The following is a 144,179-nucleotide window of genomic DNA, read 5'->3' on the forward strand; positions in this document are numbered from 1 at the left end:
GTAAAAAAAAAGGAAGGAGCTTTAAGACCCTGCGTAGACTATCGACAACTGGACGACTTAACCATAAAGGACCGCTATCCCTTACCTTTGATTCGTAGTATCTTGGAAACTCTCCACACAGCTCGGATCTTCAACAAGCTCGACTTACGCGGAGCCTACCATTTGGTCCGCATTAAGGATGGGGACGAATGGAAAACCGCGTTTAAGACCCCCTTTGGACACTTTGAGTATAGGGTGATGCCTTTTGGCCTGTGTAATGCCCCAGCTGTCTTCCAGAGATTCATGGATAACATCTTCAGCGATTTAATAGGCATTTCGGTTTGGATCTACTTGGACAATATTTTGATTTTTTCCAGATCTCTTGAGGAACATGTGGAACACGTTCGTGAAGTCCTTCATCGTTTATCCTCTAACCAGTTGTTTGCCAAGGCGGAGAAATGTTCTTTTCATCAACACAGCATCGAATTCCTGGGATATGTGATCAATCATACTGGTATTGAGATGGATCCCAAGAAGGTTCAAGCCGTCCTAGATTGGAAGCAGCCACATGATGTAAAGTCTCTTCAGCGCTTTTTGGGTTTTGCCAACTTTTATAGGCGCTTTATTCCTCACTTTTCCCGAACTACAGCGCCACTTACCAGGTTGACCAGCAGCAAGACTGTTTTCAAGTGGGATTCTCTTGCTTCACAGGCCTTCACCACCTTGAAGACGGCTTTTACCACCGCCCCAATTCTGCGTCACCCTCAGGACGAATTACCCTACATTGTGGAGGCAGACGCCTCCGATTTTGCCATTGGAGCGGTCCTTCTGCAGTGTGATCCTAAGACCTCCGTTGAACATCCAGTAGCCTATTTTTCACGCAAATTGAATTCCAGTGAAAGGAACTATGCGGTTATTGAGAGGGAATTGCTGGCCATAAAGATGGCCTTTGAAGAATGGAGACATCTCCTGCTTGGGGCACGCTTTTCTGTAGAGGTCCGTACAGATCACCGGAATTTGCAGTATCTTTTTTTCTCCGTTTCAGTTCCATGTTACCTACATCCCCGGTACCGCCAATCTGAAGGCAGATGCTTTATCTCGGTCTCTGGAGAAGGTGGAGAGAGAGGTTGGTGTGAGTTCACCATTGATTTCCCCACACCATTTCTTGTTGGCATTGTCTCCTCACCTGCAATCCATTTTTTATGCCACCCAAATGGATCCTGAACGAACGAACCTTCTGCGGCAATCATCGGTGTCTGAACGAGACGGTTTGCTGTTTTTCCAGAAGAGGTTGTACATTCCGGTGGGGCCTATTTGTGATGGCATACTACATGGTTTTCATGACTCTTTGATTGGGGGACATCGAGGAATCAAAGCTACACAAGAACTAGTGTCTCGACAGTTTTGGTGGCCTGGGTGGGCCAGTTCTGTCAAGAAGTATGTGGAGAGTTGCCCCGTCTGCGCACAGACTAAGGTACCGAGAAGAAAACCTCTAGGATTGCTTCTTCCTACGGAACTGCCGCCGTACCCGTGGCACACCATTGCCACAGACTTTATTGTAGACTTACCTCCCTCCGACGGATGTACCTGCATAATGGTTGTAATTGATTGCTTTACGAAGTATGCTCATTTCATTCCCTTTAGCAAGATACCCACGGCTTCTCAAATGGCATCGGCCTTGCTGCATGAAGTATATTGGTTACATGGCCTTCCAGAAGAGATTATTTCTGACCGGGGATCGCAGTTTTTGTCTTCTTTCTGGAGTAGGGTATGTGGCCATCTTGGCATTCACAGGGCTATGAGCTCTGGTTATCATCCACAGACCAACGGCCTCACCGAAAGGACTAATCAGACTTTGGAGGGGTATCTTTGCTGCTTTGTCAACGCTACTCAGTCCAACTGGAAGGCGTGTCTGGACTTTGCTGAAGTTTCATACAATAATTCCGTCCATTCCTCTACGGGAATCAGTCTGTTCTACTGTTCTTCTGGCCAGCACCCGAAACTGATGCCTTTCCATCCTGTACCCGCTAGTACGGTTGGTTCCATCTGCTGATGACCTGGTGTCTTCCATTCAGAGGTAACATGAAGTGGCACGTGAGACTTTGGAGTTGACAAGGAATCGTATGAAGGTTCAGGCAGACAGAGGGCGATGTGTGGAACCAGATCTCCAGGTGGGGGATAAGGTTTGGTTATCTTCAAAGAATTTGCCACTTCACAATTTGCCCGTTAAGCTGGCTCCACAATATTTCGGCCCATTTAAGATAACTAAGCGCCTGTCCTCCGTGGCTTTTCGCCTTGAGCTCCCACGTTCTTGGCATATTCACCCAGCCTTTCATATCTCCCTTTTGAAACCTCATGTCAACGACACCTTTGGTCGTTCCCCTCTTCGCCCGGCCCCGGTTATGGTTCAGGGTGTCCCCGAGTTTGAGGTTCAGGAGATCTGTGATGCCCGCTATCGTAGAGGGGTGCTCCACTTTTTAGTGGATTGGAAGGGATACCCAGCTTGTGATCGCACTTGGGAACCACAACAGCATGTGCACGCACCTCGTCTTGTGCGTGATTTTTACGAGAAGTTCCCTTGGAAGCCTGGGGCCCCGGGTCTTCCTGGGAGGGGTCATAGTGTCACGCCACTTACCTGGAGACCGGGGTTCTCCGCACCTGCTCGCTCTCCTCCCTCTTGGTGGATCTACCCGCACTTTCGCTTGCGGGGATCCGCCATGGGGAGAGCTTCTAGGGTTCCCATCGGGAGTCCACAGTAGATTGGGCCCTCTCCACGGCGAGAGCTTGCGTCTCGAGCCTCGCTTTGGATGCGCTGGCACCCAGCAACGAGACGGCTTGCGTTTCAAGCCTCTCGGGTGCCGGCCATCCCATAAAACGAGCTTCGATCAGGGGCAAGGCGCGTCTCAATGCGGTTGTGCCCTGATCATGTTCTTCGCTCTTTTTGTTGCTCGCCTGTTCCTGCCCTGCATTTTTCACCCGCTCCTGCCTGAATCCTTCCCTGGTTTCTTGTCCCTCCTGTGGCTTCTGGTCCTTCCCTCCTTGGTGTGGTTTGGAGGTCCTTTTGGGTCCCGGGGTCCCCTACCTTGGGGTTCAGTTTCTTCTCTCCTGGGTTCCTGTGTTCTATCCTTGCCCAGTCCTGCTCCTGGGTTGGTTTCCCAGTCTAGTTCCTGGGGTTGGTTTCACTGTCCAGTTCCTGGGTCTGGTTCCCACACTCCTGCCTGAGCTGTTACCTGTTTCCTTTGGGACTTTTGAGTCTACCAGCTGCTCCCCAGCCAGACCATCCACCTGCCTGTCGTCTTTGTTTCTCCAGTGGTTTGCGGGTGCCTGGCTCAACCACCTACTTCGGTCTCCCAGTACACGCTCAGCAGCTATACCAGAATCTCCTCTACGCTCCTCTTTACAAGGTCCTTGGGACCTCTTCTTGGAAAAGAACTTCAGACTCTACAGTCAAAGGACATTCGACATCTGCCTCTCCTGTCAGTGCTTGCACTGTCCTGACGCCACGCTAATCAGGAGAGTGCGTCCCGTGGCGTTGGGAGTCGGTCCATCTTCCACCCTGTTTCAACCTTGGGTGGCGGAGAGGCCGGTTCCCCGCGTCATTTACTCATCAGAAGACAGTCGTCAGTCTGGCTGCCACGTCAAGATCTTCTTCCAAGTCTACAGGTATGCTTCACTCACGTGATACCCACCTTAACACCTGTCCCCAGAAAGGGTATAAAAGATTTGGCTGTGTCACCGTAAAATTGCAAAGTAGCATCATTTTGTCGATATTTGGATATTTTTGTTATTTCTGAGGTTGTAGTGAGAAATATACCAGGCAAAAGTATCCCTAAATAACAGGTACCTTCCCAGTTTCTAGGTAGCCATGGATAGGCTTGACCCCACATACAAAGTAAACAGGACCTCCTGTATATAGTGGCTTTTCTTCATGTTCAAGCACAGCAATATTCATACACCTGGTAAATGTGCCCATTGGATGAGAACCCTTTTTTCGCAGACAAAATGGGACAGAATGTGGAGTATGGTTAATATATTACCCACAGGAGCCATTTTAAAAGTAATCAGCGACTGGTACCGTCTAGAGAGTCTACTGTTGGGATTGTTAGAGGATTGGTCGAGGCAGTGTTCATTTTATTCTTGTTTGTAAATACAGAACACCCTAATGGTGTCAATACCAATCTCTCAAATTCATTTATATTAGTTCCATCAAAGTTTCCAGTGACACTATCATTCCACCTCCAAAAGAATAGAGCCCTTAGTGCAGCATAACAAGCAGTACTCAGGGGTAAAGGATGTACATACCAACCCATTACTCTTTCTTCATGCTGGGGTAAATGTGAACACACCCAAAAATTAGATTGGTTAAAAATTGCATGCGTCATGTTCATAATCAATAAAAGAGTGTTGTTATCACAACCTTTTCTGTGTTTCACATCTCGTGAAGGGAGAGTGTAAGAAAGCACATGTGCAGGGGTCATAGTAGGAGCAGCAACGGTAGGCAGTAGAGTATTCATTGGATACATATTTTCCAAATACCAGGTCATTGGAATCAGAGTAAATAAGATGCAGATGAATACGATGATTAGTAAGATTTTCATAGACCAAGTCTTTCTCAGAGCAGGCTCAATGTCAATAGGTCCAATGATGCTTTCATCAGCGGAAGGGGTAGCAGGAGCAAATACTACCGGCATAGTCAAAAGGGATTTCTAAATGTTTCTCAGCATCCGTAGAGAAAAGCTGTGCTGTTAAGCTTTTGTTCAGTAATTCAGCGAAGCAGCGACACATGTATCAGTCAGTAGAGGTTCAGGATTCAAGCAAGTTCAATTCAGCCTGCTAAAGACGGCAGCAAGCTGGTGTTTACCTCAGAGGCTCCAAAATGCAGGAGCAAGTATCAACATCAAGTTTCCATAGTGTTGGTACCTTTTCTCCCGCTTGCTAGGTTGCAAAGCCCTTCACTTTTCAAGGATAGCACCGGGAAACAGGGTCGGACTGGGACAAGAAATAGGCCCAGACAACCCAAAAAAAGTGGCCTACCCTTTGTCTCAAAAAAGTGTCCCTCAAACCATCAATCGCATCAATTCACTACTTTACAGAAAATGCTACTTATGGAGGGTTAATGTGTCTGTTTCATGTTATGTTTTGTGTAAACACTTAAGAAAGTGATAACATTCCTTTTCTTTTCTTTTTTAAAAACAGACCAGCTGTCTGTTAGTTATGCGGATAGCTTATGATAAAGTGGGTCTGGTCATGTATAAAGTTCCCAAAAGGGGGGTGCAATCCCTTTCCTTCAGTGCTAGTATGTGTCTCCACTTTGTCAAACAGGTGAGAGAGAAAATATGCCCTCTGCCCCACCAGCGGCAAAGGCTTCACTGTATCAAAATGCCATGGACCCCGTCTCAGAAACTTCCCAAGAGTACAAGCTGAGTGTGCTATAGGTCTGGGCAGGTATGAGCCAGTGCCTTCCCTTCTAGAGGATGTTCAGGAGTATAATTATGTCAAACTCATTTCCCAATGTTCATCATTACGTACATCTTTAGTGCCAACAGTGAATGGACTGTTAGCGCTGTGACATCCAGCTTAACTCCTATGCTAATGCTTGGTTATTGTAGTTCTGATGGTCATATTTACAAATACACTGGGCCTCTGTGGGTGCTGCTATTAACATCTGAAAACGTGACCATCACCTCCCAAGGGCAAGCCATTTGCATTGGAATTAAGCCAGATGTTAAAGCATTGAAAGTCATTTGCCAATATCTTAAATAACAATTCAGAGTGGCCCAACTGTGAATTATGTTGTGAAGTCATTGCCATGTGTGAAAGTGTTTCGCAAAATGGTGTCAGAAAGATGGCCACCCTCGTATCGGAAGGTATGAAAAAGAAAGAAAAGTAGGAGTAATGAATGAGAAAAAAAAGATATGTGAGAGCAACATAGTAACAGTGGTACTTGTCTTACAATTGCTGCCAAGTAAATGCATTAAGAAGTTGACGCTTTAGCTGCAGCAAAGCAGAAGGGCTGTGTAACAGAAAATATGAGAACGTGTATTGCCGGACAAAGAGTTGGGGACGACGCAGAACAGCGAGGCTGCGCAGCATCGGGTACCGCTTCGAGGCTATGGTGGGCAAAGGCTGAATGGACATTTTGAAATGTCAGAAGGGCAGCAAGGAAGTGTGGTGCACGGCAGGGCAGGCAGCCAGTAATAAACATGCAACAGTGGTCGAGAAAGGGCAGATTTCTGAACAGAGTGGGAGTGAGCAACCACAAAGATACACACAACAAACAGATCTGAATTAGATGATTCTGAACAAGATAACCAAAGCCTCATCAGCACTCTCACAACACAAGACTTTAAGGGGGTAATTCATAGATTTCAGCGCAAAGGCAGCGCACGCGAGCATCGCAGAGAGGGAGCGTGCACCAGCGTGCGCCAGCTGTGTATGTCAAACAGCATTCTGGCGCACCGCGTATTCATGGAATTACCAATCCATTTTCAGCGCTGGCGCAGAGAACATCCCGCAGCGCTAGTTACGCCCCCAAGAATGCCCCTTGCGCAAGGAAAAGGCATTGAAATCCCCAATGCAGAGCAAAGGGCCGCGCTGACCCTGCACCAGCTTACAGGGCCGGTACACTGTAATCGTGTGAAAATACTACGCTCACCCCACTCATGGCACCCGAAAGCGTGAAAATGTTCTGGCGCACCCCTCGGAATACGCGTACCCCGCTCGTGCCAGGTAAATTGCGTAGAAAAAGCACCCCCCTGTGGCGTGGGATGCCTGTGGGGGATGCCCAGGGTGGATGGGCTGCCTGCGGGGCATGGGGAGGGTGAGTGGGCTGCCTGTGGGGCATGCCCAGGGTGGATGGGGTGCCTGCATGTATTTTGGGGGTACGTGGGGAGTTTCACACGCGATAGGCCTTGTGCGAGCGGGGTACGTGTATTTCAGGGGTGCGCTGGCAGTTTCACCTGCGATAGGCCATGTGCGAGCGTGGTACGTGTATTTCGAGGGTGCGCGAGAAGTTTCACACACGATAGGCCTTGTGCAAGCGGGGTACGTGTATTTCGGGGGTGCGCGGGAAGTTTCACACGCAATAGGCCTTGTGCGAGCGGGGTACATGTATTTCGGGGGTGTGCGGGAAATTTCACACGCGATAGGCCTTGTGCGAGCGGGGTATGTTTATTTTGGGGGTACCAGGGGAGTTTCACATGCGATAGGCCTTGTGTGAGCGGGGTACGTGTATTTCGGGGGTACGCAGGGAGTTTGACACGCGATAGGTCTTGTGCGAGCGGGGCACATGTATTTCGGGGGTACGTGGGGATTTTCACACACGATATGCCTTGTACGAGTGGGGTACGTGTATTCTGGGGGTACGCAGGGAGTTTCACACGCTATTTGGCATTGTGGGCCCTCCCAGGTGTGCGGTGTCCCCCCTCACCATGCCCTGCAGGCAGCCCACACCACAGGGGACTAAACTACAACCCTCACCATGCCCTGCAGGCAGCCCACATGGCACCATGCACTTGTGAGCACACTTGTGAGCCCCGACTTATGTCCCCCCACCCACTCACCCGCCCACTATTGACGGGCACCTGCCAGCAGGCCCCGACTCATGTCCCCCTGCACCACCACCCGCCGACCATTGGCGGGCACCTGCCAGCAGGCCCCAACTCATGTCCCCCTGCACTCCCATCCACCCATGATTGACGGGCACCTGCCAGCAGGCCCCGACTCATGCCCCCCCAACAGGTCATCGCGATCCACACTCATGGCCCTTATGGCCACCCAAATCCCACCTCACGCCACCCCAGTCCAAACACCCAACCAAGTATTCCATCCACTCCACATTGAAATCCCCATGTCATGATAGATCCCAAATGACAAGTATGCACATCAATACATGTCCGTCAGACACACACAATGGGGGCAAGTGAATGAGAAAACCCACATCATGACATGCACGAAACCAATGAGAGAATACACACAAATGAAGTATGAAATCAAAATGTATTAAATACAAAATAAACGGAATGAAAGAAAATCACACAAGAAAATAAATAAAAAAGCTAAAGGCTGGAAGTCCAAAATGAATGAAAAATATATGAATGGTGAATCCAAATAAATCCAAATGAAAATGGCTCCAAAGCGTTTGTCAATCAAACCAAATCCAAAGGTAAAACAAAATAGAAAACCATTGCTACATGGGAAAAAAAAATGAATGAAGTCAAATCCAGTCCAGAACTATATACAATGTAAAAATCCAGGGTCCATGAGCCCAACAATCCAAAGGAAACCTACAAAAAACTCTACCTAATAAATAACTATATACAAAAAGGTGTGGCATAGCCCATGCACCCCAAATGAAACAAAAATAGAAAGGAAACCTAACACTAATGAACTATATACAATGGCTGCGGGCAAGTCCTACTGTCAAGATCTCTGAACTTAAGGGAGAGTGGGTTTCAATCCTCTCTCCCGAACCACAGAAGCCGAATGGATCGACCCCTCCCACCGTGGTTGGCACGGGCGCCTGACTTTAGAATTACAGGTAGCCACGTGGCAGCCAATGGGGGGAAGACGGAGTTAGGGAAAGGGGATGGATAAATAAAGGAAAGGAAGGGAGAACAAGACATATACAAAATAAGAACACCTAGTTTAATTGAAGGAATTCTTCAATTATTACTCCTGCAACCTGACCTGACTCCTGAATTCACGTAACCTTACAAAACCTTGTGCGTATACAAAGAAAACCATTTGCATTAGAGAACATGCCTTGTCAATATTGTGTGCATAACCTTGTCCCACCCAGATACTTCATAATTCATGAAACAATGCACTGGGAAGGCACCTAGTATCCATGTAACAGGCTTACTAACAAAATATCTCTCTTGCATTCAGCAAAATTAGCTTCACAAAGATGGGGGCATCATTTGTATTTTACAAATCACTGTCACAGACCAGCGTAAACATAACTGCATTGAAAGTCAGAGATTCCCAAAATCCCCGCCGTATCTCTGCAAGTCACTAAACTTAACACAACTTAACTGTATGGCCCGGGGAGTCATCCGTGACTGACCCGGACCTGAAGAGAATGAGGCAATAAACAAGTTTTCACCGCCGCAGCCCAGCAAGTAAAATAAACATAGGCACCACTTAGCTTTATGGCCCGGGGAGTCATCCGTGACAGACCCGGACCTGCAGAGAATAAGGCAGTAATCAAGTCTTCATCGCCGTAGCCCAGGAATCAAGATTTCACACGGCATAGCAAGCGTGATTCCTTCACGCCTTCTCAGCCTTCTGCTTTGCTCCTGCCTGCTGCCGTCGCCGCCGCCGCCCGTGCTCTCCATTCATTAATCAACAGCACTGAAGCATGGGCGAGCGGCCGTTATGAAGACCCGCACTAATTGCAGATCACTAGCAGCTGTGACCTAACGGCCCCCTGAAACTACAATGCCTACTGGGAAGTGTAGTTTCTCCGTACCTGCTTTCGTTTACTCCACAATCCTTTATTTCTGACATTACCTCCCCTTCCAGGGCTCTTCCCAGGACCTGCCTTTTCTGGATACTTTGCATGAAACATTCTTACCAGACGAGGTGCATGTACTGCACTAGCAGGTTCCCAGGAACAATCTTCCAATCCATATCCAGTCCACTGGATGAGGTACCATAACACTTGTCTTCTTCTTTTTGAATCCAAAATCTTCTTTACTTCATATTCAACATGATCCTTTTTGTGAATGGCAGGTGGCCTCCTCATGCGTGTTCCAGGTGCTGCAGGTTTAAGGAGACACACATGGAATACCGGGTGAATTTTCAGAGACTTAGGTAAGTCTAATTTCACTGCAACCTCAGACACAATCTTTACTATTTCATAAGGTCCAATGTATTTAGGAGCAAATTTTCGAGATCCTACCAGCGACAAGTTGCGTGTGGATAGCCACACCTTATTTCCCACCTTGTACTGAGGAGCCCCCCTTCTCTTTTTGTCTGCATACATTTTATATTGATGTTTTGCATATTCAAGATTATCCTGCGCCTTTTGTCTGATGTTTAGAATTAATTGCCTTCTGTCTTGCAGTACTGGAAGGTTTTCAATCTCTGGTAACTGTTCTGGCAACATTTCCTGTATCTGCCCATATAAGCACTCATTGGGGGACATTCCCAAGGATGCATGTTCAGCATTGTTATATGTGAATTCAGCTAACCATAATGCCCGAACCCACGACTCCATACCATCATGTAAATAACAACGCAGGTATTGTTCAAGCGTCTGATTAACTCTTTCAGTTTGTCCATCCGTCTGAGGATGATAACTAGTGGACAAAGCACAATCAATTCCCAACATCTGACAGAAAGCGCGCCAAAACTTGGATGTGAATTGTGGTCCTCTATCAGAAACAATAGTACGTGGTAGCCCATGCAGGCAGACCACATGCTGTAAGAACAATTCCGCCAATTTCCCTGCTCCTGGAATTCCTTTACAGGGCACAAAGTGAGCTTGTTTAGACAAATAATCCACTATCACCCATATTGTGTCGTACTGATCATCTGGTGGTAAGTCTGTAATAAAGTCCATTGATATGTGTGTCCAGATTTTAGTGGGAGTGGGCAATGGTTTAAGTAACCCTGCCTTTTTTGTATGATCAGATTTACTTCGTACACATGTTTCACATTCCTGCACATATTTGATCACCTGTTGTCTCAAATTCGGCCACCAAAAGTATTTTTCCACTAGAGTCTGTGTCTTTTTACTCCCTGAATGACCAGCCAAAGGGGAGTTGTGGCACCAATGCAAAGCCTTCTTTTGGAGTTCCAAAGTGGGCAAATACAATCTTCCATCATAGTAAGGAAGATTCCCTTTAAATGTTTCCAAAGGGTTACTCATTCCCCAACTTAGATTCTTTTGATTCTGCATTGCTTGTTTCACTTGTGTCATCAATTTAGAAATTACTGCCCCTACCACTTTCTCTGCAGGGATTATGGACTTTGTTTCCGATACCGGGTTGTCCAGGTTTTGTTGACGGGATAAGGCATCTGCCTTACCATTTCTTTTTCCTGGCCGAAAAGTCACCACGAAATCAAACTCATTGAAAAATTGAGACCACCGTAATTGTCTTGGGCTCAATGTGTGGGCAGTTTTAAAGTACTGTAGATTCTTATGATCTGTCACAACCAACACCTGATGTTTAGCTCCCAGTAGATAATGTCTCCATTCCAGGAAAGCAGCTCTGATAGCTAATAGTTCTTTATCTGTAATGGAATAATTTTGTTCGCATGGAGTAAGTTTTCGTGAATAATACGCTACTGGGTGCCAACTTCCTTCTGAATCTTTCTGCGATAACACCGCCCCTATAGCCACATTGGACGCATCGGTTTCCACTTGAAACATCTTATCCGTGTCTGGGTGTCGCAACACTGGAGCTGATGTAAATGCCGTCTTTAATTCCTGAAAAGCCTTTTCTGCATCCTCATTCCAACAAAAACTGGTTGCCTTTCTTAATAGTCGTGTTATAGGGGCTACGACCTGAGAGAAATTAGAAATGAATCGTCTGTAAAAATTGGCGAAACCCAAAAAAGACTGAATATCTTTGACACACTGGGGTTTGGGCCAATCCAAAACTGCCTGTACTTTGTTTTTGTCCATAATTATACCCTCTGGGGTCAATATGAAGCCCAAAAACTCCACTCTTTTCACATGAAAGGCACATTTTTCCAATTTCACATATAACTGATGTTCTTGTAATTTCTTTAACACTGCCCGTACATGACTCACATGTTGCTCTTGTGAATTTGAGTAAATTAGAATGTCATCAATATATACAATAACAAAAATGTCCAAAAACTCACTCAAAACTTCCTGCATAAAAAATTGAAATGCTGCAGGAGCGTTACACAAACCAAAAGGCATCACCAAATACTCAAACAATCCAAACTTAGTTCGAAATGCAGTTTTCCACTCATCCCCTGCTTTGACCCGAATCAAATGATATCCTCCACATGGCCAGACTGACACCTCATTTCTAGGGTTTGAGTTTGCTGACAAATGGGTCCCGAAATTAAAGGTGACCCATCCACCGACTGTACCCCTTCCACTTGAGTCTTTTCTCTCAAAGGCAACCCTAGTCTTTTGGCCAAATCAATGTCAATAAAATTTCCAGTAGCCCCTGAATCTATCATGGCTGACACCATCTGTTTATTACAGGCAAAAATCAAAGTTACTAGTATATACAAGTGAGAATTACCTTTTCTTGAAGTATTTGCTACCCACGTGGGGAACTTTTCTACCACTGAGCCTGACACCTTTGTTCCCCCTAAGGCCGGCCCACTCCTTTTCCCGACTCGACCTTGCTCTTATCTCCATTCCCTACCTTCTTAGGAGTATTTGGACAAGTACGGATATAGTGTCCTGGCTGGCCACAATACAAGCATAAATTATTAGCCTTTCTCTGTTCCTTTTCTGTGGTCGATAATGGTCCCCTAACTCCTCCAATCTGCATAGGTTCCCCTTCACTGTTTCTGTTCACCCTACCTCTATCCAATCGTACAAAAGGTACCACCTCGGATTTTTTCCTATCTCCCTTTCGCTCATTCATTCTATGATCCAACCTTAATGCTAAATCAATCATAGCTGTACATGTGTTGGGTTGAGGCTCCACCTGTGCCATGGCGTCCTTTAGTTCTTCCTTCAATCCTTGATAGAATAGAACAGTTCGTTTATTCTCTGGCCAATCTGTTTCGATTATCAGTCTATTAAAGTGGGTCACATACGAAACTAGATCTCTGGTACCCTGTTTTAAAGCCAATAACTCCTTGTCTTGCGCCAATGACACTTCCCTTCGATCAAATAATCTACCGAATTCAGCCTGGAAATTATCCCAATTATACAATAATTGATCATCTTTTTGTACCAAAGGCATCGCCCAAGCAGCTGCATCTCCTGTTAGGTATGAAATCACAAAGGCAGTTCTTGCTTGAGTAGTCTCAAAGGCTGATGGTTTACACAAAAAATGTAATCTACACTGGGTCAAGAACGTCATGTATTTTTTTGGATCCCCAGAAAATCTTTCCGGTGGTGCTAACGGCACACTACTGGGTGCTTGAACCACCACAGTGGGCGTTCTACTTGTAGACGACCCTGCTTCCTCCAATGGTGTCCCTTGTGCTACTAATCCTTGCACTTGATTCTTCAACGTACTAGATTCCTGCCTTACATGTATCAATTCCACCTGAATATCTTGTAGTACCTTTAACACTTCTGCTAAAGAAGGAGGGTTATCCATTTGGCCTGGGTGGTTCAGTACTCCCGAATTCGGGGGCTGTTGATTCTGTCAAGATCTCTGAACTTAAGGGAGAGTGGGTTTCAATCCTCTCTCCCGAACCACAGAAGCCGAATGGATCGACCCCTCCCACCGTGGTTGGCACGGGCGCCTGACTTTAGAATTACAGGTAGCCACGTGGCAGCCAATGGGGGGAAGACGGAGTTAGGGAAAGGGGATGGATAAATAAAGGAAAGGAAGGGAGAACAAGACATATACAAAATAAGAACACCTAGTTTAATTGAAGGAATTCTTCAATTATTACTCCTGCAACCTGACCTGACTCCTGAATTCACGTAACCTTACAAAACCTTGTGCGTATACAAAGAAAACCATTTGCATTAGAGAACATGCCTTGTCAATATTGTGTGCATAACCTTGTCCCACCCAGATACTTCATAATTCATGAAACAATGCACTGGGAAGGCACCTAGTATCCATGTAACAGGCTTACTAACAAAATATCTCTCTTGCATTCAGCAAAATTAGCTTCACAAAGATGGGGGCATCATTTGTATTTTACAAATCACTGTCACAGACCAGCGTAAACATAACTGCATTGAAAGTCAGAGATTCCCAAAATCCCCGCCGTATCTCTGCAAGTCACTAAACTTAACACAACTTAACTGTATGGCCCGGGGAGTCATCCGTGACTGACCCGGACCTGAAGAGAATGAGGCAATAAACAAGTTTTCACCGCCGCAGCCCAGCAAGTAAAATAAACATAGGCACCACTTAGCTTTATGGCCCGGGGAGTCATCCGTGACAGACCCGGACCTGCAGAGAACAAGGCAGTAATCAAGTCTTCATCGCCGTAGCCCAGGAATCAAGATTTCACACGGCATAGCAAGCGTGATTCCTTCACGCCTTCTCAGCCTTCTGCTTTGCTCCTGCCTGCTGCCGTCGCCGCCGCCGCCCGTGCTCTCCATTCATTAATCAACAGCACTGAAGCATGGGCGAGCGGCCGTTATGAAGACCCGCACTAATTGCAGATCACTAGCAGCTGTGACCTAACGGCCCCCTGAAACTACAATGCCTACTGGGAAGTGTAGTTTCTCCGTACCTGCTTTCGTTGCTCTCTTGTTGATTTCCCAGGCCAGGGCATCATCGAACTCCTGTTCAACGTCCTGGAGGCGGGCCTGTTCCCTGGCCCCGAGGTCTCGCAGGGATAATGCCACGTCCACCTCCAACTCCCTGCAAATTTCCTCGAGGCACTCAGCCCGCCTCAGCGCCCTGCGCATGGAGTTCTCCGCCCTGACCATAGTGAGCCGTGCCTTTTCCGCCCCCCGCCGCTCCACATCTATTTGCTGGCCCAACCGCTGCCACACGGAAGACACTCCCAATCCAGGGTCCTCCTGCCCTCTGGCCGTTGCCCGCCCCTCTGATGTCGATGGCCCTGAGCCATCATGGCTCCCACCTTGAGCCTGCTGCTGCCGTGCATGTGCCCTGCCTGTTGATGCCTGCACGTCCTCCTCCTGCCGGTGTCCAGATGTTGCGGTAGCCACCCCCGCTGGACCTCCGACTTGCGACTGTGGCAGGGATGTGTCCTCCACCAGCCTGGCCGCTGGGTCAGAGGCAGCTCCACAGGGTGCCCAGGTGATACTTGGGCCGGAAGATGGAACGGAGGACGACTGTCGCATAGGGGGGTTCAGTTGAGGAGAAGGTCGGTACAAGGTCCAGCAGACGGAGGAACCCAGCACTGGTGACCCGTCCTAGTAGGTTGACACGGTCAAGGAGGCATCCGAAATAACGTGCAGAGTCATCAAGAAAACCCTGCACGTCATCCCGGATGCCACGTTGACGCAACGCCACCCCAGCCAGGACAGTCTCAACACGGTCCCAGATTGCCACATCCGCAGGGAGAGGAAGGCCAGTTGTTGTTTGCGCATCCCCTCCCTGAGCACTGGTCTGGACGAAGGCATCCCTGCTGGTGCGGGATGATGCAGTCACAGGATCGGGGACAGGATTACACACAGTCACCTACGCGGCCGCCTGTGCTGCCTCCTGTCCCTGCCCCTGGACTACACCACTAGCACCAGTGGAATCCCCCCTCCAGACCTTGTGTGTGGCCCTTCCACGGCCTCCTCCTCAACCAAACCCCCACCAACCTGGATGACTCCGTGCCATCTTCCTCCATAGGTCCCTGTGGGGTCTCAGCTGCCCGTTCTGCTGGCGAGGAGTCCATCTCCGACCTCCGCCCCTTGGACCTACCCTCGGCAGCTGAGGCCAGGGACGCAGCACCAGACTCCTCACTCTCCGACGAGATGACAACCTGGGAGGGGAGCTGGGCCTTGCTTCTCCGGCTGGCGGTTGGATCCTTGCCGCTGTGCTCCACAGCACCGTCTGCGCCCTCTTCATCAGTTGAAGCTGCAGAGAGGAAGAGACAGAACACAGGCAACAGGGCACTGTACAATGGTCTGATACACACATGACAGTTGCACATGAGTGGCAGTGTCAAACTTCACACATGGCCGCAACACACATATCATTTCAACCCACACACATGCGCAAATTAACAGGAATGTTGCAGCAGGCAGCACCATCCATACACATACAACAGCATGAGCATCCGAAGGTTAGCCTGACGTCACATGCAACACGGGAGTACAGAACACATGCACACACTCCACCAGACATACATGCATCTGTACATCTCCACCACCTGTCACAGTGATATCATCGCCATCCATGTCACATCTGACAATCAGCCTCCTACATGTCAGTGTCACATGCATCCATGTTGTATCACAGTGGCACACATGTCAAATACACACACATGCACATGTACATTGTGCACATACATGAAGGTGGAACCAGCATCCATGTGTCACACCACAACCATGCCACAGTACATACACTGAAATTTAAACATGTGTGCACCCACACATGCATTTAGCCACCATGCATTTGAACACATACACATTGATGTGCCTCACACATGACTGGACTCACATGTGGCAGGCTCATGTCCCTGTACATACACATCCATACATCGGCCTACCAAGACATATGTCCAACCTGCACACTCCTGCCACACCTCAACATGCACAGCGTCCAATCAGTACGCATGTACACTTACCGCTTGACTCCGGACGGGTCTGCCTCTGAAGGATCTGGAGGTCGAGCGCTGCGTCTATGCGTTCCAGGACCCTCATCTGGATGTTGGTAAGGCGGACCCGGCACCCCTCTGCATGCTTTGCCTTCAAGAGGCGCCGGGCCTTGCTAAGGGTCCTGGACCTGAAGTCCTCCTAGCGCTTCCGGACGTGTTGCATGTCGCGGGCTGCCACCCCCTCCACGTTGATGGCCGCCACGATGTCCTTCCAGATCCTCTTCTGTCCTTCATTGTCGGCGCGTGAACTTCCAAAGAGGGCATCATAATGCCCAAGGACTTGCTCCACCAAGATGCCAACTTCATTAGCACTGAAGCTGGCAGCCCTCTGCCTCTCTGCTGGGGGGTTGCAACTGGTGCCAGATGGTGTTGTGTTGGACATGGCAACCCCCGAGGCAGGTGTGGGTGGGCAACTGGGTCCTGGGGCTGGGCTGTGGAGCGATGGAATGCCAGTCGGGAGTCTTCTGTTCCAGCAGGGGTGGTCACAGCAACTGGACCCCTGCAGATGGCTGACGTGCAGGCACCAAACAGCAGGGCACGTGGCCAACAGGCAGACAGGCAGCAGCAGATGGCAGGTGGGAGTGTACTCGGGGTTCTGGGGGGCAGGAAAATGGCCTTCTGAGCAGGAGCGTGATCTTCTGTGTGTTGTTGCGTGGCCAGCTTGATACGGAGTGATTTGGCACGTGACAAAAGTGCACGTCAGCGTGTAATTAGAGGAAAGGCCCTTCGCGTGTAAGCGCGTCTGTGACATAACGCACGCGGGCGTTTCCATCCACATGTGTGCATGTTGATTGTACACGTGTAAAAACTGCACGTCCGGGTGTCACTACATGTAATTGGAGCAAAGGCCCTTAGCGCGTATGCGCGTAAGTGACGTTGCACGTGTGGGCTGGGTTAAAAGGTACACGTAGGATGCCATTTTCTTGTACGTGTTTTTTGTGGAGAGCGAGCGGGTGATTCTTGTACCTCTTGTCAGTTCACACGCGATTACTTCACAACGGTTCCAGTTCGTACTCCTTGTATAGTCAGACAGCGTTCAATTCTTCTTTTGGCAGGGCTGTTGCCAACGCGCACACGCGCGTCTTTTTCATGTTCTTTTTCCAGGCAGACAGTGAGTCGCGCACGTCTTTTTCAACTGTGGTTGCCCCTGTGTGTCGCGTACCCATTCAGAGGTCATTGTAGCCTGTGTGTACCACGCATACACTTATTTTTGTGTTTCTGGGTGCCACAGCGTAGTGCGGGTTCTTTATTCCATGCACGTGGGCTACCAGTGGTCACGTGCACATTAAATTTTGTTTTAGGGGTGCCTGAGTATTGCGTGACCCGTCATCTTCCCCTAGGGGTCACAGACAGCCTTGCTAGAGCATTAGGGTACTTATTCCATCTAGTACCCTGTCCCTTTCACCCCAATTGCCCAGGATAGTTGTTTACTGCACCTTCCATTCGCACAAGAACACCAGTGCCATGGTTGAGAGGCAACCAAGCGGTAAGGGAGGCAAAGGTGGCCGACTTCCAAGAGGTGGGCGTGGTGGGAGACGTGGCCAGGATGTGCAGGGTGGCCCAAGAGGCCAATGTGTGGAGGACCAATCCAGGACACCTATGCCCCCCCACCCAATGGGTCGGGGAGATGCAGTTGACACCATCCCAGCTCAGGCCTTGTTAACCCGCCCCATATAGTCAACCGAACCGGCACAGGATGACTCCCAGGCTGACTTCCATGTCACCAAGTTAAAGCCACGTGTGGCGGTGAAAGTTGCTGTCACCAGGCCACGTGGATCTGGGGCAGCAATGTCATCTGCTGCCCCAAGTAGCCAGGGTAAGGAGGCTGCAGGGGCAGCTGCAGCTCAATCCACCCTAGCTCAGAGTCTCCCAGCCGGGACAGTGTTGGTCGAAGTCCATCACACCGAGGTTGGTCCTGCCAACATCACCCAGCAGCCAATGCCTGCAGTGAGACCTTTGGTCACCGTGCCTTTGGCTACTTCCAGTGCCCAGTCCACCTGTGCTTCAGCCCCTGTCAACCAGAGTGGCGTAAGCCACTCAGGGTCCGCACCAACTCGCAAGAGGAAGAAGGGTGCTCTTGCAGTACAGGCTGGGACCCCAGGCATGGCTCCCACCTCCAGCACGTCAAGGAAGCGTAGTTTCAATGATGTGGAAATAGACGCTCTTGTGGGCTACGTGTTGACCCATGGCCGCGAAATGCTGGTGATTGCAGGGTGCAAGACTACGACTGCTCAACGTAGGGCCCACTGGCAGTGCATCGCGGACCAGATTAGTGCCCTTGGATTTGGCAGGCGCACAGCTGATGATTGCTCTAAGCGGTGGAATGACCCCAAATGCAGAGCAAAAAACAAGCTGGCTTCCAATCATGCCTCTACTCTGGTGACTGGCAGTGGGTCTCCATCAGAGGAGGAAGTACTCACAGAACATGAGTCTATCGCTGGAGGCTTCATCACAGAGGATCAGATCCAAGGTGTGAGAGACCTACCAGATTTTGAGGCAATGTCCGGTGAGTGGCCATGCATGTGTGTGCAAACCATGTGTATGTTGCTTGGGTAATGTGTTCTGATTGAGTGCCAGGTGAGGCTGTGTAGTTATGACTGATATGGGTCACCCCTGTGGTGCCTCCAAACCATAGCCCGGCCTTGGGCTTGGGTTTTCAAGTATCCCTTCTGACTGCAGTTGACAATTTGCACCTGATTACAACACTTGCCCTTCAACTGCCATCTTGCCACAACATTGTTCATACTGTTTCCCTGTTCATTCAGCATTCAGCCAGATTGATGAAATCCTTTGCATGTTTACCACACATTTTTGTGCCCTTCTGCCCCAAATGTGACATACTTCAGACATAGATTACATCCCACAATAACCCACATGTTAATTTGACTGTTATTTCAATTACCGCTTCCCGCAATAATTAAGAAAGTGTGAATAATCTCACCTTGACAGATCGAGTAGCCCGCCAGCGAACAACCAAATGCAGCAGTGAGAGCTCCCCTAGGACGGCCCTGTCCTCTCCGACCCGGAGTGGGAGTAACCAGGGGAAAGAACAGGGTCGCCAGGGAAACCCTCGATAGGGAAGAAAACCCTGGTAGAGTCTGGAAGTGTCGTGGATCCGGACGGCTGATGAATGTCTTCTATTAGTGGCAGTGGAAGGCAGGCAGGAAGGCTTTGTCTGGATGCACAAAGGAAAATGGTCAGAGTAAGTTCGTAAAGGAGGGAATGGGAGTGGTAATTAAACGACACAGTAAAGATGTCTCACCAGCAGAGGCAGGAGTGAAGAATAGGATGATTGATCTAGGGCCTCGAGGGAGAAGTAAATGGAAGACAAGAGCTCTAAAAGAAATAATAATAAGGTCAGAATCAGAATCGGGAGAGAAGGAAAGGAATCCTGGTAGAAGGGCACTTACGGCTATCGGGTATCTCTGAAGAGACGAAATCAGGGTTGGCGTATTTGTGACGCCGATGGGTTTCAGGGCTCGGCGAGAAATCCCGAGAGAAGGGAAGACCGGAATGGAAGGGGGAGTCCGGAGACGAGAGACAAAAGGTTACAGAGTTAGTCGGAGAAGTCAGATAGGAGAGGCAGAAATATTGGAATTCCTAGAAGCGAACTCACGGAGCGTCTGTTGAAACAGAAGCGACGCAAGGAGTTGTCGGCTTCTGTGTTTGATAAAGGATCACGTGAGCAGGCAAGAGCGTCTCGGAGAGACGTGAAAAGACTAGACCGCTACCTTCAGCACGGAAGTCATCTTGAGAAGGATTCTCGGGAGTCGCGTAGTGAAGAGTACCACACAACCGGTGGCAAGCCCACAGAGACCACCTCCCACAATGTGTAACACCACATATGTTTCCTTATTATGGGAATGATTTCATCAATCAGGCTGATTGAGTAATGTGCACCTACACATGGCCTGCACACAATCACTTCGGGGCCCTGTCTGAATGTTGAACATGACAATTGTCTTCTGTCATGTCGAAGTGACCAACCATTGATGTATCCATGTGCGTGCCATCACTGCATTAGTGAACACTGGCTTTGTTGCAGCGTGTGGCACATGCGTGTTTTGTCACACTATTTTGCATGTTCTATTTCATGATGTCCATCTCACATGGATAGGTTACAGTACTGATTTGCTACTACCTGGATGTCCTTGTCAAATCTGCCATAGCTATGCTACGTGCCATCTGTGTGCTGGCATGTGTCATGTATGTGGATTGTCCATGCCACTCACAGGCTGATGTGTGATGCCAGTGCTATCCAGCAGGCAGCACATGTGTTGCTTTTCCATCTTGGAGTCCTCAGTGTCTGCTTTTTGCCTCCCCTTCCAACACATTGCCAGTGCATGCATGCCAGAGTTATTGTCATGTGTGGCATGTGTCATTTATGTACTGGATGTCTGCCTCGTCATGCCTATGTGTGTGGGCTATGGTGCTAATGCCTGTTTTCATTACTTTTCTTTTATGTTTTTGCAGGTGATGAGGCACTAGATGCTGTTGAGGAGGAGGAGATGGCGCAGAGGCAGGAGTACTCACAGCCACAACCAAGCACCAGTGGAGGATGTGGGGTGTTGGTGGGTGAAAACCCATTACTCCTACAGACCATACAGTCCACAGGTGTCTCTGGGTACACCTCCAGAGACCTCTGTGAATCAGGTGCTGAATCTGACATTGAGACATATGTCCCGTCGCAGGTGAGTGTTTCTGGCAGGGATGCTGTTCTGTCCAACCCACCTGCACTGGGGGTAGACTCCTCTATGAGGCATTCAGTGTTGGAAAGTCCGCCTGTGGCGGTTACGGATGCAGGGTCACACTCCACAATATTTGCTCCTGTTCCTGGGCCAGCAGATCAAAGGAGGAATGCAGTCCTGCAGCCTCAGGCAGTGCCAGCACAGCAAGGTGCACATCACCTTGCCCTAAACAGGTGTGGTGCCCGCCAACGCGGTGGCCGTGTGTCACCAGGCAATACTGTGTGGGAGAACTCCATGTACACTATAGCAGCACAACAGGGGGCATCGTGTGAGATGATGGCTCAGGCTGTGGATAGGGTGGCCACTTCCATACTCCCCCCTGAAATGCAGCTGGAGCTCCAGCAGCAGGCAACAGAGCCCATTTGCCACTTACACAGGGAGGACATGTTGGCGTCCAACAGGGACCGATGGGCTGGACGGGAGACTCTGCGCACAGCCATATCTGCAGAGTCACAGGCCCACAGGGATGCCCTGAGGTTAGAACACAGGTGCCTCAGAGATACTCTGGGTGAACTTGAGGTGTCCCGTAGTACAAGGTCAGAACAGCAGCTGGAGCAGCTGACACACACACTCTCAGCTGAGCTCCAGGCAACTCGTGAGGAGATCCGGGCATCACGCGAGGCCTTGCAGGCAAAAATGCATGCTACCCGTGAGGTGCTGCATGGGGATCTCCATACCTTCATCCTGCAGAACCAAACCTTTCAGACCTGCATGCTTACTGCAATGGAGGAGCATGCCAGGGCTTTGCGTGGTCTGCCTCCCATATCACACCCACCTTCTCATTTACCACCAGAGGGTGATGACACCGACGGCAGTTCTCCCACTGTATGGTAGCCGTGCAGGCCATGAGCACATGGAGGGGTTTTTTTTTTCTCACATCCACGCATGTGGGTGTTGGGGTGCACCCTGTACCTCGTCTCTCCTGGGTGGCCTCCCCACTCCCGGTCCACACATAGCCATTTTTGATTTTTTTTTTGTTTGCTTTTTTCCCATTTCATTCCAATTTGCTAAATGAAATTAGTATTTAATTAATTTGTTATCTTTATTTCTTCCTCTTTTTTATTTTTTATATTTAATACTTTCATTTTATTTTGATTCTTGATGTGTTATTTTGATTTTCATACATATATTTTTATTTGGTTATGCTTCTGATTTTTACTTTATTATTTAATTTGTTTCTTTTACTTTCCATTTACTTTAGCTTTTTCTATATTTGATTTGCATTTGCATTTTTGTTCATAACCATTTTCTTTCAGATTGTGAAATAATGTTACAGTGTGTTGCTTTGTGTGGCTCCCGTAGGCATCCACTGTGTATTCCAGCTGGGCACATGCAGGCGTGCCCTATCTTTGGGTTAGAAACTTGGGTTCCTGACACACACACCCCTCATGCTTCCCCTTTCCATGGGCTCGCAAAGGGTGTGACCAAGTGACAGTAACTTACACAGAGGCATTGGGCCCCCATAAATTGTTTGGGCAGTCTGTAGTCCAAACTGTGTATACATCCCTAGTGGGGATTGTTGTTCATTTCTCCACTGCAGGTTGGATTTGTATATGGTTTTACATACAGGACTTTTTGCATGTATACATGTAGCGTCTTCATGTCTTAACGAGCCTGTCTCCTTTGCAGATGCAGTTTATGTTGTATACTGTACACTGCCACATTTGCCTACCAGCAACACTCTGCAGTTGGAAGGGGTCGATGTGCTGCCTTAGTCAGGTTGTGACACTTGCACTACTTTAATTTTTTACTCTCATATGTTGCCACTGTTGGATCCTGTACCGATGTTTGTCTTGCTGGTATTTGTTAATGTGTGCTGTTTTTGTTTCATTGGTGAGAGGCAATTGTCTGTGGGCTGTTTCCATTTGCGACGGTGCACTTTGTGACACTTATGTCATGTGATGTGCATTCATTTGGTTGCTTTCTCATCACATGCCATGCCATGGTGTGTTGGGTAGCTGAGATGGGGTTAGGGAGGGGTTGGGTGACATGCCAATATTTGTTTGTAGTGTTTTGCAAGGGGGTAGACCTTCATGCTGCATGAATGTGTGCCTTTTACTGACACAGCATTGGGTGTATTTAAGTACCTAGGGATGCACACAATGTAGCACTTCCAGGTGAACAATCTCAGGGTGGTATGGTTGTGACACTTGACTGTCACTTTTGTCATCATCATAAATTGTCAGCTGGTATGTGCCAGGCCTGTGTGCACTCTGCAGGGGGGGATTTTAGGTGAGGAAATTTGCCAGAAGCTGGGTACGGGCAGCCTCACCACGTGCCCTTTCACCTCCCATGCACAGCAGCCGTGCATGTTGTTGGGGATGTGGTGGCACCACCATGTCCACCAGCACACCCCGCCGGGTTGCAACGTTGTGCAGGACACATGCTGCCACTATGATCCTGCACACTAATGGGGGCGCATATAGCAGCTGTCCACCAGAACGGTCAAGGAAGCAAAAGCGTGACTTCAGCACTCTGAATGTGCACTCCATTATGCCCCAGGTTGCAATATGGGCTGTGTTATATCTTACCTCAGGTGGTATGGTGGGGTTCTGTATTGGCGTCATCATGTAGATGCTCAGAGGGTAGGCACTGTCCCCTGGGGAGGTGATAATGGTTGTCATTAGTGGGGTTTTCCCATTTCTCAGTGTCTGACATGCATGCATGTGTAGAGGCATTTATACTCACCAATTAGCCATGTGTCGCCATGCCCCCCAGCTTCCAGGTCCCGATTTAGGGGTGACATTCGGAATATGAAACTATCATGGCTGGACCCCGGATAGTTGGCATATACTGAGGTGATGATTCCCTTGGCATCACATACAACCTGCACGTTGATGGAATGCCAGTGCTTGCGGTTTCGATAGATGTGCTCAGTTGCCCTGGGAGGACGTAGAGCCACATGGGTGCAATCAATGGCACCTGGCACTTTGGGGAAGTGTGTCACCCTGTAGAAGTCCTGGACGACAGCCTGACTTTCTGCAGGTGTTCTGGGCGTGTATATGTGCCTGCGGACTGAGGGGCGTGCAGTCATGATGCTCAACACCTGGTGTAGGCAGCGTGACTGCGTGGCCTGTGAGACACCCCCAACTATGGCACTTGTCTGCTGAAATTACCCAGTAGCCAAGAAGTGCAGTACATTGAGCACCGTTCCAAGGGGCTCAGTACTTGGGAGCACAGGGTGGGTGATGTGAGGTCACCCTCCCACTCCCTGACCAGTTCTAGGATTATTAGTGGTGGAAACCTGTACCTCCCAGACACCTGGTCATCAGGCATCCCAAAAAGGCTGGTCCTGGATAATAAAAATGCGGGGCCTGGCTATCCTCCTCCTCCTGCGGTGTCCCACGACCACTGCTGCGAGGAACGGTATATTCATCATAGCGTATGAGCTTTTTGTTCTTTGCGTGCACTTTTATGCTGTGCTGGGCCGCTTACGCCGCTTCCTGCTGGCGTACGTGTTTCCGGATCAGTGCGTCTTTTTTGGCGCACAGGAATCCCCTGTGCGATTACATGAAAACGTATTGTTAGCGCGCGTGTGGGCATTGCCAGCATTTACCTCCCGTACTTCCCCTCCCCGTAACGCCCACATTTTCACGCGTTGTTCCCCATTCCGCGTGTTACGCCCCATGTTCCACCCACTTTTCTTGTGTGCGCAACACGATGTGCGCTTTCCCTGTGCGTGTCACGCATGCCGTTTAGTGACGTGTGTGCCCGCATGCGCCACCCACGGATTTGGCGCACATCCCAGGTTTTACACGCGCAGCGCATTCCATGAATCGATGAACGGCTGCGTGTGCTGCTTTAGCACGCGTGCGCTGCGATTTTCACGCTTGTGCTCCCCTTTTCGGCGCACATTTATTCCATGAATTACCCTATAAATGTGTAATGCACCATTTGCAACATGGAAAAGACTGATTGCTCCACCTCCTTCCCAATCCAGTTTGAAAAACATCTCCTCAAGAAACATATTCGTCACAGAAAAACAGAAAGTACACAACATGACTCGGATTGAATAGGCCTGTATGCGTCTTCAGACCGTGAATACTATAAAAACACACTCACTACATGAAATTGCCACATCATTTCAAAGAGCGAATCGCTTATTTTGCACCTTCATCGTCTAAACCATTACTTTCAGTTCCCATTACTGCAGCCTATTCTTCTTTATATGTCCACATAACATAAGTTTAAAACAACAAGAACAAAATGTGGTTCCACTCAGTAGATAAGAGAGCTTATTTTTCATAGGTTGATTGTGATGTAAACTTGGGCATGACTTTATAATATTGTTGGCTGTGCTCTGCTTCTCGGCGAACCTAAGCCCTAGTGTACAGTTTGCATGCTCACCTGAGTACTAGTTGCTCACTTGAGCACTAGTAGACAGTTTGAATGCTCACCTGAGCACTACTGTAGTTTACATGCCAATTTCTAAAATTGATCTTTTCAGCTTTCTTCGAACATTGTAGGAGGTTGACTGTCAACTGCTCCTTTGAAGTTAAGTAATCATCGTGCGAGGAAGGCCTTTCAGAGCGATGCCAGAGTAGCATTAGCTTTGTGGAAGTGCAGGTTCCACATGCCAGCTCTCTCATGTTTTCTCACACACACTACATACACTGCATTATTCAGGTCACTGTGCAGGTAAAAATAGGTGTAATTGCTGTTATTATCACGATTGCAGAGGTTTAGCTACCAAGGCTTCTAACGGGTCTATCGCCATGGCATTTCTCCACCATGACGCGTGTCCTCGGCACACGCCATATCCTATTGGCCTAGATGCTACTACAGATTTGAGGGCAATTAAACTCGCAGAACACACCTCAGGTTATTGTACAGAAGCAGAGCCATGATTCGACTGCATAGAAACGCTCTGGGTTCCGGGTTTCTGTTATGTTTGGGGGACAAGTCTTCAGTCGGCTTGCACCTTCATTGCACATTCCAGTTGCCCAGTTGTATACTCTGCCAAGTGGAAGAAGTGGCTGCAAATTCGATATTGAAAACAAAGCTGAGTACTAACAGTAAGCAATGCACACGTGGTGTCGCTTGGAAATGTTATCTGCAATGCAATGCTAGCATTGCGCTGCCTGATGGACAACATTGTGAAAACTCAAAACTGTGCCTGTACAACTTGAACAAAAAAAACAAGAACATCTTGAAACTAAGATTGAAAATCCTGGTAAAAATGCGCATGTGATGCAAGCTGAGCAAATTGGTACACATGCGATTAAAATTCATGCCGCAATGAAGGGCAACTTATGCAAAATCAACCTCGAGAGCAGTGGTGATCCACACAAAGGTTGGGCTCCCTGTATTTGGCAGTGAGAAATATGCATCTTCTGTGTGTTTACGAGGATAGCATCCTGAGGCGTTGCAAAAGGATATACATTCAAAGGTCATGTTGTTTGAAATGAGCCAGGACTTCACCAACAAAATGTTCTAGCACATCACAACCCTGCTAGGCATTCAGCATAAATTTGCCTGTGCGTACCACCCTCAAGCGAATTAAGTGTGTGAATGTCTGAATGGCCTCCTAAAGGAGTGCATAGCCAAGACAAAGCAAAACACCAAGAAAAATTGGTTACACTGTTTGCACTGCTTGCACTGCGCAATGACCAGGATCCGACCAGTATTTAACGCTCCATGAGGCTGTGACAGGATGGCACATGCATCTTCCCCAGGCTCCTCCCACAAGAGCACTGAAGTGATGTGAGAGTAGTGCAGATGTGTTAGGACAGCAAATGTATGAGTACCTCAATTCTCTGGTAGATAGCGCTTCTATTATCTCTCGCCAGATTCAGCGAATCCAGGGTGCCCAGAAGACAGCAAAGAGATCGACTGCGATGACGCACCACAATACTGTTAACTAGAACACCGTGTGAAAGTGGGGGACATCATTCTCTTAAGGAATTTTATACGGCGCTGGAACGTGCATAGATTTACCGGACCTCATGTAGTCAAGCAGGTGGCTGACCGTGCTGGCAAGTTAGTAGGTAAGGCAGTTTGGAACCACCTGCAGGACATCAAGCCCTACAAATCAGTGGCCTCACCTGGCAACAAAGTCTCAGTGACAAACAGGGCCAACGTTCAGCATCTAGATGAGCTAAAAGTACATTCTGAACTTACACGACTAGGGAGACATGGACACCCGATTTTTACGCACTCCCAAGCAGCAGAAGCAGCAACTGGAACATTTATGGAAATTGATTAAGAATACGCTGTCTGTTTGTTATTTTCCTGTTCTGCACACACAGAGCCTACGTGAACGCTGTGGGGATTGTAATGTTTGTTTTCATCCATGTTACCTTCCACCCGTCACCCAGACACTTCCTCCAACCAGTTTGTCCATGCTGTAAAGAGACCCAAATGATTAAGAGTACAATCCCCTGGAGTATATAATCTTGTCTTCATAGAGTACTTGGCCCAAACATACCCACAACTTGAGCACGGTGAGCCCACAGTGCTGGCCACATTAAGAGACCCATCAATAAGGAAGGTCTGGGAGGAGGCGTTTGCCTTTGCAATTAGTGATTACCTGGTCGGCAGGGCTTAAGGGCACTGACAATACTAACACAGTAATGCACTTCTTCGTGCATTTCAGGCAGGCAACTGTATCACTGAGCTGCAAGGATCAAGCAGCGTAAGTGGGAATGAAGGGAACAATAAAAAACATTATTGTTATGTCATGTCTATTAATTCCCAGTGGGTGGATGGGATTCATATTCTGACAATTATATGTTGTTATTACTGCTACCACTGTACCCTCTACTAACATTCCCCCGACCCATGCAAGTGGAACGACCATGTCAGGTGGACGAGAGAACACGGCTGATAAGGTAAGGAGAGGTAAGCACAGTGTTGACACAGACATAAAGGGAGTAGACATGTATTTCATTGACACTGCTCGAGTGTCTAACAACATGTGGTACAAACACAGTAGATTAGGAAACCACTGGGGAGAGCTGGTATGTCTGCTCGATAATACCCTCCGCAATGGGTGCCTCCAGAATGTTCACAGCAACTGAAATACCCACAGCAAGAGCACAATGCCTGATGTATCTCACAATGGTGCAAACACGAGGAAGACTATAAGGCAAGTGAGCAACATTGAGATGGATGTCTAAAGTAATATTCCCATATGAAGAGGAACAACGACTAGCAGCCAGGCGAAGCTATACAGTACATAACTGACGGGAGAAACAAAGACTATCACATTGAAGGAACTGCTATGTCCCTGGACAAGAGTGGCAAGACGGAGTGGTGGGAAGCAGAACACTGACATTAGCACAGTCATCAGTGAACAAAGTACAGGAAGACAATGACAAGTGCCTGAAGGATGGGACGCGAGTGCAAAGTAACTGACATGGGAAGAAAATGAAGCGGGCCTGATGCCGATAATATCTCTGAAGATATCAGCACTGTGCTATCAGAACAATGATGAAGTAGAAGTTGGTGAGAAGATTGGGTGCAAAACAATTGAACAACTCGCTGCTATGAGAGCGGGAAAAGCACTGGCTTGCAGATCGAAAGCATACGAGAAGCTGCCACCTGAGTGGGGAGGAGTTTGCTCGTTGGTACACATCAATATGCCTTCACTGGTCGTGCCAAGGAAGTACTTAAAACTTGATGAGGTCCTGAAAATGAACAATAACAAAAGAAAGAAGAGATCGATCGAGGTGGCACCAACAGCCAATACAGAGAAGGCGGAGAAGTGAGCAGGATTGAGCAGAGTGAAGAGGGGGGTGAATATTTCTCAGAAGTATCTGAAACGGCACTAGATGAGATCTGAGCGGAACACAGACTGTTCAGCAGGACACAAATGTTCTTTGCACCAATAATAGCTTCGGTGCAGATGTACACGAACGCCAAGTGGTTACAGATCACTCAATGGGAGCTGATGGTAACGACTAACTCTACTGTGAATGTGTTCAAGGAAGAGCTCGGAGCAATAAGGTTGGTGGCACTCCAGAATAGATATGTTCTGGATCTCCTCACGGCTATGGAAGACGTTTGAGCGAAGATAGGGAGTTCCTGTTTCACATTCACACCCACCAACAAAGAAGATAACAGAACTCTATCAGATGCAGTGGTGCAACTGGCACAGATGCATTCGAAATGGAAGATGAAGCATGAGGAACAGGGAAGGACAAGAGCTGGCTAGCATACATATGGTCATAGATGCCATCATGGCTGTCAGAAGGACTAAAGGTGATAGTGGGAGCTCTCGTGTTGGGAGCAGCATCCATGTATGGGATCAAAATCTGCATGGCAAGTTGCAAGAAAACAACTGAAGAGGCTATCGGAATGCAGGTCCTGATGGATGTAAACATAGGAAGGACAAAGGACGAGATTGTTCAGAAAGGGACAAACTCAGAGAGAAAATCGCAGTGTTAACTATTCCCAACTGAATCCATGAAGCTGGACAATCTGCATGATCCAACAGACTATGAAGGGAAGTGTGTTTGGTGCAACCCGAAAGGAGTGTGCTGTAATATTCACTGGTCGTTCGACGACCACACCAACTACTATGGACTCCTTGGAGGAATAACAAAGATATGGCAGCCCAGAGTCATAGGACTGTCACATAAGGATGTGGTTGACAGGTTGACCAGAGGGGGGACTGAAGAGGGATGGGGAAGCCTACCCCCTCTTCCCCTCCTATGAAATTCATGATGCAGAAGAAAGCCAGGAAACACTGCAATCACCCATTCTTTTTTGGACGAATTCCAACGGACCAATGGTTGACAAGTATGTCAAGAGATACCCCCTTAGCCAACCATACTCCCTCACCCAGCCCTACAGATCAGGTGCCATAAGAATTTATCCCAGTGTGGACGAGGAGCCCCAGGCTATGACCAAAGACACCTTCATTGACGGTCTGGATTAAGCGCACCGAGAAGCCATTTTGCTGACGTCGTTAGAGACACCACGACTTAGACATGAAGCACACATGCCATCCGCACTCTGGGACATAAACACACACTTGAATACATGAATAACATGAGTGTACAGTTCTATAGTTAGAGGACAGACATATACATACTGTCATTGATTTTATTATTTTTGCCATTAGCCAAATGGAGCAAATGCAGAACCCACAAGAAGCAAGAGATCCTGAGCAAAGCTTGTAGATGCTTACATGCAAATAAACCTATGGAACTGCGGGAGCAATTACAGGACCTGATAGAACAAAGTGTGACTATTTTATGGAGAATATAGTTTAACCTAGATATTGTAGGAACCACACTAAATTGGTTTAGGAAAATAACAGCAGGCCGCAGGTCTCTCAGCATGAGCCGAGTTGAGCTGAATTCAAGATGGACAGAGAGCAAGACGTGTGAGACAGGACCCGCAGCCAAGGCCACAAGATACAGATGGCATTCCATTCCCCAGATGACAAAGGCACCGTCTGCAGTAAATACGAATAAATCCTCATACTTCAGAGCTGCACAACTCAAATTCTTCATCTCGGAACACGTGATCCGGCCGAAGCAGACAATGGACAGTGAACAGCACTGGGAAAGAGAGACAATCTCAGGCTACCAGACAGAAAATGTGCTACAATATGAGACAAGTATGCACTGAGCAAAAGACTAAGGTGGTACACACAAGCAACAATGCAGACACATAGTCATTCTTTATTACCTTGAAGAGATACACTGAGAGCTGAGAATCTTTGCAAATCCCAGGCCCGGGAACGTCAGCTCTAGCCAACCACAGTTTAGTATCCTAGGGGCGGGTAGCAACGGGTCAGAACCAATGGTAAGCCCACCACACTGCAACATTGTTATAGATAGTGACATGGGGATGGACCAGGCAAACCATCTGACATGCGAGGGCCAGTAGAATAACATGTATAGTGTCCACTATAGGTAGTAAAGGGCTCAGTATCCAATTAGGAGAGCAGATAGGATTCCTGGAGAAGGGACCAGGTTGTGACGTCATTCTGATGCAATTGTAGTGTAAAACCGGCCTGTGAGCCGAGGACGGACGAGTTGCGCATGGATTCTTCCTGTGCCTGTGCTGATCCCTGTTAGTTTTGTCTGTAATAAACCACAGTTTGAACTTGCCATTGACTGAGTCCTCCGTTTGTCGTGAGGAAGGTGTTGGGCCTTCTGAGAGTCAGTGAACTTCACGTGGCTCTCTAGCATACCTGGGAGTTTGTCCCAACACCAGTCTCTAAGGTTCTTGCCAACTCACTGGCTGTGTGCGTTTTCTTGGCTTTACGTTTTTTCAATTCACAAGTCAAGGTTAGTACCACATGCTTGGCCTCGCCTCCCAACTCTGCCGTTCACTCAGGAGGGGCGCTGGCATCCTTGAAACACAATGCAGCCTTCTGATTTGGGATTTGGCCTTCTCCACATGTCTTTCACACCCTTTTAGAGGCAAATACCTCCTTTAGGGAACTCCTGGGGTCTCGACCCGCTGTTCTCGTCCCTTGGTCCCTTGCTCTTCACCAGTAGGTTCGCCTTTGGCCCAGAGGTTTTATTCTTACTCGAGTTCCACCTTGCTCAGAGTGTGTCTCTATGATCCACCTTTTATCCATGTGAGGAGAGCTAATTGGTATCAGATGTATGCACTTAAAGTCAAGTGCCTTACTCTGCCTGACCCGATTAATGGGACATGTCCAGTGCAACGTATGAGAGTTAGTCTGGTTACTCTTAGTCACCTCTTCCTTGGCCCAGTGTTTGTGTAGAAAGGGGGGTTGTGACATCGGAGAATCCTAAAAAATGGGATGGGTTAGGTGTACAAAAAAGGGGGGAATACTGCGTCTCACCATCGGCTGCCTCACCCCCACTCCCCATAGACCCCCTCACCCAGGTGATCCTCCTGCACTTGTCCAGACCCTCAGGGTCTGGATTCAAATGCGATGGCCGTGTCCTGGCCACCTGAGATAGAGATCCCTGGTAACTGGTAGGTGAGACACCCTTTGGTTTCTCACATACCCTTCCCCTATGCGATGCAACCACATCTGTTTCACAGGGAAACTGGGAAAGGAAATCAGCGTTCCCATGTTCTTTACCATTTTGGTGTTCGAAAGTAAAACAGTAGGGTTGCAGGTCTAAGAACTATTGCATGACTCAAGGGTTAGAATCTTTCATTGACTTATCCATACCAAAGGTGAGACGTCGGTGACAAGTGTGAACTTTCTCCCTAGAAGGTAATACCTCAGATGGATAATTGCCCATTTGATGGCATGGGCCTCTACTTCATGCACAGAGTAGTTCTTCTAACGTGGGAAGAGTTTGCGACTAGCGAATAGGATGGGTTGTTCTAATCCATCGTATATTTGCGATAATACTGCTCGTAACCCTTTGAGGGAGGCCTCGGTCTGTAATATGAATTCCCTTGAGAAGTCTACTACTTTTAGTATTGAATTCGGACATAGAGTTTGTTTTAGGTTGTTGTAACATGCCTCGTCCACATCAGTCCAACGAATCCTCTGGAGTTCTGCATTTCTTAGCTTGTCTGTCAATCTGGCTGTTCTATCTGAAAAACTTGTGATAAACCTACGGTAATAACCAATCAATCCTAAGAATGCCCTAAGGTCTCTTCTGGTTTTGGGTGTGGGGGCATCTAGCACAGCTTTCACGTTTTCTTTCTGGGGCTGGACACTGCCATTCCCTACAAAGAAGACTAGGTTTTTCATGACCAACTGAGCCAATTTACATTTTGATGGATTGGCAGTTAAGCCAGCTTCTCGGAGGGTTCTCATAATAGTAAAAAGATTAAAAAGAGGATCTTCCCAAGTTTTACTATAAATGATTATGTCATCAACATAGGCCCCACAGAAATCGGAATAAGGCTGTAATATCCTGACCATGAGTCGTTGGAAAGTGGCTGGGCCCCCTGCAGTCCAAAAGGGAGGACTTTGAGTTGGAATAGTGCTATTGGCGTCGAGAACGCTTTCTTTTCCTTATCAGGTCCATGTACAGGCACCTGCCAATATCCCGTGGTTAAATCTAGGGTTGACAGGAATGTGGCATTTCCCAGTTTAACTATTAGTTCACTGATGCATAGGATAGGCATCGAAGGCAGAAATGGCATTGAATTGCCTGAAGTCTATGCAAAAACTCCAAGATTGATCGGGTTTAGTTGCCAACACAATAGGGGAGGACCATGGACTCGAAGAGGGCTTGATGATGTTCGCCTTCAGCATTTTTCTAACTTCATTGATTACTATCTGCTTTTGTGCTTCTGGGAGTCTATGGGGCTTCAAATAGACCGGTTTTCCCTTTGGAGTTCGAATATAATGATAAGAACCATGTACTCTCCCTGGTTTCTCACAGAATACATCAGGAAATGTACTAATAAGATCACTCAAATATTCCTGTTTCGATAGTTCTTGGGGAATAAGTTTAGAGTTGTCTATCTCCTCGGGTACCAAACAAGACAATATAGAGGGGGTAATAGCGGAAGGATTTTCCTTCCACCCTTTTAGGAGATGTACGTGTTAGAGGTGGGCCTTTTGTTTTCTATCACGTTGGGCTATTTTTTAGGTACAGGTTCCTGTTTCTTCTAGCATCTCATAGGGCTCATGCCACTTTGAGACAAGTTTATTTTCAGAGGTGGGTAAGAGGACTAATACTTTCTAAAATGTACCTTCTCGTCAAAGGTAGATTTTTGCAGGGCTTGGGCTTTCTCCATGTGAGTGTGGGCTAGACGCGGGACGAGTTTCATGTGCTCTCGCAATCGGGTAGCCGTCTGTGAGAGGGAAATTGGTGCCTCTTCTCTTTCTTCCCAGATCTCCCGGAGTATGTCTAAGACATCTCTTGGTTCTCTACCATAGAGTAACTCAAAAGGGGAGAAACAGGTGGATGCCTGAGGGGTCTTTCTTACTGCAAATAAGGCACACAGGATCATACGATCCCAGTCCTTCCCATCCTCGTCTACCAATTTTCTCAGAATAATTTTTAGGGTTTTGTTAAATCTCTCTACTAATTGGTCCATTTGGTGGTAGTAAACTGATGTTCGTAAGGTGAAAATGTGTAGTAATTCCTTGACTTCACCCTTAAGCTTACTCATAAAATTGGATCTCTGATCCGTTAGAATTTCCTCGGGGAAACCAACCCTATAAAAGAATGGCAACAGATGTTTTAATGTTTTCTGGGTTGTGTTGTTCCGCATGGGGAAGGCTTCTGGTTACAGGGTAGTATAATTAACGATTACCAGAGCATACTTATTACCCAGTCTAGAGGTTTCCAACAGTCCGATGATGTCCATCCCGATTCGAGAGAGAGGGACTTCTATTATCGGTAATGGGTTTAGAGGGGCGGGCAAGGAAATGTGTGAGCTGGTGTTTTTTGGCATATCTCACATATCTGAACCAAGTTCTTTATGTCAGCATGGATCCCAGGCCAGTAGATTTTCCCACTGATGTGAGTTTGGGTTTTAGATGGTCCCAAGTGTCCCTCTGCCAAATGAGAGTGTTCAATCTCTAACACAATCTTACGATGGGTCTTGGGTATCACTAATTGAGTTTTAGTTAGGCCTTCCTTCGAGGTCTCCCTTCTATATAGTAATCTCTGTTTCAGGAAGGAAAAGGGGCTCCCCTTTTCTTGTCCTTCTCACTCAGGACTCACTTGTAAGAAAGCTTCTGCGAGTACTGGATCATTTCACTGGATGAAGGCTAGATCGGGAAGGGTCGTAGGTTCTTCTTTCTTTTTACTTCGATGTTAGGTGTCTCATCAGCTTCTCCAAAGCCTAAGTTACCTCCCTCAGATTCCTCTGGTTCATTTCCTTATTCAAAACAGGGAAATAGAGACTTCTCGAGAATTCCCTGTGCAATTTTCTCCCCAGGGCGTATTTCAAACGTAGTCGCTCCATGATTCTGTAGGAGTATCTGTATGTCTTCCCGAAAGTCAGGATCTTTAACGCCTGCTAGGACATCTAGACCAAACTTCCAGGCCAGATTTTGGGGTCAGTCTTATATAACAACCTGCAGGGGGTATTAGAACTAAGTGCCTGGGAATCATCCCTCATTTCCCAGGAGGGATAGTTGCTTCCCTGCTGCTACAAACATCAAAGCCTATTGATTCTTTTGTGGCAGTAGAAGGGTCTGAGGCTCTGTGACTACGTTTCTGGAATTTTAGGGTCCCCCAATTCGTCTCAATTGAGTAGTATCCCACTCCTGACAATATTTATAGGGGAGGCGTGGTATCACAAGTATGAAACTGACACAAAGGGTACAATTTGTAAAACCTTTATTAAAAATTCTGGATTTGGAAAAACTCCTACTTCGCCCTATAACGAGTATGGGAGTAGTCTCGGCCATCAAATAATAAATAAAACAGTCCTTTTTGAGTCCGTCAAATCAAAATGACCAATGCTAACAATTCCTAATGCCTGCTCTATCTCTTGTACAAAATGTGTATAAAGGAGATATATGTGTGAAGGAAAATCAGTGTTCAGATATAAAAAAAATAAATGTGGATGAATCAGCTCTCCTCTCCGCCATTCTATCACTGCATACCCTCTGGAAGGGCTTCCCTGCCACTCTCAAAATTGTGCCGGACCACCTGAAGCTCCGGAAGCAGCTCAAAACGTTCCTCTTATCCTCTGATTTCTCCTTTACCCTCCCCTGATGACCTACCTGTCTGCCGCACTGACTGGCTGGTTGGCTACCCTCAGAGTCTTTCTGGTTACCAGGTACTCCCTTGATAAGCCACCCCTGCACTGCCTCCGGGCCTTCCATGCACTTACGGGCTGTTACTGTAACCTCTACAGTCCTGTGCCTCCTTTTACTTACTAAGAGCTGCGCTGCCCTGTGCTGCACTTACCTGGAGCCGCGTTGCCCTGTGATGCACCTACTCTGAGCATTGCTGCCCTGTTTCCCCTTCCCTCTCCCTGGCACTTCTCCCCCTCTTTCCCCTTGCTCTTATTGTTCTGCCACTTGCACGATCTTAATGACACAAGGCCTAGTAAGATTGCTGTCTTGTCCTCCCTGTCTTCCCATCCTTGTCTTGTCGCGCCTAGAAACACTTGTGTACATGTGCGTTATAAATGACTTATCATATGACTTATCATATCATGTCACATATCAAATATCACATGCCTAGCTAAAACTGTCTGTAGTTAGTGCATCTGTAACTGAATTAAGTATTGTGTGGTACCACATAGAGGGTATATATTTGCCATTCCTTGAATAAGTTTTCCAAGTACAAAGTGTTATTATTTATATATATATGCTTGGGTAGCAAACCTTATTTTATATAATGAAGCTGTGTTATCACTTAACATAGTCTCTGGACATCCCTTGTGGGGGTTTGGGGAAACACTGTGCTTAAGAACCAGCCTGCACCACCTCCTGAAAGCTTAAGCCTGGCCGCAGCTGTACTTGACAAGTAGTACCATCTTCTAAAGTTCTGGTAAAGGTGGTTTTACTGGGAGGTGCACCGGCATCACTCCTACTTACATGCAATTGGTGTACTAACATTTTGCGAAGATTTACTTTCCATGACCTTTGTCTGTTTGTTATTTATTTTAACTTTATGCAGCAGGCACCCACGTCGTCTTCTTTTCCGGGCCGTTTAATAAAGGGTTGAGGTCTCTGGAATGACCATAATTTCATCTCTCATGGGTTTAAGTATTTTGCTGACTGTCTCGCCATGGTCTAAGAGCTGGGGGTGGCTCTCCTGCGCAGTGGCCACACCAGATAAGAGGATAGCGCAATTGGTGGGAGAGAAGACCTTCTTGATATTCCTGACATGGAGGCCTGCATGACATACACCTCTATTATTTGTGATGTAGCTGGCAGTTCCTCAACATCCATATTGTTATTTTGAGGAACGCATACCCCGACATAGCTCTCTAATATGGCATTACTACTCTTGTGAGTATTCTCTTCAAATCTTGCTGCTCCTTCGCCTTGTTTGTACATGCAAAGAGTGCATCGACAGTTCAAAGTAGGAGTGGAAAAGGTTTCCTCTTCAGGTGAGGACTCTATAGATTGTATGGAGGTATCAACCTCACTGTCGCTTTCAGAGGAGCTAGAGGAAGATAATAACTTTTCCAGGTGGGGTGTGATTGACAGGTTGGTTTCAATTATATTATGATAATACCCTGGAGGACAATTCCTAACCCTACTTGGGGTTCGAGCGAGTCTCCCTGCAGGCCCAAGCAGAGGTTGAGCATAGAATTGTTATTATCTATGGAGGTCGATCCTGTAACACCCATCTCAATGTCTCTTTTATTATTAAAAAGTGACGTGGCCGTAGCACCAGTAATCCCGCCAACTTCCGTTGACGTGGACGCTACCCCAAAACAGCCTGCAACCATGGATTGTGCTACCAGGACCAAATCGATTTTGTCTTTTTTGGGCTGTGGTGTCCCGTTAGAACGGGCACTTCCTGCTGGTGGGCTACGTGCTCGCTTTCCTGTGCACACACTTTCACTATGCAACCTATACTTGCGCATTTTTACATGTGCCATTAATTGTGTTAGGGTAATCAGTAAGGGTTGCAAATACTCACCGACCCCATGTGCACTCTGGACCAAACTTCAGCAGTCGAGTCCACTTCGGTTGCAGATTCAAATACAGCAATTGTGCGGCCCTGCTGCTTTCAGCGGCTGAGTTACAGCGATGATTCCATGGCAGGACAGTGGTGTTTTCTCTGCGCCTGGTGAATGGATCAGTCCACTTTCACGGCAGCAGTGTCAGGGCACTGAGGGGCACAGCAACAAGGCAAATGCGAAGTTTGTCACCCCGGCTGGGCGACACAGTGACTGCATGCACTCGGGTTCAGGCATACTCTCCTAATTCCAGACCTAGGGCGCATAAGTGTACTTAGCTCGGCAGGAGAGTGCCTTAGACCCAGTGCTTACGATCTACCAAGTGTCAAGTGTCAATTCGAAACAGCTGCGGTTTCAGAGCAAAGGTTCTGCGCAAGCTGGTCAGTTCACTGGTTGGCCCAGGAACACTTCCGAAGAGGCTTGCTTGCAGGTTAAGATGAAGGTGCCATGAATAGTTGTTCCCACTATTCAAGTGGGTCGAAGTGCCTTTGCAGACCTTCTAAGTTTGATCAGATGCAGAGGGGTCCTGCGGGACAACAGCGGGCTCAGAGTGCCAAACCTTCCAGCGGATCACCAGCGCTTCCTCGGCTCGGCTTCTTAGCTTCGGGATGCTTGGATCCTATCCTAGGTTCAGAGAGAACTCAAGAGATTGACCTGGAATGGGTGTTTGTAGCCTTCTCTTATCCAGAATCTCCCTCGCGCCAAAACGAAGAGGACCCAGTGAGAGTACTGCTCACATACAGGCACACCAGACGTGGGCCAAACACGGACCACAGTGGTCCCAGTCCTTCCCAACACACCAGACCCTCTGGCACCCAGGATGTGTATTGGAACTAGACAGTCCAGCTCACATCCTGGGGGCACACACAGAAGGCATGCAGAAGCCCGCGAAAGCCTGGCGTTTTCCGTGCCAATGCATGACCAAATAAGGACTGACCCGGGTCTGCTCCACCTGGGGAAGGCAAAGGGACAAGATGGCCAAAGGACAGGGCAAAGAACCTTGTGGCATGGCCATTTTGTAGCCAGGCCAACTTCCTGTGCCAACAGCGGTAAATGCGGTTTGCATGGCAAAAAGTGTTAAAAATATGCTCAAATAAAAGCTGCCACAAGCCCTGTCCAAGGCACATCTGCAATTCTACCAAAAAATGTTGATGGAGTCTAGCGCCTTTGGAAACAAAAGGTAGACCCAAGCGCACTGTACTGTAAGGTTCATTGTGCACGTGTGCACCAGTACTGTCTGTCTTTAAGGGAATGTCAGTTTCCCAATAACAAAGTGAGCAAAAGCTCAGCGGAGTGCAGCAGAAGGCTGTGCTCCACTGGCAAAGGTCAGACTAGGCTTGTCAGACAACAGCAAAAAGTTGGGGGGTACACAACTGGAGGGAAAATTACACATAAATGAGACATTTTTCTAAAACTGCCTACAGCCCTTCCTCCCTCATAAGATAAGCATGGCTGCGCGGCCATTGCTACCAACACAACTTGTGTGGCTCAGGCCTATACAAAGGGTTGGGGCCCTGTGTCCCAAGTGTGAGTCTTCTAAAAATCCTACTTAAGGCGGATGTTTGCAAAACTCCCTAATTTGAGAACATCAAAGCCACAGGACAAATTCCAGATTCTTGACGAAGAGCATCACGGTCCCAATATTCAAAAAACAAAGAAGAGACAACCCTTGCAGCCATCGGTCAATTTCATTGTTGGACACAATAGGCAAATTATTTGCAACAGATCTGAAAAAGAGACTCTCTGACTAGGCCGACATAATCAAGATCAGAGATCCGCGACAGACCGGTTTCACCAAAGGCACCGGAACTGATCTAAACCTCTTCCTTCTGTCAATTATAAAAATGAACACCATCAAAACAAAGGAGAAATGTCATCTAGCCCTAATCTAAGGCAAGCCTTTGATGGAGTAAATAGGGAACTTCTTTGTCAGAAACTAGAAAAACGGAATTGCCCAGATGTGTTACTGCAGCCAATAAAAGCTTTACATAAAAACACCTTAACCCAAGTAAGGATAAACAACAAAGGTAACCTGCCTGGTGTTCTTCAAATCAATAAAGGAGTGAAGCAAGGGTGTCCCCTTGCAGCAACACTTTTTAAGATCTACAACGCCGTTTTGCCAGAGGCCTTAAAACACGCAAGACATTTTCCTATGAAATTAAATAATCAGGAGATATCAATGATCTGTTATGCCCATGACATTATCCTGTTAGAACTGACTCAAATCGGCATACAAAGGCTACTGACGGAACTTCAGGCCTACATGATTCAAAATCATCTAGTGATCAACATCGGCAAATCAAAAATTCTAATAGTTGGAGAATTAAAAAAAGCAAACGAGAGAAAGTTTGTCTGGGAAATTGGAACAGACCCAGTAGAAAAAGTGAATGAGATACACTACTTGGGAATAAGAGTGAACCAATCAATCGCCGAGAAAGCATGGGAAGAGGAGCTCTTCTCTAAAGCAAGAATGTTGAGTGCACAAGGGGAGATTTTAAACGGGAAATTTGTAAAATTCTCCCTACCTTCGGTTCGCTTGTTTTATATTCAAAAGGTGATTCCCATATTGACCTATGCCGGGAAAGCAGGATTCGAACCTCTCTTGGAAAATATGGGCAAGACTAGAGTCATGGTTTTGGAATTCGATACTAAAAGTGATGAGTTGTACCCCAATAGCTGCGATTTGACTAGAGCTAGGACTCCAATCTCTGTACTCCGCCATTAAATGGAAATCACTGTTAAGAAAGATAGTAACATCTCCAGTAACGGGGTATCAAGTATTTGCATTTGAATTGGAGGGAAAGACCGCAACCCTGTTAAACTGCTGGAAATCAGAATTGGAAAAACAACTAGATGCTTTAGATTCCTCACTGCAAGAACTAATAGAGAATCAAACTCGAGTAAATGAGAAACTTAAAAGACTGGACTGGATCCACACAAGGGAAGCCACACGTGCATGTAAGTTAAACAGGCTTGACGTATATGAGCATTGGAAAAGAGGAACAGTACCGACATATGTAAAGATGTTTCCGTCCAAACATCTGCGTGAAAGACTGATGCAAACCAGGCTTGGAGTGCTTCCAACAAACAAATTAAAAAACTGGACAGGTGAACGAGGAGTCAACAACGGAGCGTGCAGACTTTGTAATATTGCCTCAAACCCAGATACTCCAAAACATCTTTTTTTTGTTTTAACTTGTTTATTTTTCGGCAGGCATACAGGAGAATGCATTAGCATGTCAGATTAACACTTTATCTCAGCATTATTATACACTTATTAATACCCCAATACCCCACCCCCCCATCTTAGCCTCGGGCTCATTCGCTCCCGTCTCCTCCTGTTTCGATTCGCCTTCCTCCTTCTTCTCCCGACTTAGGTCCTCAAATCCTGGGTTTGGCTATCCTCCGGGGCCTGCTCCTCTATCAGCTGAGACTGTTCTCTGTCTGCCGCCTGCTGGGCCTGTTGCACCAGGCGCGGTTTGTATGTCAGGGCCGGGAAGCGTAAGTCGTAGTCTATCACCGGCGACCAAATGTTCGTGAAACGATGGAGGCGGCCTCTGTTTGCTGCCATCACTTTCTCAGCGATGAAGATGTCCCAGATTTTCAACCACCATAGCACCGTTAGGGGGCCCTCCGGGGTCTTCCATGTCCGAGCTATTGTGATTTTGGCGGCTAGGAGTAATTGCGTGATGAGGGCCGCGGATGCGCCCGCCTTCGGGTATGTGTCTGGGATCGGGGTCCCCAGCAGTAGCGGCTCCGGTTCCAGTGGCAGTGAGATTTGGGTTATGTCTGTGATGGTAGCTATACATTGGGACCAGAAGACCTTCACCACCGGGCATGACCACCACATGTGTAAGTAGGAGCCTGGCGAGCCGCACCGACGCCAGCACTGTGGGTCTAGCGACTGGTTGAAGTGGTGTAGTTGTAGCGGCGGGAAATACCATCTCATGAGCAGTTTATATGCACATTCTCGGTTGGTGATGCAGAAGGACGATGAGTGTGTGCGGGCCCAGATATCGGTCCAGTCCTGATCCTGGATTGGGTGCCCTAGGTCCTTTTCCCACTGCGCCATGTATGTCGCTCTATTGGACAGGAGGTTCTCCTGGAATAGTCGATGCAGCGTCGAGATCCGCCCTCGGGAGGGAGGGTCCGCTACTGTTAATTCCAAGGCATCTAGGGTCCTGGTGGCCGCCTCTCGCGTCTGGGGGTGAGTGCACCAGTGTCTGATTTGGCAATATGCGAACCTGTCTGACTCTGCTAGGTTGAACGTACTTTTGCATTGGGCGAATGTCAGCGGCTGTGTCCCCTCAAATAGTTGGCTTAGGGAGGAGAGGCCTCCGGTGATCCAGTTCTTGAAGTTTGAGGGGTGAGCTCCCGGAGAGAATGCCGGATTGTGGAAGACCGGGGCTGAGGGGCCCAGAGCTCTCGGGATACCTCTGGATTTGCGGGCCCAATCCCATGCCTTCAGTGTTTGCTTGGTTGAGGATAGTATGGCTGGCCATGTCCGGCGGAGCGCGGTTGGCAGGTGTAGAAGAAAGCGCAATGGGAGGGGTACTCGGGATTGCTCTATGTCCATCCATTTGGGGCGTCCTGACGTTATAGTCCAGGCCCGGGTATGCGCTATCTGCGCCGCCATTTGGTATTTTTGGAGGTCAGGGACCCCTAGGCCTCCCTGTTCCGGAGCACATAGCATTGTCTTCCGTGGAATGCGGGCCTTCTTCCTCCTCCATATGAATCCGAATATCTTTCTTTGAAGTCTCTGTAGTTGGGGACGAGGGACTATGATGGGGAGAGCTGAGCAGGCGTATAGGAATCGTGGCAACAGATTCATTTTGCAGGCTGTGATGCGACCTATTAGAGATATTTCCTGCTTGTGCCAAGAGTCTAGGTCTTTTTCCAAAGTTTTCATCAGGGGCGGGAAGTTTATCCGATAGATGTCTCCCGGGTTGGCGGGGATCTGCACTCCGAGGTAGGGGATGGATGTGTCATTTAGCGGAACCGCGCACTGGGCACTGAAGGATGCCTTATCTCTCTGATTTAATCCTATCCCCAGAGCTGTCGATTTCCTCAAGTTAATGGCAAATCCGGACACCTTCCCAAATCTGTGGATTTCCACTAGGGCGGCTCTTAAGGATTGCGAGGTGTCTGTGATGGATAGCATCACGTCGTCAGCGTAGAGCGCTATCTTGTGCTGGGTAGAGCCTACTTGGAGGCCTTTGATTCTGGGGTTAAGGTGAATCCGCTGGGCCAACGATTCCATCACCATAGCGAACAGTAAGGGGGAGAGGGGGCAGCCCTGTCTGGTGCCGCATGTTAGGGAGATCGGGTTAGTCATGAGGCCGTTCACTCGGAGCAGGGTGGTCGGGGATTGGTAGTTCGCTAGGGTGAGCTTCAAGAAGGTGGGCCCAACGCCGAACGACTCCAGGGTAAGGCGGAGGAACGACCAGTCCACTTTGTCGAAAGCCTTGGTCGCGTCTAAGGCTAGCAGGGCGAGTTTCTTCGAGTCTTGTCTGGCTATCTCGATCAGGTCGAGGACTCTGCGCGTATTGTCTGTGGTAGCTCTGTTTAAGATAAATCCCGTCTGGTCTGGGTCTATGATGTCCGGAAGAAGCCTCGCTAATCGGTTTGCCAAGACCTTCGAGTAGATATTCGCATCCAGGTTTAGTAAGGAGATGGGCCGGTAAGCCGCTATATCGCTGGGGTCTTTTCCTGGTTTCAGCGCTAATACTGTTATTGACTCTTTCATTGATGGGGTTGTTGATCCAGAGGTGGCGAAGGAGTTAAAGAGGGTCGTCATTGGGGCTAGTAGCTGAGGCCGGAAGAGTTTGTAGAATCGGGACGTGAAACCATCTGGGCCCGGGGCTCTAGTTCTTAAGCTTTTAACGGCTTCGTCGATCTCCTCGCTGGTGATCGGGGCCTCCAACTCTTCCCTACTCGTAGTTGAGAGTTTAGGCAGGGCGGCTTCCCTCAGGTAGGACTGCTGCTCTTCCTGGGGTTTTTGGGTAGCTGACATAGTTTCGGTTACGTGAGCTTCTGCAATTCTCAGCTTATCCCGATCTGCGAATTGGGCTGCACCCTGAGGGTCCCGGAGGCTTAGTATAGTGTTCCTTCTCTTGATTCTTGCGGGTTTTTCCACCAGGAATTTATTTGCTTTGTTTCCCCTGGCGTAGTAGCTCTGCTTCGTCTTGGTTAGCAACTGGGCTGTGTCCTCCGCGTAATGAGCCTCTAGTTTCCTCCGTGCCGTCTGCAAGACTCGGTAGGTTCTCGGGGACCAGTTTCTGGCTTTACATGCCGTCTCTGCCTCAAGGACCTTGTCTTCTAGGATGCGGCGGGTCTGTTGCTTTTGCTTATGGTAGGCCGCTCCCCGAGAGATCAGCACCCCTCGCACTACGGCCTTCATCGCGTCCCATGTCGTCGCTGGGGAGGTATCTTCGTTTTTATTGACTTCGAAGTACTGTTTGATGGCTTTAGCTACTACGTCTCTCGTCGCCATGTTATTTAAGATCGGGTCATAAAGAGACCATCTGCGTCTTGGGGGCGGGTCCGGGTTATAGGCTCTTAGCGTCAGTATTACGGGTGCGTGATCTGAATGGATTCTGGGGCCTATGAGGACATCGTCCGTGTACGACAGGATCTGCGGGGATGTCAGCAAGAGGTCTATACGTGAATAAGTCCTGTGCACATAGGAGTAGCATGAGTAGTCTCGTTCCTCTGGATGGAGGATCCTCCAGGCATCCACCACTTCGAAGGTTCGGAACAGTTTAAGCAGAGCGATCGCCAAGCCAAAGTCTCCGCGGGCAGGGGGGTGTGATCTATCTACTAGTGGGTTGGGGACTCCGTTGAAATCTCCCCCGATGATGGTCTGACCCTCCACAAACGGGAGAAGGGTGTTTTCCAGGGTCGAGTAGAATGCCTCTTGTTCTTGATTTGGCGCATATACTGAGATCAGCGTGTATAGTTGGCCAAGAATTCGGCATTTCACCGCCACAAAGCGGCCATCTAGGTCCCGTTTAGAGTCTAGGATTTGAGGCTTCAAATCTTTGCCGATTAAAATAGCTGTGCCACCTTTCTTCGCTCCATTCGAAGCTAGAAACTGCGTTGGGAATTGCCGATCTCTGAGCCTTGCGAAGTCCGCTGGGATCAGGTGTGTCTCCTGCAGGAAGACCACGGAGGCCCTGTCATTCTGGATGCGTTGTAGGATCATTTTCCTCTTCTGTGGGGCGTTGAGGCCTCTAACGTTCAGCATTAGGAACCTGAGTTTCTGGATCGGCGGGGGGGCCTCCTGGGTGCCTTCTGGGGTGGGACACTGTTCCTCGTGGGTGGGCTGGGGGTATTCAGTCTTCATTTCGAGATTCCGAGTTAGCTAGGTCCTCCTGCAGCCGGGTTTTCTGCGTCCTCCAACGGGAGGGCAACATTTTATCTGAGTGGGTCCACCAACGGGTGGGCAAACTTAAACGGATGGGAAAACTCCCGACTGTGCGGGGGGCTGGGGTCTTCTGCGCAGCCACCATCACGGCCAACGTGGCCCAAACAGTTTCCCTCGCCAACGGGTCGAGGGTCGAACCATACAGATCGGCTCGGCTCCAAGAGTGGGTAGGTGATATACTCCTTGGAGAGGGGGACTGGGCCGTTCGGGGCCCGCGGCGATGCTATGCTTCGTTTTGGCTTCGGCGTCGGTCTTAGTACCATGGCCGCAAACCTCTGAATTACTTCATCTTTCGGCGTCTCTGCGCCTTAGACCAGGGTTGTTGCTGTCTTTGAGGTGACTGATCTGGTTCCTCTGGCGGGAGGAGTGGACTGGGGGTGGTTGAGGCCTCTGGAGAGTTCGGGTGCAAAATCGATTTCGCGTCCTCCAGGTGGCTAATTTTGCGTAGAGTCCCCTGGTACGAGAATTGTAACGTAGCGGGGAAGAGCCAACGGTAGCGAATCTGCTGGTTCTGGAGGAATAGGGTCAAGGGCTTGAGAGCTCTCCTTTTCTGTATGGTGATCGGGGAGAGATCTTGGTATATCTGCAGGGGGGTGCTCATGAATGACAGTTCATCCTTAGAGCGGCTTATTGCCGAGATGGCTGCTTTGGTAGCGTAGAAGTGTACTCTAGTAATCACATCCGGAGGGCCGTCTGAGTCTACTCCTCGTCTAGGGCGTAGTCTGTGGGTTCGGTCCAGGACGAGTTGGGTTTTGTCCATGAGCGGGAGGAGAGCCTGGAAGAAGTTGCCTATGTACTCCGGGAGCTCTTTATCTTGGATCGTTGTTGGGACCCCACGGATGCGCAGATTATTCCGTCGGGCCCTGTTTTATAAGTCCTCTTGCTTGAATGCGAGGATCTCATTACTGGACTGAAGCGCTCGGATCTCGCATCGCATTTCTATTATTGCTGCATCGTGGTTCTGGGTCAAGTCTTCGACCTCTCCTATTCTCTGTTCCGCTTCCGTGAATCGTTGGTCCATTTGTTCTAGCCGTGTAGTGAACTCGGTCATGCAGGACCGAATTTCTGCTTTGATGTCCCTCATGAAGGCCATTAAGTCATCTCTGGTGGCGAGGTTACCCTGTTCTTCTGGGGGCTTTTGCGGGGTAAGTTTAAGTGAGGTGTCCAGTTTTCTTGTCTTGTCTGTTACTAGAAGCATGGTGGAAATGTCAGCGGTTTTGGCTGGTTTGGTGAGTCTCGACATTTTGCCAGGGCTGGGGCTCTGGGGATCCTCTTCTGGCTGGGAGCCCCTGGGGGGGGCGCTTTGGGGAGGATGATTGGTTTCGGATGAATCTGCTGTAGAAGGCGAGAAATCCGCCCGCCGTATTTGTTGTCAGAGTTGTAGTGGTTATATCTGGGCCTTGCCACTCTTGGATGTAGAGGAGGGGTCGATTCAGCTTGAGGTAGATGTCCACCCTGCCAGGGGGCTGAAGCTATCCAGGGTGTTGGGCCTGGTGGGTGAAGTGGGCAGGAGCGCCCCAGGATATTATGGCGGCTGGAGACGTGGGGGTGTCTTCAGAAGGAGGTTGGGGAAAGCTGTTGCGCCCTACATAACCACTCTCCCCAGCCGGCGAGGTATCTGGTGGGCAGGGGCGCCCCAGGAAGCTGGAAGGGGGCTCCGGATTCAGCGCCGGGGGGATTGCGGGGGGCGATGGACACTCACCCGCTCAGGCCTCCGATATCGCGTCCGGGGTGCTGGGCTGCGGGCCAATGCAGAGACCTGGGGGCCAGGAAGGAGCCGCTGACTCTCCCACTCGGGTTGATCGTTGCCAGTGAAGGAGGTGGGGGGGGGCAGAACAAGGGCCCCCGCCCCCACAGCTGGTCCAGTAGCCGGAGGGCTCCGGGGGCTTGGTCGTCTCTCCAGCGAGCCGGTCCGGGGGCCTCCCTCTGAGGTCTGTTTATCAGGTCTGGAGGGCCGGAGAGTCAGCCGGACGGGGTGGCTTTGCAGGGGGGTCGTGATGGTGGTGGCGCCAGCCCCGTACTCCGCTCCGGTGGAGGGGGGGCGGGTGGGAGGAGCACCCGAACCCACGCTGCGGCCTCAGGTGGAAGGACCCCCGGGGACCGGAGCGGCCGTCTCTCCAGAGATCTCCGATGGCGAGGCTCAGGATCGGGGCGGAGGGCGGGAGCAGGAGGTCCTATGGGTGTCTCGTCACTGGGCGCCGGCGGAGGCGTGGGGCCTGAGTCGCGGCCGCCATCTTGGTTCGGCACGGAGCGGCACCGCGTCAAGTTCTTCCGCCGCGTTTTCAGTGTTCCCGCCGCGTTCGCTTTCAAAATTGGAGCGGTGGGTGCACAAGTGGTTCCGCCAGCTTCTCCCGCCAGAGGGACAGCAGCGGCGACGCCGGGGCCGGTTAAATTTCAGATGAGGCCGCGGGTCCTTACGGAGGCCATTAGCGGAGCAGCCTCATCAGTGGCGCTCCAGGCCACGCCTCCAAAACATCTTTTATTGGAATACAGCACATTGGGAACTGAAAGACAGACATATTTCGAAAATGATATGTCACCATTTAAAGAGAGGTCTGTGGACATATGGTGGGAAAACGTTTTACTGGGTCGAAACGTGCGTCGAAACATTCGATTCACGTGTAAAGTTCCTAGATTAACTTTTAAAGAAACAAGAACTGAGATCACCAGTAACGATGCAATGATGGAGTATGACAATGATTAAATTGAAGCCGAATCATCTTTAAAAGATCTGATTGAATCCGAAAGCTGAAAAGTTGCATTAACACTGATGTGTTCAATTTTAAATTACCATAATGAAGGTATTGACAAGTCTGGATGGAAACGTAATAGGTTTGGATTGTGATAAAATGTTGTATTGATAAATTACATCACAATAAAATTAAATAAAAACTCCCTAACAGTATGAATGGAGGGTGAGAACCTGAAAACCAGGCTCATTTGGGAGCTATGTGCACAAGGTTTTTGGAATGGGTAGGCCATACTAATAAGTCGTGTGTACATGCGCATATGATGGGAACAACTGTCAAATGCCTATACACAAGCACAGAATATCACAATTGCCAATGCTTGTTTATTCTGAGCTGGCAAGTGTGCAGAAAAGAGATTTTGCAAAGTCGGACACCGTGGTCGCACGAACTTTTCTTCAAGCACCCCTATCAAAAAAGATGGATTGAAAGTACAGTCACAAGCGTTGTTTTTCTCTCTCTAGTGACTGACACGCCCTACTTTGCATTGGAATACCAACACGAATTCAGAAGCGAAGTAGTCGTTTACATCGTCATTAATAACGTGATCAACGTCTATAGCAAAGTTGAAGTTTGAGAGTAATTTTTTTATTTAATTATCTAAGTAGCAAAGGCTGTACATATATCAGTCAAACACGCTCATGTGTTCATGTTGAAATAGTTAAAATATATCGGCGTTCGTTGTGTCCCGTCGTATTGAAGATGTCCGCTATTTTGTAAAGGCAAGTAGAGCGGCGGCCATCTCATAGATAGCCAGGAGTCCGCTCTAGCCCGCACGAGCCTCTATGGTGGGAGGAGGGACCGCCCGCCCGCCTGCTGCTCGGGTTTGTTTCCGGGTTACGGGAGGCTGCCTGGAGGTGACCTCTCGCCGTGAGATTGTTAGCTGCCTGTCACCATGGGTGCCCACCTCGCCCGACGCTACCTGGGCGACCCGGAGCCCGACCCTCTGAACCTACCCACCTTCAGCCCCGAGCTGGGCTTCCCGGAGGAGCGGAAAGAGAGAGGTGAGCGCCTGGGGTCATTCCCCGGGATGCACATGAGTTCATACTGACTGGGACGCCTAATATTGTCGAGTGAGGGTCTCTGACAATATCGGGTGCTAGGCAAGGGTAATTGGAAACTCGGGGGCTGAATGAGTTCATGGTCGTACTCTACATGGTTTTGTGGATCAACATTGCGGTTGGGGCAGCATTTGGCGTTTTAACCGTTGCCAGTATACCATACAACACCATGCTTGCCAACATTCTGTGACGAACATGATGTAGGATTTTTCAAGTTCAAAAATAATAATTAGCATAATAATGACATCACAGGAAAATACAAAACATATATTGTTGGCACCATTGAAGCATTCTAAAATACACAACCCATCGAACAGCACAAAATGGAAAGATTTCAAATGTTAAAAATGTATAATTCTGAATGGTAAGTTTCGATTACCTAACTTTACAGAAGGGTATCACACAGAGCTGGTAGGTAACGTTTGCCACTGCTCTGTAGCAGCAGCCCGGGCAGTACATATGTATTCCTGCAGTGCAGGCTGAACACTGAAGGACATGGAGACTGATGGGCAGAAGCTGTGTGATGGTTGTTACACTCTGCCACTTGCCTTCACTGGTGGTTCAGCTAAGGGTTGTCTGAGCAAGAGTGCAGGACAGAGTCAAGTAGCTGTCGGGTCAGTGGATTGGTCTGAGCCCAATCAAAGTAATCACCTACCAGCCCACTGTATAGACAGACTAATGTGTTGCATGATTTGTCCTGGGCTGGTCTAAAGCAGCCTGCATTAGAGTCACATAAATTACCTGCCACTGTAAAAAGTAGTAGGATCTGTCACCCAAATCTGTAGGCGGTAGGACTGCTTAAAAAGCAGTACCCTACTTCCTAAATCTGTAGGGTTAGCCAGTGTTGCATACTTGCCATCGACATGCAGATTATAAGTGCACGTAGGTGGTGGCACAGAAATGGTGTTGCGCATCCTGCTGGAGCACACATTTGGTCAACAACTGGTAATCGGGGAGAAAATGCACGACAGAAGGGTAACTAGCCACCGAAGAGCAAAGCTGCGTGGTGCTCAACATAGTAATCAATCGCAGTGCTTTATTCGACAATGTTTTACAGCAGCATACACTAATGCATTAAAACATTGTATTACACAACAAAACTTAAAAGCATTAATTAATGTACCTTGAATTAAACCTGACCAGAGCTGGTCATATGATTTGGAGTTCCTGGGGCACTCCCTTATTTGCTTAAGTAGTGTCAGTAATATTACAGAAAATATCATAGAATTAATCCATAATACGCAAAAAACACGTTGCCAACAGTGAGGGGAGAGACAAACGGACACCTGGTATATGAATTGCCACTTTAATATTTACCAATGGGAATATTAGTAGCAGACAGTGTGAGCTGAATACTACTTTTAAGGCATAGTGAGATAAATGGATTTGGTCGGGAGCACTCACTTTGGTTAAATGGAGAAGCTGGGATTTGAGACCAGTGTGCAATTCAGGCCTTTGCACACACATTCTTCCCAGATGTAATTGGTAGAAATATATTGTTTGTAAAATGTCTTTTGGAAACGTTTGTTTGAAAAAATATGGGGATTGTGTTTTGCTAACTCAAGTTTAACTGCTGTTTTTGCAGACGTTCCTCATTTGTTTTTAATTTTTTTTATTGTGTATTTGGCTATATTGTCCAAACTAGCATTATGCTTTTATTTCAGAGGTATACATTATTTTGACTGTCAAAAGAAATAAACTCCAAACGGTTTCCAAGGAGGCCATGTCATGGTAGGATTGGCCATGGGGCTGAAAGGGCCGGTTTCGTCTACTGCAGGATTGCTTTATAGTGCAATATTTACCTGGGAGGGTTTGAGGCCTGGAAGTAAGCTATTTTGCAGATAGTTAAAATGTTAACAACATTAACTGGGCTCAAGTCTTAATAATAAAGAAAAGTGTTGGGGGTTAAATGATATATGCATAGGCTCTGAGTATGTGGAAACAGAGGCTGTAGTTGCACCCATTATTCTTACCATGCCCATCTAAATCATTGATCATGACTTGGTTTCTGTCCCCTCTCCTGCTGGGTTCAGGCTTGGACTTGTTAGCACGCATCTTGCAAAATTAGGAAGTGCTCCTCACTTCAAAATGGGAAGGGAGCCTCATTAATGGAATACTTGGCCATTGATTGGAGGGGTTGGGTACGGCATCCTATAGCTGAATGCTGCAAAGACAACTCGGCATGTTGGATGACTCTTGCTGAGATGTTCTATGTTTAGACCTCAATCATGTAGCTTGTTTTCTTATTCCTGCTGTGAAAATGTGCTGTTGCGACATGGGGATGGGTACAGCTCCCTCGTGTTACTCACTGTGGTAATCTCTGCCCCCGTATTGAAAATCCAAAGTTGCCACCCATTAACAGATGCACAGTATGTGGATATGTCTTAGAGTAAAATATACACACTTAGTTAATTTGTCCTTCCCTCTTAGAAGTAAGTTCACAAGACAAATGACCAAATAATCAAGCCAGAAAAATAATCAGAGAGAAGAATTTCCAATGACCTATGCTGGCATAGTATAAAAGGTGCCCACCCTTTAACCCCAACAATATATAATGAAATATTCCATCGCAAAAAAAAAAAACAACAAAAAAAAAATCCAAATATGAGATGTGTGCTTTAATGAACCTTTTATGTGGTCTTGTGGGTAAGCATCTGCACCGGAAGCATGACAACCTGGGATGAGCAAGCAAACCTTTTTAAAAAAAAAAAAATCTTTTTGGACATCCTAAAACGCAGATGCATTTGTCCTCTCTAAAAAGTGGGCAGACACTGTCCACCCACATTTATCCTCGATGTGTGCCCTGAAAATTAGCACAGGGCCAGAACCAGGGCAAAAAAATACCTCCATTGTCCAAAATTTTGAAGATTTCTAACGCACACCTATCGGACTGAACTGCATTCGGGCGCAGAATGTTTACTAAGATTTGTATCAATCAGTGTGATCAAATATTCACAATAAAGCGACTGGCATATAGATTTCTTGGGTTTACTTAAAAAGGAAAGTTTTTGGTGCCTTTCTGAAGCTTTCAAGCTCCTACAAAATCGAATGTAACTTGCAAACATGTCCCGGGGGTTTCCCTGCCCTACCTGCAATGCTCCCTAGCCACACCTTACATCTGTTATGTGGTCTTTGTTCTACAGAACATGTGAAAAGCCAACAGACTTGTATGCTGAGAAAAGGGGAGCCACCCAGCAAGGTCAAAAGTCTTACCATTTCTCAAGCAGCGGAATGTTTACATTTTATCTATTGATTGTGCATTTGTAAGGTGCTTATACAGCATGTAAACTGTGCTTCAAAGTGGTAAGAAGGCACTACTACAAGCAGTTAATTCATTCTGGAAGCATTGAGGGTGATTTTCCTCGTTGAACAATTTTTCAAATCGGTACCATAATGTTTAATAATAGATAACATTGCCACGCAGTTTTGTTTTTGTGGCTTTATGATTTGACTGAAAAGCTGCCTAACGCATAGATTTCTTTAGGCGGACATCATTTTGCATTCATAAACTTGTATTCTTGCTGTCCAAATAGGGAAAATAAAGCTACTGTTATACTATTTTTGGTTCACATAAGTTAATCTATATTTGTCATTTCAGTTTACAATGTGATTTGTGTACAAAATCCCGTGAACACAGAGGATATTGCCGAAATTCCCTGAGCGCTGCCCTCTGTGTTTTCGTGGGATTTTGCTTGCACTTCTCTCTGCTGTTGGCAACGAAGCGTATGCCGGCAGTAGAGAGCTAGAAATCCTGAATGAGAGCAAAATACTGCGAACACAGAGGTTAGTGCTCACATTGGAGAGGATCTCTGGGCTAAAAACCCGGAGATCCTCTGTGACGTGAGCACTATGGGGTTTCATGTTTTATTGCAGGTTTCTTATTTGAACACTTTATAGTTGGTTTAAAAGCAGCGGGGAAGGAAAACGCAAGGGCAATGCATCGAAAGGCAAAAATAGAGGTGGGGTGAGGCAGACAATTTGTGTGAAGCCGAGCACAACCAGTCAGATTGCAGGGCTATGCGGGGCAAGCATCTGCATGACCCTTCTCAGCTAACGGAGGCAATCATTTTGCCAGTAAAGGCTACATTTGCAGGTAGATGCCACCCTGCCCTCAGATTGCTTGACCAGGGCATGGGTGTTATCTGAGGTTTAAGAAATTATTAACACTTTGTCAGAACAGTTCTCTCTAAGGTTTAATATACAGGTTGAATAATGATGGTGACGGTGAGGGACCCTGTTTCACGCCACACTGTAATGACTGGCTGGTGAGAAAAAAGGGGGCCTTTGTTGATCATCTGGGCTTGAGTGCAAATCTAAGAGGCTATTAGCACCCAATGTCCACTATGCTCAACTTGTTGGTCATATCTAATTGGATCAGGGCCACTGCCTACATGCCTACACCCCCCCCTGTATTAGATGAATTATTTTATTTGTCACCGTAGTCCTTTTTTCGCATAAAACCTTTACCAGTGGACAATAACCATAAGACGGTAATCGCTAGAAAATGCTGTTATGAGGCCACATCCATTGGTGTTGCTGACACTATGATATTGCTGACTTTGCTAAGTGGGCCTTGGCACTGATAAGTGGCAGAAGGAGAATGACAACAAAATAAAGGACTCGCGTTTGTAAATGGAAAAACCCAGGATGCTTCAGAGTAGGTGGCAGGTAGCCAATGTACAGATTGGCCTCTAATCACCTTAAACCAAAGCAGGCCCACCACTTTAGAAGCGAGTGCACGCTTACCAAGTTTATTGAACAATTTGCCGGGAGGGGCTAGATGATTCTATAGAGCCAAACTAACCCGAGTCTCCATGAACCACACAACTTGACACAGTATACACATTTTTGCAATGGTTAAACACTCCCAGGAATAACAAGGACAGGCACATGTTACGTGGTCCAACTGCACACACCTCGCCAGGCTCGAATTGTCTATAGTCGTGCTGTTCACAGCTCCAAAATAAACAGATAATTGCAGCTTTACCTCCAGCCAGAGTAGTGATGCGAAGCGTGCAGCTGCAGTTATCAATTTGTGCCAACATGCACCATGCCATCTCCCTTAAAACCCAGAGAAAAATGTGTAGGTATCTTAACAGGATTTTCTGGCTCCTTGAGCCATTTCAGATATTTTCAATATTTTTGCCACACATTTCCACATTCTTGCTTTACACGTGCCACCTCTTCTTCTGAGAATCCCTCCAACTCTTGACCCCTTGCTCCCATTGGTTGTTGATTGTAGCCCATTTTAAACTCAAATGGACCCTTTGCGTACACTGAACTTTCTTCTGAACTTTGATCTGTAGCTGAACATTCTTTGTCAGCAGGTCAAATAGATGCTGTGACTAATTGCCCTTGAAACTGCCCTCGGATCCTGCACAAAGCTATGTGTACTAAACACAGTGCCTCTGCTAACTCGATTTCATCTGGAATAAGTGCCCTAGGGACACCAGAAACATGGGGTTGAGAAAGTAGATAGAGCAAAAGCCTACTGATCTCTCTCTGCTCTACTCGCCTCATATGGCTATACCACACATTTGCTGTAAAACCATGTGCATCTACTATCTGGACCCAGTTCTTGCTGCCCTCTCCCTTCACAGCAGCCAGAGTTGTGAAAATCACATTGGATGGCCCATGGAAACGCTGCTCATTCCAGCGTCTGGCAAAGGAGCTGATGAAAACTTTGTCCCCGGAGAGTTTTATTATTATGCTATTTTTTGAGCGAACACCATCACATTGGATGGCCCATGGAAACGCTGCTCATTCCAGCGTCTGGCAAAGGAGCTGATGAAAACTTTGTCCCCGGAGAGTTTTATTATTATGCTATTTATTGAGCGAACACCTAGCTTTGTGAAGCAATGGAGCGCTTTACAGAGGTATACACCAATACAGATACATTGGAGTGCTTCAGAGAGGTGTACAACATTACAGATGCATAACTGTGCTGTTTTCAGTATTAACAGAACAGATCTACAGCGGGGGTAGGATGCAGAGGGGGACAGCTGTACTGGGTGGCAGGGATGAGGCGGGTGTCGTCTAGTGAGATGCGAGCGGTAACATGATGGCCTATGTGTCAAGGGGGAGAGACTGTTTGAAGAGTTGGGGTTGGGGTTCGTTTCAGAATTTTAGGAGTGTCGGGACAAGTCTGATGCTGACAGGGGGCCGGGGGGGGTGGTGAGTTCTTGTTGCTGGTGCAGTTTTCTGATTCTTTGCCGCTTTCTCCTGTAGACAGTTGGTGAGAAGACCCAACCTGTGAAGATACAATTCAGACACTTTTGGTAAAGGTGCCAAGGTACTCCCTAAACTCCTCACCCATGACCTCTGCTGATCGATGTGCATCTGATGCTGTGCGTGCCGGTGAGAGCGTTATGTAACCTACGCCCGTCACTATCTCGTGAGGGCTAATGTGGTGACCTTTCCTTGGCTGATTCCTCCAAGAAAACAAAACAATTGGTAGGCAGTGGTGCCATTATGCAAATCACTATATATTTTAGACAATCGAGACTCACACTATTTAGCCTTTCTACTATTCTGTTGTCCTAAGGATGGTACACCAAACACAACGTGCTTAATCCCCAAGAGTGAAGTCCTCTCTCTTTGTAGGGCTTTAAAGAAATGGGTTCCATTGTCAGACCTCACATATTCCCCACCATGGAAGTACCTCCCTCACCAAACATTTCCTAATACTTGGCATCAGGGTGTACGCAGGGAACAACCTCAAGCCATCGGGGAAAATGAGCAAACAACGACTATAAGGTAATGGTAATTAACATGATCCAATCCTATGGTAATTATTACATCTTACAATCCTATCGACGGAATCAATATGTGTTAGGCAGAAACCTGTGCAGTTCCCTTGGGGACCACTGCAAAAAGTTTAAGACTACAGGTGTTGGCAGTAAACCCAATTGGTAGCAGTCTGTACCACCCAGATTTACCTGGTAGCTGTGGCTGAGCAGTCAGACTTCGCTCAAGAAGAGTTAGGCAGTATATAGAGTATACACATTAGGTACAAAAAAATACAGTAACGCAAGGAAACACTGACCCAGAGCTTGGGTATAAAAGTATATCATTTATTTAAAAACACACTTGTAAAAATACACTGGCACTAATATGTCAAGCAAGTTCAAACACAGTCACTAGAAATATATACACCTCCCTGATTAATTATTCGACAAGTCTTAGGAAAAGAACACCTTATTATTATCAATACAGAGGTGAGCGCTTAACCAAGATGGCACTCCAATAATTATTTAAAAAGGGAGGGAAAAGGCAGAATTAGGAAAGCACACAATACCAACACTTTAAAAGAACCACAGCAAGTCAAAAAAGGCAGAGTCTACTGTAGAGCAAGGAAGTTCATAGGCCAGGCCCACTCTTGGAGAGAGCAAGGCGGAATGTGTCCAAGATCACACATCTGAAGTACACTTTAAAAGTCTTTGCAGATAGTTCAAAATGAGTTGGATCAGTTCAGAAAAGTTAGTTAACAGGTCCCAGGTCACCCCAGGATGGATAGTCAAGGATTTACGGACACCTTGAACAGTCTGTTACAAGGGAGACCACGCGGGGCACAGTATCTGAAATGGTGAGAAAGCTCCAGCGGGGGCAGTTGTTCTTGGCAGCGGGTGCAAGTCGGTGCTTCATCCAGGGGAAGAGAAGGTCTCAACGTGGAGGGAAGCTGGAGGTCGTTGCACTGCCAGGGAAGAAGCCAGCCGCAGAGTTTCTCAGTTAAAAGGTACTACCCTTTTATTCACGGTAGTGGTGAAGCGTGGCTATCCGGCCGCCGGAGTGCTTGGCACGGGCGATTCGACCACGAGACGATCCAGGAAGGCGAAAAGAGGGCGAACTGGTTAACCCCACCAGTTCAAAAGAAGAAGACTCTCCAGGATGAAGATCTTCTCTGTCGTCGGGAAGTGGTGAGGCGGTTCAGCAGGGCTCCACCGGTGGTGTCATCGTTGCAGGTCGGCTCAGCTTCTCCCTCTTTGGATTCTTTAGGTCCTGTGGCGACTTCTGAAGTTCCAGTCTCCAAAGCCCTGCTTTTATGCAGAAAACTCCATTCACCAGTCCTAGCTGACACTCAAACATGCTTAGTTGTTGAGGAACAATCACACCAGTCCGACTTGAGTTTCCAAGGCAACTCAGTCCAGGGTGCCTATTCCCCCCCTCCCCTCCCACACATCCTGTAGACCCAGACAGAGTGGCACCACTTTTGGATGCTTCTGTGCAGAAGCCCGCCAAAAGTGGAACAAAGAGTTCGACTTGGGTTGGAGTTACAGATGCAAACACAAACGCCATTTTAAAACAGAGTCCTGGCAAAAAGACCCAACCGGGGAATAAATATTAAATATTAAATAAATAACCAGTCGGCATCTTTAACATTGCACCAAAAAAAAGTGGTGCGTTTAAAATGAATGGGAAAATCCCATAGGAAATATTAAGGCAGAATAATTCGCGTGGTAACCACTGCCACCAGCCAGAAACATGATGAGGGGGGACTGCACAGTGCCCCCTCACAAAACAGACCCTGCAGCAATCTAATTACCCCTACCAGTACTTCCAGAATATGATGGGTTGTACTGCTTCTGGTCACAATTTAAGACGAGTAAAGTCAATGGTGACTTTACATGCTCTGGGAGACAGTAGTCAGTCCCAGGGTATGGAGTCTGTTTGGGGGTCACTATGACACCCCTGTGTTACTGCACTGAGGGTGCTGTGTAACACACATCCCAAAAACACATGAAGCCCTATGGAGTAAAAGACCCCATAGCCCATTAAACACATTACAAAGTCAAAGGACATTCTCAAATCTGTCTAAGAGTGGGAGCAAAAGAGTCTCACTCTTAGCAGGAGAAAAAAAATAAACCCCAAAAATCCAGCAAAGCTGCTGGGGGACTCACTAGGTTTGGGAAATTAGCCTATACAGAGAATTCTCCATAACAATATGGAGTTCACGAAATGGCCCAGAAGGCCTCAGCAAATCTCCCCTTACTGACCTCCTTGTGTTTCCAAGATTAAATTCCCTACAAACTATTCTGTTTCCTACAAATCTACTTACCTGTGTGGAGGCTCTGCTGCAATTTGTCGCAGAGAAGTGTGCGCTGGGTAATGTAGTTGCTCTAGAACCACAAGTAGCAGTTCTACATTAATTGCTACCTTCCTCGTGAGCGCCTGTCTCCAGCAAATCCATGGCCGAGTGGGCACATCCGCTCTTTGCTCAAAGCTCCTGTTCTTCCTTGGGTGCTTTCTCTGTATTTCTAAAATCTGAAGCAAGCGTACGGAGCTGGCAACTGTACCTGCTGGGATATTGTTTCCATTTTCTGGGAATGGCAGATATGCAGCTTCTTTCGTTGCCCTGTCTGCGGCATCATTTAAAGTGCTATTGAGTTGGTACAAATATTATACACAGCACTTAACAATTCCTACCTCTACGTACTGGGTTAGCGCTTCGATTAATCTGGTAGCAACGCAGCATGCTGGACTGGGTTCCCATCATATCTCCTAAACCCTCTTCTCTGGCACCTTGACAAGCCTGAATGCACAGTGGAGGTTACATATGCAGAGTCAGAATAAATAGTCACTGCCTTCCCCTTACTAATTTCTAGGATCTCTATATGCCACTAGTTCCGCCGCTTGCGCAAAGTAATGCAAAGGCAACCATGTCTTCAATCTGACCTCGTATTCCCCCACAACGGCTGCACCTGTATGCCTCTCACCATTGTCCTTATTGATTGTAGAGGACATATCAACAAAAACTACCACTCGTTCCTCCAAAACATTCTCCTTAACACTCGTCCTCTCCCTTTTCTGTGTCATATGTGCCACAATCATGGACCATATCGGGTTTCACTGGCTCAGCTACAAATGTCACAGAATTGACCAGGTGACGCATTCATACGCCAAAACTCTTTGGGTCTTCAAATCACTCTTTAGTCTTGGGAGGATAGCACAGGGGCAACGTGCTCGCCTTGGAAGCAAGACGACACGGTTCAACACTGGGTCGAACCCCGGGTCCGTGCTTAGAACCCTCTGAGTATCATATCCTATCAATGCTTCCTCACAAGGGAACTGTCCCTGCATTACTGGGTCTAAGAGTCCACTATAGTATGATAAAGGTTTATGGCCAAGCAATGTTTTCTGGGCCAGGACTGCTGTTGACACCTGCCTGTTTGAGTGAGATAACAGATAAAATGTTTTCTTGTAGTTCAGGGTCGCCAAGACCGGGGCATTGCTGATTGCAGCTTTAAGTTCCCAAAAGCAAGTCCCCATTTCTTCAGACGACCATTCTATTGGAACCTTCGCTTTCTTCGCTCCCTTAGGTCCCTGCAATAAGGGCCTCATGTAACTAGACTAGCCAAAGATCCAAGATCTAAGTTTCAAATACTGCTGCATTTGTCTCACTGTGACTGGTTGAGGCATATTTTGAACTGGGTCGGCTCTCTGGCTTTACCTACCTTCCTTCCTGCAGGCGCTATAACTAACCCCAAATATACTACCTCTGTCTGGTAGTGCTGCAATTTTTCTTTGTCATCTTATCCCTTCTCCGCAAGCATGGTGAGAAGCTTTTTAGAATCTCCTCGACCGTGTTTATCTGAAGTGCTACAGACTAGCAAATTGTCCACGTACTGGACACATGTAGATCTCCCAATCAATTTGAACCACCCTGTTGAAAACATTAGGAGATGCACGGTACCCCTGGGGCAACCTCGTGTGCTCGGATCTCTGACCAGGATGCGTAAACGCTGTGAGGTACTGAGAATCGGGGCTTAAAGACGCAGAGAAAAATGCATTCTTTAAATCGATCACTGTGAAATGGGTCGACACAGTTGGGATATTACATAGAATGGTAGGAGAATTCTGTACCACTGGGAACTCTGCCTCAACAATATTGACTGGGTGCAAATCCTGGCCCATCCTCCAACTAAGCCCCTTCGCTTTCTTCACAGGGTAGATAGCCATGTTACATGGGGACACACCAAGCTGTACTATGCCTTTCCTTGGCAATGCCATAGTGGTCACTTTGTCCGCCTCTCTAGTCATGGGGTGCTGCTTAACCTGTGGTAATATCGCACCAGGTTTAAAATTAATCTGCAGTGCTCCAATACTCTTTAACAGCCCCACATCACGAGGATTGCTGGTCTATAAATGGTCTGGCACCTTTTCCAAATCCTCCTTCCAATATGACGATGAGCATGGTCTGTGGTACTTCACTTTTGGTCGTTCGCTATCTGGCAAGGCACCCCAATCTCAAAAACAATCTCTCCTGTGTCTTCGAACATTTGTTTGTTGACCGGTGCCTTAGCGATAAGGTTGGACCGTCCTAATCAGTAGATCTTCGGTGTAAGGAACCGACAGAATAGCCCCAGGTAATCCCTGTGTCCATAGTTTCCCTGGCGATTTTATTTTGTAGCCCCAGTATTGACCAATGTTCAGTCACCTACCTGCACACTTATTTGGGGTTTGTCTTCCTGATCTGTGGTAAGGGACAGAACTGGACACATCAGAGATCCCTGTGGGCTGTCCTAATCTTGGTAAATATTGGCACCGGGGAGCGAGAAAGGATTCCCTCCAAAAAACGCATGAACCAACATAGCGAGTGATTGTTTCTGTAGCGGTGCCTGTGCTGGCCTGGACGGTTGCATGCATCACATAGGTTTGTGCAGCCCCAGTCACTGGGCTTTCAACCAGTTCCTGCTGCGATTGCACAGAGCCATGGGCATATTGCGTCGCTGGGGTTTCAACCAGTTCCTGCTGCGATTGCACAGAGCCATGGGCATATTGCATGGTCGGGGCTTGCATTTTCTGAGCCCCTATGTTAAAATACTGTGGCCTTCCACACGACCAACACTGAACCCTATAAAACCCTCCATAGTTATTTCCCATTGGGCCGTTAAACCCGGGACCCTATTCCTTTGGACTGCCAAATTACCCACTTCGTCTGGAAAATCCTCCCCTAACCCTCGGAAATTCTCTCCTTTACCTTGAAACGGGAGCATATCTGTCCATCCAACCTTGTGTCATACCTGATTCAATTTGTCCCTCAGTGGAGCAGGTAATCACTCCTCTTTAAAAACTGATTTTCGCTAGCTTTTTCTGAACAAGCTTGGCCTCTGGTTTTTTCTTTCTTTTTTGCTCTATACTATCTTTTCTTTCTCTTGCCTCCTTTTACAAAAATGCACAGTATGTGCCTGAATTTCCATCCTGTTCTTGGCCTCCATCGCTACTACTTTGTCTAGATTGTGCTGGATTTCCCTAGGAAGTCCCTTCTTTAGCATGTGGTAAAGAATCACCACATTCGTATTCCACGCTTCTCCCGTCTCCCGTCTCTGCCCTTCACGTCTCCTGAAATATCTGGGTGTGCAGCAAGATCATCTTTTAACTTCATTGTTTTGCCCAGAATAAAATTTGTATCGGGATACATAACCTGCAGGGTCCTACATACCTGCACCCTGTAATTATTAAATGCTGCTCCACTGTGGGTATTTGTATCCAACTGAACTCCCAGATACACTGCTCACCCCCATAGCTCGTCTGACAGTCCCCCCGACCCCCCTCAATTAGAGCCAGGAATAAGCTTCTCATGTCTCCTATTGCCAACATTACACCTTTCTCTAATGCATAAAACCACTTCCCCGCCCCTGCAGTAAGCAAAGCAGAGCGTTTTGCTACACCCTGCTCTTTTGCTCAACATCCAATTCTATCCTCATCAAACGGCTCTGTGCTATCCTCTGCATCATGGACCGTGCACTGGAATGCAACCTCTCTCCTCACCAACCACCATTTCCAGTTGCACCTGGGCCCTTCCTCCCCCACCTCACTCTACTTGCGGCATCCCGGAGGGCTCTATTTTATCGCTGTGGCTCTCCAATCTATCTCACCTCTGGAATGCCAGCCTAAAAGCTTGCTTTGTTATTCGTTTGTCTACTCTGTTCCATAGAGGTGAATTTATTACAGTGGCATGATGTTAAACATTACAGATAATTGCCTTTAAACATGTAGTAATGACCCAAACTAGTAAAAACAATTGAACTTCCAGTAGGCAATTATGTGCTGTCTTAAATTAATACCCAGATCCCATGTGAGTACCACTACCCGAATTGGCAAGGTGATATAAACTTCCAACCCTCTTTGATACCAAGTAGTTCTGACTTGAAGCAACCACTTGGTCATTAAGGCCCTATTTGATTCCTAGAACCTGACCCAAGATCAGAGACCACTGAATTCAACTAAATATGTCATCTTTTCTGCAACAAACCCACAAGTCCTTGGCTCTGACTGTGCTGCCTTGACTGTGCTGTCGGAACAAACGCCTAAAAGTATTGTTCAGAAGCTCATATTCGAACAGTTGCCAAAACCATGTGCAAAAAGTCTACAGAATTAATAAACTCAACTAAACGCATTTTAAACCAGTTTGGTATTTTGGCAACCTTCTTTTACAAGAACCATGCTGCCATTCGGCACACTTTACTCCTGGAGGGTACATTTGGTAAATGGTCATTTGGAGGCGCAACCATCATTTTCCCAGATTACCTCATGTGATAAGTCCTTTTTATTATGGACGCTACACATCTTTTGAGGTCATGAGAGCTAAGATCCTTCTGGATGCTAATATTGCCATAACTGATGGCATTCTTCCATGAGTTATTTCTTCTTCAACGCTGGTCTGAACTAATCAGTAACCTTCAGAACTTGTAAGACGTCTGGTTCTGGAGATATGACTACACTAATCTCATCAAAGCACCATAACAATAAGACTGCAACCACACATGCAGCCAGCCAAAAATGACCATACTTTAGATGGCACATCCCCATTCCCCATCCTACCTGCACTAACCACAAGCTTGTAGCCAGAGATATTAAGCTCAAACAAAAACCCTATGGGCACAATCCTCTGATCTAGTTCCCAGGAGATCACTGAAAAACCATCATTTTTTACATGTTTAACGTCCCCCGCCCACCCAACTTCTACAAAATACCCCAATATGCTATTTTGGGAGATGGAAAATGAGCTTGCTTGCATGTACAATCCAAACTAAGAGCCCCCACCCCGTGTTCTCCAAAAATGCCAGCCATCCTTGAAGCTTACTGTTAGCTGGTTCAACCGGGACTGCATTAAGAGTAGGTAAGATGCTAGTGAGACAATAATGAAAATCCAACACCAAAGAAGTCTTGGCGTGCTCAGTACATAACCGGGGTCAGCGAACAGGTTATTTGGCACTGCAAATAATACAATGCAAACTACACACAGTAAACCGAAAAAGCTCCTTAGGATCTGTGACTATCCCAGATCAAACCATTTATAATCCAATATGCTCAGCTATATCCAATATAGCTGTTGTGGTTCATACAAATTCCTCCCTTTAACACTAATGCTGACCAGCCACCTGCTCGGAACTCAATCCTTGACCCTAAGATTTCCACAATTCATACAATTTCTGAAGAAGAAACCATTAAACTAAGAGGAAGGGGTAAATACCCCCACTCCTCCCAAAAAGCAAGCACTAATCACGCCAATCCATTAACAGCAGAGTACAAGCCAGTTTCAGCCTATCTCTAAAATGCCATTCATTGCCAAGATCTTTGCAAGATCTGCTACTTAACAATTGCAAACTTAATGCAAACCAACAACCTCTATTGTGACGATCTGCTTTTTTACCCTGTAGAATTTTTTTTATTTTTTTTTTATTTTTTTAAATTCGATGTTTTACTTGGATGTTCAGTGATTTTTTTCCATGCAGGTATATCAGAAGTGCTTTATTGATATTAATCCAACCTAAAGGTTTGGTCCCCCAAATCAACAGAAATAATCCGAAGTAGCCAAAAAAATGAGTGTATGGATTGCAGGCCCCTCATCCCTTGGCCCTGCATCGGCTTGCTGTTATTTATTTAGTATTTATAAAGCGCACAGCAGCCCGGTGGCATCGTGGCGCTGTTACAACAGTGAGCTTGATTGCAAATACATACATGTTACATGTGTGAGAATGGTACAGACTTAGTTAGTTTATTACTGGAGCAAAATGTTAGTTGAATAGAGTGGTTTTAAGAGTTTTGCGAAATGCTATGAGGGAGGTCTCTCCTGGGAGTGTTAGGGAGGGAGTTCCAGAGTTTGGGTGCAATGTATGGGAAGCCGATACCCCCTGCTTTGGCTCTGTGAATGTGCGGGATGCGTAGTTTATTGGCATGGTCAGTTCTCTTGGAACAAGACGAGGTGTCTCTGGCAATGGTTTCTGAGAGGTAAGGCGGGGCAGAGAGGCTGAGGCATTTGTGCGTCAAGGTTAGTCTTGAATGTGATCCTTTCCCTTACGGGAAGCCAGTGGGCATCCCTCCTGGCCTCTGAGATGTGATCTCTCATTGGGATTCTGAGATCATTGTTTGGGACAGTTTGAAGACAGTTTACGTTTTCTGCGGAGGTGCCAGCCAGGAGGACATTGCAATAGTCTAGTCTTGCCCCTATGGTGGCTCTAGCTAACGATAAGCAGTTCTGGTTAGATAGGAAGGGAGTGACAGCGTTGAGTTTAGTAGTGTGAGCAGATGCAGAGGCAATGGCGCTAACTTGCCTTGTCATGGAAAGAGTGGAGTCTAAGTAGACCACCAATGTTTTGACTCAAGAGGAGACCTCGATAGTGGAGTTGTCAATTGAGAAATTGCTATATTTTTGGTTGAGTTTGGCTAGTTTTTCCTTTGGGCCCAGGATGAGTATCTCCGTTTTATCCCCGTTAAGGCACAGACCATTGGCCGCCATCCAGGCTTGGTCATAAGAATCTGAGAGAGGCAGGAGTATCTGCGTGTCATCGTCATAGTTTGTGTAAGCTATGCTGAAGGAGTCTAGTTTGTCAAAAAGGGGTTTGGTCAATACATTCTAGCTGTACAGGAGCCTTGTGGAACTCCACAGTGGATGGTGGAGTGTTCTGCGTTGGCTAGGTCAGAGAAAACCTTTATGACTCTGCCTTCCAAGAAGGAGGTGATCATGAGGAGGCATTGTTGAAGTGTGCGGCCTGGGTGAGGTGTGTGGTGATGGTTTTGTGATCTGAGATCAAAGGCGGCTGAGAGGTCCAAGAGAAGGAGAGCCGGTTTACCTTTGTCCATAATAGTCGTCATTTGCTTTTTAAGGTCCAGGATTGCTGTTTCTGTGGCTGTTTCTGTGCCGTGGCCTTTGCAGAAGCCAGATCGCCTCTTGCCCAGGATGGCGTTGGTTTCTAAGAAGTGCTGGATCTGGTTATTGGCTGCTTTGTCCAGTATTTTGAGGAAGGGGACAGTGGTAATGGGTCGGTAGTTAGCGGGGGAAGAGGGGTCTAAGGTGGTTTTTAAATATAATTTTTTTTTTTATTATTATTATTTCTTTTTTTTAGAAGCATGCGTACCCTGGCTTCTTTGAGGCTAGAGGGGACAATACCTGTCGCGAAGGAAGCATTACTGAATGCAGTTAGCAGAGGAGCTAGGGATTCGGCGCAGTCTTTGATGGCTGGGGGACAGATGTCGCCTTTGCAGGTGGATGGCTTAAGGTGAAGGAGTTCGTAGACTTCCTTTTCAGTAACGTCACGGAAGGAGAAGAGTGTTTCTGTCTGAGTGTGGAGGGGGGGTAGGCTGAGCGGGTTGGTTGGGCTTGGGTAATGCCATAAATTGCAATCGAATTATTTTTTTTTGTTGGAGCAGTTTGATTTTGCTGAGTAGGGCGGTCTGAATATTGGAGCACCAGGCTTTGTAAATCAGATAGAAGGCAATCGAGAGAAGAAAAGCACACCGAATACACATGCGTCTCCAGCACACAAAACGGAGACCACCGAGACAAAACGGTGGCCTGATAGTGTTCTTCAATGGGAGCCATTGAAAAACACGTAAATCGGGCACAAAAATGTTTGAGAGGCGAGGTGGAGAGGTGCCTGTAGAAGGTGTGCAGTTTAAAGCCTAATTAGCATCAAATGCAAAGCTTTTCAGTTTTGCGTTGTATGGGGTAAATGCTGTTAATGGGGCTGGCAATTGTAAGTGTGAATATATGTGACTATGTATTTATAAATCAAATCTCTCTCGTCTGCCTTGGTCACAAGCTCCTGATTTGACTTGCCATAGCTATAAACACGATCAATGGAATAAGGGGGTCTTAATTTCATGTGTGGGGTGCTTTGCGGCTGCCCTGCGTGACATGGGGCCAGGACATCCCACACAGCCCCAAACACCCCCCCCCCCGGCGCTTTGTTCGCCAGACTTGCTGCTGTTGTTAATATGTAATTACCAACTGGAAGAGGCAACCATACAAATTCTAAGGAAGCCGGGATGGATTGTTAATGATGTAAAGTAAAGATCGCTTCCTAGCACTAGAACGTATGCTGCATTTCAATGACAACTCTGCAGCATTGCCAAGAACTGACCCAAATTGTGATAGGTTATTCAAAATTCAGCCATTACTGAAGCACTTGCACAGCGATTTTCGGAGGTGTATGTCCCTAGCCAGAACATGTTCATTGATAAACCTTTGGTATTGTTCAAAAACCAGCTACAGCTCAAGCAGTATATTTCAAGCAAGAGAGCACAATATGGAATCAAGGTTTATATGTTGTGGGAAAGTACCACTGGGTATGCCTACACCATGAAAGTCTACACTGGAAACGACTCGAGCATAAACTCCCCGGCTGCCCAGCCCATTTAGGGACCAGTGAGAGGATTGTGTGGGATCTTGCCACATCATTGTTCCATGAGGGTCACCAATTGTATATGAACAATTTCTACACCGGAATACCACTGTTCAAGGAATTGTACAACGTGGGCACACTGGCATGCGGTAGAATCCGCAGTAACTGCAAAGGCTTCCCCAGACAACTTGTGTGTAAGAAGCTGGACAAGGGAGCATGTATGGCATTGCGGCATGATGAACTGTTGGCACGAAAATTCTGCCACCGAAGGAATGTGCACATGCTGAGTACTATTTCATGATGAAAGTGCTTCCCTTGTCACTGTACGCGGGAAGGCTCAGCAAGTGCTAAAACCCAAGTGTATTCTGGACTACAACAGGTACATGGGAGGAGTAGACAAAATAGACCAATTACTTGAGTTATACCATGTAGAGCGTAAGACTTGCACGTGGTACAAGAAGTTGACAGTTTACCTTATGCATCTAGCTACATACAATGCATATGTTGTATATCGTGCAGCCGCTCTAGAAAACAAACTGACATTTTTGAAGTTTGAATTAGCAGTTTTAACTTCGCTGACCGTTGTGCATGTATCGACTCCCAACTTTGCAGAAGTAGAGGATGTAGCCAGATTGCAAGAAAGACACTTTGCTGATTATGTGCCTGCCACCCCCGGGAAGACACAACCACACAGAAGATGTAAGGTGTGTACAAAACGAGGAAGGAGGAGGGATACTGTGGTGTACTGTCCCCAATGCCCTTCAAAGCCAGCCCTCTGCCTACAGCCTTGCTTTGCTTTGTATCATACAAAGAAAAAATATTGGGATATCGAGAGATTTCCTGAAATGCCCATCTTTCCTACAAAGTGACCCATAGACTCTCGATTCATGCAACACCCAATTTACTTGTGTCTTCGAAAAGACACCACCATTCAGGCTTCCTCCACTTGAGGCGTGCCTCACCTTCCATCAGCATTAGAATTGCAACTGCAAACTTCTTGATGGCTCTGGCCTTTGAGAACACCAATGAACTAGAACTGAAGTAGATATAATTTGCATTTTCCCTATACATGTGCAAGATCCACTAAGTCGAAATCATGGGCTTCCAGTGGCATTGATCCAAACAACTATCAGTATGTTTTGTTAGAAATTTTGAAATTGGGAAAAATGGCGTGATGTGCTGCAGGTGGGAACATATGTGCTCTCTTCTACTTTATACAGTTTAAGGAAATAGCTTGTAATCATGGTGTTCAGATATCAAACAAATGCATTGGAATCACTGTTTTGTTTTTAGGTGTCATTTTTCTTTTATGATGGATGACATATGCTTTTGTAATTGAACGTACAAATGTTATGATTTTTATCTTTTTTATATTATAAAAGTATAATCGATATAATTTATTTTAATATGGGAGGTATCCTACAACATTTCTACAATGTCAGTACTAACACATATTCTCCTAGTCCAAACATGTATGTGTCCCTAAAGGATACCTTTTTGTTTACTTTTATCTAAATACCACCACTATTACCCAGTTAACTTTAAACTAACTATATGCCTCCGATAATTTTACAGCCACTATGAGAATTTGAAAGAAGGTCACGCTTTGAGGTGACCCACCAGCCCGTTTGTCACACTTTATTCACATGTGGCTTATACTCCACATTTGTTCCATCGCTCCCATCCCATAACATTTCCTGGTTCCCCATTTGTATTTTTACACATTGATTTTCCCTCTCTTCTTTATTCATTGTGTATTTCTTCCACCCAAATCATCTTGGTTTGGACTCCATAGATCGTCTGTCCGGTCGTATTTGTCGTCTTTTTTAGGCATGCTTTGCAGCAAGTTCCTGGGACTTTCACTGCATAGGCCACTTAGTCCATTCAACGATATGGGAGTTTTCACAGGAGTTTGTCCACTGTCACAAATGCACAGCATTTGTGTATGGGCATCTGGTTAGGTCCCTTGACCCTTCTCTCTGCTCATAGGTTCGAGTGCCGCCAATTCTCCGGGTATATGTAGGGTTCTCTTTCTCCCCGCCTGTAATATATAACTGAATGAGTTTCCTTTGAAAAATAAGTGTCTCTAGCGTCAATTATTTTTCCTTTCAACCCAACCCTTTAAAACCCATTTATGTGTTACCTTTAAACATTCCATTCCTTCTACTCCTCAAACTATCCAGAAGAGACCACATCACTCCAGCCCTAAAAACAATACACTGGCTCCCAGTAAAACTTCGCATCACCTTCAAAACAATGTGCATAACGCACAGGGCGGACAAGGAGCAGAATTGCTACAAAAGAAAATAAGTCTACAAACCAACAAGACCCCTCCGATCAAGCAACGAAATCCGCCTGGAACTCAAACCATACCTTAAGAAAAAACTTGTAGGCACCTCCTTCTACCACTTAGCCGCAAAAACCTGGAACAACATCCCAAAAGAAATAAGAAACACTGAAGATCACCTAAAATTCAGGAAATCACTAAAAACCTGGCTCTTCAACACCACAGACTAAATCTGGAAACCGAAACTGGAAAAAAGATGACTAATCCGGAAAGGACACGGACATCCCCGACCCGAGAGGGTAGCTCCCACGGCACCTGGACGGGTGACACCGGATAGACTGGAAGACAGGCGGCACGCACAGAGACTGAGCCGACTCCCCCAGACAATCCCACCAACACTTTCGCCCGTCCCTTAGTTACCGCCAGGTACCACAGTGGTGTGGAATTGTCGAGATATTGGTAATCACCACTCTACCTGAGAAGTTGACATTGGCAGGTGCACTGGCCACAGGAGTATGAAGGGAGGATAAGGGGAGCTATGAGAGAGCATGTTAGAGGTGGGGGCCAGAGGAGTAAGGAACCTTGTATGCCAGTCGGACACAGATCAGGACAGAGCCGCACCAGGGGAGACTGCGCAAGCCGAGCGCCTGAATTCAGCATAGACGCAAACTAACCAACCCTACTAACGATTTCCCTTTCTGCATACACCTCTCAAACTCCAAACCAAACACAACCAAAATCTACAGCACAACAAACCGCACAAACCTCACAACATTGCAACAACAAAACAAAAACACGCATAGTCTTGCACAACATTACACGACGACTACCGGCAGCAAACGCCTCAGGCCCAGTCAACGGACCCACTGGGCTGAGGCCGCCAACAGCACATCACTGCTCCCTTGCACTTTTCCTGCCTCCTCCCACTAACTCAACCTCCCCTCCTCTTTCTGAGCTGCCAGAGCGCCAGGGGACCACTCCGGTGGTGATAGTGCACGGTACAAATGTCCATTAACATCAACATGTAGCCTGCAATGCCATCTAGTGGAGCAAATAGGAATTTTTTAAAATGAATAAATACTGTGAAAACTGCATAAACTACACAGTTTAAAATGAACTTTCGGTATTTGCTTTAATTTAATGCATAAAAAGGCACAATATGCACTTTTTCTGGAGGGCTGCCTCCTACTGCTATGTTTTGGCATTGACAGGATTTGAGCCCCCTCATGCATGATAATGTCTCCTTCACAATCGCTTGTGCATTCATTAGTTTATCGTCTAGAAAAGCACCTGCTGGCTGAAGAGCAAATTCTCCCTGGCAACTATTAATTGGACCCAGTTTGACATCTTTTTCCATTATGACCTTCGCTCGATGAGCTTCTCTACCCGTCAGTGAAAATCAAATCCAATTAAATGGATACTGTGGCCTTCAGCTAAACCATAGTACGTCTGTAACTATCAACACTAACCAGTCCAAATATGGCCGTCCTCTTGCTCCCTGCAACAACTAACAATGTTACTTAATTCAGTTCAACCTACATACTGAAACCAAGCCCCACCTATCTTCCCTTTACCAACTAATCCAGGTGTGCTGACCCCAGTTCACTCTAAAACTACCCCTCTGCATGTGTTTTTCTGCACAGCCCCTCACCCTACCAGCTCCCTGATGTGTAACACAGTTATATGTATATTCTAATTATCCGGTGATGTCACCAAACCACTTGACCACTGCATCACTGCGAGAGCCTAAGTCCTCACTAATAAAAAAAAGTTTCGTAGCTTGTACGTACTTAGGCTTCACTGTGGAACGCTGAATCTGCACCTTCATAGAGGTATACAACCATGTCAACCTCCACATCCCAATCAATGTATGCAGCACCCTTTTGGCATTGGGTGAATGCGCATCTGCTGGATTAAATCCTTTCTCAGACGGATCAACCCAGGTGAGATTGGGGCTCTTCGGTCTCCCCTCAGTCCTGTCAGTGTGGTGGGAGGGCTCCCACACAGATGTTACCATTGCTTTTTAATTTGCCTATGCACCTCATCAAACCTCCTAGAAAACCTGACCGATTCTCATCGGCTCCATCTTACGAAACTAGCTTCAAAGTCAACAATGCGCTAAACTCTTCCACACTGAGCACTGCCTGTGCGCAATCCACTGCTGACTGAGTGCTAACAGACTCTGATTCAATGCAACTAAGTTCCAAGTTTATAAACGTGTTCCTTTCCTATGGCCATCCAAGCTTGGTGATTCCCCTATTTCTTGGTTTTCAGTTAAGAAACTTGGCATCGCCCTTGGCTTGGTTATCCTTTATGCAGCAAAGCAATACTCGCAGTAAAAATCCCAATTTCAGACTACCACTGAAAGATATCGGTCCATACCTGGACCTTCAACAAAAGGTGCAGTTGATATGCATCTGTGAGTTCGCATCTTTGGCTTCCTGGCATGCAGTTTCTTAACCACCTCCTGACTGAATCTGCCCTGTTTTTTTTTTCCCATTTCTTCTTTGAGAAGGGACCTAAACTAATGTCTCCATTTTATCGTCAACCACCCCAGTGGACCGCTTACAGGGACATATGTACAGAAAATGTCATTCCTTAACACCTTCACATAGTGGTTCTTTCTTAATTTCTTTTTTTAATTTTTTTTGTTTGGTTTAGCAAAACTCATCCTACTGTTAATCAAAACATTGATCCTTAGAGGAACGGACTACTGCAGTCTCTATATTGGCCTATAAAAACACTTTGTACACTTGTCCATAAAGGGAGATAATTTAATCTTCACCCTGAAAACATGTGACCACACCCGCCCCATCTTTTAAAAGATGTATCGCAGCTTCCAATTGCTAAGAGGATAACGTTATCTCCCACAAGTGCTATTGAAAGATTTTTTCCCTGTACAATCCTTTAAGCAGCGAAGATGTACATTTCTTTGAGACCATGAAGAAGATTCTCCAAAGGAGGGGAACGTGGAGGAATTGTCTGTCCAAGGCCTTGCATTGTATAACCATCTTTTACTTGACTTCTGATACAGTCGTCAAATTTTCAAGAAGGCTTTGAAAGCCTAACTCTTGAAGCAACCCTTGGAAGATTTCCTCATTACTTTTCAAGAACATGCTCTTTCGTTGTGTGCATATGTGTGCCTGATTCTACACATGGCACCTTTTGTCGTAATGTGTATTACATGTACTGCATTCTACATTAATAGGCCTGTAGTTTTTGTTTATTTGTTTATTTATTTGATATAGCGCGCAAAACCCAGAGGTAACGGGGCGCAACAGAGAACAGTGGAGTAAGTATACATAAAGACTTGGTTACAGGGTAGGAAACAGTTGAATGGTGAGCAGAGCATTACATTACTTACAGGGTCTGTTAAGTAGGCATATATACAAATATACATAGTGACCTCATTTTATTGATACGCCAGGGTTTATAGTGATATTACCGAAAAAATATTACTGAAATATATTTGACATTACATACTTAAAATGGCCATGGTCATTTGTTCGAAAAAAAAATTCGATAACACAATGCCACAATATCAATGGTACTTGTCCCAAAAAAGTTTTGTAATGGGAGGGGGGGTCTCCACCGGCCCAACCCACCCCTACTACACACGGAACCCTCCAAGAAAATTAGGCATATATTACACATTATGAGAGACATAAAGTACGATTACTAAGGGTTAAATGAATGAGTAAAAGCCAAGAGTAAACAACCTTAAATGAACCCTGACGGTTGCGACAAACTATCATTACCTGACAGAACCTGAGTTCAGAGGAAACGGAAAAACGTGCACTGCAGCTACTTGACGTAAATACAGGTAATATTACATAAAAATATAGAAATTATTATAGGCTATAAGATTAATCAGTACATAATATATAACAAAAAATATTGAAATGTTTTCGTTATTTCAGATATAAGATGAGCGAGAAAGTGGAATATGTTACGTCTCAGAAAGGAGAACAGTTGATTCATGAGGGATACGTATACAATAAAGAATTTAAAAAAACGAAAGAACATATTGGAAGTTCACAGAATATACAAAATCAAAGTGTACAGGGAGAGTGATAACAGAAAATACAATGGTAAAAATAAAGGGGGAACACAACCATCTACCGGACAGAACCACTATAGTGGTAAAGAAAATTATGAATGAGCTAAAAAGAAAAGCGATGGAAAACCCGACTGAGGCCAGCGGGTCCGTGATAGCCCGAATGTGCAACAAAATTCCATTGCACGTAGCGGCACAAATGCCAGCGGACAAACATATACAACGGAACAAAACGACAAAAGGAGAATCTACCGCTAGCACCCAGAAATTACGAAGAAATAAGCATACTGGAAATATTTAAAAAAAACAGAAAAAGGAGAAAACTTTCATTGCACAACAATACAAGTAAAGGATGAAAAAGTTATAATGTTAACAACAAACAGTAATTTAAGGCAGCTTGGTAAATGTGTCGGTTTGCCAAATGTCACAAGATTCAAATTGTGCCCACAACCATTCCAGCAATTTTCTAGTGTACATGGTTCGATTAATAACTAATTCCACTAATCTTTGTTTTGATGCCAAAAAAACAGAGGAAATGTACAAGATGGTGTTTGAGAAAATGAAAGAGGCCGTACCTGAGGAAAAAACCTACAACTATCATAATGGACTACGAACTGGCACAGATCAAGGCATTTACCGGAATATATAAAGAAACCAGCATACAAGGATGTTTTTTCCATTTTACCCAATCTATATGGAGGAAACTGCAAAAACTGGGGCTGCACACCAAATACATAGAAGATAGCACTTTCCAACATAATGTTAAAAAATTATTCGCTTTAGCCTTTGTAAAAGAAGACAAAGTAATTACATTTTACGAACATTTGATCAACACAGATTACTTCAAAAACAAAGAGGAACACACCACAGATTTAATGGATTACATGGAAAGCACATGATTAGGACAATTAACGCGAAATGGAACAAGGAGACCTAAATATCAGTTATGGTGGAACTGCTACAATGCAGCGATTGAAGGAAGGCCAACAATATGTTAGAAGGGTGGCACAACAGGGTTAACGTGAACTTTAATACTAATAACCCAACATTGTGGCTTTTCATGAAAGACCTAATATCAGAACCATCTGCACAGGAATTTAAATTATCCCAGAGAATTTCCCTTGAGAACGCACAATTGGAAAAAAAGGAAATATCGCAACTATGAACAAAGGATTCAAAATATGGTAAAACAGTTTGACACAGAAGAAACCTACAACTATTTAGAAGCAATTGCTTATAATTTAAAATGTTAACGTACTCAGTTTGTAAAAGCCTCACTCCTCCATGCCAATCAGTGCCAAACATATGTAAAAATAATCCATTGAGCGTCCTATTAAAAATCCATAGTGCGATCCAGCCTAAGAAAATCAAAATCCATAATCCAATCCATGGTCAAAGTGAAATCCAGCCAAAAAAATGACAATCCATAATCCAATCACAATCCATAATCCATAATATGGTCGAAAAGTGAAATCCGGCTGTTGAAAAGCCAAGAAACCAAGTTAAAAGAAAAACATAGTCCGTTCCATGAATCCCACGATGAAAATACAAAAATGATCCAAAAATAAAAAATCCAGGAAGCAGCAACACCCGGGAGTACACCCGACCGGAACAAAAGAGCGGAACTAATGGACTTCAAAAATGGCGCTTACGTAGACTTAACGCATAGGTACAGTTAAGTAAAGAACTTAAGAACATATAATATTATGTTAAAATGTTCTGTTATACAATTGCACCATCTAGTGGTGCAATTGTATAACATAACAGTTACAACTCACTATACTACCGTTTTATTATATTTAATAAGTTACAATTTAATAAAATATTCAATATACCACTTACCTATTCTACTGTTACTATTTATTTAATAAAATGCATATTTTGTATTCCACTGTTACTATTTAATTTATTTAATATTGCACTTACCTTGTATTTTGAATTATTTCGATTTATTATTTATTCGACATAACATTTTTTTGAAATGATATTTTCGACATTTTGACTTTCGAAAATATTATATTCAAAAATAGAACTGGATACCATACGCCAGTAGGGGCCCACAAGGTAGATTCAATTTTCCTTCCCTGAGCAAAGTCCACCATTTGAACAAAATAGCTAATGTGCAAGCTGAGTTCAAATTCAGTGATCAATAAATGCTCAGCCCTTTAATATTTGGCAGTGGGTACATGGTGCCTGCTTTATCTGCCTTGTGGACTTCAGAAGTTGCATTGGATATGGTAAACAATATCATTGAATGAAATTGAATATTTATAGACGTCTGTCTAAATTATTAAAACTCATGTTTGCATTCCATAGTAGTAGGTGGACTCCTAGTAGAAATCCGTGGGAAGAGATTCTTTCAAAGTAGACTGGGGTGGTAAAGTCAGGGTAGCTACTGGCAGCACTAATGTTCAATCTCATTCTTGTAGGTTTTGGTCATTCCTTCCACTTGACTTGGCTGGGGAGCTGTGGATATGATTGAGCGAACAATATAAAACCCATCCATAAACAATGTGCATTTGGATGCCAACAAAGACCCTTAAACTATTGCTGAAATAAATCTTACTTTTTCATTACTGTCATGGCGGTTAACCACTAGAATTCTTGATGAAACTTAGTAAAATAACAAAGCTCAAAGAAGTTTGAATTCCACAATAACCGTTTGGCTTGTAAATGGTGTGAGGTGTTTGTATGGCGACTTTTATGGCTGACTAGTAGCCTGCAACTTGTTTTCCTCCCAAAATAGCAATAATCCCTACATTTTTGTTCAGTCCCACCATGCAGCATGAAAGAAAGGCAAAAGGTGCAAATATTTGAGGCCCAGTTTTGACATTTTGCAAGGAGTTATAGTGAGCATGTTGTATGTTACCATGAAACATTCTGTACAGGCTGACGACGCAGTCCCCAAAATGGGGCATGTTGAGGCCCTCTGAAGCTTGCCCGTCAACCCAGGGAAGATTAGACCGGTTAAGAAGCAGTGGGGAGGAAATCAAGAACAGGTTTTCATGGGGTTCACAGGCTGGTCTGAGTCGGGGCTGCATCTGCAGGCTCAAGCTGTGCTCTACGCCATGCACAGTGACTATACTGTCTGACTCAACGGTGGGCGCTGTTGAAATGATGGTATGTATCATTAATAGAAAACCTGAACTTCAGTGAGGAAAAAAAAACTTTGTTGAAGGGGAATTCCTGGTTGCAACGCAAAACAAAACCCCACTAAACCCTTAGTAATCCATCATCTGTAAAAATGTAACCTTATTTACAGGGAAAATATAACCTTGCCTAATGAAACCCGGATTTGTGGGTATGCAAATAAGACCTGCCTGATTTTTAGTGAATGCATGGTGAGAGAACGTAAAAAGCACAATCTGCATGCAGAGCAGGCGGGGAGCTCGGCAATCTGGCAGTTTATATGAAGGGGAAGCATTGGAATTCTCTTCAAATGTAACTACAATAAGGGGCATTGGCAAAGCCAATGGGTTTGCCTATGCAAATGTAGTGGGTAAATGAGGGGGCTTTGCGGGGGGCGTTAATGATATATTATTTCACAGGGATGTGCTTGAGACCAAGGGGGGCGCGAATATCATATGTTATTTCACTAATTTTATTAGGGCATATGTTAGCCTGGGCCTCAGCTACCTGCACATGCCTCCCTTGTGCCATATATTGGGCACTTCTTGAATCCTTTTAAAAAGCACGGCCCAGTTGGGTTACTGGGATTTGGGAGCATCGCAACACATCCAAGATGGCCACCTTTTTCGCCTGGCAAATCCTTTGTTACAGAAGCCCCCCCCCCCCCCTTCAAGCTGTGATTGGGCATTTCTTCATTTATCTACATCTGTCTGGGGAAGCCGGCACCTCTCAAGGTCCATCGTTGATCCGGTCTGGCCTGGAAGGCGCCCATCATGCTGCCGCACCTCTGATCCACCCATTCCATATTACAACTACCTGCCGCATGGACCCAAGACCATTGACAATGTGCTCCTGCCTTGCCCCGGTAATCACTCTGGATCACCTGCCTTGGCTGATATATCGCAACCTGGCTGCCTACTGACTCTTGCATTCCTTGGCTCGCATCCACACTGCTTAGGGAGTCCTCTTCCAACTAGCAGTGGTTACCACTGTACATCTTTGTACCTGCTTCTGCTTCCCACTGTGCTCTTCCTCTGACTTAAATTAGGTGTGCTTTTTTAAATTGTCGCAACCTCTACTTTTGTAATGCTTTTGTGCAAAGTCAAATCTAGGTGTGCTTTTTAACTACCCCCGGCTGCTAGGCAGCCTGGTGAGCAGTCTTGTGCCTGTGCAGTTTCTACTCTTGCCCCACTCGCCCCACCCCCTCTACCTTCCTCTGTCTCTCTCCATCTCTCCTATCTACTCTGTTATGCTATCAACTATCCTCCTCTCAAATTCTTGAAGAAAAAATAAAACAAATCTTGGAATACTGGATTAACTATCGCAGACACCACGCTGGTGCCACGTCCAGACAAATTGTCACCGACATACTCTTTCCTCTTCCCCCCCGCCCCCGCCCCACCCCGCGTACACCTACTCAGAAACCGAAACCATTTTAAGGGTGGTGACCGGTTTCACTTAGCCACACTTAATGCTTGTTCTGCTCTAAATCATTCATCCTACATTTGCCTCCTCCTTGAAGACTTTGATCTCAACGTCCTTCCTCTTACCGAGACGTGATTCAATGCCAGCTCAGTCACTGCTTTGACTCCCTTCTCCCTGACGGCTACAAAATAATCTCCAAGCCTCATCCCAACCACACTGGCGGCGGTCTAGCCTTGATATTCCCTGAGTGAGTCCCTTCTTCCCTCTTCCTTTGAAAGCCTGGTTTGTAAACTTGTCATCTCTCCCACTTCCTCTTTGACCATTGCTACCATCTACAATCCCTATCTCCTCTTTTCTTTCAGAATGGCCCGATTTCTTCTCCTCCTCCTCCTCCTCCTCTCCTGACCTCCTCCTAGGTGACTTCAGCATCTACTTCAATCACGGCATTCATATCTTCTTGGGTTGCAATCATCACTGTTAAGGAAACAAGACAAAAGGGGCTAAGAAACAAATCATACCATGTTCTAGCATGTATTCATAGTTGAACAGTTTCCTACTACCACAGTGAAAAAGAGCACATTAAGGCAAGGTTAGCAAAAGGATTAAAAAATGGTCACAAAAAATCGACTCTCTTCCGTGACCTCTGCACATCTCTCCCTCTCTTTTCTCTACTCCAGTCCTACCCCCTTGGCTGGACACCCTTGATGCCTTCATCCATTCTGATCTTTTGGTCTTTAACCCACTTGCCACTACTCTATCCTGGTCTGATCACAGGCTCCTTTCCTCCCACCTGACACCTCTCGGCCCTCTGACCTAACCTCCCCCAGCTCTGCCAGTCTTGCTTCATCGGGCGGATGTTCGCAAACAAGTGTCAGTTGCTGGTTTCGCTTGCACCTTCGCGCGCCCCCCCCCCACCTCCCCATGACTCAATCCTCTGCCTCAACTATTGACTCTGTTCTCACCAATCTAGCTCTCTCTACCACTCACTCTCGACATTCTTGCCCTTGTGATCTGCCTCCAAGAGCAACATTTGGTATGACTCTGATCTAGCAGCCATGGAATGGCAGACCTCAAGCTCATCCTGTCACCTTCTCCAAAGCAATATCCTCTTTCTATTCACTCCAAGAAGAGGGCTCACATCCAGGACCGTGTCTCTGGAGCCTCTAACACGGCTGAACTCTTCAAAACCTACAAGGAACTAGCCAATCCATCTGCAGTCTCTACCTCACCGCTGCCTTCACAGGCCCTCTGCAATGCACTGGCCACCCATTTTGCTGCTAAAACTCGGGACATGCTGAGTTCTCTCTCATCCACTATTTACTCCTATCACACTGGACAATGTCACGAGAGTTGTCTGCTCTATAAAGGTCTCTTCCAAATAGGTCTCCCACTGTTCCTCTAGAACTATTCAGGACAATATCGGCTCCCTTGCCCCTGCACTAGCAGACCTCTTCAATCACTCTTGCTACTGGGTCTTTCCCCTCTTCCCTTAAGCACTCTTGCGTGCCCCCTCCTGAAAAAGCCTTCTGCCGACCCCTCATGTCCAGCTAACTATTGCCCCATCTCGCTCGCCCCCTTCCTTAGGAATCCTTTGGAGAAGTTGCCTACCCCCCACCACTGCCGAAACTGACCCAGCATACTGAGCTTGTTTGCCTGCATGACCATCAGTCTGGATTCCGAGTATCCACAGGCAACTGCTCTCCTTAACGTCTGTGAAGAATTGCTCACATCTCTTGACTTCTTTTGTCATGGTTTACCACTCCATCCTCATAAAATGACTCGATGATATCCTTGGTATCTCAGAGCGGGCACTGAATGGGCTGACCACCTTCCTCACTGACCGTCCCATCCATGTTATCCTGGGCTCTTTCTCCTCACCCACCTCTGCACCTGTGGCTTTCCTCAGAGCTCTATCCTTTTACCATGGTTCTTTAACATCTATTTCACCCCTCTTGCTCACCACCTTCTCGCCACTTTCTCACCACACTTGTGTTTTGCAGACGACACGCAACTCTTCTCCAGACTCCCCTCTGCATCTCTTTTGACCACCTCTGTCACTCCTGACTGCCTGTCCACTATCCAGTCTTGGTGTACCTCCAAAGACCTCTGTCTCAATGCCAGCAAGACTGGGATTCTTCCTATTAAGACTCCTGTTCCCTCTTTTACCTCTTCACTCTGGCCACACTCGATGGGCTCTCCCCCTCTCCTTCCTCTGAGACCAGAAACTTAGAAGGCCTATTTCCAACTCTACCTCCTTGGGGGCATCCTCCCTTGCCTCACTTCCCAGAGAAGCTCAACGTCTCCAAGGCTCTAATACTCTCCAGGCTGGACTACTGCAACAGCTTCTTCCTTAATATACCTTCTTCCTATCCTTGGCCTTAAGCCCAGGGACCGTATATCTCCAGCCCTAAAATCTCTACACTTGCTGCCAGCTACAGACCACTTACTAATACGCTGTTCATGCTGAAATCATTGGACACCAGGAGTGTGTGTGGGGGGGGGGGGGTATGGGGTTAATCTTTGCTTCGATTCATAGACAAAGGACAGATGGTCATGCTTATGCTGCTGGATCTTTCATCAGCTTTTGACCTGGTTGATCATGCTCTTCTGATGGAGAGAGTGCAGAATGTGGCATATTTTTCTAATAATGCAGCAGCTTGGACTGCATCTTTTTTAGAAGATAGACAAGTGAGTTTGTAGTAGGGATGCAGAGGCAACCCCAGAAAGCCTCCTATATGGTGTTCCCCAGCGGCTTGCCTCTCTCCGTCCTTGCATAATATTTTCACTGCTCCACTATTCCAACTGCTGGAATTTGTTTTACAAACTATGCAGATGACGCCCAATGTGCGATTTCCCCTCTATGGAATCTATATTGAGGATTTTATCAAAATCGTTGAAGTGTACAATTGTATCCAGATGTGGATGATATAGAATGAACTGGCTCTAAATGAAAAACGGAGCTCATGGTAGTGGGATCACCCACCAATGTTCGCAATTTAGACCGAGTATACCAACATATACAGCTGGCCGATTATAAGATTAATACTCAACAAACAGTGAAGACTCTTAGAGTTTTCCTGGATCATACCTTAAATATGCAGGCACAGGTAAATAGTCCTGTTTCCACTTATATCTCCTGTTACAGATGTGTCCCCTCCTTTCTGAAAAAAAGCTGTGCCGCCATAGCAAGAGCTATTATTAGCTCTAAAATTGACTCTTGTGGCAGCTTATTAGCTGATATCAGTAATATGTACAAGACTTCAAACTATTCAGAATAGTGCGGTTAGTGCTGTGGCAGGCCCCAATAGGAAGGCACATGTGTCAGAAGCCAGGCGTAAGTTACATTGGCTCGCTATTGAGGCGAGAATCACATTCCACTTGTTGACTCACATACAACTGTCTTGCAGGAAATAGCCGATATCTTTCTGAAGTCCTAATGAAGAAACCTGATGTGAGATTGCTGAGATCCAACGATGGTAACCTGCTAGTGATTCCTAGAACTAAAATTGCCGATGGTACATAAAGGTGCATTTTTTTCTTGCTGCTGCACCCAGTGCCTGGAATTCCATCCCTCCGGACCTTAGGGATATTGATTCTAAAAGACTTTTCAAATGAAGACTAAAGACATATATTTTTAGATTGGGTCTGATTTCTTGTACAATTTTTGGTTATTACTTTTTTATTCATGTCGGTTACAACTGTGATGTGTTCTGTCTGGTGTTTTTTGCGCGCCCTCATGCCTTAGGGCTGTTGGTTGCGCGTTTTAAATATCATATAATAACCTAACAAGGATCACATTTAAATCCCTCTGCATCACACATAAGGCTGCCTGGGGCCCAGGGCCATGCTATCTGCAACTTGCTCAGACCAGATACTCCAATGCCAGGTCCCTCTGTTCCCCCGGCGCCAACTCTCTGCTTGTCAAGCTCTTCTCCAAGCAGAGAACTGCCGGCTGCTCCCTTTCCTCAGCTGGCTCCCTCCTCTGGAACAGCCTCCCCTTTTCTCTCCGTCTTGAGCCAGATCTCCTCAAGTTCCGCAAATCTCTCTTCCTCTCTTCCTCTCTTCCTCTCTTCCTCTCTTCCTCTCTTCCTCTCTTCCTCTCTTCCTCTCTTCCTCTCTTCCTCTCTTCCTCTCTTCCTCTCTTTCTCTCTTTCTCTCCCCCACAGTAGCTGTGATTGGTGGCCTAGGCCCTTGTGTCTACCTGGGTCCTGGCCTTCTGCCCGATCACCTGCAGCACTTACCTTCGGGCACCACTTAGCGTTTGCACTTAAACGTTGCCTTGCAACGGTCTCCCTGGCACTTCACACCTCTATGGATCATCCAAACTTATTTCTCTCCCTCTGCACTTGCACGATCCCAATGTTCACAAGGACTAGTAGGACCGCTCCTTTTGTATCCTGCGTACTGAAGTGTCTTTGTTGTCCCCCTGTTCCCTTCCCTTTGCTGTGTGGGTGCTTTGAAGCACAATTTTCTTGATGTATAAATGCCCAATAAAATAAATTGGGAGAATCAAATGAAAATGGGAGCTTCCCAAGAACATTCAGGATGGTTCTCCTTAAATGGTATTGGGTTCTATTACCTCCCTCCCCCCTCAGACACCCTGCACACACCCTATGTCTTTCAAATTATGGAGATTTACGGGCCATTTTGGCGTCGGAAAGCTGGTGTCCCAGTTGTACCTCACAACTTCTGCCGTCACAGGCTTTAGGGTGGCCCAAATCCTTCTTGCCAGCCTGCACTTGATGTATGATGGCCAAGGGCCCATACCCCACAACTCACTCTGAGCTTTCTCTTGTCACACACCTCTTGCCTCATAAAATTTTTCGCCCTCTCTAAATTCCTCCTCCCATTCGGTAATCTGTCTGACCTGGCTGTCTACATGATTCATTCTCTTTACCTTAGTGATTTTCTCTGTCTCATCCTCTTCCACCTGGGATGCTGTCCCACGGTCTGCTCTGGTCTCTCGATCTATTTACACTTCATAAGCCGCCTCCTCTGGGATCCATATTTGCTGGGAGATTCCCTTCATCCACTGGTGTTAGTTCTAATCCCTGTATAACCTTCACTAAAGCTTCAATGTTCCTTTCTCCAACTCCTCTGGATCTCTCCACTTGCCCCCCCCCTCTTCCCTGGTGTTACTTTCTCTCTGCCTTCCAACTGTGGATGTTACCACAACCTCCTGCACCCTGATTGCTACTGCCTCCCTTGACTTCCAATCCCGAGCCGTGACGTTCACACCGCCGCATGCAACAGTTTTCTTCCCGTTGCTACTACCTCCTCTGTAACTCCCTCAATTCCCGCCACCACCTCTCCTTTCCTCGCAAGCCTTTGATCCTTCCACCTCTCTCCTGCTCTTCAACCCACACTGAGCAGCTCAACCTGGGTACTTAAACTATCTTCTGTCATCCTTGGGTGGGATTTTCAGTGAACCCTGACTTGTAATGGGGTGTAAGTGCTAGGATTAGTTCTCCTGAGTTCACATGGGCTTGCTTTGGAGCCAAGTGGTTGGACTGAGCCTATATCTTTGTATATTTTGGGAAATTGAAGTATCCATGCTGTGCCAAAAGCTCTGGGAACACATTTATAGTAACGTTGCTTCCCACCAAATCGTTACACTCGTGCCAATTTCAGTTTTCAGAGTTCAGTATAGTTATGAAAACCTTGTGAAGTGACTCTGGTGCTTTTATGTGCAAACCTGCTTCCATTGCTGGATGAAGACGAATCCCTTCCAGTAAATAGATCTCTTTTTAACTGTTATAGTATTGGGTCCTCTCCGAAGGACCTTTAGTAGGCCCTCTCAATATGTTAGGGGAGGGCTGGGGGGTGAGGAAGCACACAAGCTTTGTCCTTCAGTGTTCATGCGAGTATTTTAGGCAGTAGCTAAGTGCTGTGGGAGGAGGCAGACACTCAAAACTGGCCTATGCGCTGTTGCTGTACCCTTCCTTGTGACAGGGACCAGGGTAAGAAGACCAAGGGATTTCCCGCCACCCCCCAGCTGCCCCCAGCACAACCTCTACAGGATTGGTTTGGCACCCGGCACCCGAGTCACCATCCTGGCAGTCAACAGAAGTAGGCAGGGGACTTAATCAAACTCCATTATTCCAACATTTCTCGTCGGTCCATAAGATCTTCCAGCTGCCTTGATCAATCAAGGCTTTGGTTGTTAGACTGATATGTGAACAAAAGGAGGAATGCTGGGAGTGAGGATCCTTTATACAGTAAGGTGTCATGCCAGTAGAAGGGGAGTGGGGGGGCATTGTTTTTGTACATTCAATCAATGATCATGTTGTGGACGGTTGTCTTTATCTTCCTGAATAAGAACTGTAACAACTAGGAGAAGACCATAAACTAATCCAGGCATGCCCCCCTATTTGAATAGGGATCTCTTGGGTCCTTGGTCCACCCTTGTCTTCAAGACGAACCAATGGTGAATATTGTTTTGTTTTTTTGTTTGTGTTTTTTTTCTCTTTTTGGGGACCATTTTTGAATCCTTGTGCTAACCTTAACTTAGCTCTTTTTCAGTGTGGTACTAGGAAACTGTGCTTAACTATGAATACATGCTAGAATATAGTATGTTTTGTTTCTTAGCCCTTTTTGTCTTGTTTCCTTAACAGTGATGATTGCAACTCAAGAAGAGATGAACACTGCTCAGCTGCCTTTAGAACTGCGGGATTATTGTGCCCACCACCTCATGAAGCTCTTGAAGTGCAAGAGAGATAGTTGGCCAAAAATTCTAGCATGTAAACATGAGCGACATGATTGGAATTACTGTGAGCACCAAGAGTAAGTGCTATCCGTCCTCTACCACCTCTCTCAGTAAACACTGAATTGTCCGTAAAATGCAACAAATCTGGCGTTCTGCAACTGACACATGTGGTTTAAGTTACGAACCTCCTTCACAAATGTCCCTTTTTTCGGCTGGGTTTGGCCCCTTGTTTCTCCCCTCCACCCCCTGATTGGTACAACCTGTGCGCTATCACATTTTCCTGCCCCCATTTTTAGTTTTGGCTATTAGGTGGTACTAAGCGACACCTATAAACTGAAACTATTGTATTAAAGTACAGCTAGGGAGAAATGGCATATGAGGAGGGATACAACACTTTTAGGTGTTATTTACCAACCCTATTGGCTGCACAAGTTATCTTAATCCCTATGGCCATGCCCACCCACTTACTGCCCCTTCCCGCCCAAAACGCATACTCCTAGGAGCTCTTTGAGCTAGGTTTATCAAGCTGTGGGCGCGATGGAATCTGGGAAAGAAAAGATCAAAGGACCGAGTCGCCAGCCCAAGAATGGGATTGTCAGGTGAGAGCAGAATAGAGCTGTTGGGGAGAAATGGCTGATAAAACAAGAATTGACAATGCCAATAGTTTTGGTATTTACTGCTAGTCTTTGCATTTTGCATTAATAGGCACTAAGGTGCAAGGAGGAGAGTGCGGGAGGATAAGAAGGGGTGCAGGTGTACAATAGAATGAGGGGGGAATGGAGAAGGGGAGGAAGCCATTTGCAGAGAGGGCCATTGATCAAGAGAAAACATGACCCAGAAGGGTGAGAGGGTAAGAAATAGTATGTGCGAGAAGGATGAAAGGGTATAGGGAGAGGGATAAGGTAGATTGGTGGTGGAATAGAGTGGGGCACGGAATTAAGGTTGTTGTGTGTGGCTAGAGAGAGAGGGGGGTAGAGTGTGTGTGTGTGGTGGGGGTAAAGAGAGGAGGGGTAGGGTTGAGTCGACTAGGGTGTAGGATGGGTGGCAGTAGAGAGGGTGGGCTGGGGGGGTCGAGAGAGTTGTTAGGGTGGGGTGTAGAAAGAGTTGGATGGATGGATGGGTGGGTGTGGGTAGAGTGAGTTGGTAGACTGGGTGGGTGGTGATATATATATATATATTGGGGTAGTGTGAGGGGGTAGGATGGGTGGAGGTAGGGGGCTAGGGTGGGTGGGGATAGATAGTGGTGGTAGGGTGGTTGGGTAAAGAACGGGGGGGGTAGGATGGGTGTGGATAGAGGGGTATGGCTGGTGGAAGGGGTACAGAGGGAGGGGGTGGGTGAGTTGGTGTTAGAGAGATTTGTATGGGTAAATGGCAGAGATAGTTTGAAGGATGGGTGGTGGTAGAGGGATGGGTCGGGGTAGAGGGTGGTGGTTGACTGGGTCGGGGGGGTTAGAGATATTGGGGTAGTGTGGGTGGGGGTAGAGAGAATGGGGGTTGGGTGGTGGTGGTAGACCGTTGGGGTAGGTTGGGTTGGGATAGAGAGATTGGGGGTAGGGTGGGGGGGAGAAGCAAGGAGGTTAGGGGTGGAAGGATGGATGGGTGGGGGGTAGAGGGAGTGGGGAAAGATGGATTGATGGGGTAGAGAGTTGGGAAAGGTGGGTGGAATGGGTAGAAAGAGTTGGGTTTTAGAGTTGGGCGGGTGGTGATAAATGTGATATTGGGTTAGTGTGGGTGGGTGGCCGATGGGTGTGGGTAGAGAGATTGGGGTAGATTGTGGGGTGTTGGATGGGTTGGGATTGAGAGAGTGTGAGGGTAGGGTGGGCAATATCAATTGAAATCAGTGTTATACTAAACCCTTAGATACTTGTAAATTATAGAACTGCATGTGCAGTTATGCTCTACATTGTCTTGCCGAGCCGAGACCCTTTAAATGGTTGCATATTTAAATAGAAAGGGAAGCGCTGCTGCTCATGCTTGTTCTGATGAGTTGCCTTGCACAATCGAGCATCTAAGGTGCACGCACGCTGAAGTGGAGCTGCATAAATTGTTAACTTGTAAGCCACGTTGCATAGTCCGGTCCTCTAATGGGGACTTGCCGGAGCTTCTATGTGTGACTGACAGTGATTGAGGGCGGAAGGAGCCGAGTGTTTTCCCTTTCATGTACATAAGCACAACTATAAGCGCACAAAAGCAAAGCCAAAGATATGGTGTTTCCGTGCCCGGAGGTAGGACTTTCTCAGGAACAACAAATGAATGAGTTTCGTGCCGCCTGCCATTAGAAACCCAGCACTGGTATCCCAATGATGGTTACGAAAGTAGGGCTTCCTCCTTGCGGGCAGTAAGTGAATCTGCATCAGCGGGCCAAGCTTTGATACAGAGCTTGCCAATTGTGCTTTGTAACAAGGGCTGCATTTCAGATATGGTAGTGATGGTCACGCTGAGGATGCCGGCGGCAGCGCCAGGCTGCAAATGGCTATGGCTGCAGCTTCAGCTTGGCTTGAAAAGGATCACTCTGCAGCGGATATTGTCCGACATAAATTCAACTAACACAAATAATTGATGCATACAAAACAAATTATAACAGCCATATAGTTTTGTGCTTTTATTTTGCTCCAACTTCGGAGCACCACACACTGCTCTCCGGCAAGAGCAGGAGGTCGGCAGGGTGAAGGACCAGCTGGTACTTCGGCCATTTCAACACCAAGCATCAAAATTGCCATGACAACCCCATAAACAGTTCAAAACTCTTACAGTAACAATGTTTTAGCATATTTGTGGCTTACACCACAAAGTGCCAACACCAAAAAGACCACAAGAGGGAGGGGGCAAGAAGGCAATGCTCTCTGGTGGCGGGGTTTTGGCCTTCAGTGGCTCCCTACTTTCCAAAGATTTTGGCGAACTGTGATGCATTTGTTGGGGGCAACCTGGCATAATTACTGTGGGCATGGGCTGCCTGCTCGGGCATGTACTGGGCTGAGAGGGCAGGCAACTCTCCCTGGATCCAAGACCGCTGTCCATGCAGTCCGAGGGGAAAGTGCAGACCATGCCACTAGGAATCCAGCCATGCTCCTGTGATGACGCGGGACCAGAAAGCAAGCAATCCTGGGCAGTGTCTGCCAGGTTGGCTCAGGAGGAGATGCCGGAAGTAAGCCCTGTGAAGGCGAGTTCCCCAGTTACAGACTCCAGAGTAAATACAACCCGCTAGGGAATAGGCCAAGAGATAGTTTTGCAAGGATAACAAGGTTTTACTTGTACCAAATACAAATGCCGGCAAAGAACTATGCTGCGGCAGAGTGGTCTGGTCTTACATAATCGTACATGGTTTATAAGCAAGAAATGCATCGTCAACAGTGGGACATGTTGGTGCTCCTGATTGGAGGTACCCTATAGATGGGCCTGCTCCAAAGAGGATGCCAGTTGCTAATTGACTGGTTCTTTCCCGTCGATCTTCATGCACGTCGGTCAGCTGGGCACGTCCTCGCATTGAAGGTCAGGGTCACACATGAAATGCAATGTTACCTGACTAAACAACAACTAGGCTGAACTGTTATTCATTATGGCAGGCACTGGGGCGGTCACAGGAAGGGGTGGCAGAGAGGGCACGGTAAAATGCAGCCATACTGACCGACACATTCTGGGCTCTGCGGATGCCACAGTCTCTGTACCCTGTGTCTCCTAGCTAGAGATTGATCTTTGATTTACCCTTCCTTGTGTTTCCTGTCACTTGGGATGTGTGTTAGTAATGGGGAGAAATACAGCCACGAGGGCTTTGTAGATCTAAAGTGGTCACCTTATGGAGGTTAGGACCTAGGGGGCGGCTGATGCTTATCAGATGGCAAAGGGCCTGGGGGCCCGGTCTGTGATTTGCGATTAGCACAGGTCTGGTGGGGGTTAGGGGCTCACTGGCAGTTTAGTGGAGCTGAATGGATGCAGCGCAGCGCCTGGCACTCTCGCGCTGTGAGCCGGGCACATTCCTGAAAGCAATACTAAATATTCCAACATTTAAGGGACAAGAGAAATTATGGACTTCCGTAGGGACCAGTCTGGAGCAGAGCCAGCATACTATGTAAGAGGTTGGGCTCTGTGACTGGCGAATGCTGGTAGCTTGGGCCTGCAGCCTATCTAGTTTAGGGCCTATTATACAGTGGAGTCCCGAAGGATGGGCATTTCTAGTGTTAAGGATGCACTACTATACGGTCTCTTTCAGATATTATCGGGATGCAGATTTCTCCCCCTTGTGGGTTACATTGCCTCGTATGGGGTATGCTTTATTTTGAAGCGCTTAGGGGGGTGTGACAAGCTTATTTCCATCCCAATATTCCCCTCTTTTCGTTACTTATACAGTAACAAATTCACCCCCTCCATATTTCCATTTGTTTGCCAGTCTTTCTGCTTCTTCCCATACAGGTGTGCCTTTTATGTGCATCCATGCTCTACAAACATGTCTTAGGCTCTCTGCACACTACGCATATTTTTCGGGCGTAAGGGTCATGTATATGCATTCCCCCATACCCTGCCAAGTCCACCCAAACCACCTTGTAATTTTCAGGGTCTGATAGGGGTACAACGGTTGTGTGGTATAGGGTGTACACCTCCTCCCCCTGCCACTGAGAGATGGCAACCATACGATATTTAGGGTCATAATTTTGCTCTATCTGAATCTCTACTTCTTGTGTACCACGGGGTACTTTATTTCCAATTGTCACCATCATCATTGCACTATTGGGCACTAATTTTGCACAATAATGGAGACCCAATTGGCACATGCACAAAATCGCCAAAATAAACACAATGATGGGGATCAGCAGTTTTATAGTTGTTCTAAACCAGGATGGTACCCAGCCGAATGCCATGTTCACCCATTCGTCCTCTTGGATCCATGCTGCCTTCATTTTTACCCAAGACCATGAACTGCTGCTATGACGTGTGATAAAGTTCAGTTCTCGGCATCTGCAGACGGTACACATGTGCAACATGAACTCCTGATCTTTTTGCAAACCCGCTCTCCATGGCTGTTAAGAGGTCGAGGACATACCTGTTCTGCATTAGTCTTAAGGCTCTCAGTTCCTGAGTACATTGAAACCTTCTTCAGTGTCATTTGCGAGTTGGATCAGTTCCCACCTGACGGATCCGGAACCATTTTCCATTGGCTCTAGTCTGGATACTGGGCACAAGAGTGGCAAAGAATGTTTCGGCAGAACTGTACAGTTTATATTCATTGGGTATTTGTGCGAGCAGATCTAATGACTCTTGAGACAATTTGTTGGAGGCTTGTTTCTTTCTTTTTAGACGGTCATGACGTTTCTTCTCTGGAAGGATGCAGAAGTCTGGGGTGGCCTGGTGAGTGCTATTTCTGTGGTACTGGGCACCTCTTGCTCTTTGTCTGGAAAGGGTCCCCCTTCGTTTCCTCTTCAGGTACAACCAGAAGGGCTCAATGCAGCGTTGCAAGCAAACAGTAGCCCTTCCAGGATGGCGGGAGGTGCAAGTACGTTTTCTGGCCACATACCCAGTAAGAGTCCATTAGTGCTGCAGTGTCTTTTCGAAGATCTGGAATAAATATTCTGTTCCACTGTTGGTTGGAACCTTTTGCGGTGGTTCCCTCGACGTAGAAACAGAGTTCATAGTTCTCATCTTGATGTTTTTTCACCAGCTTTTCGATTTCTGTGACCCACGTTAATTTTACGACTGGCTCTGTCCATATTGGTGCACATGTCTTTTCAACGAGGGCTAGCATTTTTTCTGTGTAGCCCAGAAGTCCTTCTGCTTTACACATAAGCTTTTGTTTCTTGCCATTTATTGTCCATATATTTTGTTCCTTGTATGGCGAGGAAAGCGTCCTTGTAACAATTGGGGTTCGTAGAACTGGTTTTGCATCTTTGAGTTGTAGTTGAACACTGCGCGCCTGGAGTGTGCCTTTTGTCCTGCATACATAGTGCTAGATGAATCGGACATTGTGTTTCATTTACTGGTACCTCAGGTGGTATTAGTACCTTGGGCGCCCCAGATGCATGAACAAACGTAGCAACTCCCATTAGTTGTTCGCCTTCCCATTGCACTCCTATGTGAATACCACTGATTTGAATGTTCAGGATGGGGAAGGTCTTCCACTGCATCTACTACCAAACCATGGTATGCATCATACTTATGCGGGCTTGTTTTAGCGGTTTCTACTGTTACCAAGCAGGGGGAGTCTTGGCCCCACCTTTTGCAGCCTTTGCCCCACCTTTTGCAGCCTTGTCAGATGTCGTAATGTTACACAAAGAACAGTGGATGTGAGGGTTTCATAACTGAAACAGTAAACTATTGCAAATCATGGATTGGGAGCTGCTGCCTGTGGTATTGTACATTGTGTTATTTATTGGTTCCATGGTTTGTTCACTTCCCACAATATGAACTCTCTTTCATCCTTTCACTCAGGGTTCAGGAAACAGAAAAACGTATAATCATATTAGGGGCTGGGGTGGCCAACATGTGAAATACTGCAATAGTTGCCGGGGAAATAAATCTTACAGAGGGCATAAAAGTGGCGTTTGGGGCATCTGGCCACCATTCAGTGATGTTGCCAGTTAATGCAATAACATCTGTGACCTTCCTTGTTGTATTTCAATGCAGACTTTTGAGATTTAAGGGTGTGTTTTGATTCCAGGTCCATTTGTATCCATCCCATGTCCACTTGTCCCCTCCTCCCTTCTTTTATATGGTCCCCCCAGATAAGATTCCCCAATAAATGCCCAATGTAAACATTAGAACAGTGAATAAGGTAGCGACACAATGCAATCCACAATCCTAGCGATACCTTCTTAAAAAACTCATCCTGCATTTTATACATTTCGCACCGGTGTCATCTCCATGTTGGTCACACCTGTGGGGAGGGAAAGAATGGGGTAGGTTAAAAAGGGAGAGGGAGAGAAATGTTAGTGTGTCGTAGTCCTTTCTCTAGCAGCAATGCATGTTTTTAACACTTTTTACATGCATGAATAACATTTATCAAAGGCCACTTATGTTGAGGTAGTCTGGTAATTTGCTGTCAGTGTGCATTGTGTGGTCAGCTGGTGCTTTGTGGACATCAGAAAGATGGATCCAGTATCTCAGCCCTTTTACTGCATATGGGGTGGAATAGACCACTTTGTATGGTCCATGGAATCTAGGAGAGTTCCACTTAAGGATAAAACTCCTTACATAAATCCATTCCCCTGTCAGCAGCGGATGTTCTGCGACTTTTTCAGTCCCAGCCGCAGTAGCCGTGCCTGTTCTCTGTATAGGCTGGTGTGATTTGTTTAGATATACATCTAAGTGCACATGTTAGTTGTGTGAGGTATTGTTTGAATTGTTCTCCTAAAATGGTAGCTGTTTTGTGGGCATCTAATGCTCTCCTTACTGGAGACAATGGCGTTTGCATACGTCGGCTGGTTATGATCTTGTGGGGGGGACAGATGGTGGTCCTTGCTGGGTTGTGTGCGCAACTGGAATTGCGCCTGGGGTAAACCGTACACCCAATTCTTCTTTAGTGAGTTGGAGATTTTTTGACAATTTGCTTTTGCGAAGGCTGTTTTTTTTTTTTTTTTTTTTTACCACTCCATTTGCTTGTGTTTGGTAAATAGAACACATTTTGTGCTCGATTCCCAAATAGTTCATTGAAAAAGTGAGTTCCATTGTCTGATCACAGCACTTAACACACTCCCCATCGGGGAAAGACCTTCTTGGACAAGTAATTTCACGGCACACTTTGCATATAGGTGGGCGCATGGGCTGGCTTCCACCCATCGGGGAAAATGGACACACCACCCCGATCAAGTATAGTGCCCCATTGCACCTTTCTCCCATGTCTGCATAATCAATATGCAGCTCATGGAAAGGGCCCACAGGGTGGGTCAATGTGTCCCGTAAAGTTCTCAATGTCATCCCTGTGCTAAACACTTGACATGTGGTACATTGGACCACCATCTGTGTCAGGAGCATCTGTAGATTCGGAATAAACCAATCTTCCTGGAGATCGGCAGCAGTTGTTTTGCACTATGGGATGGGAAGTGCAGTTGTTCAAATGCTGTGTGCAGGAGTTCGACAGGCATCACAATCTTTCCTGTTACCTACTGTCTCCAGAGGAGGTTGGTGGGTGATTGAGTACACCTACGCTTGAGCCAAAGGTCTTGCTCTTCGTTTGGTGCTCGATGCTGCAATTCGATTATCTGGGCTATTGGGAGTGATGTATATGCATCAGTAATGGGAGGGTGGGGGGGTACTACTACTCTAGTTGGTACATATGCTGCGCTTACGTGCATAGGAAGGTATGCTGCCTTTTTAGCTGCTGCGTCAGCAGCAACGTTTCCGAAAGATTTCGTCTGTGCTATGAGTGTGCTAAGCATTTCACTATTGCTACTACTGAAGGTTCTGTGAGTGCATCAATTAACGTATTTAACAATTCTGCATGTTGCACTGGGGACCCGTCTGCCTTCCCGAAACCTTATTTTCCATCGAGATAGTCCTGCATGTACCGTGGTGGTTAAATATGCAGAATCTGAATAAAAAGTAACACACCATGCTTTTGGTGCTTTTAGGGCCTCAATCGGAGCGACAAGTTGTCGCTTGTTCAAAGAAATGTTTTGGTATTCTTTTCATTACAAATGTCTTACTTTAAAAAAAAATGTATTTATTTATCCCCCCCGCCCCCAATCTCACTACAGCTGCCCCAATATGTTTTTCACCTGTCTCTGAATCAATTGACGCTGACCCGTCAACAAATAATACTCCCTTTCCCCCCTCTCCTCCTCGCCTTCTAGGCCTGCTGTTCCATGTCTTCGGCTGTGCATGGCTCTGTAAGGAATGTGGCTGGATTTACTGATTTGCATCGCACAACATGGATATTCGGGCTTGATGGAAGGATTTCATATGCTGACGCTCGTTGTGTGGTTAGAGTGGATTTTGAGCGTTGTAGTATGGCAAACAGTGAGTGCCCGACGTATAATGTTTTTGAACACCCCATCACTACGCTGGAAGTTTCCTTGATAGCGAAGGCTGCGGCAGCGAGTGCCTGTTGCAAGCGAACTGGCCTTTCATGACAGAATCGAGTGTTAGGCTGTAATAGGCCAAAGCTTTGTGTCCCATGGAGCTCTTTTGTGTTAGTACTGCAGTCATGATGGTGCCATCCGAGTGTGAAAAGCAGTAAAACTCCTCGGTGTAATCTGCGGTAGCTAGAACTGGGGCTGTTGATCATCCTCCAACTGCCCCACATGGCCTTCTTGATTGTATAAATAGCAGTGTTACATGGTGATGTGGAGGAACCTTTAATGCCCTGCTGTAGCGGGGCCTGTATTGTTTCCTGAATCCCTTCTGCTTCTCTGGACAGGAGATAATATTTTACTATTTTAATACTGCACCTGGTTTAAGTGTAATTTGCACTGGGGTCACTTTTAATATTCCCACGTCATGCGGGGTTGGTAGTCCATAAATGTGGTTGAACCTGCGGTAAGTCCGTTTCACAGAATGTGGGTTTGCCACTGACAATTGCCATTAAGGGACTCTGCACCTTTCAATACTGTAACATAATTTCACAAGGTATGCAGATTCTAAGATGATTTCTCCCTCCTTGTTTCCATCCTCAAACAGATCCTCATCTGTCAGTTCTCTCAAAGGTATATTGGGGTCAATATACAACACTGTGCTATTGGCACCCATGCACATCCGTTCGCAGTACCACCATTCTCTTTGCAGACACCTGCAACCCCTCTAAATCTAGGGACAAGATGGTACCAGCAACAACCTCGGGGACCACAGGTTGGAACACCAAATCGGCAGGTATTCTCCATTCCTCTGGTAATTTGGGGCACTGCTGTGGCGAGCACTCAAATGCCGTAAATGAACATGCCTGGGTTCACAGGTATTCCCCTCACCACCACTTAATTTGCCATTGCGTGTATTACTAGCATGGCACAGACCACTCCTCTGTCTGTAAATGATATTGTCATGTTTAGTTTACTGAGCAAGGCTCATCCCATAAAATTTAACTGGGGAGCTTTCGTAATAAGAGGAGCTCGAACAATTTTCCCTCCAACTTTACATCTAAATCTTCAGTGTATGGAACAGTTACTACAGCCCCAGAAAATCCATGTGTATCGAGTGTTTCCTGATAATGGGAAGTCACCTTTGTTCATGGTGGACTTGGGGTGGAAAAGTCATGCATAAAGATGAATTGCTTACTTCCTATCGCTGCCCCCACCAGTGGTTCCTTTTCGGGATGTAAGGTCGTTGACAGTACTTAGACATGCAAGTGCTCTTTGTGGGCTCTACTAGTCAAGATAGGTGTCTGTCCCCGGGAAAGAGAAGGGGGGGTTCCCTTGATAGGGTGCTGCAGTTCCATTGGCTGTGGTAGCGAATGGGGGTCGGCTTCCCTCGGCCTGTGTTGGTGCGGTACTGAGGTTGCTGCAGGGCCGGCTGTTGGTGTGGTGGTTGATGGGGGGCCGGGGATCTGGGGTGGTAACTAAGTGTGCGCTTGGTGTACTTCATATGGGATCATGGTCTCCCCCTGGAGGGGTTTCTGCGGGCTCCCTGGGTGGGGGCCTTCGCAAGGTGGCTGATTATAGCTGCCAGAGAGTTCTGCAGAAGACAGGGCGTGAATTACAAAGTAACCCCATTTCCCACATGACCACCATTGGCCCTGCCCTCCACCTCGTGGTCCTTGTCACCTGAATGCCCCTCCTCTTTGCCCTCTGGACCCTCCCCGTGGTTGCACTCCTCCTTGCCACTGGGATCCCATGTAGTGTTGACTGCCTCCCCACTGTCCTTGCCCGTTGTCTGCCCCCATTGCTGCCATCCTCGCCCGGGTGGTGACAGTAACACACCCTTCTGGGGGCGGTGCTGTTGATGCCACTGCTACTTTCACTAGTTTCGCTTCCTCGGCCTGTCATCTCTGAATGATTTCTTTTTCGCGCTCTTTGATCCTCCTACAATGGTACACTGATGCTTTGAATCTCGGGCCAACCCTTTGCTTCCACCCCAGCTATTTTATCTAGGGCCTTCTGTACTTCCTTTGGGCACCCCCGTTCCACAATAAAGTAAAACAAAGAAGTTGAGTGCTCTCCATCTCCTGAACCCGAAGAATGTACTGTACAGCATCTTCCTCATCCCCCATTGTGTATTGTATTGATTGTAAATCGGGTGTATCAGGGAAGGTCCCTAGCGGCGCATCCAAACATGTGCTCGAACGTTGTTGAACGATGCACCGTGTGGGAATCGTTACTCAATGTTATCTCCCCCCCCCCCCCCCCCCCCCTTTCCTGGTATCCTACTGCTGATACTAACAATAATATCTCCTATTGCAATGGATCTACGCATTTAAAAAACACACACCCGTGGTTGAAATGCGTATATCAATTTTCCTGCCGCAGTGAGTAGGGGGAGGGATTTGAGACGATTATTATCCATTTGTGCCCACGGGACATAGTGAGGGCGCCCTGTACCCATGTGAATCAAGGGTAATTGGCAATTTCATTTGACCTTTCCAGTTTTAAGAACACTTCCCTTTTTTTCTTTGCCATTGCTATTCTTCCAACCCGTTCACTCAACCTTCCGTCCCACAAGCTCTCCACTCTTGGAGTAGTCGGGGGGAGGGGGGTCCTGCCTGGGCCCCTTCCACTGCTCCTTCCTCTTGGTCATCGAAGTCGCTCCAGTATTCATCTCCCCTGGCTGATCCTACATTTCCGTATCCAAGCTGTACGTATCCCCTTCCCTTTCTACATGTACCTCTCTTATGGGTGCGCTATCAATTCGAAACAAAGTCCCCTGATTTCCATTCTTCTCTAGGATGTACGGGAGGGTGCTTGGAGGCAGCAATGGGACTTCTGCTGCCTTTGTTGTGTCACATGCAGCACGAAGTCTGGCTAACTCTATGCGTGCGGTAGCTAGCACCACCTCAAGGTCTCTTGCACTTACCCCTGTGTAAGTGGGTGCGGCGTATGGAGGGTTGGGCGGTTCCAGGGTCGGCTAACATGGTTCCCCCTGAGACATATGGTGGATTTGTGTACCCTGCTGCTGGTTTTGTCAAATGGGTAGTTTCTTCGGTGGCTCTTAACCCTACCCCCCCCACCCCCAACCCCACCGTGGTCACTGTCTCCCACATCAGTCGGTGTCCCCTTGTTTGGCGCGCCCCCCCCCCCTTTGCCACCTCCTTTAACATTGATGCAGTTTCTGCCTCCTCAAACATCCACCACAAATCCAAGATTTCTTGACGGTTCTGTAACTGTTTCCGATTGTATTTAGCATTGAAGTATGTCGACATAAGGTCTAGTGCACACTTAGCGAACAATCCCCCCCCCCCCCCCCTTTGGCCTCGAGTGGGGCATTCCCTCCCCTTTCGTCTGTCCCTCATTGCGTGTGGTATTTTCTGATTTGGTCGCAGTACAAGGGCAGGGTCTTACAGATGTGAGTCTAGGGCATGTCTGTCCCCATGGTTAATGTCTATATAGTGTGTGTCCACAAATATGGGTGTGCCATAGGCTCCCTGTCAATCCACACCCTTAAGTTATTCAATGTCCAACACCCGTTGCTACATGCAAGTCACAATTGCCTCTATACCGTCCGTTAATATATTCATAATTCTTTTTGCATTTATAAAACCATATATCCTCCCTTAGAGCATCCCCATTCCCTCCTCATACATTTTCTCTATTCGCTTCTCATGCACACCATACACACCCCACCTGGGCCTCCTCCATACATAGAAAAAAATAAACTGAAAATAACAAATTTACATAAGCTAAAACAACGACCACTACTATTCTCGAGCCCTCTAATTATACAGGGCTCCTACTTTTTGTTCTCCTCGTCTTTGTATCTCTGTATCTGCACTGGTCAGGACAGTGCACTGTGGCTGCCACCTTCTATCCACACTTGGATAGGTTCCCTTTTTTACTTTCCTTCCTTTTTATTCTCCTTATAACTTAATAAATAAGTTAAAAATTGCCATACAAAATCTCATCAATCAAAAAATACACACTTTTCGTTAGTTTTCGCACACTGCGTGTTCCCCGCTGTCATACAGCTCCATACCCCAAACCCCGAACTTTGTTATTCCTTGTAGTCTATACTCACGTGCCCATGTTCTTCCGACAGCTTTTGTTCTTGAGGAATCCACAACTGGTTAGGACCTCTCACTGGTACCACACCTAGCTCCAACGAGCAGGTACGATTTTTGCAAAGCTGGCACCCACAAGGTCCACTTCTATTGCGTATGCGTTTTGGGGGACTGGTCACTGTAGGTGGGCGCAGCCCTTCCGTAGAGTCCACCTGAATCTTGATGCAAGTACAGGTGGTTAGGAATCACGTCTGGGTCGCCGTGTTCCTCAGTTATTTACACTCCAGAGTAAATACAACCTGCTAGGGAAATGGGCCAAGAGATGGTTTTTCAAGGATAACAAGGTTTTACTCGTACTAAATACAAATGCCAGCAAAGAACTCTCTGCTGCCCGAGAGCGCTCTGGTCTTGCACCATCATCATGTGTTTATAAGCAACAAACGCATCAACAGTGGGGCATTTTGGTGCTTCTGATTGGAGGTACCCTATAGATGGGCCTGCTCCATAGGGGATGCCACATGTTAATTGGCTGGTTCTTCCCCAGCTATCTTGATGCACGTGAGTCAGCAGGGCACGTCCTGCCAGTGAAGGTTGGGGGGGGGGGGTGGTCACACATGAAATACCATGTTACCTGACTAAACAACTAGACTGAACTGTTATTCATTATGGCAGGCACTGGGGCAGGAATGGGTGGCAGAGAGGGCAGGGTAAAACACAGCCATACTGACGCACACATTTTGGGCTCTACTGATGTCAGTCCTGCTCCCCTTGTCTCCAATCTAGAGCTTGATCTTTGATTTACCCTTCCTTGTTCTTCGTGTCACTTGGGATGTGTTAGTAATAGGGAAAAATGCAGGCATGAGGGCTATGTAGATATGAAGTGGACACCTTAAGGAGGTCAGGACCTAGGGCATGGGTGCTTATTAGATGGATAGGTGCGTGGGGGTCCGGCCACTGATGTGCAACCAGCACTGGTCTGGGGGGAGTTTAGGGGCGCAATGGCAGTTAAGTGGAGATGAATGGAAGCAGCGCAGAGCGTGGCACTGTCTCAAGCTCTGAGCCAGGCACATTCCTGAAAGCGATACTAAATATTCGCAACACTGAAGGGACAAGAGAAAGATGGACTTCCGTGGGAACAAGGCTCGAGCGGAGCCAGCATACTGTATGAGGTTGGGCTCTGTGACTGCTTGACTCATTATCAAGTTGATTTTATTTGGCAAAACTCATAACCTACAAAATAATACACATAAGATATGAACATAGAAGTTGTGTTTTCTGCATTGCAGGTTGGTTAGATTCTTAAGAATGAAATGGATCCAGATGTTAAGTATTCGTTTTAATCCTAGAGGAAGAAAAATAAAATAGGGAATTATAATAATGCAGGTCTATAATAAACGTTTGAAAATTGCAGCGCTCATAAACTCACTGGTTTTCTCCCCCATAATGTGGTTCGTCTCAGTATCCTTTTTCCCCACTCTCATTGTCCGCTTTCCTCACCAGAGTGGGGGCCCTCTTGCTCATACACCCACCCTGGGGCTGGTCACCTTCTGAACACCCACTCAGCTCAAGTTTTTTTGTTGTTGTTTTTTACGCTCCCCCTGTCCCCCAACCTTGGTTTCGAGGGGATTGGGTCCTCCGACGTATTCCATATCTATGACATGTAATCACCACAGCTGTGCTGCTTCGGAATCTTTTTTCGGCGTCTGCGTCCTGCGTCGAGGCGCCGTCGTCTAGGACCTCGTCCGACGTCATCCGATGTGATAAGTAGGACGCACGACGCCCGTAGCCTCAGTTCCGTTTTTTCCGCGAACGTGTTGCTTCGTGATTCTCGGTTAACGCCTCGACTCTTTGGAGTTCTGTTCTTCTCGGTTCTTCGAACCTGTTCGTTTTTGTGAAAATCCTTCGTGTGAGGATGTCTTCTACTTCGTCTTCGACCCCGCGTCCGGGCTTCGGGGAGTGTGGGTCCAAGATGTCGGTGACGGACTCGCACGACGCCTGCCTCTGGTGCCTCGGGGAGGCCCACGACACGGATGACTGTATCGACTGCCAGTTGCTCACGTCCAAAGCCTTACGCGAACGTAAGAAGTTGTTGTCGGTAGGTCGGGTGTCCAAGCCCCAGAAGTCGAAGTCTGCGGGGCTTTCGACGGATGATTCGAGGGGTGACTCTCCGCGTCATCGTCGGAAGTCTCGTGGGTCTCCTTCTAGGAGTCGGTCTCACCACTCCTCAGCCTCTTTGAGGCATTCTCGGAAGCGCCGACACCGGTCGTCTTCCAGGTCCTCTTCGGAGGACTCCGGCACGTCGCTTACCCCACCAGCCGTGCGACGCCGGAGGAATGGACTTCCTTCGGGAAGAAAATGCTGGCGATTCTTGAGTCGCAGGGTACTAAGCCGTCCGCGCCCCCGAGTGGGGTCGGCCGTGAGAGGTCGAGAGACACCGCTCGCAAGAGTGGTCGGCACGAGTCACAGGAGAGGTCCCGTTCGGACAAGGAGACTCGTTCTCGACGTACCCGTTCCAGGTCCCGGTCCTCGACGCGTTCGAGACCGTGTGCACCTGTGAGGTCTTCGAGGAAGACATCGACGTCTGAGGCGTCGACAGGCTTTCTCGAGGCTCCGGCTCCGAGGAAGTCGTCGAAGCCGTCGACGCTCAGGTCGTCGAGGGACACGCTCGGGGCTCTGGCTTCGAGGGCTGTGTCGACGCCGCCGATGCTGGAGGCGCTGCATCTGACGTCGACGCCAAATTTCCTCGACGCCGATCCTCTTGGCGCTGATGCCGATTCGCTCGACGCCTTTCGTGTCGGAGGTACCCCGTGGCACGGGAGAACCCTCTAGGAAGGCTCTGGTTAAGAGCAAGCACTCTCTGGTGCCTTCTTTTCGCCACCTGGAATATATTTCAGAGACGGATGAGGATTCTGATGGCCTGGTTCCTAGTCAGGTTCCAGATGAAATTGTCTCGGGCCATAGTCAGTTTGACGATTTGAGGCAGTCACTGCATGATGCCAGTTTGTAGTTTGTGGAGTTTTGTAGCCCTGAGCCTGGCTCTCATGCCGATTCCTCGTACCGGTGCCTTATGGCTAGGGTTTCTGAGTACTTGGGGACTCCCCCAGGGGAGTTTGTGCAGGATGATCTGACGGACATCCTTGATGTTGGTCCCCCAACTGACCCGGTACTGCCGTTCCATATGGATTTACAGAGAAGGGTGGCGGCGGCTTGGACTGCTCCGGAGAGTCTTCCGGCGGTGGGCAGATCCTTGTCGCGAAAATACCGTCCAGCCAGTAGCGACCCCTGCTACTTGACCAGGCACCCCACTCCGGAGAGTTTGGTGGTGCAGGCGGTCACGGCCCCGGCAAAGCAGGCGTCGTACCCTACCATCCCTCCTGATAGGGACGACAAACGTTTTGATGGCTGGGCGAAGAAAGTGTTTTCTTCTGGTGGTATGGCGCTTCAGGCGGCCAACTCCATTTGTGCCTTGTCTCGTCTCACGCACACTCTGTGGAACTGTGTTGCGTTAGCGGCTGAACATATTCCCGAAGGGGACGAACGGGATGGTTTCCTTGCTATGGTCCAGGATGGTAAGGATGCCATGTGTGAGTCCGTTCAGTCGGGTTTGGACTTGGCTGAATGCGTCAATAGGTCCATGGCAGCGAGCACCGTGATATGCAGGTTTGCGTGGTTGCGGAAGTCGGGGTTTGCTCCTGATGTGCAGTCCCGGCTCCTCAACATGCCCTTTGACGGTGAGCACCTTTTTGGCAGCAAGGCTGACGAGAGCCTTGAGAGGTTGCAGACCTCAAAAGCTGCAGCAAAGTCGTTGGGCGCTGCAGTTCGCCAACCTCCGCCTTTTCGTCCTAGGGGACAGCAGTGGAGGGGTGGTTCCTTTCGCTATTACTCGTCCTTCAGTAAAGCAAGAGGAGCTGGCAGTCAAAGAGGCCAACGCAGGGGTACTAGAGGTGGACGACAGGGTACCCGTGGTGCCAAGGCCGCTCGGGCAGTTGCCTCTTTGCCCTCAGGTAACGCCGCAGCCGCTCCCACTCAGTCGTGAGGCCATGTCCCATGGTTCGCGGGTTGGGGGAAGAGGAACAAGGTTCTGCCTGTAGTGGAGAGGAACAAGGGATGTTATTCCCCCTATTTTTTGATTTTGAAGAAAGACTGGGGATTGAGACCCATCATGGACCTGCGCGGTTTGAACAAACTCCTCAGGAAGGACAAGTTCAAGATGGTTACTCTCTCTCAAGTCCTCCAGGCCCTTCAGCTTCAGGACTGGTTGGTGTCACTCGACCTCAAGGATGCTTACTTCCATGTGCCGATCCATCCCAAGCACAAGAAGTACCTGAGGTTCGCGGTTGGTGACTCGCACTTTCAGTTTCGGGTCCTGCAGTTCGGATTGACCTCCGCCACGAGGGTTTTCACCAAGCTCATGGTGGTGGTGGCAGCGCATCTCAGGCAAGGGGGGGATTCACGTCTACCCCTACCTGGACGATTGGTTGATCAGGGGGAGCTCTCCCGAGCAAGTCCTGGATCATCTGTCCGTCACCTGCCACTCACTTCACAGGCTGGGCTTCTCCCTCAATTTAAAGAATTCCCATTTGACACCAACACAGCGGCTCCAGTACATCGGAGCAGTGCTCGACACTTCCCAGGGGCAGTTTTCTCCTCCCCAGGTGAGGGCTCTTCACATCCAGCAGATGGTGCACAAGTTTCAGCATGCCCAGACACTCCCAGCCTTCGAGTTCTTGAGGTTGCTCGGCTTCATGGCATCCTGCATTCTTCTGGTGCCAGAGGCTCGCCTGCGGATGAGATCTTTGCAGTGGGCACTAAGACGCAATGGTCGCAGTCCTCCGGCAGGATGTCGGACTCGGTTCAGGTGCCGCCCTCGGTCGCCCGGGACCTTCTGTGGTGGGCCGTCAAAGGCAACTTGATGAAGGGGGCTCCATTTTGGCTTCCCTGGCCGGAGGTGTCGATCGTGACGGATGCATCCCTCACGGGATGGGGAGCTCATGCCAACGGGCTGACAGTCAGCGGTCGTTGGTCTCCGTCGGAGTCCAGACTCCATATCAATCTGTTGGAGCTGAGGGCCGTCAGGCTAGCCCTGAAGGCTTTTCTGCCGACTGTGCGAGGACAGAATGTCCTGATCCTGACGGACAACACAGTGGCCATGCACTACCTCAACAAAAAGGGGCAAAAGGGGGGGGGCGTCACTTCCTCTGTGCAGGGAGGCGATGCAGCTCGAGTTCTGGGCCATCCAGCAGGAAGTTTCGATCTCGGCAGTTCATCTGGCCGGAGACGAAAACGTGACGGCGGACGCTCTGAGCAGGCAGAGCGCGATCTCTCACGAGTGGGAGTTGGCTCAGGAGATTCTCCTGGAGATCTTCGCCCTTTGGGGGACCCCTCAAGTGGATCTCTTCGCCTCTAGTGTCAACCGGAAGTGCGAAAGGCTTTGCTCGCGGGAATTTCCTCCAAAAGGAGCCTTAGGAGACGCGTTCGTGGTGGAGTGGTCTTTCCTGCTGCTGTACGCGTTTCCTCCAGTCCCCGTCATCCCGCAAGTGCTGCGGAGGTTACGGAAGTTCGGTTCCCGGATGATCCTCATTGCTTCGGCGTGGGCTCTGAGGACATGGTACCCGGACCTTCTCGACTTGTCCATCTGCCCTCCACGTCGTCTTCCCTACCGAGACGATCTGCTCTCACGGGAGGGGGGGGTCAGGTTCTCCATCCAGAGGTCAGATCCCTCAACCTTCACCTTGGCTTCTGAAAGGTTGAGGTATAAGGATTGGGACCTCCCTGAAGACGTGATGGAGGTGTTGCTTTCGGCCCGAAGGCCAGCAACAAAGTCTCTGTACCGTTGCCGTAAATTCTGCGACTGGTGCAGAGTTCAGAATGTGGATCCTTTTGCATGTGACATCCCCATGGTTCTGTCCTTTTTTACTTTCTTTGGCCCACAGGGGCTTGCAAGTGGGTACCATTAAAGGTTACCTGCCGGCGCTGTCCATCTTTAAGCGCTCGTCTGAAGAGTGTTCTTACTTTAAAATCCCTTTAATTTCAGTTTCTGAAAGGGCTCACTAATGTGTTCCCTCCGTCACCTTTCCTGGTGCCCGGTTGGGATTTAAACCTTGTTCTTAGTTTCTTATGGGTGCTCTGTTTGAGCCTTTACATTCTTGCCCTTTGAGGCTGTTAACTCTGAAAACTGTGTTTTTAGTTGCGGTTACTTCCGCTCGCAGAGTGAGTGAGTTACAGGCACTTTCAGTTAAGCCACCCTTCACTGTATTTCACAAGGACAGGGTTGTCCTTAGAGTTCGTCCTTCTTTTCTTCCGAAGGTAGTGACGGAATTTCATTTGGCCCAGAAGGTTGTTCTTCCGGCATTCTATCCTCCTCCGCTTCCTGGTAAGGAAGAGGAGAGGCTCCATAGGCTTGATCCTAGGAGAGCTTTAAGCTTTTGTGTTTCACGCATGTCCCGGGTCAGAGTGGACGATCAACTCTTTATTGGTTACGCTGGAAAGCGTTTGGGGCAAGCTGTGACGAAACAGACTTTGTCTCGCTGGATTATTTTAGCCATCTCGGAGTGTTACCGCTTGGCGGGTAAGGACCCACCGGCTGGCTTGCGGGCCCATTCTACCAGGGGTGTGGCTGCATCTACTGCCCTGCAGAGGGGTGTTCCTATTCGCAAGATCTGTGATGCAGCCACCTGGGCTTCAGTACATACATTTGTACGTCACTATTCCCTCGATTCCATCCGAGGGCAGGATCTGGCCTTTGGCAAGGCGGTCCTTTGCTCTGCTATTTCATTGGCTATTCTAAATTTTGATTCTAAATTCTTTCCCTCCTCCTTGCTCTGGTACTGCTTTGGGAGTCTGTCATAGATATGGAATACGTCGGAGGACCCAATCCCCTCGAAGAACAAGTTACTTACTTACCTGGTAACGTTCTTTCGATGGGATGGTCCGACGAAGTATTCCATATCGCTCCCGCCCTGCCTTCCCCGCTGCAGAATTTCTTTTGCGATTGCAGCTTACGTTCCGCAAGGCTTGTGTCTGACTGGCAGTTGACTAATGTCACACGTTCTGGGGGAAAAAACTACAACTGAGGCTACGTGCGTCCTACTTATCACATCGGATGACGTCGGAGGAGGTCCTCGATGACGGCGCATCGACGTCATCGACGCAGGACGCAGACGCCGAAAAAAGTTTCCGAAGCAGCACAGCTGTGGTGATTACATGTCATAGATATGGAATACGTCGTCGGACCATCCCATCGAAAGAACGTTACCAGGTAAGAAAGTAACTTGTTCGTCTTTGTCCCCCCTCACCTTGGGGTATTGGTTCTCCCACTAACACCCTCAATTTGGTGTAGTTTGTTCAAAACCGCCCGCCCCGCACCCCTGGTCCTTGGTCTGTTTGGACCCCCTTGCCTTCGGGTCTCTTTGCCCCATGCCTTTGTTCCCCCTCTTGCTTTGGGGTCTTTGTTCTCTGCCTCTCCTTCTCCTTGGCATCTCTTTACCCCCCTCCTCTTTTCCTTGGTATTTCTTTGCTCTCTGCACTATGCCCCTTTCCTTCTCCTTACCCACTCAGTTTTGTTTTTCGGTAGGTCACCCGTTATGGGTGGTTACCCTGGCACCAGGGGATTATCCTGGTCCTCCCAACCTTGAGGTCTTTGTCCCCACCCCACACCCTCTTGCCTTAGGGTCTTTGTTCCCCCAGCACCCTCTCGTCCTGGGGTCTGTTCTCTGACCCCTTGTTCGCCTCAGCCTTGGTGTCTTTGTTCCCCCCCTTTATCTCAGGCTCCTTGTCCTCCCCACCCCCTCTTTTCTTGGGGTCTCTGGTCTCTTCCCTCCCCCCTCACCTCTTTGGCTTGGGGTCTTTTCACCCCTCCCTCCTTTGCCTTGGGGGTCCATAATTCCCCCCTTGCTTCGGGCTCTTTGTTTCCCCCTGCCCACCTTCAGGTCTCCCCAGCCCACCAATCTTTGGGCTTTTTGGTGTGTCTGTTCGAAGTGGAGCCGCTTGAACGACTTTCAACTGGGTTCTACATCAGGCTCAGCTGGTTCTCGTTTCCCGCTGGCTTCCTTCGGGACTCTGGTGACTTCTTTGCATGCCAGTCTTGCAGTAGGTCATGCTCTCCTCTGGGCCATGCCCATCCACCTCCTCGCTCAGTGGGCACTGTAACCTATCCGAGACGGCAACCATAATCGGGGAACGCCACACCGGATATACTCGTGCTCTTTCTTTCCACGCGTCCCACGAGGTTTCTGTCCCTCTTAGGATCCAGTCTCTTGCTTTTTCTCGCACCTGTTTATCTGATGCTCCCCCAGGTGCTGGGGCCATCAACTGTTCGGTATTTCTGTTGAGAGTTATGGATATCTTGGGGTCAAAGCAAACCAGCCGTCATAATGAGAAATTCTAGATTAAACATTTCAACCCCCACATAGCCCTCAGAGGTATTAGGTTTTGGGGGGAGGGAAGGATAACTTTGATCCCTTTCTTGGGATTTTCTGTCCCCTAAGAGGGGGCAAGCCCAGTGTGATCTCATGTGCCCTGTTACCCCACTGGGTATTAAGCGTAATGGGCTCACCTCCTTAGTCCTAAAGGGGTTACCCCCTATTGGGGAGAGCACTAACTCGGTGGATTCATCACACAACCTAAGCTTCTGAAAGCGTTACTAAACCCCAACATGAATAAGTCCCCACGCTGGCCATTGTTTAGAGACTTTAGGAATCATAAACCTCCTTTTTAATATTGAATAATCAGCCACATATAAACTAATAAAGTTGAACATCTAATAATATGCGATTTCGATATATATTGGTACTGAAGTAGTAAATGTAGACCCTTTAACAAGGAACATTTGTAAAAAATATTTTTGAAGCATGGATCACTGCATATTTTTGAGATGTCCATACAAAAAATGGTTAACATTGATCTTATTTTCAAGAAAATGGTCTGGAAAAAACACCAAATTCATAAATGTTTATTGGCACTTTCATAAGGAAATACAAACACACATTTAACAATCACCAACCCTTGTTACTCCCACCCCATCCCCTTACCCCTCTCTTCTCGGTTTGCAGCACCATGACAATTCCACGTGACAGGACATTGTATCGGCTACTTAAGGTTGAAGTACGTACATTATTGGCGGCAAGGGTTCTTTGAGTGGCCCGCCAGTTCGATTACAGCTCATGTTCGGTATAGGAACCAGAAATGCACATAAACGCAGCTGTTGGGCCGTAAATCAAAGTTTCAAGTTTCCACCCCCTGCATTTCAACATAAAAGCTTCCCTCCAGAGAAAACGTTTCCATGTGGTAATGGTTCTGCTCCACCCTAGCTCCATTCATGACTAAGCTGTTAAACAACGCAATGGAAACAGGCTCTCTCCCAAGGTCGATGCCCTCAGCCTTGATAGTAGTCATCCCGAAGGACGTCAGGAATTTGTCCCCAATGGCAATTCCATCGCCCCCATTTCCTTACTCAATATGGACGTTAATGGCGAAAGTGCAGGCCAATAGAATCCACTTAAAGCAGACAGTGAAGCAGTCTTCCCATGGGGTCATGCCCCCCCCCTTCATGCTACTAATGGTGTCAACAACTTCCTGCTTGGTGAAGGGAGCGTCTGGGGCAGCTACCTTGTCCGGGGGGAGAGTCTGGATCGCGAGGGAGTTCCGGAACCGGTCCAAAGAACGAGACCAGTCCTCAGGACTGTGGGGAGGGGATGGGACATCGGGCTCAGTTTCTTAAATTTGCAGTGCCCTCTTACTTGGCGTCTGCCCACAAAACCTTTGCTTTTCGGGGCTGCCTGTGCCCCCCCTGGACATCGGGGGTGGGCACCGGGGCCGTTTCGCCAAGGATTTTGTGCGTGGCGCTTGCCGATGTCCCGTTATGAGGTTATATTTATACCCCTCAAAGTCGAACGGAAAGCCCGGTCTATATTGCACTCCTTTTGGAGGTGAGCCATTTCAGCAGGGGTGCGCATTTTGCGAGGCTCCTAAGTCCACCGGGCCGGTCTTTCTTGCCATGTCCAGAATCTTTCATTTCTCTGTATAATAGTGGAATTAAGCCAACCCTGACCTTACACCCCAGAAGTCCCCTCCCGCCTGTGTACTCCATTGATAGTGGGCTCGTTGGTGTTTTCCTCACTGAAAAGCTTCCTAACTCATCATTTATGGCTTAGATAATATCACTGTTTCTCCCTCTCGTTCTTGAAAATGAAAATCTTTTGTTTTTACGGCGTTTACAGTTTTCAATGTCATCCATTTTCAGTGCACACTTCTCTTCACTTCTCTCCAGCTCCGAAAGACTTCGATTCGGGTCTCTAGTATGTCCACCCAAGATTGTTTTGCCTCGAGCCCCTGGATTTCGGCATCCATACCATCTACTTTCTTATCAAGCCCATCCAGTCTTTTGCTAATATCTGCCCTAAAGCCTCTTATTTCTTCGAGGAGGACTGCCATGCCTTTGCTCATTGACTGGGCCTCCTCCATGCCTTGTGCTGGGCATGGTTTCCTGGGATCACTGGGGCTTTTCTCTGTATTGGAATTTCTGGAGTGAGGATGCACAACTCATGGGTGTCCGCCTACTTCCGGGTACTCCCAGCCCCGGGGAGGGAGTTCCACCAGGGAGAGTGCTAGACCAAGGCAGGGGCTTGTGCTCGACTGCACCAGACTCTGAGGCCTGTTGCGTGCACCTTACTGTACAACCGTGGGAAGCACTATGACTTTATTCTGGCCTGTGCGCCCCCCCCCTTCTTCCAGGCGGTGACCATGGGTGCCCCCGGGCCTTAGTTGCAGGGGAACAAGTGATGATTATGTTGGGCCTCGAAGAGATTTATGTCTTGGCCTCCTGACGTTGGTGGGTAAGTGCAAGGCCAGTTGGTGTGAGGACGGCACTGCATGTCGTCAGGGAGATGCTCAATGAGGCACCTAAAGAACTTCACTCACTGTGGCTGAGGGCGGGCCCAGGGCAGAGCAGCAATTCTCAAGGCCCATTCCTGGAACAGGCCGTGCTGCTGGTTGGGGTTGGGAGGGGTGTATCGCCAGATGGGAGGGGGCCAGACCCCACCTGGTTGCAGCAGCGGAAGCCATCAGTTAAGGTTGAAAGCACGGTCTCCCACTCAGCTCCTCAAAGGTCAGTTGGTGGTGTGGGGAATCACCCCGGCGGTGGGTACGCTTCTCACTTCGGGGCAGACTCTGACGTACCTGTGCAAGTTTTCTCTCCCTCGATCATGGGAGAGTTGGATGGCATTGGCGTTGCTGCGCTTCCAGCTGGGTAGGGGCCCTCACTGCGCCTCCCTTGCTCTACTTCCTCTGGGCCTCCGGAATTAAACTTTGATATTTGTTAATCTGCTTAGAATCACATGCTGTGGATGCATCAGCTGCTGGATTTTAGGCGCTGAAATCCACCGACATGGAAACTTCCTGCAGTCTTCGTCGAAGTTCTTAATAGCTGTCGAACTGACTTAAGGAAGAATAACCGACAAATTTGGTATAAGATAAACAATATCTCTTATGTAAGAGCTCCACTATAGGGCGACCAGTTATCTGGGGGCGGAAAGAAACAATCTGAGGGACCTCGGCGCATGAGGGATTTTGGGTGCACTACACGTTACGATAGGGATAGTGTTACAGACACGCCTATGCCGACATCCCCTTTCGGTCTCCGAAAGACCAGATGCAATACTCTTCGGTTACCACTGGATGTCGGACCATATGCACAGCATGTGAATCTAAGCAGATACAATCATCAGAAATGCTATTACGGTGAGGAATGCATCACCCCAAGGAAGGTGCAGCGGGCCTCGGTTACCAAGTGCTAGGAGTCCAACGGCCAAAAAAGCCAGGGGGGGGCCAGGACATCAAGGCCGCCGTAGGCCTTTGTGCTCTGCTGTGAACTGCCTCGTACTAGGAGGCAGCGTTTGCCCTGCCGTGAGAATCGAGGAATTCTTGGGATTCCCTGGGTCCCGGATCTCAGGAGTTCTTTTTGCCGTCTCCTGCTGACACGGCACACACTGGCAGGCTGGCTGACAACTCAAGCGGGGGCTTTCTGGGGGGGGCTCTGGTCCCTTTTCGGGCTGTGGGTGAGGAGCAGCAGAGAGTACTGAATCCCTGCGCCCCCTGGTGGCCAATCCCCAAAAAAATGCTGATTTTAATGTTTGTGTATTTTATTTATGTTGAGAAACCAAGTGCTTCAACAAAGAAATGTGTGCAGAAGGTCCTGTTTGAGGCTGTAGCGGTGTCATTGCTAATTGCTGTCCAAAAGTCAAGTTAATGTGGTTAATCGAAAAATACTGGATGATAAAGGAAGGAGAGGGGGACCTTGACCGGGAATGGGGACAACCTAGATAGAAAGTTTGACGTATGTTTGCATCATCCTTTGCACAGAGTTACACATGTGCATAATAAGTAAAGGCTCAATGGGGGGGCGCCTTTGTGCTCAATGGGGTGGAGGTGAGGAGGTCGCTGCCTTTTGTGAGTCTTTTGGCTTTCTTCCACTGACAGAAGGCATTTCTTCATGGTGATCATGATGCCAGTCACTGTTTGTCCTTGATTTCTGGGGTGTAGTTTGCTCCTGTGGTGGGTGATGAATGGAAGCAGCACATGTTCTTGGGGACGGTTAGGATGACAAGGCGTTGGGAGCATAGAGTTGGGGTGAACAGTAGGAGATGGCTTTGCCCAGACTATTGGAAGGGCAGTAGATATGGATTTGAAGGCCAGCAGAAGTAATTTGATAAGGAGGGATTGTGTCTGGATGTTAACCTTGGGTGGAGGTAATTTAAGTCATGAAGCTTTGTAAGGTGCAAGGCAAGACCCACATCTAGTCCTCTGTAGAGTTTCTGCTGTGGAAACCAAATGAGGTCATCGGTCTGTTGTCCTCCTGCTAGGAACCAATGCAATTCATTACTGTGCATTTTCTTTATTTTGAAGTAGTGTGGAAGGGGACACAGATCGATATTTGGCTGTAATGTTGGGGTGTAGAGAGTATGCTTACAGATTTCTCACTACCTCTTTTTAGTTTCGTCATGCGCATGAAGGAGTATGAACGGGAGAGACGCCTGCTAGCGAGGAAGAAGAGACTTGAGGATAAACATACTGCAGAAGCACATGGAATGTGAGGAACGGCACTAACAATCTGTCTATCAAAGTACTTCTTCCATGAATCTATTCATAACATGTATTGCTAATAAACCTGCTGCTGTATCCCTTCGATTGGCTCTGGGCTGCTGTTTTTATTTGTGTCACACCATGGACGTCGATCAACAAATGGGCCAGGCAAGAAAATCTACTTAACCAAAGGGTTTTATTAATGGATGTGCATGTGTTGGGCAGTACAAACAAATGGCGTACGAGTTAGCCTGAAACCTGTTGGGATGCTGCTTCCCTCCTTAGTGAGGTAGTGCTTTGGTAAAACGTAGCCAAATGAGTCTGTCTTCAAAAAGGAAAGTGTTCCAAAAACTTTGTTTATACTGCATATAATATGGGGGTTGGATGTCCATCCACTCCCGACCCCTGCTCCTACCCAGCTACATCAACACAATCCTGGGTTTTAATATATTCCTGTACCCTAGTTTTCACAGGTGTTGGCTCCATACTTGGAACCGGTGGAAGGATTCTCGAAGTGTTACCATGAGTGCCGGGCCTGCCAAGATTAACTCAAGCCAGATGGTGATGGGAGGCTGCCCTAAAGTTGGGACAGCGTTTACACAAAGTACCCATCTTCCTTCCTCTGAGTCAGAGTTCAACTCATCCGGGACCTGCTTCAATCTCTCGACTCTCCTCCACAAATCCTTGGCCTTAGTTATTTGTCCTCTTGGGAGTCCACCACCTCCCTCTTAACAATTCTCCACTTTAATACCCCCTCTCCTGGTCCTTTAATAATCCTTGGCTCTGTTTCCCCACTTCTTCCTCCTGGAGGATACTGAACTTTCCTGCTTTGCTTTTTGCACCTCAATTTCCACCTTCCGATGGTTCCTGTACCTTAACTTCCTTCAGGACTTACACTCTACTTCACGTTACTTTTATCTCCTATTTTTTCCTCATCCATCCTCAACAGGTTTCATTTCAGCAGCTGTATATTCTCCTCACCTTCTTCACTCCTTGGGGTGCTTCTTTTCTTAAATGTTTCTTATTCACTTCTTACTCTCCAACTTTAACCCTTTGGACACTTTCCTCATACCTACATAACTGTTCTCCACTTCTTCCCTGTCTCTGCCATTTCTGGACCTTTATTTCCCTAGCAACTTGGGTTCTAGGGAAATAAACCCTCATCCAATAAATCCAGCTCACTGGATCTCTTAACTCCACACCTTTTCGGGTCTGCTTTTACCAAACAGCCTAGGTCCTCCCTGCTGTCCCTTGTCTTCTCCTTACACCAGTCATCTGTTTCCTTCCTCCTCCTCAGCCCAGGCTCCAGAGGCTCCTCCCTTGACTTTGTTGCTTCCTTTCTCCAGATAGCACCAACGGCGCTTTTCCTCCTACCACCACCACCTGCTAACTGAGCCCTTTAGTTTTTATAGGACTTTGGCACCTCCTTCCATCCTTTCTGGTGGTAAGGGGATCAGACGTGGTGGGTTTGGACCGCAGCTTTGAGAATCACAACCACCATATTGGAGGTCCCACTTTATACAAGCTGGAGGCATCTTGGTGTAGCTCAGGTCCCCCATATTGGTTCAAATGTATTCCTGAGCAGATTCAGAACCCGCACAGAGCGTCCCAGCGATGCCAGCACCATAGGAATGGCATGCCATGATTTTCTTAAGAGACCCGGTGTAGTTACCGTTTTTCTATGATGAAGCGCCCTTTTTCCCCATCCACCAACTCACTCAATTGGGGCATTTCGCCACATTTGCAAGACTGGTTTGTACAGAAGACTGGCATTAGTATTGCTCCCATCACACTAACGTGCCATTTGTTAGTGTTTTTACATCTTAAGAATAAAAAAAAGAATGTGTTTTCACTCAGGCTTCTTTTGCAGAAACCCTGTTTGCCATGCCGGCTGTGGGGAAACCATATATTTCCCACTGCCCCTTCTCTCATGCGCGGGACACCATTGCAGGCCCCTGTGTCTCAATGCCCACACCCACTTCCTTCTGAAATGTGGGGGGGGGGGGGCACCACCACAACTCTGGATCTCCAGCCCTGACTGCTTACTCCCACCGTAACCTCGCCTTCCCACTACCACCTTCACCCCCCGCCAAACACCCACCCATGCCCCTTACCGCAACTCAGACATGCCCTGGCCCACTTTCACTGTCGGGCTAATCCGGACAGCCTGCGTTTGGAGAAGTCGGCTACATTCAATGAAAGTACGCTGATAAACACAGTGCCACATTACTGTAGTTTCAGAAAAAGAATGCATATAAAAATACATTTAAGATTGAGGCAATCTATAAAATACATTTTGCACCTCCTATGCATGTAGGTAGTATATATCAAATTTATAGGAACAGTAAAACTATTAGTCAAATTATATTTTGTCTCCTATCAAAATCAGTTATCATTTCACGTTGCACATAAGCAAAAGTAAAAATGAATGAAATGTCTATGTACAATTAGAAAAGGACTAACGCATACATTAATCAACAAAAGTACAGATCAATAACATATTTAATCGCTGCCTGAAATATGCACCTGCTAAATAGTCAATCTGATTTAAATGCTTAAAAAGAAATGTTTTTTAACGCGCTTAATACCGAAGAAGTTTCTAACCGTGACCAGGGTTTTGAACCTGCATTGCTCTGCGTCGTCTTGCTTGCAAGAAGAACGCATCACCACTGAGCTGTACTACCTGTGTACAACTGTCATGTATTTGTAACCAACCAATGCAATCATTGTGGTCGGGGCAGCTATATATAGCTGGCAGAGTCTATTTTGTGACAGATACAGTAGACTGCTATAGTGTAGCAAACGGTTTGGCAGAGAGGGGCGGGGGGAATATTTGACCGCCTTCTTCAGGACCAGTGACGCAGTGTGACTTTGTGCACAAAAGTTACAATTACTACATCAAGAAATTAGGAAATGGCCGGAGATGATGGAATTAAAAATAGACTGCCGTAAAACAAAGTAGTGGTGAAACACTCACCATCATAAAGCAGAGGCGACCTTGAGGCCAACAGTAGATGGAACAGTAACAAAACCAAATGGAATTTTTTTCCAACTGAAAGGCGTCCGGAAAAGGGTTGAGAAAGGAAGAAAAACAAATCGCTGTGGATTGAGTCCTCCCTGGGCGGGTCATGGTATGTATAGTGAGGAAAATTAAAGTAACTCGTTGACATAATGATTATCGTCTCAGAGGGTCCACGTCTGCTGTGTCATTGTTCATAACATGTCAGATAATGCTACACTTAGCTATGCTGATGAACACATTTCAGAAATCATAAGCTTAAGAAACACGCGCAGTGGTGCGACGGAACTGTCATGTGTGGAAGATAATAAATGGGGTGTGTCCCATTGTGCCTCGGAGCATGTGCGGAGGGAGCCCACATGGAGAACAAGGTGCTTTGTCCTCTTTGGGGCTAAGGGGGGGGGGGGCCCAGTGTGCACACGACCCGCTAGGGGTCGTACAACATTGGCAACAAGGAGGTTTAGGTTGTCTACTACGGACCCCCTAGGTTAGGCGATTGTGATTCAGAGTTGTGAGAGGAAAGAACGTTCACCGGCTGCGTAGCTAATGCTTGCAGTGGCTGACCTCTTGCTGTTTGAGTCAGAGGTTGCAGCTCCCCAAGGAGTGCTTGTGCGCCTCCCTGGTGAATTTTCTAGACGCTCCACCAACATGTACATTCAAAAAAAAGAAAAGGGGAATACGAAAGCTGGAAAGATAAATAATGATGTTTTCCCTGATCTTGATGATGTTTTTCCTGCAATTAGAGACCACGAAGGAATGCCTGAAGCTTCATTGTGGGCACAAGTAGGGAGTTTCACAATTTCTGAAGGAGAGCCGAGGTGAGGATTTTATTTTTTGCACTGACATTTTCTGCTGCACTGGTGGGGGTGGACCCAGGTGTGTCATGGAGGGGATGTCCTGGACAGTGAACTTAGTGGAAGGGGTGATGCCCCAGTTTTTCTTCTCATCCTGTGTGGTGCGAACCCTGGTTTTTGAGGGGTGCTGGTGTGCCCACATGCATGGTGAATCATGTGTAGGTTGAGGGCATGAGCCAACAGACACAAGGTTGGCTGTCGGCTAGTGCCATCCACATGTGTGATCAGGATGGTGGAGGTGCTGCTGCTGTGGGGGTGTGCAGGTGGGAGTGCGGGCACTGCGCCAACATGGTGCACTGGCCCAGATGCTGAAATTTGACACTTCAGGGGCCGCATCCAGTCTGGATCCACAGTGGGACTCGTGGATTGACTGGATGGACATTTTATTTCAGGGCCACGGTGGAGACTGACGATGAAACTAAGGTGGCAACCCTCTTCTACTCAGCTGGTCTGGAGGTGCATCAAATATTTAAGACTTTGCATTAGGTGGACAGTTCCTTTGGCGCAGCAAAGAATGTGCTGCAGGAACATTTCATGCCCCTTGCTAACATGGATTTTGGAAGATTTCTGATTTGTAACGCAAGGCAAAAAGACTAATCCCTTGATTCTTTTCATGGGCGTCTACGATGGATGGCAGTGACCTGTGAATGGGAGAATGAGCAAGGCATGTTTTGTAACCAGTTAATTCAGGGCTAAGCGTCTGGCAAGCTGCATTGTCAAGTGCTGAGGGAACCAAGGCTAACGCTCCACTCACCCCCCCCACCCGCCTCCCCCGCAGCCCCACCGCTAGGACAAAATGCTCGATCTTGTACGGTCCCATGAGTGGGCAGACACGTGCTTCCAAGATGGGCACAGCGATACATTAGCTCAAGGTTGACCTAGGTGTGTGCAATAAATCATGGTATAGGAGCGAGGGGCCAGGAGGGGTATAGTGCAGCCGAAGGACAGAGGCACCAAAGCGCCACAAGGCATGTAGGTGGTGCGAGAATAGAGCGGACTATGCATGCATGCGTGGATTCCCCACTCCCGGTGGTGGTCCGTAGAGATCCCGTCGGGGCTGGACTTTTCAGGCCACACCACCCACTGAATGTGTCCCACGTTGACCGGGAGGGAGAAAGCAAAGAGGATGTGGAAGATGAAGAAAATATCTTTCATATCCAGTCTGAGCGTGATAAAAGCAAAGGCCCTGAAACACTTGTGTATAAGCGTGATATAAATTATCATATATCATAATGGCCAGGAAACAGCCAAAGTGCATGGTGCGTGTGGATGGGTCACCAGTTCCAGTGTTAGTGGACACAGTGCCTCTGTCAATGTTATGGCGAGAGTGCACTGTGATGCAATGAAGGAACCTGTGATGCTGATAATGCATGGGAGGGACAGGACAGGACTGCCATGCATTTGTCCTGTACTCCCTTATGTGTGTTCTGTGTTGTTTACTGCACATGAGCCCATGTGGGACTTCTGGCAGTGCAGCTCTTCCTCTTTTTGGTTGTGGTGAACAGACCCTTGGGATGGATACCCTTATGGCATACATGGGTGTGGGCCAGGGTATGGGCTGGTGGCAGCACCATGTTGAATTTGACATGTGTTCCGAGTATCCTCCATTTTGGGATACCCAGGCCCTGCCATAGGAATCCGTTGATTCCTGATGGGAGACAATCTGTCCCCTGTGGCACCTTGCTTTTTTTTTTTACCTTGTTTTCCCAAAGACCTGGGAAGCCCTGACTTCCGGTGTGTGACACAATGAATGAGACAACCCTGCCCGAAATTGGTATGAATACAGTGTGGTGTGCTGAAAGGCTGGGTGCTTGTCCCAATCCACTTTCTTGTTGTGAGTGTCTGGATGGAAGAGAATGGCCTGAATGCACTGTGAGCCAGGTTGGCTGCCTGCCTGCATTAATGCCCTTCTGAATGATTGGCTGCCTTGGCCTGGCTCAGCAGTGTGAATGAGACCGAACAGTATGTCTGGGGACCTCTCACTGTCCAGAATTGGTCAGAAGCTGAAGTCGAAACTTGATGCTTAAACTTGAAGCCCAGCTGGAAGAAGGTTCTGCTGCTCCTTTCCTTCGACGCAGTTCGAAAGCCGTCATGTTTCCAAGAACTGATCCAAGAGAGCACCTGGCTAGGAGACCTCTTCCTGAGCTACGAGGAACAAAAGCTGATCTTCAAGGTGCCCTGGAAATCATTCCTCGAACGGCTGCCGACCGGAAGCTGGGTCTGCCAAGAACCTTAAGTGAATCACCCGGACATCGAAGTCCATCATCGTCCAGGGTTCGGAGGACCGCCATAACCGCTGAAAGCTCGTTGTGTCGTCCAGACGTGGGGACAGCTTGATGCCATGCTACCGATGACCTGAGCCGCAACACTCCACCTTTGCCTAAGACACTTTGCAATCAAGGACTCACTTGCCATCAACGTCTTTTCCTTCCTATGTCTGTTGATTCACTTTACTACTTGATTTTTTAATGCCATTGAAACTGTCAGCAGTTGGTGCATTTTAAAGGAATCTAACTGTGGTGCCACATGGACATTGTATATATTTACCATATTAGAATTGGCAGAGTACAAAGTGGTATATTGTGTGTGTGTGTGTGTGTGTGTGTGTGTGTGTATATATATATATATATATATATATATATATATATATATAAAAAAGTGTTTGATGTCATCTTTGATGTCCTGGGTGTTAGTCTTAGCAACGCGCGTAGATGGTGCGAGTTATGGTTGCTTAGCTTACCATAATGAGGAATGAGCAGTGTTTTTTGGTTTCGCTGTGAAGTATAACATTCCTTTAACAAAGTTTTTCTTTTTTACTGAATGTACATATATATTGGCAGGGGACGAAAATAAAGGGACTGAACATGTGATGTTATCAGTGACATTTGAGATGACATCTTTCATGGTCTGGGTGTTAGCAGTGCACAGGGGCGTTGGCAGGTTTGGGGGCTTAGGTTACCATAACTGTCGAATTTCAGGGTTTTATCGGTTTCAATTTTAACCATAAAGGGGAGGTTGAAATAATTTTTTTAGTTAACTTCACAGGTTTTTGGTAGGGTAACTTAACCATAACATCCCCTCAACGTTTTGTTTGTAGTAAATTGTACAGGTTTTTGGAAGGGGAGCTTAATCATGACAGTGTGTCAATGAAGGTGTTGTGTGGAATATACACTGTGATTATGTGATTTTGGGAGATATGTAGTATAATCTGTGTACTTGATATACATTTAACATAGAACATACAGAACCCCTCCCCCCCCCCCCTATTGATAATAGAAAGGGACGGACTGAGCGCCTGTACGTAGAAGGACATACAGATATTAGAAGTAGTAATAAGTAAATATGGAAACCTGAAGATGTGAAAAGAAAAGGACACATTTAATAAGCATGTATGAATGAATGAATGAAATGGATGGTACCAAAAAAAAAAAAAGGATGCCTCCATCGTAATCACTTCACAGAAACTCGGCAGCCTGGAACGACAGTGGATGGACGCAGTAGGAAGAAGGGAGATTACATCAAGAGTGAGTGGAGGTCATTTTTTTGTATATGTGTGTTTTGTGTTTTCTTTTTTGGTATGTGGTGCAGAAATAATTTCTTTCTGTTTTGACTCAGAAATGGCTAGTACTTTGGAGTGGCTGGAGTATTTTCCGCATGGGGAAATATCTGAAGACAGCGACAATAATGGTACACATTGCTCTGCATATGCAAAATAATGACAAGTATTTTATAGGCATTTAACATATGTATATTTTTTTGGAACAGACCAGAAAAGAAGAAAGGGCAACAAATGAGACAAAGATAGGATAAAAAGGATTGAGCTGAAAATGGACATATTGAAGGAGAATTTTAAAAGTTTATGGGCGTTTGTGGAGGACTTTGCGAGAGGAAAAGTTTGTTACCATTACCCCACCTGTACCTGCCCCGCTTCTCCATTCCGTAGTGACCTTCCCCAAACCTTGAAGAGGAAAATAGACGTTTTGACGAAATATTCATCTCTTCTTCCCCTCACAAATGTTCTCCTCATAACCAGCCCGTGTTGAATCCTAATTCTCCCATATTTGTGGCAGTGTCCGCTTCCACCGCTATTTCTTTGGATTGAATGTGTGTGTGTGTGTGTGTGTGTGTGTGTGTGTGTTTGGAATGTTTTTGTACAGTAGTTGTAGTGAAAGAGTGCGAGTAAAACATTTTCTTTTTAAAAAAGACGTAAAATGTTCACGAACCGCGTACCTGTTCGACCTATCCGTAAGCAATGGAATGTGGGTGCTGTAAAGGCAGTACACCTACCCTTACTAATGTCAATTAAGATGGAGTTGATGTTTGACTGCACCATCTGTTGAAGTTGTGCATACATAAACAGAAAGGGGTGTCCTAAGGACATTATACCTCCCCATCCCGCTTGTAATGAGATGAAACATGTTCGTAGAACACACCAGATGTCCGGGATGGCTGTAAATGAGCAAAATGGGAGTGTGTGAAGGACGGTATACCTGTCTGTATCGGGCGCACCCAAAATGGTGCCGTCCATAGAACAGGCGCGGTGGCTGGCAAGTTCGTAGGCAAACAAAATGGAGTTGTCCTAAGGACACGAACTGTCTGTACAGTGAATATATTATGTATGCAAATGCGCAGTACAACCGTAAGTATAGCGAACATCGCGCCTGTCCCTAACTGTCTCACTTGTGTCGCACGTTTGGTACTCTGCATTTGCTGTCCAATGGACTCCCATTTCTGGGGCGGATGTGTTCAGGACGTCCTCGTGTGACCGCACCCACGCTGAGCATGTGGACTAATTTGCGCAGTTTGTGTGCTTCTGCAAAAGTCCAAAAGAACTTGTAGACACAAGGCAAAGTATTGTAGAGTGTAAAAATATAATTTCACATATCCCAGACAATAGCTGACCTGAAGACATGGTGTGTAAATATTTTGTACCGCTTTGCAGTGATGACTTTCATGAGGCACACCCCTCAACCCGTACAAATGGCCACACCCCCGAGCGCATCTTCATTTTCCTTCTAGCTATAGCAGATTGAGGTGTACTGCCTTTACTGCTGTAGTGACCAAAAGGAAACTAATCGGTATGGCTTCCATGGCTGCTGTTGGTTCATTAGCCTCTGCACCACCCCCAAACCTGCCACCACCACCTCCCCAAGTGCCTGCAGAGAGATCTATGGGTGAGGATGTAAAGAGCGAGGAGGAAGAGAATGAAGTGGAGGAACATGGCACTAGGAGCAGTCGCCGGGAGTCGTGGGTGTGGCGGTTGTTTTCCGTTTATGGGAATGTACCAAAAGCATGTGCAAACCTGGTGCAGTGTAACCAGTGCGAGGTGGTGCTGAGTTGCGGGAGACTTGGTTCGTACAGCTTTGGTATGACAACCAGGAAGCGACACCTCACTTCGTTCCACACTCGCATGGTGGTGCCATGTGAAGAGCGTAGTCGATTGAGTTCCTCAACAGCCCTCACACCACAAGGGACACTCCTGTGGGGGAGCGCCTCCCTCCAGCTGCCTCACAAGCCATTCGCAATGCTGTTGACCCTTACTTTTCAAAGGTGACAATAGTGTGTAAGTATTGTGACGCAGTACTCTTCAGGGGAAGAGTTTTCTAAGTGCTTTTGAGGCTACGGTCACAGAGCACCAGAAGATCTGCTCCTTACCTAAATAAAGCTCACCCTAGATCTTTCTCTGTTCACTTGCCCTTTCTTATCCCCATGGTTAGTGTCCTTTCCTTACCCTCCTTTGGCCTCTTCTCCTGGTGTCGTGTGCTGTGAAGCAATAAACGTGAAAACAGCAAAAATTACAGAAAAGGCTCTTTTCAGAGCTGCCTTTCTCAGTTTAAAGATAGAACTATGAAGTAACGGTCGTAGACCCCTGCGGAGTGGTGGAAAAGTTTGCAATGAAGTGTACGCTGGGAGTAAGTGGTGGCTCTGAAAAAAGCCTTTCGGTGGTGTGTTGTGTGGGTCAAAAACTGTGGATTGGAGAAGACGGATTGTCTGATTGAATTCAAAATAGGTTGCAATGCATTTTGTACATTACAAAGAAAAATTTGATTGCCAGCATATGTGAGGTGGACTCCATCTCGGCGGAAAATGAAAGAGCTGCAAAACAATGTTTTCATTGTGGAAGGGGGACATGCCAACATCTCTTAAAAAGGCACAAACCTCCTTATTCACATTTGTGTCTCGCTTTCTCCATTTGTGGACCAAAAGCAGAAGAACGCAGCCATATTTGTCTTCGTGCAATACGAGTATTTGACAATTTGGAAACATGTCCATGAGCTTCTCAAGTCCTTCCTTCATTGCAAATTGCAAAGAAATTCCAGAGACATGGCCTAAACTGTTTCCTCCGCAATGTTATGAATGATAAGTATATCTGGAGGACGCTCTTGTCAGTAAAGTAACACAGAGAGGTACCAAGTCCAGCCACCTCATGCCACGCACGCCATGCCAGTGCACTTCCACATGAGGCAATCCGAGATCTTCAGATAAACTGCAGCTTTCTGCATGCACCTTCAACCAATGTATCCATGAGTCTCCCAAAATCCAGATAATGTGTTTTCGAGCATGGAAAGGCATAGGCATGGCTGTGTGGTCTCCTGTCAGGGAGAAGACGGTCTTACTAAAGTGCGCCGTTCAGAACACACCTACTGAACTTTATGGACCAATCCCTAGCTCCGCTCATTCTCATTTACATGCGTCTCCACCCCTGAATCCCTGTTGGTGATATGCGCTGGCTGCAAATTACCGCCATGTTCGCGGACATGTATAGGATCAGAGCGTGACAACAGTACTTTCAAGTGTTATTCCCCTTTTTCCCCTGTAAGTTGGGCTCTGAAGAGAGCCTTTTTTTTTTTTTTTTGGCCAGATACCGTACAGACATGTTGTTTATTTTTTGTCCTTGCTTTACTCCAACCATTACAGAACCTTTTCTAATGCAAGCCTAACGTTCCAAAAGAAGATCGCATTTCCCAAAGAAGATAGTGCAATACCATCTGCTTCAAAATAATCTGCATTGCTTGAAGCAATGTTATTGTGGCTGCAGAAAAACATACCAGCTTGTAACATGAATGCACGCATGCTGCGATTGATGATACACCTCCCAATACTTTTATCTGGACAGAAAACAGAATTGTTGTGCCATTTTACTCTAGGGAGTAAAGCAGAAAAAATTGCTTTCGTTGTTGGGAAGATGGTCATGAGTGCTTCAACCAACTGTGCCAAATCTGCCAACAAAGTACATTAACTCACATATCCCAAATGGGAAGCACCATAGTGCAAAATTACCACATGAGGAGTGGTCATTGTACGCATGTCTCGGCAAACTTGCAGAATTGCTGCAGCATTGGCATCAGTGTCAGCGCTCCACACCACCGCCACTCCTCCTCTCACATCGAAATGGTGTGCCACATGCCTACTCTCAGCATAGTGGTGTTTGCCATGCACAAAAATGTCTCCAAGCACCGAAACCCTGACCCTCTCCACCTCTGTCATCTTCAGTGTACACACTGTCCTTCGACACAAATGAGTAATATGAACATCTGATTGGCTGATGCCTACAGTCCCCTTTCCATGCAGGATTTGCTGTAGAAACCCCTATGTGACACGCCTTACCTGCGGACAAGCGTTGCCTATGGGCGACACATAACTCTTACCCAGTCCTTCCACCCTTTCCACAGCGGTAGCAACTAAGCAGTCACACAGCCATCCAGCAATCACATCGAACATCGCTAATTCTAACTCCGTCATCAACATTGCGCACTTCAAAATTACTGTTGTTGATTCTGAATGGAAGTCGCATATTATTACAAAGCACCTACTTCTCAAGCTACAAGTATTGCAAATTTCTACGTACAGCTCCATGCATGCACACATAGAATACAGGTATGTATATTGTAATTAGAGAACATGTGCAACCCTTATGATTTAATTTAGACAAATTAATGCCGTTAAATCTGCATAGGCAATACATACCAACGCTCCCCCTTTTAAGTGCAAGATGTCAGATTTATCATTGACAAACCGCACGACTGCTTACTGTCTTCTGCATAACCTATACATACGTTGCAAGCATGCCTATTTAGAGCGGAACTCGATTTTGTATGTGAAAATGTCGGAGTTGTGTACTGTTTACGGGCTACAGTAATGCTACTTGCAATGTAATCGTATGAGAAAAGTAAGCGCTCCCGATTGCTGTGGTGACCTCTCCCTCTGAGGGTCTCCCGATTTCTCTGCATCGTGCTTTTAATTTGCAAGTAGAACATTTTTCCCCATCTACTACTGTGCCCTATCGCTTACAAACCTCTACTATACATAGTACACCGTGTAAAAAACAAGGCATTTCGATAAACTTAAAATTGTTAGCAATTTTGAAGGACTTTCAAGTACCATATTGCAAAGACTGCACAGAGTGAAGTGAAATGCACTGGGTTGAAATATGAAAGAATGCTGTGACGAAAGAAGCACAATTAATGTGTGCAGTATCATCACTGCTGTAAACGCACAAAGTAATTGATTTTGTTTTTGTTGCACCGCAGTGAAGACTACTCTCCTGAAATCAACAGCATCTACACTGCAGACGACATATCCGAAGAAACCTGGTTATTTTTTTTTAAAAAGTAAGTACAGTACTACCTTTATATTGTAACTACTCCTCAAAGAGGCTGTGTGGGTTATTTGTTTATTTTGGGCACCAAAGCAAACATTGGTTTCTAAACCATTCTACCTACAAATATCCATTTATTGAACAAAGAATAACAGGCAGAATGGCTCACAAATCCCTATGTGTTTGGAACTCAAATAACATACGTATTCCTTAGAAGGTTCGTTTTGGAAAAGAAGTTGCTGTTGCAAGTTTATGGCATTTCGTTTATTAATAATGGTTCACAAGTAGCCCACTTTGTACTCTCATCTGAAGCACATTGTAGTAGTATACAAACAATAAAGTAGCTTTACCAAATCATTGCAAGAATCCAATGCACATCGACGCATCATGACAAAGAGCTTCCCCATGTACACATGCACACAGCACACAGACATTGGACAACAGACCAAAGAATACCTTTTTTTTTTTTTCAACAGACACCAAAGAATGCCTACCAAAATGCAACTCCGTAGAAAGGAACGCAAAAGTAGAGCAAATAAAAATAAGTGCCCAATGTAAGCATCCAACTGAGTTTGTAGAGAATGTTGGAACAAACCAGCTAATGCAGTTGGTTAGCAAAACAAAGGAAGTCTCAACTACCGAAACTTTACCTCCTCCATCAAAATGTGTCACAAAAAACAAAAATGTTGTCAAAAAAACTGACTTCCAGTACAGCTAACAATGCTCCTAATAATCCTGATAGTGTAACAAGAACGCATAGTAAAAAATAATTTTTATCAAAAAAGTTTTATCAGAGTCCTTCAGAATCTACTAAGAAGAGGACCGACGACATCCTCACCCCTTAAAACCTACCGTAGAAAGTTAATCCTACAAGCTCTCGTGGACAGTGCAATCCTTCTCAAAAGGAAGTTGTTCCTATTAGTGTTAAAAAGGATGAAAGCACTAACAAAGTACTGAACTACAAAAGAAACTCGGCAATAAACGGAATGTGAAAAAAAATAATTTCTTACATGTTTGTGGTGGTGAATGGAGTCGCACAACATCATATTTTAGCCCACTCGGATTGGGGCATCAGAATACCGTTCATTACGAATGTATTCGCAAGATCCCAGATTTAGACAAAATGTGGAATACATATTCCACCTACTCTATGAAAGTGAATTAGCAACACTATGTTACGTAGTTGCACACATTCTTAAATCTGGTACCCACTTTCAAAATATGTCAGCTACACAGTTAATACAAAAAGTACAGGAAAAAGATGAGGTTTTACAATCAAGTATAACAAATTTGCATGGTACAAAGGAATAATGGTTCCGTTGGCACGGAGACGTGCGTTGTATGATCAGAAACCTTGTACCACCGACTTGGTTTGTTACGCGAAGTTGTGCCGAATATGCATGGGAAGATTTACATGAGTTCCTACGCATAGTAAACCGCAACAAAAAAACATAGATATATTAACACCTGGAGAACTTTGCTCTCTAGATCCAGTTAATGTGTCAATATATTTCCATCATCGTTTCATTGCCATGCTACACTTTATTTGCAATAAAACTGTTCCTCCCCTTGGAGAAGTGCAACACTTCTTTTGGAGAAAAGAATATCAAGTGAGAGGAGCACCACATAGTCACATGCTGTCATGGATCAAAGGTGCACCGAAATTTGGTCACCACAGTGACGGCACTGTTTTGCAGTTTATCCAAAAATATGTCACTTGTGAAATCCCTTCTCAACAGACACATAGTGACCTGCATGGGCAGATTTTACAACTTCAAAGACACGAATGTGGCAAATATTGTAGCCGCAAATACAAAAACAAAGGTAAATAATACACCAAATGCCACCTTGGTTTCCCTAGACCAGTAACAGAAACATGTGAAATAAACAACTTCATGTCTTCAGTTCGACATAGTGTTAAAGATAAATCATCTAAGCACACGTATTACATAAAAATAAGTGATGAGTCAAAATATATCAATGATTACAATGCAATAATTGCCCTCTTATGTAATGCAAACATAGATGTGCAGTACATTTCAGACAATTCAACTTCTGTTGCACGATATGTTATAGCCTACCTAACAAAAGTAGAAAAACCAGAGCTTCAAGACCTCTGGGATGACCTAGCGTCAGACAAAACATTATCACAGAAATTGTACAGCCTAGGCATACAAATGGTCTCATATAGAGAATGTGGCGCCTATGAAGCAGCAGATCGTTTAACCAGTACCGCTTTGTATGGAAAATCAGACAACATAGTATGGCTCAGTCTTGGTCCTGCAAAATCTAGAAAAGTACTAAAATCATTTGAGGATATAGAAACAATTGCCAGAAATGATCCCAACAGCCAAGACATTCTAAAAAACAATTTACTGGACACATACTATCCAAACAGGAGTAGCGCTTTGGAAAGCATGTGTCTATACCACATTGCTCAAAACTTTGCATAAAAAAATAATGTAAAACCCAATGAAAGCAAACGTAGATATAGAGTGACCGATTGTGAAGAGAGCTTAGTCAAACTTACCAAACGAAGCTTAATTAATCATGTAAAATTGTCATTAAAAACGCCTCAACAGAAAGAACTATATTACATGTCTCTGGTACAACTTTTCAAACCATGGAGAAAAGAGGAAGACATACTAGATAACTATGACTGCTATGAGGAATGGTGTGCTGCCAATGACCTCTGCCTTAATGCTACTAAGACTGAGATCCTACTCATCGGCACACCCACTCCCTCCTTCCCTGCAGCTCTCTGGCCGGCCTCTCTTGGCCCTCTTCCTGCTCCTACCTGCAAGGCAAAAAACCTCGGGGTCATCTTCGACTCCACACTCTCCTTCTCTCCTCACATATCTGACGTCTCTAAGAAGTCACATTACCAGCTGCACCTCCTCAGAGGTATTCTTCCCTTCCTCTCCTTCCCCCAGAAGCTCACTGTCTCCCGAGCCCTGGTTCTCTCGAAGCTGGACTACTGTAACAGCCTCTATCTTAATCTGCCTGCCTCCACTCTCCGCAACTCATCCAGAACAGAACTGCGAGACTTGTCCTTGGCCTCAAGCCCAGGAACCGTATCTCTCCAGGACTGAAATCTCTACACTGGCTCCCAGTGGCTGCGAGGATTAAGTTCAAAACCCCCTGCATTGTCCACAAGGCCTTCTGGGGCCTGGGGCCTAAATACCTTCAACTCTCTCTTCCTAAATATCTTCCTTCCCGAGCCCTACGCTCATCCGTCTCCAACTCCCTCAGGGTCAGCTGCTTCTCGAAGCAACGAGCTGGGGGTAGATCTCTCTCCGCGGCAGGGGCCTCCCTCTGGAACAGCCTTCCTGCCTCCCTGAAACTTGAGGAGAACCATCTCCGGTTCCGGAAGCACCTCAAAACCTTCCTCTTCACTTCTGCTTTCTCTCTCCCTCTCCCCTGCTAAATTCTTCACCAATACTGCACTGATTCTGCAACTGGGCCACTCTCACCGACCTCGGTCCTGGGCCCAGTCACTCTTCACTTGTACTGCCTCCCTGGCAACCCCTGCACTGCGGGACTGTCTCTGTATCACTACAGCCCCCCCCCCCCCCAGCTCTTGTCTGCACTTACCTTGCACTTGCCACCAGCTGGCCCTATTTATTTATTATTTTATTTCTATTCTACTTATTTGTACTGCACTCCCCCCCTCCCTCTTCCCCTTGCACTTTTTCCCTTCCCCCTACCCCTGCATTTGCGCTGTCTGAATGACACCTGGCCTAGTAGGATCGTTGTCTGTCTTCCCCTTGTTCCCCCCTCCCTGCCTCGTCGCGCCTTGAAACACTTGTGTATAGGCGCGTTACAAATGCCTTATCATATCATATCATGAAGATGCTTTCAAAGCAAATGAAAGCGCTATCACTGATGTGAACTTTACGCAGTACAAAACAATGTTACACAATGAGCAGCAACAGGAAGAACTACTTCAGGCCCAACTAGATAAGGACTCTTCCGACAGTAGTCAACCTTCTGTAACAGGAAGTCAAGAAACACTAGGACAACCACTAATGGCAAATGAGACTGAAGTAGCTATGGCAGAAGTAGAAACACCATGTATCAGTATCAAGAAGATACAGATGAGTTAACTGTACAACAAGCAAAACTTAACAACGATTAGTGCACCATTTTTGAATTGTAAATGGTGTACAACACGAAAATAAAGAATGTACCTGCCAAAATTACAAACCTATACTGCTGTACGTCAGTGGTGAAGCTGGATCAGGGAAAACTTTCTTAATCAAAATCATCAGCAAATTCCTTCAACAATTGACAAACAACTGTCAGCTGTTGTAACAGCCCCCACAGGTTTACCTGCCTACAACATAGGCGGTGTCCCTTTACACCGATTACTACTGCTTCCAGTAGAGCATCAAAATAAATTAACTATTACAAACTTTCTGCAGAAGCTGCAATGGAATTATGCAAAGTATTGAAACAAATGAAAATGCTACTAATAGATGAAGTGAGCATGGTCTCCAACCTAATGTTGGCTTTTATTCATCTCCGATTGCAAGAAGTACTTTAAAGTGAGAACGAAGAACTGTTTGCAGGGAAACACATTATTGTTTTCGGAGATCTTCTACAATTGACACCAGTGAAAGGTGAACCTATTTTTAAAACCTTAGGCCACAAACTCTGCCGGAAAACTGTTGGTAGCATAGGTAATGTTAACCTTTGGCAACATTTCCAATATAGAGAATTAACTGAGAACATGCAGCAATCTGCAGATCACACTTATGCCAACATCTTAAAGTATTAGAGTTGGTGTATTATCGCAAGAAGCACAAGTTGTATTGAAAAACCGGCACATACATGCACTTTATGGAGACAATGCATGTGCAACTGATGTTATGGAACAAATGGCGCACAAAAATGTCAATTGTATGGTCTTAATGCCAACTCTTGCAAGCTGTTTCAAATTCAATGAAACAATGTTAAATAAAGAAATGTAACCAATACTGGAAATTGGCGCCACAGACAAACTAGTCGTACATGGTATGACAGTACCCATGTGTGAGCAAGCCACAACAAGACTAAATAGTTTAGAAAATTCAATCTTCAACACAGCTGGGTTGGAAAAAATATTGAAATTCTCCTTAAATTGTAGAGTAATGCTTAAACGTAACCTTGACGTAGAGCAAGGGCTAGTTAATGGAGCTCTGGGCACAGTTGTCGGCTTTCAATCATACCCACATGATAGCAACATTCAGTTTGTCAATATTCGCTTTGATAAAGTTTCAGAAGTGAAAAGGATAGGGCGCTCAATTGCTTGATTCCTTCTCTTCAAAGACTATGTATGTAGAGAGCAATTTTCTCTAACTCTTGCGTATGCAGTTACCATTCATAAATCCCAAGGTCATACTCTAGACAAAGCATTGATACATATAGGAAACAGTCTTTAATGAAGGCATGAGCTACGTAGCTAGCATTATCACACTTACGTACACTTGACGGTCTATTGCTAATGAACTTTGATGCAAGTAAAGTCAAAGCTGCTATTCCTTGCATCCTAGAATACAATAGACTGCGTTCACTGTACACCCCTCATCTGAAACAATTCCCTGTTCCAGATAAAGTAAAACGTGTTAAAAGAAAACTAAAAGAAACAGAAATGCAACAGAATCCAACAGCAAATTCCGAAAGAAAAGAAAAGAAGCTAAAGTTTCATCAATTACCGCAAACATAGAAGAACCTATTAGGGAATGTAAACCAGGGACGTCGGCAAAGAAGCAACAGAAATTCCAAAAAATGCACTCAGATACAGAACTTGCTGGACCATTCAAATTTGCAAATGAAAGTGGGGTAGGTTGCTATGCAAATGTAGCAATGAATATTCTATTTCAATTGCCACCAATTGTTAACAATATTTACCTGCACAGTACAGACCAATTGTGTTTGCAAATGTTAGTGCTGCATAGAAATGCAACAAGCAATTCTGACGACGCATACAGTGTTCATGGTGTAAGGCAACAATTGGACGACTGTGCTGGAATGGTGAGATTCACTATGAACTCACAAGAAGATCCACAAGTATTTCTAATGTACATACTATTAGTATTGGAAAACAAAAGCATACCTGTAAATGAAATCTTCCAGATTTCGTACATGTGGAAACATACATGCACTCTCTGTAGCAAAGTGATGCAGGAAGAAATCCCAAATGAGCGATTTGTGTATGTTTCCATACCAAATTATGAGAGCATTCCATTTCAGCAACTTGTACAAAATGCAAAACTTGGCAGATTATGTACTATTTGCAATTCAGACAATCACTTCACCCTACTGATACAATCATAGTGCCTACATAATACTTATGCTTCTACGTTATAATGCAGATGGCACCAAAAACAACTGCAAACTGACTGGATTTACACACGGTCAAGTGTCACTTGGAAAGAGAACCTTTACAACAGTAGGTATAATCTACCATGCAGGAACTACAACCAATGCAGGTCATTACACTGAATACATTAAAAAGAATTGTGGATGGTCCTAATCTAATGATAGCACCATTACTCTAAAACCGAGATTGCCAGCTAATCTTAGAAATGCGTATTTAATGTTCTTAAAGCCAAAATTTACAAAATAATGTGTACTTCAAGATAAAAAAAAATATGTGAAAGACTACAGACAGTTAGAATACGCCAACAGGTATCTAACTACCCAAGAGGATGTAAGAATGACGCAAATAAATGAATATCACAGATCGTTGGGAACAAATGCACAGGTAGAATACGCCTACAGGTATCTAACTGTTAACAATTGGCAAGAAGGCAACAAACATAACATTAATGGGAAAGATGAAGGATACGGGATATAACGACACAAATGAATGAATATCACAAAGCTGTAGGAACAGATGCATAGTTAGACTACGCCTACAGGTATCGAACTGTTCGCAAAAATTGGCAGGAAGGCAACAAACATAACATTAATCAGAAAGATGAAGGAAACACTCAAAGGAAACAAGGAAGTAGTTATTACCATAGTAAAAGAAGGTGTTTTTTTTTTTTAAATCCGACAAGGATTTTTATTTCCTCCCTCTCCCCCCCAGACCCAAGGATTAGAGAAGCAAACACAGAAATTTAGCGCAATGCACAGTACACTGGTTTGTAAAGTAAATAAGATGAGGGTAAAAAAAAAAAGAAGGTAAACTGTCTATTAAGCAATGTAGTCAATTTTCAAAAAATGCCAAGACTAACATACCTGTTTGTTTCTTTTATCACAGAAATGGAAAAAGGGATACTTTCGCCAAGTATGATAAACATTTACAAATTGTATGTGGATTCTGAACAAAGTAAGGAGTAAGTATATTGGCAGTCTTTCTACACAAGAATCTACACGTCTAATCTATGGTACTAATATTCTGCAGTGCCTGTAGGCTGGCCCTTGCATCTTCGGTGTGTAACCTACCATCTACGCCTTAGGACCAAGGTACAAGGAGTATAGGTCCTAGCCACAACCATCGCTGCATATCAAAACCATGGTCCTTGTAAGCTACTTATAAAATTACTTTTCGGACCATCGTCTGCAGCCATGCATTCAAGACACTTCCGCGTCCACACAACTAGCGCATTACACCACACGCATATTCACTTGTAACTCCACTGCTTATGACTTCAGTCTTGGGTGCATGGCCTTTGGGCATGCAGTCAAGAGTCTGGGTCCTGGTTAGAAACACCACAGCATATCTGAACCATTGTGCCTTGCCATTTTACTATGTACATGCTCCCAAAATGCTAAGCCCTCCCCACAACCATCTTAGTGATGTTGCATAGTACAAGTGTACCAATAGCTGTGATATGGTGCAGTAGTTTGTAGCCACAGGCTACAGAGTTGAGTTTGAGGCCATAGCATTATGAATGTATGGGTATACAGTATTTAAAGTGCACAGTTCCTTACAACTGCAGTGCTTATTACCTTGTTCAAATACTCTGCATCCTGGCCACTACTACTGAAGGATACCACACCATATGACATCCATTGTGGCATACATGTACACTACAAACAAATGCACTTTTGGGGGCATGGCCTTTGGCCATGCACCCATGATTGCAGCCCCTCCCCACAGCCGCCAGAGTGATGCACCATCAGACCATATCGTACCCATTGTGCCTTGTAAGTACACTACATATAACTGTGCTGATGGGTGCATGGCCTGCGGCCATGCACTCATGACTGCAGACTCTCCCCACAGCCACCTGACTGATGTTCGATACTAGGGGTATCTCTGTAGCTCTGAAATTCTGCACTGTTTGTGCACTGGGCCTAACATTTTAGGTGTATGGCCATACATTTCAATATATGGTTGTGAAGTGTCTTATAACTCCAGTGCTTACAAGTTTCCTGTTGGGTGCATGCTTGGGTGTATGGCATACAGCCTGCAACCATGCACCCAAAAGTACACATCTTGTCCGCAACCACTGCACTACATGAAACTCCTGTGGGCTTGTAAGTGAAGATGTATAGCTTTGTTGTTGGGGGCATGGCCTTCAGCCTTGCACGCAAGAGTATACACACTCCCCACAACCAGGCAATCGATACGCATTAGTAAGGGGGTATCCATGGGTGTGACATGCTGAAGTTTTGGTGGCCAGGGCCTAGAGTTTTGGAAGTAAGGCCTTCGGCGATGGCCATGCATCCAAGACTCTAGGCCCTGGCCACAACCACAGTAGCATGTGCCAACCATGGCGGCGTACTGATGAATACTATAACCAGAGGAAAAAGTATTGCAATTACGGCATGGTGTCAATTTCAATGTTCCCTAACACCACTCGTGTCCTTACAACTTACAAGTTCCCCGTGCACTGCACGGACTGAAATACTGCCCTTATTGAACCCCTCATTTTCTGTGTGTACAAGGAGGCCATAGAAAATACATCATGAAGAAGGTAGAAGTGTGCTATTGGGCGCATGGCCTTCAGCCATGCACCCAAGACTACAGAGTCTCCCCACAACTACCTCAGTGATGTGTGGTAGTGGGGTTTTTCTATAGGTGTGGTATCCTTCAGTGCTTCTGGCCAGAGGCTTCACTCCTAGCTGTATGTCCATAGATCTTACATGGGATGGGTGTGCAGTGGCTTCCACGTCTAGTACTTATAACTTTGTTCTTGGGTGCATGGCCTGCACCCAAGACTGCACGCACTCCCCACAACTTGCTAATCGAAACGCAATACTACGGGTGTATCCATGGGTGTCACATGCTACAGTGGTTGTGGCCAGGGCCTAGAGTCTTGGATGTATGGCCGAAGGCTTACAAATGGCGGCGTACTAATGAATATAATAATAGCCATCGGGAAAAGTAATGCAATCACGGCATGTTGTCAATTTCAATGTTGGTTACCACTACGCATGTGCTTTCAACAGTTAGAAGTTTCCTGTCCACTGCATGGACTGAAGTGCTATCGTTATTACACCCCTCATTTTCTGTGCGTACAAGCTGTCCATGGAAAGTACATCATGAAGACCGACCCCCAGAACAAATGCATTGATCACCCATGTCTTACTGTCTGAACGTTTCCCAACGGTCTGTGACACAGCAAAAGAGTTTTATAAATCGAGCATATGTAAGCTGGTTGTTGCTCTGCTTTCGGCGGATCCAAGATGTCGGGTGCATCCAAACAAGCTGACGCAGAACAAGTCTTGCAGCAGCCAATGGGCAGAGATGTCACGTGTCTCCGGTCATGACGCCAGCCCCTTAGCCAATCTGTATCTTGTCCGTGGACCGAACAGGGAAGTGTGACCGCGAAGTGGACATAGATATCACACATTTTTTCAGACCTACTTTTTGATAATTTTAAAGAAAAGTACTGCACGGAAGATCACCAAATTTACAAAAGCATGCTTTCTGGACCAAGCCCCTGTACCTGCCGCAGGTGTCATGAAAATCTGTCCAGCGGTTTGAACTGTAGCCGTGCGCAAAGTTTTTCCCCTTTCAGTCTATGGGGAAAAAATATGTTTTGGGACCCCCCCTATAACTTTTGCCCCCCTGGACCAAACATCTCCAACCTTTGCAAAAAAAAATTCAGAGTGGCCCATATACTTTTTTGCTAAATTTGGTGAGGATTCATCCAGGGGGAGCAAAGTTATAAGCTGCCCAAAAAGTGCTCCTCCTATGGAAACAGCAACTTAACCATAACTACATGGCCACTACCATGGCCGTGTAAATATATACCAGCCCGCATCACCACCTGGGAGCTTAAGCCTTGATTGCTCATCCATTGCTACTGCATAGAGAATCAGGGCTGGTGTGGTCTGTGCTTCTACTCTGCCATATAGATGGTAGGAGTACAGAAACCCCCCTCCAGTCTTTACAACCCCCTGGACTGAAGTGTCTAAAAGCATGCATATTCACGTTTTGAGGAGACCAACCAATCCCGTTATTGGGTGAATTCGTGTCACAGGTGGTGCATGTTCGATCAAGGCCAGGTTCTTAGTCATGGATGTGAGTGCTAACACAATTCTGAGCTGTGCTGCAGCTGAGGGCCTGTGGATCGTGAGTTTTGTGTACAGTTTGTACGTTGAGGATGTACACAAGGTGTTGGAAAGGTTTGCAGACGTATTCATCGGGATCGGGCAGATGGTGGGGTAGCCAAATCAAGATGCACATAGACGAGTCCATCCAACCTGTCACCCTGAAACATCGCAGGGTGTCTTTTCATCTAAGGGAGCGGGTGGACAAGGAGATGGAGAATCTCATCCATCTTTATATTGAGAGGGTTGAAGGGCTGACACCCTGGGTGTAACCCATTGTCATTGCTCGGAACTGTAAGCAACCTGACTCAGAATGGTGGACGTGCGGCTGCCCAACAAGGTGATAAAAGAGGGAGACACACCCGACCCCCACAATTGACGACATCCTAGCTGAGTTGCAGGGTTTGAGATTCTTCTCGAATCTTGATCTGAGGCCTGGCTACTACCAGGTTGTGCTACACCCTGAATCCAGGTACATTACAACAGACTCACCGGGGACGATGCAGGTACAAACTTATCAGCTTTGGTGTGACATCTGCCTCCTGAGGTGTTTCAAAACATCAGGGGCTCTTGGCTGACCTGGACGGGGTCCTAAATATCAGCGATGATACCTTGCTGTTTGCAAGGTCGGAGGTGGAGCACATGGCACAACTAGTAAAAGCCCTTGAGCGCATCCAGCCTCTGGGCCTAATGCTTCACAAGAAGTGTGACTTCCTGAATAACAATATTGAATTATCTAGCTTTGTATTCAAGGCAGGGTGGTGTCACCTGATCCCGTGCAAAGTCAATGATATCAAGGAAGCCAGGCCCCCAGAGATAGTAACTGAGGTTTGTAGTTTCCTGGGGATGGTAACGTACCAGAGGTGATTTTTTATAAGGAATCAGGCCACACAATCGTAACCATTGAGGAACCTCAGAGAAAAGATACCACCCTGCAGTGGAGCCCTCTCGAGCAAGTGGCATTTGATGACGTAAAGATGGCCCTTGGGCTAAGAACACAATGGCGTTCTTTGATCCCTCCTTCCCCTCAGAAATAGTGGTTGATGCAAGTCAGTTTGGCCTTGGGGTGGTTCGGACACAGGTGGATGCAGAGGGCGAAGTGAGACCCATTGCGTTTGCCAGCCGTGCCCTCTCTGATACGGAGAAAAGATATTCACAGATTGAGCGCGAAGCTCTAGCAGTGCTTTGAGGGTGCAAGCTTTTTCGCATGTATGTACAGGGCAGGCCTGTGACGGACCACAAACTCCTGCTCCCCATCATGGTTGGGTAGTCTTCCAAGCCTCTGGCAAGGATTAAGCGGTGGTTGCTGGCTTGATTGGAATACGGAGGGCCATTAGTATACCAACCCAGTGTGAACAATGTAGCAGACTGTCGAGACACCTCCAGGGCAGGAAGCTGACGAGGTGAGCAACGTGGAGGAGGCTGAGGAACATGTGCAAGTTATCGAATCTGCCACTCGCAACGCCATGCCCATACAGGAGTTGGAGAAAGCTTCTGGGGGTGACTGCTTTAGCATTCTCAGAGGAACCCTTCAAAAAGGGCAATGGAAGACTGTTTTGGAAGGCCTTGGCAAGAGAACTCAGGAGGCCTGCACAACTTTGGAGCTGTTTTGGAAAGTCTGTGATAAGCTGGCATTTCCTGATTCGGGTCTGCTACTATGTGGGCACAGGAAGGATGGCGATACCTGCAAATAAGATCCAGCATGTGATTGAGATGGCCCACCAGGATCCTTGGGGGATCGCCAAAACTAAAGCCTGCCTAACGCTGATATTTTGGTTTCCTGACCTGCAAAAAAAGGTTGGAGTTTGATGCGGGCTGCATATGGTGCCAGGCGGTGTCCCTGACATGGAGGGAGCCCGTGATTGAGTCCATGCCTCAAAGCATGCAACCGTGGGAGGCAGTACATGCAGATTTTGGCTCTACTGTGAAGGACACACTTTCTGCTGGTAGTGGATCAGTGGTCCAGATATCCAGAAGCAGAGTTCCTAGAATCTGTTTAATTCGATTATAAACCGCATTATGAGCTAAAACAAGACCCTAATTCGTTTATCTCTATTTTTACATTCCGCAGCAAAGTACTGCAAAATTTGAGCTTATGATAGCTATGAAAGCACAAAGTAGATTCTGACAGGAAATGTAGACAGGAAAAGTACCATATACAAAACTAATTTAACCACCAAACCTCTGAGGAACCGTCAACACTAGTATGGGAATAGGGACAGCCAACGCATTTTTTTTATTTTTGATGAAGAAAAAAGTGTATCAAGTTCTAAATCATTTGCTCATTAAGAACTGTAACATGTATTCAAGGAGAATCTAAGATGTATGTATGAATTGAATGACCACAATTCAATGAGGCAACATCATACAGTGAAAATCTCTAAATAAAGACTAAGGAGAACCACACCAGTTTTTGAGTGAGTTTTTCACACAGATTGCTAATTAGTAAGCACGAGCATTCATAAGATCTATTCTTAGTTCTTCATAGTGTTTATTCCTGTACAGTCTCAGGTCAATATGTCTTGGACTTGCAGCTTCTATATGTCTACACGATCCACTTTAAACAAGAAGTGTCTGCAGTGACTGTCTTTACTTTTCTATCACTGCTGCCACGTCCTCGAATGAAGAAGATTTTTGCAACTCTTGTTTTCCCCAGGTGTTGAACTCCAACAATGGACAGCCATTTCAGGGAGAAAGCTTCAGTCAACTCATGCAGGAGTGGCACTGGTGGAGGCCTTGTTCAAGCGATGTCCATGAGGTCTTCTGCCAGATGCAGGGGATTGGGAACCGGTGGTGATCAAAGATGAGTGAGTGGCGGAGGAAACGAGATCCAGGAATGAGTGTGAGAAGAGGACTCGGACCAAATGCAGTATTGCCAGGAAATGAAGTGCTTGTGAGAAACGGGCACCAACTAGGGAAACTATCCTTGCCATATGAACCCAACCCCGTGGACGTGGTAGCTGTGAAGGGATCCATGGTAACTGCCTCAGATGGGATGGCAACAGTCACACAAAATGCAAGCTGGAGAATGACCAGCCAGGAGTGTCCCCTGGAAGGAGGCGTTCAGAAGAGTCTGATGAAGGTGGTGGGACTGATAGTTCTCTAACTCCCCTGGACCAAGGGGGATGCAGGTGAAGAGATGCCGATCTGGGAAGGGGGCAGGCAGTATCCGCAATGTGCAGGTAAGGGGGGGCCTGCTCACCTGGAGGATTGTGCTGGACACATGAGCTGAACACTGGCCGATGTTCTAAATGACTGAATAGCTAAGTTGGCTGTTTGTGTGTTTTATTTCAGTGTTTGTGGTGACAGTTAAATGTTTCGTTATGAGTGTGTGGTGTTCCTTTAAGAAACGCCAGCGGCGTAGTGAAAATTAATAAATGGGGTGTGTCCTGTGGTGCCACAGAGCAGGTGTGGAGCCCGGGCAGAGCGCAAGGTGCCCCGTTTCATCTGTGGGGGTGGGAGGGCTCTCCGTGCACATGACCACCTGATTGGGGGGTGGGGGGGCATTCAACAACTACCAGTGAGGAGCTGACTAAACTAAAAAAGTAGTTCAGGGCTGAGTTCCATGACCTTTTCTTGTTCGAATAACCTAAAGCTAATCAAATTCCATCAGGATTTGTTATATGTAACAAACCCTGCTTATTCCTGTATGATAGGCAATATAAAAACGAATTTCATCTATATCTAGTTTATTACTTATATAGCGCACCTAATCCAAGAGTATCTGGGTGCTTAACTTGGGTACATAATATGTTACAGATCATCATACAAACACAGGCAAAATTACAACAGCAGAGATGTACAAAAAATCATGTACCAGTGTCAGGCCTAGACTATATACAAGAGATTTACAGTGGTTACCTTGGCCAACGTACCAAGAGCCATACAGAGAAACAGTTTGTACAGGTATCTGTTGAATATTGTGTGCCGAGTGTTGCCAGGATTTTGTCTACATGAAATGTAGCCGTGATTTGATGGTACCATTACCATAGCTCAGCAGATGGGCATAAAAATCCAGAGGGAATTGGATCTCGAGGAACAACGGTTTTAGACAATGCTGCAATTTCCAATGCCAGCGATAAACGAGGGAAGTAAACTCACAAATTGACCAGTTTAAGGCATCTACATTAGATTTAAAAAAATCTAGCCAAGGATATTCATGAATTCGAAGCAGAAACTATCCATCTGTATCTTGCCGACAACTTTCTTGAAATTCGCTGTATTGAGAGATTGCAACTATTTAACAATCGTCGGAGGTTGTCGCCGTTGGGTCACCTTTTCAGATACATCCAGCAGGGACTCTCCTTCAGAGTTGACATTTGATTTTTAGCAAGCATCAATACCCATTCTATCAAGGACTGCATCCTTTATTATTTATTTATTTGTTTTTTGGACGAGGAGACCCCGGAGACAAACCATTGGATGCTTATCCAGACTTTTTGAAGTACGTGGGTCCGAGATTCCTCTACGCCAGTCAACTACTAAGTTGCAAGTCCTGAAATCTCACTGCCCGGGTGGAGACCATGCAGGATGCAAATCGGCATTGCCTGTTTTTAATCTATCAGGCATTGAATTGTCACAGTCGCAGTATTTTTCCTAATACCTCTGGTCAGAAGATATTTAAACAACCCTTCTATTTGGCAACATTTTGCTTACTCACTGGTTTCCTGCTGTTGGCCTCAGGGTCTCCCTCTGCTTTATGATGGTGAGTTTTTCACCACTACTTTTGTTTTATGGCAATCCTTTTTTTATTTTATCAAATCACCTCCAGCCATTTTTCTTATTTCTTGATGTAGTAATTGTGCTCAGGGTCACATCGAGTTACTGGTCCTAAAGGAGGCACTCAAAAAATCCCCCCCCACGCCCGTAATTTTGCTGCATGATGGCGGTCAAATACTGTACCTGCCACAACGTAGAGACTGTCCGCTATAGATTGCAGACCTGACCACATTGATTGCGTGTGTTTGTTGCATATGACCGTTTTACATGTCATGTGTTGAGATCAGACTGACTGTTTAGCAGGTGCATTTTTCAGGCAGCCATTAAGTAAGTTATCGATCTGTAATTCTGTGGATTCATGAATGTATGTGCTTCTTTGTGCTTAAGTCATTTTTTGTCTGAGTTGATTATATACAGAAATGTCCTTCACTTTTACTTTTGTGCAACATGAAATTATAAAATATTAATTTTGATAGACGACAAAAAATAATTTGACTGATTAGTGTAATTTCACTGTTCCTATACATTTGATGTTATCTACCTGCATAGGAGGTGCAAAATGTATTTTAGATTGCCTCCAATGTGATTCATATATATGTGTGCAGAAATAATTTGATAAGAATAACTGTTTTAGTAATCCCACTGGGAACAACCTTTTTGTATTGCTCCCATTGTGCTCCTAGTTCTTAACCATTGCATCCGCATGTGACAACCTGGGTCAGAAAATCACCTTGATCAGGCATGTTTTAATTAATCTGTTCCTTTGCAGTGCTTAGCGTTATACCGTTCAAAGGTAAGCTTTGCCCAAATGGGTCCAATTTCGTGTGTTGGGTCTGCATTCTATAAACCTGAAAAATAACCTGTCCATTTTAAATTGTGAGTAGATTGCTGGGTCTGGTGCAGAAAGACCTATGATCATTTTCTGAAAATGTACGATGGTTAATTGAGATGTATTTTATAAACTGTCTCATGTTTATAAATCCTCTGACCTAAAATTATCCTGATGACCCAGGTTTGAACACTTTGCAAATTATTCAACATTTTCTTTGGAATACTCCAGTAGATCGAGGGACAATATTGTATTCTGCTCAAACCAACTGCCTGCACTAGGCTGTTTGAATGTTCTTGATTAAGTAACTGGGAAATGTTAGCTATGCTAGATGGAAGGAGGTTTCTATTGAACATCACTGTTTCATTACAGACTCGAAGTCTGGGAGTTAAGTGAGAAATGAGTGGGAGGTGTCTTGGGGCTGGAGCTTGATCTTATTCCTGTTCATTTAAAGGCCATTATCCAGCATCCACTGCTGCACTACCCAGAGGTAGCCTGCTTGTATGTTGATATTGTGAGTCATTCAGGTGATTCAACAGATTCGTGAGGTCGCTCCATAAAAACACCTGGCCACGAATGTTAATTTTCTAGAAATGTTAAAAACAAATTTAAAAACAAATAGGATTAAGTAATGCACAACCCCACGGGTCAATGGTGTAGATAGAGAAGTAAGTTGACCTAATGGGGCATCCTAACCTGCACCATTAGTAAGGATCAAATGCAAGCTAGTGCTGTCCACCTGCTGCCCAGCATATGGTCCAGATCTTGTAAAAGGCTACAGTGGGGAGCAGTTCTGAATGTGGTCAAAGAATCCAAGACACTGTTTTGGCCCAGTCTTTGAGCCTTAAAAGCATTTTCCTGATATCCCGTAGAGTCCCAGTCTGCCCAGGATTCTGCACTGAGAGGAGCTGCTGCTATGGAGTGCTTTGTTTTTGGAATTATTCAAAACTTTGTTATACTGGCCCTTTAACTTATAGACTCCACCTTAAATAGGTGTTGCTGACGCAGAGCGCCGTGCAGAGTCCCAGTCTGCCCAGGACGGTGAAAGGGTCGGGGAAAAGAAGGAAGATGGTTAACAGTGGCAAAATGGTGGTGCCGGGCCCTCAGACACGGCTGATAACGCTGTTTGAGCGCCGTCAGTCGAAATTGACAAACTTTCGGTCTCGCCCCAACCCCCAAGATTGATGTTGAGGTAAGCGTTGGAAAGTTTCTAACAAATAACACTCATACTGCTGTGCCATCTTCAGTCTCTTGCATCTGCTCAAGTAAACACCAGTGTGGAGGAAATTACCTGCACACAATTTATGAACATACATTTGCCTCCCATTGTACAGCCTGAAGGCAAATTGTGTCCTTCGGGAGCGGATAAAACACAAATAGTACAATCATTACATGCAACTTACTTGAAACGGAAGTCAGCGCTCTTAACGGCGATGGAAATGATTTACCATGTGAACTTCAAAACTGCATAACCATCGACCCCACGCAATTCCGATCTCCGTTTGATGTCACGGAAGTTGAACTGTTGGAGATACAAGTGCCTGCAGGCTCCTTCGAACAGAGAGAAGTGTCATTCGATCCCCACTTGCAAGGCGAGCTGACGAAATACATGATGGTACCTGATGTATTTCGAGTACCAACTCATGCCGAATCAATGGCTGCAGCACAGAGTGTGTCTATCTTGCAAGCAGCCGACCAGGATACGGCTTCACTCGTAGTGCCAGTGAACATGCCGCCTACATGTGTTGTTAATCATCCTTTACTCCAACCTAAACAAACGGGATTTGTTTTTCTAGATGGCCGAGACGAGCCATGTCAAAAAAGTAACATGGCTGGAAATTCCAATGCCAAAGGCACCTTAAATTGTGAATCGGACACCAGGCTAAATGCTTTGAACATTTTGAAAATTGGAACTGCCGGCACACAACGAAGCATTGGTACAGTATTGAATAGGGAATTAATACACCGCCCCGAAAATGACTCATTAAAAGTAAAATCTACAGGCACCGGCTTTACCCAAAATAAAACGTCGGTCCACCTAAAATCGAGTCTTGACGTGGCCGAGCGGGATGCTCGCTTAACCAAGCGATTGACTGAAGATTACCTGCAAATTAAAGACAGGCTGGTTAAAAGCTTTACACAACCAGTCAACAAAAAGATCGCACTGTGTGATGTGGATGCAAACCTGTGCTCAAAAAGTGTCAGCTCTGCAGAAGCTCGCCTGTCAATTAAAAACAGAGAAAGAAGAAGCACCCCACAGCTGAAAAACCTGCAATTAAATGACACTGCCAATGGCACGAGAAGACCACCAAATGAGTCAGTGCTACAAAATTGTTATGATTCCACACCTGAAATGTCACAGAATAATGGAGAAGACTCTGTGGTTTCCAACGGGGACCAAACAAATGAGCCTGATAAAGAGCAGACATTAAAAGAGCAGGAAAGGGAAAGCGCTCAGAAGGCAAACCTATCAGTAGCCGCTTCTATTCAGATACACAATAATGTGTTGGCTGCGGCGTCCTTGGCTTTGATACACTTCGTAAAATTGTACGAATCACTGAATGAATCAATACGGGATCAAGGCGTAATGCTGGCAAATTTGGACAATAAACTGTCTAATCTGACACATAGCTACTCCTTATTGCAACAAAAAAGTGAAATGGAGGCAAATCTATCACTGCAATGGCAACATAGTTTGGGTGATTTAGCAATGAAAGAGCACACCAATTCTGCTGACCTCATGGATGCCATTCTTGAATGCATGAAATGGTTTCGTCATCTGGACAAAAACCGCATGAACGATCACTCCCTCTGTAACAATTTACAGGGGGGCCAGCATACTAGTGGCATTGTAAAAAAAGACAATACAGTTATTCCACTAGAAGAGACAAGAACAGCTAGTCAGCCGTTACCTCCATCTGTACAGGCAGCACTCCCAAGAGCATTGTCAATAGCTGTCGGAATAGAAGACTCATCTAAGATGGGAGGAACAACTCAGGAACTGTCTTCACCTGTGGTGATAGTTGAGCCAACTATCCCCACTAACCTACCAGCAGTGCAAGTGCATGAGCCCATAAAAGAGAATCAGTGCAATACCTTTGGCATATTTCTGGGGAGCGCAAAGACATTGGACCTATCCATGAAAAAAAAAAATCGATGGAAACAACAAGACGAAGGGTGGTGCAAAAAAATGTCGGCGTAAGCAGAATCTTGCAAAAACCAAACAATTCATACGAAATTTGTCAACACCTCGCAAACTGGGCCTATTACAGCGAGTGACGACTGACAAGACACAAGTGCGTCAAGTAGATAAAGCCAAGCATGAATGTGTTCTGAAGAAAGCTGAACGACAGGACCTGACACAGGAAACTAATCCAAAAAACGTCCCAGGTTGGACTCTGAATCCAGATCAGTAGTCAATAAAGGAATCTCCGGCTTTTGGTGATTGGTCAACGTACTCTATTGATGCCGATGATGAATCACTAACAGGAAAATGAAGGCTCCCTGGTAGCGACTGCACGTGCTCTGACCCTGATGCCTAAATCCTCAAACCATTCGCCCTGCGGATGTAGAGCGAACAAAGGTAAAATGACACTCCTCCCCAATGGAGATGCAGATCAAACTTTGTTTCCAAAAACTGTTCCGAGGAGTCTGAATACTCAACCTAAGGTGGCTCCAAAGAATAGAAAACAGACAAACATAACTTTAAACCCAAGACAAACTCAAGAGCAAAGGACTAAACAACCTGTCCATCAACCTCAAGCGCGCGCTGAGAAAAATCATGTTCAAACAGGAGCGACTGGGAAAATTCGGATTGAAAATATTTTTCCGTACGGCAATGAAGTAAATTTGAACAGAAAGTGATGCGCTTACTTCATGTAATTCCTTCATTACGCACAATCACTTCTGACGATATCCGACTTGTTAGAATACATATTGGAGACCTGTTCTGACCAAGGTTTCTTACACATTCGCTCACAAGCAGTAGAAAAAACAATCAGCGAAAGATGAACTTCTCTCATATGGTTTCATTCCAAAAAGAAGAGTGCAATAAACGGCGGTTAATGAGCACATCCTCGATTGAAGACTGCCGTACCACAAATGAAAAGCAGAGAGACATACTAAAGGAGGTATTTAAAATACATCCTGCAGGGCCTGATAAGGCCCCCCAGACTAAGCTGAGAGATAAAATGGCTATACAACGTCAGAAGTAACTAGTCCTGCAGAATGGAAAGGTGCTCTCTGGACTGGTGTCATGGAATACACGGGGTTTTACCCATCTCTTTCAAGAGCTTCCTTTTTTCCCTAGAAAACAACTTCGTGTTATGCTTCCAAGAAACGTGACTGCGTGATGTACCGATAAGAGATGGATATTCCATAATATTAAATCCAGCGGGGAAAAATCGACTTGATCGCCCATTTTTGGGGTTACTAATAATGCTGAATAATTCTTTTGGATGGGAAATAAAGGAAACTTACATGCCCAATTTATTCGTGCTAGGGATTTTGATGGAATTTAAACCAACTGTTTTCGAAGATCCAAAAAAGTTACTTTTGATAAACACGTATTGGAATCCGAAGATGATTTCAACCAGCTGTTACCTGAAATCGATAACAGCAGTTATAGATGATAGTCTACTGAAATGCCATAAACTGCAGATAATCATATGTGGCGATTTAAATTGTTCCTGGTTCGATGACATCCAGTCAACGAATTGGCTCATAAAAGAAACAACGGACCGCAACGCAGAGAGAAGGCACCTATGGCGTGGAGCTATGGAAACCCGCGACTGTGAAATGTTGAATGGGAGGACAAAAGAGTGACAATCCACTTAAGTCAACCTGGCATTGTGGGTCAACGCACAAAACTTTAGATTGCATATGGATCTCAAATAACATGTAGGTTGACATTGAAGATCTTGAAATATGTAAATGTTCTAATAGTGACCATGATCCGTTGCATCTACATTGGATGTGCGACAAATTTACTCCCAAGAGAGTTTATGAGACCGCCGTTGATGTTAATCACGGTGGGAACAGACTACGAGTCAATGCTGCCCAACTAGATAAGTTTTCACAAAATCTTCGGATGGGAAGCCTGTCTCCAAGAAGTAAAATAAATTTCGCACCTATGTTGACAAAATTCTGTGACATAATTAAACCAGGAGCCAGATCGTCACAAGAACAGAAACATGTCTTCAGCCGTACTGTGTGCAACGAAATAAAGATCCTACGTAAAGATATAAGACTCCTCAAGAAACAGAGTCATAACGTAGAATCAGAAATTAAAAAGAGGAAGTTGAGATACAGAAATTGGTTGAAGTCTTTCTTCTTTTTTGGAGATCAGAAAAGAGGCGAACAAATGCTAAAGCTAATTTTGAATCACAAGTCAAGAGAAATTTGGAAGATCT

The 144,179-nt window shown here is 46.6% G+C and overlaps 1 protein-coding gene across 1 annotated transcript; it reads left to right on the plus strand.

The window, feature by feature from the left end:
* The first annotated feature begins 48,550 nt into the window (after positions 1-48,550).
* Positions 48,551-110,357, plus strand: NDUFB7 (NADH:ubiquinone oxidoreductase subunit B7). Its single transcript, XM_069603949.1, has 3 exons — positions 48,551-48,826; positions 84,020-84,188; positions 110,166-110,357. Exons 1-3 carry the CDS (start codon positions 48,718-48,720, stop codon positions 110,263-110,265), a joined length of 378 nt encoding a protein of 125 aa, XP_069460050.1. The 5' UTR covers positions 48,551-48,717; the 3' UTR covers positions 110,266-110,357.
* Positions 110,358-144,179: the final 33,822 nt, after the last annotated feature.

This window comes from Ambystoma mexicanum, chromosome 3q, assembly GCF_040938575.1.
Source record: "Ambystoma mexicanum isolate Mex_15411 chromosome 3q, UKY_AmexF1_1, whole genome shotgun sequence".
In the NCBI taxonomy this organism is placed as follows: Eukaryota; Metazoa; Chordata; class Amphibia; order Caudata; family Ambystomatidae; genus Ambystoma; species Ambystoma mexicanum.

What these genes read in the sequence shown, in the direction of transcription:
- NDUFB7 (XM_069603949.1), top strand. Translation starts at nt 48,718, where the DNA reads ATGGGTGCCCACCTCGCCCGACGCTACCTGGGCGACCCGGAGCCCGAC. An exon ending in GGAGGAGCGGAAAGAGAGAG is followed by an intron (nt 48,827 to 84,019) that starts GTGAGCGCCTGG and finishes TTTCCTTAACAG; the next exon opens with TGATGATTGCAACTCAAGAA. An exon ending in AATTACTGTGAGCACCAAGA is followed by an intron (nt 84,189 to 110,165) that starts GTAAGTGCTATC and finishes ACCTCTTTTTAG; the next exon opens with TTTCGTCATGCGCATGAAGG.